A 136,727-nucleotide genomic window follows, 5' to 3' on the forward strand; every position below is an offset into this window, starting at 1 on the left:
ACTGCCAGGAGTAATTCCTGAGTGCAAAGCCAGGAGTAACCCTTGTGCATTGCCAGGTGAGACCCAAAAAGAAAAAAAAAAAGAAAAAGGAGCCAGTATGCTGAGGAGCAAGATGGATATCCTAAGAAGAGGGAACAGTATCTGAGAAGGACCTGAAGCCAAACTCAAAAGATTGAAATAATTGAAAAGGATTCTGGTGTGACCAAAGAGAAAGGCTCAAGATAGACCTGCAGAGGTGCCAGACCCAGAAACCATTAGAAGGCACTTGGTTTTTAATTTATGACTCTTTATTATTATTTTATGTGTTACTATTTTGTTGCCTTGTTTCGAGGCCATACCCAGGAACACTCAGGGCTTACTTCTGGCTTTGTGCTCAGGGATCACTCCTAGAGGGATTCAGGGGACCATATGGGGTGCTGGGGATCAAACCCAGGTCAACTGCCTGCAAGAAACCTGCCTTACTTGCTATATCCCTCTGGCCCTTCATTTAATTTTACATCAATTATTCTGAGTGAAAAAGGAGGCAAGCTGTTAGAGGTGCTTTTTTTTGGGGGGGGGTGTTGGGTCACACCCGGCGATGCACAGGGGTTACAGGTTATTCCTGACTTTGCACTCAGGAATTACTCCTGGCGGTGCTCAGGAGACCATATGGGATGCTGGGAATTGAACCCGGGTCAGCCGCGTGCAAGGCAAACTCCCTACCCACTGTGCTATCGCTCCAGCCCCAAGCTGTTAAAGGTTTTAAGCAAAGAATTTACTTGGTTCACTTTATATTTTAAAACTCAGAAACAAGGCTGGGGAGATTGTTAGTGGGGCTGAGCATTGCGCACAAGAGGCCCAGATTTATCCCTGGCACCACATAATGCCCCAGCACCCCCAAGGAGCATCCTGGAGCACAGAACTGGGAGTAGTCCTGAGCACCAGCAAGTGTAGCCCAAAATCAAAAAACCAAAAACAACAAAATAGCAGGAGCAGGGGCTGGAGCAATAGTACGGCGGGCAGGGCATATGCCTTGCATGCAGACAACCTGGGCTAGAACCCCAGCAGGCCACAAGAAGTGGTCCCGGAGTGCCACCACAAGTAACCCCTGAGTACTGCTGGGTGTGACCTAAAAACAAACAAACAAAAATAGCTAATGTGGTGTTACTTTTTCCATTAATTTGCTTCTTCATGACTTCTAGAATTGACTATTTTTTTCTTTTTGGGTCACCTAGTGATGCACAGGGGTTACTCCTGGCTTTTACTCAGGAATTATTCCTGGTGGTGCTCAGGGGACCATATAGGATGCTGGGAATTGAACCCCAGTCAGCCATGTGCAAGGCAAATGCCCTACCTGCTGTGCTATTGCTCCAGACCCTAGAATTGACTTATTCTTTAATTCTTTTTTTTTTTTTTTTTGCTTTTTGGGTCACACCCGGCGATACACAGGGGTTATTCCTGGCTCTGCACTCAGGAATTACTCCTGGCAGTGCTCAGGGGGGCCACATGGGATGCTGGGAATCAAACCCGGGTCAGCAGCGTGCAAGGCAAATGCCCTACCCGTTGTGCTATTGCTCCAGCCCCTATTCTTTAATTCTTAACTTTAATTATTTTTCCCGCATTGGATTTCAAGTGTCCATCTGTTGATTCTTTTCTCTCCTGATGATTCCTGTTTCCATAGGCTGCTCTGAGATATACCCTGTGTGGGGACATTAACAACAGCCAGGCACTGTCCTTGGCCTTGAAGACAGTGTGTTCCACACCGCCATGTCCCAGGAACCAGGCAACACTAGGTGAGGGGCTGAATGCTCTGCCAGGGACGAACACAGTCTGCAAAGGCCTTCTGAGAAGCCAGACCTTGAGGATGGCAGAGCCTGAGAGATTGGAGGCCCTGGGAGCAGCGACCAGTCTCCTTCATCTCTCTCTTCCCAGTGGCTGGCAGCTGACAGACCATGATAAATGTTTGTTTGCTTGTTAATTGGAAAAGTGAGCCATGGGCCAATGAGAGAGAGCCTGATGGTGGGGGCCATGGTGCCCCACGAGGGCATGGCCATCCTCCCAGAGTCCCTGCACCTCCATCCCCTCCCATTTTCCTAAGGGGAAAAGTGCATCACACTCTTCTCTGCCAACCCCAAATCACATGGAGATCAATCTGACACAATGACATGGAGACAAATATAAGCAGGCACCCCCAGCCCCCCCCCCCACACACACACAGAGTCATTCACAAGCACAGACATTTGCCCTCCCTGCTTATGGAAATATGCAGAAAAATATACATTTACAAGCTGTCTCAGTTGCTGATTCCAAAATTGCAGTCATTGGGACAGTGGGGAGAGGCTCAGTGGTAGAGCATTTGCTTTGACAGGTGTAACATACACACAGAGACACACACACACATAAGACACACAGACACAGACAGACACAGACACAGACACAGACACAGACACAGACACGCGTGCTTGCGCACACACAACACACAACACACACACACACACACACACACACATGCGCGCCCCCACCTGGTGGTCCTAGGATGAGAGGCTTTTCCTGGGCTTTGGTGAGGTCAGATTGGTGGGGAGAGCCAAACCCAAGGCCTCAGGGGTTCAGAAAGGCAGAGGGCGGGTGATACCCCACCTTTCCTAAAATGCTCACCACCAGGACCTCAGAGTGTGACCCTGCACTCCCCATTTGGACTTGAACGGTCCTGCCTGGATGGCCTACATAGGAGCACCCAAATAAGACAAAAAAATAGATGGTGTGGGAGGCAGCTCCTGACCCTCCGGGGTGGCCAGGTGGTCTGAGAAGCAGTTTCCCAAGGGCAGGGTCTTTGCAGCTCCCCACCATGGGGCCCTGCCCTATTGTCCTGACCCAAAGTGGCAATAGTGCCAAATGATCGTCCCAGTGACCAGGGAAGGTCCTCCTTCCTGCCTTCAGGGCACTGTGGGGACAGAAAGTCACCCCTGTCAGAGGACACTAAGAAAGCCAGCTGGGATGGGGGGGGGGTTCAGGTGCTGGGAGGAGCTGGGGTGCAGGGAGAGGGCGTGGAGAGTGGCACCCCAGGGGAGGGGGGCGGGAGCGGGCAGGCGGGATCTGAGGGCCCCTCCCCGCTGGGGGCAGCTGGCCTGGGGCCAGGGTGTGACTGCAAGCGCGGAGCGGGGAGTTCTAGTCCCCGAGCCGCGCCGCCGCGCTCCTGAGTGCCGGCGGCTCGCTCCACCCTGGGCAGGGGTGGGGGCAGCTGCACCTCAGTTTTCTATACCCCCCAACCACCCCCCAGAATTGGCACTCGCGGCAGCTGGGAGCCCGGATGCCTCACCTGAGGCCAGGTAGGTAGGTGATGAGCAGGTGCACCCGGTCCGCTGGGCAGCGCTGCCCGGCCCGGGGTGGGGCGGGGGCGGGGTGGGGAACCTGGACTTGGGGACGGGAAGCGGGGGTTGAGGTCCGAAAAGCCCCGGCCCGACCACGACCACGCTGCCGCCGGGAGACCTGGAAGATGCTAGAATTTGGGCTAGGCGGAGAAAGTGGGAGAAAGGAACCTGTGGAGCAAGTTTGTTGGGATGGGGCAGGGGCGGGGGCGGGGCCAAAATGGGGAGCATTACTGGGGGGTCTCAGACGGAACCGCGGGGGACCTTGGCCTTCGGGTTAGGGAGAAGAGACTGTGGGTGCGGGGTTCGGGACGCGGTCTGCGGGACCCGTTTCTGGGGGCGCAGAGCGCGGGGCGCAGTGGCGGGATCCAGCCCCCCACTCCTGAGCGGGCAGCTGGGCGCGCAGGCGGGTCCCGCATCCTGGGGAAGTCCCCGCCCTTCTCGGGCCGGCCTCGGGGTCTGCGCGCCCGCGCCCCCAGCCCCCGGGGTCCCGCCCTGCCCGCGCCCCGGCCGGGAATTGCCGCCCGCCCCGACGGAAATCCGGCCTTTGAGCGGCCACCGGGCCTGCGTCCACGGCGACGCGGGCGGCGCGCCCCTTCCCCTCCACCCCGTGGGGGTCTCTGGCACAGTCAGGCCCCGACAGGTGAGGAACGTCGGGAGCTGAGGCCCCAGCCCCTCACTTCCCCTCACCCTTGCAGCCCTCTGAGAGGGGAGGTGAGGAGGGGACCGGTCAGGGATAATCCCAAGGGGTGAATCTGTGAGTGACCGGGGTTGTCAGTAGATTTGGGCTGTGGGTAAATGAGTGTGTGTGTGTGTGTGTGTGTGTGTCTGTGTGTGTGTCTGTGTTTCTGTCTGTCTGTCTGCGTGCCTGTGTGCTGTGTCTGTGCTTGTGTCTGTGTGTTCCTCTGTGTGTCTGTGTGAGTCTGTGCCTGTGTGTGTGTGTGTGCCTGTGTCTCTGTGTGTATCTGTCTTTGTGTCTGTGTGTTTGTCTGTGTGTGCCCATGTCTGTGTGTTTCAGTGTGCACCTGTCTGTGTGTATCTTGTGTGTGTGCCTGTGTGTTTGTGTGTGTTCTCTTAAGCAACTTGGGGTTGATGTGGCAAAAAAGGGCCAGATGTTGGAAGACTGAGACAGGGGACCCCTACTAAGGACACCTGGGGGACCCCAGAATTGAAGAAAGAGGAGCCAGGGTCCTTCCTGCACTGGACCGGCTGGGTTGGCTTAAGGAAAGTCTTCCTGTCTGATCCCTGAGGCCTCCACACTCCAGCCCTGGCAAGCGTCCTTTTCCTTCAGTAAATACAAGAATAAATCAGCTCCTGCTCCCTCTGCTCGCCCTGGGACCTCCCATGGCTCCCAAGGGCCCAGAGCCCCTGTTTTAGAGGCTGGTGAGAGATTTTGTTTCTTCTGTGGTGCAGCTGGAGATCAAACTAAGGGTCTAACATAAGTAAGGCCTGAGACCACCACACAGCTCGTCTCTGGCCATGGTGAGTGGAATTTTGTAACAGACCAGAAAACACCCCACAGGAGGAGAAAACAATCCCATTGACATCTCAGGATCATGTGGAGGCTAAAGTTAATTGGCAAAGATAGGCACCTCCCTGCCCCTCCCCCGTGTTCTGCCCCCCCACACTCATATGCACACCCCTCCCCCACTCATGCACATGCACACCCCTCCCTCCCTCACTCACATGCACACCCCTCCCCCCCCGCTCATTCACATGCACACCTTTACCTCCCACTCACATGCACACCCCTCCCCCCACTAACTCACATGCACACCCCTTACCTCCCACTCACTCACATGAATACCCTGTTCCCCTCACTCACTTGCCCATACACATGCAGGCCCCCATCAGGACAGGAGAATCCCACTACGGTCGACTTTAGCCCTTGGGTGTTCCGGGTGGGGAGTGATAAGGCTTCAGGGAAAGCTGGGGAGGGGCGGGTGGGCAGGGGAGATAGCACAGCCAGTGGGGTACTTGTCTTGTATGTAACCAATCCATATCCCTTATTGTCCCCTGAGCACCACCAGAAGTGATCCCTGAGTGCAGAGCCAGGAGTAACCCCTGAGTGTCGCAGGGTGTGGCTCATAAGCAAAGAACCCCCATTAAAAAAAGAAAAGAAAAACTGGTGGGGGCCGCTGGGAGATGGCCCAAAGGGCTGGAGCACATATGCAAGACCCCAAGTTCAAACCCCAGCATTGCATGGATCCCTGAACACCACTGGTGCAGCCCTGGGTGAGCCAGCCTCCCTGGTCACAGGTGACATGTGCCGCTGCCCTAACTCCTCAGGCCACTTGGTGGCATATTGTGGGGAGTGGCCCTGGGCCCACTAAGCATTTGTTGGGAGTCCCCAGAAATAAAGGATGGACTGGGTAGTGTGAAGTGGTGGGCTCAGAGAGGAGCCCGGAGTGTGGAGCGGCGGTAGAAGTTTTCTGTTGGAGGCAGGGCGTGATGGGCGTGATGAGGGATGGGGTGCTAGGGGGCAGAGACCTGTGCTCTGCCCTGTTGTCCGTGGCCCTGAGGGAAAGTCTTGCAGGATGGTGGTTTCCTGCTGCTGCCCCAGCCCACTTCCCTTTAGTGACATCTCCTTCTCCAGGCCCAGCCCTCACACCTCACCCTGGGAACTCCTTCCTCTTGGCCCTGCCCAGACCTGCCACCCACACCTCCCAAGCCTTCTCAGGGGAAAGGAGAACTGAAAGCTCCTTGCAAGTGCTCTCAAGGCCTTGTTGTATTTGCAGCTCAGAAGCAACTCCTTGGCGTTGTTGTCAGTGTTTCTATTTTCTAGGCAAAAACATCACCGGCGCTCAGGGCTGGGTATGTGGCTCAAGTGGCGGAGCACACGGCTAGCACGGGTGAGACCCTGAGTTCAGTCCCTGGCATATGGTCCCCCTACACTGCTGGCGATGGCTCCTATGGACATAAGCGGCCGCTCAGAGAGATGATTCGACTAGCCTAGGACTAGCTGGCAGGTCAGGTAGAACCTGGAGCTCAGTCTTCAGAACCCACAGATACTTGGCAGGATTAGGGGGACAGGAAATCCTGGGTTTCCATCAAAGCCCTGACCTGGCTTCGGCCAGCGTGGACCTTAAGAAAGAATGGGTGAGCCTGGGGCTCCCCCATTCGAGAGCAGGGAGGGGGGTAGCGAGCTGCCCGAGGTGTGATCATAGCAAGAATAAAGAATGATGTGTTCAGCTGGCCCAGGGCTAGGTAGGAAATATGACGTTCACCACAAGGGATAGTGTGACCTCCTCCTCTGGCTTTGGAGAACACAGCCACAGTTTGGGGACACATTCCTGGACCTGAATGAGAAGGTTCTGGCTTCTAGTCTGCTGTCCGGCTCTCTGGACAGTCATTTCCTCTCTACACTGCCGGGGGCCGGGGGAGGATGAGAAATGGTGTCTGGGGCCCATCTGGTTTTTCTGCCTGTGGTTCTCAGCCGTACTTGGTCACTGCATACTGGGCAGAAGCCACAGCTCATCAAGCCTTCCGCCCAAACAGCTCAGAAGGTACAAGCGTGAAAGCGAGGCTCACAGGGTGTAAGCCAGAATCCCAGGGTTGGCAGTACCACACAGAGGGCTGAGCTGAGGGGATGGAGCAGTGTGGCCCAGGGGCAGACCTCAGTCCTGAGATTTTCCCTTGATTTTGACCTGGAGGATGGCCTGGAGGTCAGCTCCCACCTGCCAGCTGATTGAGAGGTGGTCCTCAGGAGCCCAGGTTCCTACTCGGCCTTCCTCACACTTCTTTTGCCTACCACTCACTTGCTTTTTGGGGGGTCGGGGAAAGAGAACTCATGGCACCAGAGAGAGAGTGCAGGTGTGAGGTGCGTGCCTTGCTCTGTGAAGTCAACCCAGGTTGGTTTGGATCCCCAGCACGTATGGTCTCCTGAGCACTGCCAGGAGTGAGCCTTGAACAGAGCTAGTAGGAGGCCTGAGGGCCGCTGCTGTGGGCAGCGCATCCCCCACCCCTGCAAAAAAAAAAAGGAATTTTGATTGTAAGGGCTATGAAAGTCAGTCATTGCCTGAGAGACTACAGGCAAGTCATTTTCTTCTGAGGACTTAATTCAAGATTTAAGGCATATAGCACAGGTTAGTGTTCAATACAGGACATTAGTTATTGTTTCCATAGAACAGGGTTAAAAATGCAGTGCTGGGGCTGGAGCGATAGTGCAGTGGGTAGGGCTTTTGCCTTGCATGGGGCCGACCCGGGATCAATTCCCAGCATCCCATATGGCCCCCTGAGCACCACCAGGAGTGGTTCCTGAGTGCAGAGCCAGGAGTAACCCCTGTGCATCACCAGGTGTGACCCAAAAAGCAAAAAAAAAAAAAAAAATGCAGTGCTGGGGCGAGAGTGGTAGTACAGTGGACAGGGCACTTGCTTTGCATGTGGCTGACCTAGGGCTTGATCCCCAGCACCCCATATGGTTCCCTGAGCTGTGCCCGGAGTGATCCCTGAGTGCAGAGCCAGGAGTAACCCCTGAGCATAGCCCCATATGCGCCCCCCCCCCCGCCCCTAGCCACCCCAAAATGCAATGCCTTCAAGCCAAGGTAATTATAGCTCCATTTCATTTCCCCCTTACTTGCCTTGCCACTGGGGGGGATGTTATTTAACATCTCGATGACTCTGTTTTCTTATTTGTAAATCGGAGGTAAGGCTAAAACCATCGCGTAGGGTCTCTAAATGAGATTGTGTGTGGAAATTGCTAGGCGCAGTGTCAGGAAAACTGAATAGGGACTTAATAAATGAGCAGAGTTTGTCCTAATAGTTTCTGCTACCCAGACTTCTAGAAAGTCAAACCACTCCCTGAAGGCATTTGGGATCAGAGCTTGGGGGGCTGAGACAGGCGTCCCGAGGGCCTTTCCAGCCCGTTCCAGCCGACACCACCCAGACGCCTCTCCTTTCCTGTCTTCATCTTGTCTCTTTGGCACTGGGTCTGTCTCAGACGCTTTCCCTCTGCCTTTCTCCTTTCCTGTCTCTGTCTCTCCGTTTCGTCTTTTTACTTCCCGTTTCTGCCTCTCTGTTCTTTCTGGCCATGGTGCGCTGGCGCAGCAGGCTCTGGGGAGCTGATTCCGTGAATCTCCTCCCAGCCAGGTGTCAAACAGTCGCTTCCTTCTGTGACTTGAAATGTTCCATGTTGGGAATCTTTACACCGAGGAAATGGCAAGTGCCACCAATCAGGGCTTTTCTTTTGTCCCTTTCCCAGAGTCAGCCCAGGGACCAGCACACCACGTGAGGCTTCTCTCTGCCTGTCTCTGCTCTTGTCTCTGTATCTCTCCATCTCTGTCTCTGCCTCTGACTAAGCCACATGCACGGTGGCCCCCTAATTGCTGATGCCAGACCCCGTATCCCACACTCACATCCCACCCCTCCAGCTTCCCTCCCCCCTCCCAGCATCCTGGTGCCAGAGTCAGGCTTCGCCCAGGGCTGTAGTTCACATTGGGCCTGGGAACCGCCCACTGCTGCCAGCCTGCCAGCTCCTCCTCTGCTGGCACAGCTTTCTGCCTCCTTCCCAGAGGCTGCCCCCCCCACCCCCACCAACCACACAAACACACACACACACACACACACACACACACACACACACATTCTATTCCCTGTAGACGCATCTGGAAACATTGCGGAAACGAGCCCAGGTGTTACTGGCAGTGGCAGCATTATAAAGCCATGGGGTCCAAGGCTTGGAGATGTCTGTGTCCTCCTATACAGGGGAGATTTGGGGTGGGGAGGAGAGAGGCTGCTGTGCATATCTCTGTCCCCGTGGGACTCGGGGCATCTGGGCATGCTTGAAGGGATGGCTGTCCTTACTCGTGTCTGTGACAAGGTATAGAGAGAAATGGCTCAGATTCCGGAACCAAACGCCAGGGTACATCATCTCTGACCTCGGGCAAGTTTCTATACCTCTCCGTGTCTCACATGTATTATTATTATTCATAATAATCTTTACTGCAAGGTTGGAAGATAGCTCAGCAGCCAGAGCACATTGCATCCAGAAGGCCTGGTTGATCCTGGCACCACCCCATCCCCCGAGCACAGAGCTGGGAGTCACCCCCAAGCCCCACTGGGCGTGGTCTCCAAAGCAAACTCACTCACTAACTAGCTAGCTAACTTACCTCGCAGGGTTGAAATGCAAGGAGATAATGCATGTAAAGTGCTTAGTGCACGTCTGTACTATCATTTCAGTGAGTGCTATTCTTGTGGAGAACTTGAGTGCGTGTGTGTGCGCGTGTGCACGGGAGCATGCTTGCCTCTGCACACAGAGGGGTGCTCTTCTTGAGATGTGTACTAAGGAGCTCAGCATCTGTGAGAGATGCTGTGTGGGGCCCAGCGGTATGTTGGGGGGCTGCGGGGGGCGTGTCTTCCTGCGGGGAGCCCTCCAGTCTCACACGTTGTCCTTGTTGTCATCTCCCCCTCCTGCCCCTCAGTACCTGAAGCCCCTTCCTTGTTCCCTGCAGCCTGCCCTCCCCCTCCCCAGCCCTGATCTGCCCTACAGCGTCCAGAAACTTTTCAGACTTGTGGTTTCGGCCCCGGGGGAGAGGTCCTGGGTGCAGCTCTCCGCTTGCCGGGGCTATTTTCAGGCAGGCCTCTCACCACAGCCCGCCTCATGACTTGCCACAGGGGTATCACCTACCCCACCAACACACATGGGAGCATAGTTACAGTGACCCCTGAGAGGAGCTAGTGGGGCTACAGCGGGGTCAGGATCCACACAGCATTGGGAATCCAGGAAGACTTCCTGGAAGAGGTGAGTGGGGTTGCGTAGGAGGGGTGGGAGCAGAAAAAAAGAGAAGAATCTTCTTTCTAAGGGAACTTGGGGGTTGAGAAAGGCAGCACAGGGCTGGTCAGAGATGTAGCTCAGAGGTAGAGCACTTGCCCTGTGCATGTGAGCTGAGGATTTGGTCCCCAGCACCGTAGGTGGAAGGCAGTGCAGGGAGTGGTGCCCCAAGAACACTGGGACCCCGTTGGAGAATTGGGGTTCACTGACCCCACCTGGTAACATTCTGCTCACATCTCAGGAAACCAAGCCCTGTGCCCAGCAGTTCCTCTCTGAATGTTGCAATGACAGAATTTCTGGCTGGGTGTGGGGAAGCCTTGCTCAATGATCCCCTGCCTTGTTGTTCAGAAAAGCTGGGTGCGCAGGGGGTCTCCCCAGGGTTACCTTCTGACTTGAGCTTTTCCCTGAGGTGGAACTCGGAGCCTGTTCTGGAGGTAGGTGTTTGCCGGCTTTGCTGCGAATATACCCCCCGAGCTGCTGCAGGGTGATGGGGGGGAGGGGGTCTCCTCTCAGGCTGGGAGCAGAGGCTGAGTCTGGTGAAGGGCCCATTAGGAGCCTGCGAGTGGGCTGAGCACAGCAGGAGAGAAATTCAATTAGGGAGATGGTGTAAGGAGAACGTGAGTGGTCGCTAATGGGAGCGGCAGCTGGAGTACACTTGTGTGTGTGTGTCTGTGTGTGTGTGCGCATGTGTGCTGCGTGTGTGTGCATGTGTGTGCATTTGTGTGTATGTGTGCATGCATGTCTGTGTGGCATCGTGCTGGGGCTGGTATAGTGTTGGTGTGTACTGGCACTGGCGAGCATGCTCAGTGTTGTGAGTGTGCTGGGGTGTGTTCCTGACTGTTAGGGTGTCGGGTGTGTATGCGTGTGAGAGAGCTGGTGGGGACAGCTGGCGGGGGACATGTATGTGTTCCAGGGGTGCTGGGAGGAAATTGAAGGCAGAGGGTGTGCTGGACAAAGCGTGGGCGTCTGGCTTCCTGGCGAGGGCAGGAGCTGGGCAGCTGGGCAGCAGGCAGAGCCTCATCTCCATCCTCCTGTCGCCTCTCAGGTCTCAGGCGCCTCCCAAGGACCATGCCACAGCCCCACTGACCCAGGAGTAGGGGCCTGAGGGGTGAGTGGTGAATGTTTCTTTCAGGGTCAGGAAACGAGGGGGTGGCCTTCCCACAACTCTTCACAGCCCCCTCCTCCTCCAAGGGCCCTGTTGCTAGGTAACAGATGGGGGAGCCAGAATGAGGCAGCTTGAGAGGCCAGAGGCTGGACCCATGACAGGAAATGGCCTTGATCCCCCTCTGCAGGGAATCTCCAGCACTCACTCCCCAGCGCAAATGTGCACAGACTCACATCCATTCACTGCACACAGATGCACATGGATGTACACTGACACAGATATACACATACACATGTACATCTCACAGATTCACAGGGATCCATCACACAGACACACAGACACAACACACAGATACTAACTGATACAGCACACACAGAAACACAGATCCATCATACATATGCACAGGGATGCAGGCACAGACCCATCACACAGACACATCACATGGATACATAGAGATACATCACACAGATGCACACAGGTACAGACATACACAGAGACACATCACACAGATACAGACACATCATACACAGATACATCACATAGATACTAATACTGCACACACAGATACATAAACACATCACACAGATCCTAACTGATACATCACAGACAGACACAATGGATACAACAGACGGATGCACAGAAATACAAACACACACAGATGCACACAGATACATCACATACAGATAGAGATATACATGGATACACACAGATACAAGATACATGCACACAGATATAGATACAGACACACATGGACAGGCTCATATGCACCCACGCAGGGGTATGGCATGGTCACGACTCACTCACAAGACCTGCATGTTCAGAGAAGTGGGGTAGATGCTGTGCTGTGCCCAGGAGAAGTTGAGGGAAAGAGAGAGAGATTAAAGAAAAAAAAAGAGAGAAACGCCGGTCCCCCGCTCGGGGGACCTGGCGGAAACTCTCAAGTCACATACTGCAGGTTGCTGGTGGGCTGCTGGTGTCCCAAGCAGCTTCCTCCTCTTCGTCAGTCATTCTGGGGGTGCGGGCGCGGAGAAATGGGAAGACCTGCATGTTCAGAGGAGCACAGGGAGACAGGCAAACACACACACACACACACACACACACACACACAGAAACCCACCCTACAGCACACACCCACACAGACATGAGCACATACCCAGTCGTCACTTGGGGGAGCACACATACTCCCATGCACACACGCAGACGTCCACAGAGAGCTGCATGTTCCCACTCACACACAGCAGATATTTTGAAACCTGCATAAGACACACACACGATCACACCAGATCACCACGGGGGCAGCTTAGCGAAGCAACAGACGGAAACCTGCAGAGAACCAGAGCACTGTCCTGAGCAGGAGAGAGCCCCGGAAGATGGGCACTTCTCTCTCCGGAGGCAGCAGGAGCAGGCGTGGGGCCCTGCCCGCCCTTTCTCTAGGGAGCCCCCACCCCGAGAGGCTGAGGGGCTGTGGCGAGTGTAGGTGTGCTCGGGGTGGTGCCTCTGCCGGCCCCAATGAGGCACACCCCATTCTGTAACAGGGCACCCGGAATGGGCTGTGTGTTCTGCAAGAAGTCGGAGCCGGAATCCAAGCAGGATGCCGGCCTGGAAGGGGACTTCAGGGACCATGGGGCTGCTGACCGCTATGGCCCTGACCCGACTCAGGCCCGGCCTGTGTCCTCCTTTACCCACACCCACAACCAGGACAGCTTCTACCCGCAGTCTGCCGGAGCCCCCTTCCTTGACGGGGGCAACCTCAGGGGCATCTCAGGTGAGTCCAGTGGGCTGGGGGCAGGCGCTGCCCAGACCCTGGAGAGTCAGAGGGGAGGAGAGGCTTGGGCTCATCCTTAGGACCCGGGGGACAGCCCTGTGTTTCACACATGGCTTGAGGGAGTCGAGGCGGGCGCCCCTCAGATCTCCAGGCTGAGGGGCAGAAAGTGCCATTTCCAGGGAGGACTCTGATGTCAGAGGCAGGTGGCCAGGAGAACCCCTGGCACCCTCGCTCCTGGCTGGGCAGCCGGCTTGATGGGGGGAGAGTGGGTGATCTGGGGACTCGTGTGGGAAGGAGGACAGAAGGGGCCGAGCGGTGAAGACTGAGTGAGAATCCACCCGACTGCTAAGGCCCCTGGGAACCAAGATTTCAGCCTCCAGGTGGCCCAGCACCTCGCCAGGAGTGGACTCCCGGGGGTGTGACCACCATAGCGCCCTCTATCCCAATCCCTGCTCAGCTGTGCATCTCGACTCTGCAGGGACTGGAGTGACCCTGTTCATCGCCCTCTATGACTACGAGTCCCGAACAGGCGATGACCTCACCTTTGTCAAAGGTGAAAAGTTCCACATCCTCAACAACATGTAAGTGACAAGTTGGCAGTCTGGGCTGGTACAGCCACAGAGGGCAATCCTAACTGGGCTGTTTCCAGACAGTTCCACCTCACTTGGGGACCCAGATACAGGACAATAACTACTCTGGGGAATGCTACTCTGTGGAGGGAGCACACAAAGAACTGTGGGCCCAGAAAGAGCACCAAACAGGGTCCCCAGGGTCGTGGCAATTAGGGCAGGCTTGGCTTCCTGGAGGAGGTGATTGCTAAGCTAAGACTATAAAATGAATCAGCATTGAAGGGAAGGAAAGGTGAGAAGAGGGGAAGAGAGAGTGAAAATAAATAACGACACTTCCGGAAACCACCGAGTGGCTCAGCCCAGGTGTGTACAGCACAGGGACTAGAAGCTGGGAGGGGGGCGGGTAGGAACAGGTTACAGAGCTTTTTAAGGAATCGAGGAGTCTGGATTTTACTCAGAAGGAAATGTGCAGCCATTAGGGAGTTTTGGGGAGGGAAGTGACCCAGTTAGGTGGCCAGCCCTGCTAAGGAGCCCGAGAGGAAGCCGAGGGGCCCAGAGTGCCCAGACACAGGCCTTCTGCAGGGTGTGCCCTGGCAGCCAGACCGGGGACAGAGCAGATGCAGCCTGGGGTGCATCCAGCTGGGCCACCTCTACCTGATCTCCCATGCGATCTGGCTCCGAGGTGCCCCAGGGGCCGAGTTGTCAGGACACTCCCCACCGCCACCCCTTAATTTTAATTTTTTTAAATGAATCACCATGAGACACCCAGTTCCCAAGTTATGCATGCCTGAGTTTCCGTCGTACACTGTTTAACACCCGTCCCTTCACCACTCTACGTTATTTCCCGCCACCAAACCAATATTCCCAGTTTTCCACCCACGCCCGGCATATGTAGATGATTTTCTTCTCTCTCTCTCTCTCTCTCTCTCCCTCCCTCCCCCCACCTCTCCTCCTTTTTCCTTTTCCCCACCCCCTTTTCTGCCTGCAGTGAGGGTGACTGGTGGGAGGCCCGATCCCTCAGCTCCGGAGAGACTGGCTTCATTCCCAGCAACTACGTGGCCCCTGTGGACTCCATCCAGGCTGAAGAGTGAGTGGGGCAGGGGCGGGCAGCTTGATGGACACGCCCTGAAATCCCCAATTCCAGGCCACCTTTTGGGCAAGTCACAGCTCCACTTTGAGCCTGTCGCTTGGTGAAGTGACAATAAGAGTCAGAGCACAGCACACTTCTCTGGCATATCTAGCCAGGGCACTATTCTGTGTGTGAAGGGAGGAACTAAGAGTCCTCTGTCTTATAAATGAGGTGACTGAGGCACAGAGAAATAAACTATCCTGCCCGTGTTCATGGGTAGTAAGTAGGAAGAGCTGGTGTTTGAATCCAGACAGCTGGGCTACATTGGCTAAACATTCTGCCTCTCAGTGATGGGGGTGTATGAACTTTAAAATAGGTTTAAGGGCCAGAGAGAGAGAGAGAGGGTTCAATGGGCGGAGCATAGGCTTTGCATGCAAGGATTCGATTGCTAACACCTCATAGGCCCTAGCACCTCTGGGAGTGACCCTCCAAGTACTGAGCCAGGAATAGCCCCCTGAGCACTGCTGGGTGTAGCCACCACCAAACCAAATAATCAAGTGCTAAGTGAGTACAAAAGGGGCCACTAAAATGGACTCTCTTGGGGCCGGAGCACCAGTGCAGCGGCTAAGGTGTTTGTACATGGCTGACCAGGGTTGGATCCCCAGCATCCCATATGGTCCCCTGAGCACTGCCAGGAGTATTTCCTGAGTGAGAGCCAGGAGTAACCCCTCAGCATCGCAGGGTGTGACTCAAAAAAGCTAAAGTAATAAATAAATACATAAAATGCACTCTCTTAAGGAGAGGGAATCACCACTCAGAGTATCTTTATGTGAGAAATGACCACGAGTCCTCTCTCCCTCGAATCCTGCCATAATGCTGTATGGGGCAGCGTCAGCTTGAGGTGACCATTTCTGCGTATCCTCAAGCCTCTACCTGTGTGAGGAAATGAAGAGCCCAGAGGCCGCGGAGCAGGGGTCACCAGGATGATTGACTGGTCTGTCAGGGAGCTCAGGGAGTGCAAGCACCAGGGAGACCCCACATCTTCTTGAGAGATTGAGTGGGTGACGGTGCCATGTGCTAAAGCGGGGAACACAGAAGCAGGTCCAAAAATACGGGCTCCGGGGAAAGGCCTTGAGTTGACATTCGTGGAGAGGAACCCTGGCCTGGGCCGGGGTGCGGGAGAGACCGCCTGTCCTCCGAGCAGGCTGTGTTTTTGTGCAGCAGGTGACCTGTCCAGGTCACGCTGGGCCTGAGGACGAAGCGGCTTTTTCCTGAAGGGCACTGGGGTTTCAGGCCTGTTGCTGTGGCTCTGCAGTGGGCACACTTGGGGGGAACATGGGACTCTTCGGGGCGGAGAAGAGGGTGAGAGAGAGAGAGGCCGGCTGCGTCACCCAACCTGGGGGCGAGCCGTGCACCCAGGCAGGAGAGGAAGCTGGTGGCAGGGGGAGGCTGAACAGACCAGGCCCAGCGACAGCAGCCAAGAGCGGGGAGAAGCGGCTTCGGGGAAAAAGGGGGGGCGGGCGGCAGAGGCTGTCACTGAGTTTGGCAGTGGGGTGACCTTGGTGAGAGAGCTCTCCTTGAGAAGTGGAGGTGGAGGGCAGACAGCGGAGCCTGGGAGGGAGGAGGAGGTGAGGAAGTGGGGACCAAGTGTGAAGCGCTTTTTCAAGTGAAGAGAAGGTGAGAGATGGAGCAGAATGTTGATGGCAAGCTAAGGCTGCCACGGCTTCCTCCGGGGAGGAGAGAAACGGGGCAGATGTAGAGGTTGGTGGCATTGGAGAGGCTGCAGATGGAGGCTCTCGGTGCGGGGAGCCGGGTCTCGGAGCAGAGGGGAGGGGAGGGGGCCTGGAGTGCAGGTGGGTGGCGTGGAGGTGGGGAGGGGTGGAGAGGATGCAGAGCACGGGAGGGTTGGGAGTCCTTGCTGGTGTCCACATTCTCAGTGCAGAATGTGAAGCCCCGAATCAGCGGAGGGTGGTGGCGGAAAACAGGGCTGTGCAGAGTGAGACGCTTTTGGCGGACAGCGCAGCTTCTATTGCAGCTGCACCGCTCAGACCTGCTCGGGACCTCAATTTCCTCATCCGTCTAATGGTACTCCGCGAGGCATCTGAATTTCCTCATCCGTCTAATAATAGTACTTAACCTCACAATGCTCTAAGAATTAAATGAATACTTATGTGCATTCTAGCAAAGCCTGACACAAAATAGGTGCTGTTATTGTATATTTTGTTTTTGTTTGGAGGCCATATCCAGCTGTGCTCGGGGTCTTTTCCTGGCTCTGCATTCAGGGATCACTCCTGGTGGGGCTCAGGGGACCATAAGGGACGCCAGGAGTCGAACCCAGGCTGGCCGCACGCAAGGCAAACACCTTATCGCTGTACTGTCACTCTCGCTTATATTAATTTTTAAGGAAGTACCTAAAGTCATGGGTGTGGATGAGGACAGGGCTTTGAAAAATTTGAGAATGTGTGCTCTTTATATGGCCCTTCAATAGTGCCTCCCCCAGTCCTGCCAGCTCTACTGGCAACTCTTTCTGCCACTCCCTTCCTCCATTTTGTGCCTGGTACAAAATATTGATTGACCATCCAGGCTTCACTGAGATTTCCACCTCCTTTGATTTGAGGGCGATGCTTCTTTTAATCAGGCCCAAAGTATCACAGGCCAATTTAGTAATAATTCTTCTATGGCATGTGTGATCACATCATCCGTCTCTCCCACTTTTATAGTATACTGTACGTGTACTGTTGGTTTAAGGCTATAATTCAGTCCCAGGAAGAATATTCAAGAGCAGGGATCTGGAGAAGTAGTTAGGAATTGCTTGGCAATACAGCTGAGACTTGTCTAATCCCTGATGCTGTATATGGTTTCTCAAGTACTGCCAGAAGTCATTCCTGAGCACAGAGTAAGGAAGAGAGAACTGCCTGATATTCCCTATTTTTTTTTTTTTTTTTTGCTTTTTGGGTCACACCCGGCGATGCACAGGGGTTACTCCTGGCTTTGCACTCAGGAATTATTCCTGGCGGTGCTCAGGGGACCATATGGGATGCTGGGAATCGAACTCGGGTCGGCCGCATGCAAGGCAAATGCCCTACCCGCTGTGCTATTGCTCCAGCCCCTGATATTCCTTCCAAAGAGAGAGAGAAAGAGAGAGAGAGGTGGGGAGAGGTAATAAGGAAGAGAGGGACAGAGAGAGAGAGAGAGAGAGAGAGAGAGAGAGAAGAGGAATCTTGAGACTAAGATTGATTGACTCTAAAAGAATAAAGCTCTGAGGTTTGAACTAGCACAGTGGGTAGGGCATTTACCTTGCACACAGCCGACACAGGTTCGATCCCCAGCATCCCATGTGGTCACCTGAGCACTGCCAGGAGTAATTCATGAGTGCAGAGCCAGGAGTAACCCCTGAGCATCGCTGGGTGTGGCCCCAAACCAATAAATAAATAGTGAAGTGGGCCTGGGAATCAGCTTTTTGCAAAACTGTAAGGTTTGTCCCACATGTCCAAATGGGATCCCAGCAGCTCAGCTGTTTGGGGTCTCTGGTGCCACAACAGAGCGTATAGTCCCTGTCATGCCACAGTCGGGTGTGTGTGACACTGCAACCAACTGTGTTGCACCGAGTGAGCACATCAGCCCAAATGTGTGACACCACACCTTGACTGTAGGTGAGCACACGAGCAAGTCATTGCAGTCACCTCAGCAAGAATAGTGATAACAGGAGCTGGAGCAATAGTACAGTGGGTAGGGCGTTTGCCTTGCACGCGGCCGACCCGGGTTCGTCCCACCATCCCATATGGTCCCCTGAGCACCGCCAGGAGTAATTCCTGAGTGCAGAGCCAGGAATAACCCCCGTGCATCGCCGAGTATGACCCAAAAAGAAAAAAAAAGAGTAGTGATAACAAAGGACAGGGGATTTTAAAATAATCATGACCTCTAACAATACGAGGAGGCTGGAGAGATAGTACAGTGGGTAAGGAGCATGCCTTGCACTCATCCAACCTGAGTTTAACCCTGGCACTACATATAGCCCCCTGAACCCCATTAGGAGTGATCCCTGGGCTCAGAGCCAGGAGTTAGCCCTGAGCACTGCTGGATGCAGCCCCAACGCCCCCCACCCCCCCCCCCCCACACACACACACAAATAAATTCAAAACAAATAAGAGTGAGGCAGTCAGAGCCAGGCAGGAGCTGTGGGAAGAGGGGGAGAGGGGCAGAACTGGGAGTGAATCTGAAACCAAAGGGATGGGTGTGGGGAGGGATCAAAGGGGTTTCTGGGATGGTGGGGAAGGAATTAGACAGGTGTGAAAGATTTCGGGTGAAGGGGTGGTGTGGAGGCTCACAGGGCTGGAGTGTCTGTCTGGGTTCCATCCCCAGCACTACCGAGTCTCCCGAGCACTGTTGGGTGTGGCCCCGACAAGCCCTTCCCAGAGACTTGAGTCAGAGCTGAGCAGGCCCTGTGGGCAGGCCACTGACCCTCACTGAGGCTCCCCCATGAAATGAGCCCAGGGAAGGTGGAGGTGAGGTGGATCGAGGAACCCCAAGAAGGTGCTGATGACTGTGGGGGTCTAGAAATTTTCACTCAAGAGGCTGGAGGTATAGCACAGCGGGTAGGGCGTTTGCCTTGCGAAGGCCAACCCGGGTTTGATTCCCAGCATCCCACATGGTCCCCTGAGCACCGCCAGGGGTAATTCCTGAGTGCAGAGCCAGGAGTAACCCCTGTGCATCGCCAAGTGTGACCCAAAAAGCAAAAAAAAAAAAAGAAAAAGAAAGAAATTTTCACTCAAGAACCCAGAAAGTGGGAAGAAGCATTGATGTGGGCACCTACTGTGCAGCAGGCATCCAGAGTCCCCAACCCCCTGCCTGAGGAAACATGGCCCAGGCCCTTTTCCGCACGTGAGAACATCGAATCTTGGCTTCTGGGCTGACTTTTCCCAGGAGGCGGAGATGGGGCGTTGTCTGGGGTCTAACGTTTGCTGATCTTTCCCAACAGGTGGTTCTTTGGAAAGATCAGCAGGAAGGATGCTGAGAGGCAGCTGCTCAGCTCAGGCAACCCCCAGGGGGCCTTTCTCATCCGGGAGAGCGAGACCACCAAAGGTGAGACTATCAGGGCCCCAGGGCTGGGAGGGGTGCAAGGAAGATCACCCATTAGAGTGGGACTTGGACAGGGCTGGAGGCCTCAGACTTCTCCTGGGCTCAAAGGAAGTAACTGTGGAGCTGCTTTGTTCTAGCTCTTTGGGCCTCTCCTGGTTCCCCGGTGGGGTCTGTGGGACAGGAGGAAAGCAGGCCTGAGGTGAGTCTTCCCACAGGCGCCTACTCCCTATCTGTCCTGGACTGGGACGAAACCCGGGGCGAGCACGTGAAGCATTACAAGATCCGCAAGCTGGACGTGGGAGGCTACTACATCACCACGCGGGTGCAGTTCGACACCGTGCAGGAGCTGGTGCAGCACTACATGGGTGAGGAGGCGGTCTGCAGGGCCTCCCTCCACCTACTCCCGATACCCAGCCCCCGGCAAGCAGAGAGGGGCTGGAAGGGTGTCCTGGCCTGGACTAGAATCCAAAGCTCCCAGCCCAGGTTCCCGCTCTTTAGGATTCCCAGGAAAACTGGGATGTGAAGCTGTGTGTGGCCAAAGGGGTGGCCCGAACGCGTGAGTTGGTTGCACGTGAGACAGAATAGGCCTGACTTGAAGGAAGGGCTATGGGGGCAGAGGGGGGTGGTAGAGATGCTGAGTTTCGGTTTCGTCGATCAGGCCAAGGATGAGGGCATGCGGGCCGTTATCCATATCTTTATCTGGAATCCGAACCCCCACCTGTCTGAATCTCACCCAGTCCTCAGAGGCCCTCCTGGAGCTCATCTCCTAGGATGGCCTTTGCAGGGTCCGTCTCTTCCTCCAGGGCTCACCACCTACTTCCCTGAGCACCAACTTGCTCATCTGTCTTCTCTCCTGGACTGTAACCTCACCTGTGGCCCCTGGTCCTGGGGGGACCCGGTGGGATGAGGAATGTTGGGGTGTCCTGGCTCATCAGTGACCCCCGCCTCTAACTCGCCCTCTGTCCTCAGAGGTGAATGACGGCCTGTGTCACCTGCTCACGGCCCCCTGCGCCACCATGAAGCCGCAGATGCTGGGCCTGGCCAAGGACGCCTGGGAAATCAGCCGCGATTCCATCACGCTGGAGCGCCGGCTCGGCACCGGCTGCTTCGGGGACGTGTGGCTGGGTATGGAGGCTCCGAGGGCCAGGGCTGGGGGTCGGGGCGGAGCAGAGTGGGGGGTCCTGACCAGCCAGTTGCCCCTCCGACAGGCTTGTGGAATGGTACCACGAAGGTGGCCGTGAAGACGCTGAAGCCGGGCACCATGGCTCCAAAGGCCTTCCTGGAAGAGGCGCAGATCATGAAGCTGCTGCGGCACGACAAGCTGGTGCAGCTGTACGCCGTGGTGTCCGAGGAGCCCATCTACATCGTGACCGAGTTCATGTGCAAAGGTGCGGGGGGGCGGGGGGGGGGGAGGGTGGCGTCGGACCTGAGTCCTGAGGCTCAGGGCCCAGCCAACGGCCAAGGCGGGGTCTGGCTCCAGGGCGGGGCCCACGGGGCCCTCAGAAGCCGGATCTGGGAGGTGAGAAGTGTCCAAAGGCATCTGCATGACTGGGGGCGGGGAGGGCGGGGGGGTGGGGTGGGGGGGAGAGTGGGGAGAAAGAGGGGGAAAAGAGCTAAATCCAATCTAGATGTCGAGGGTTTCCACACACTGTGGGAGGGCTTGCAGCACCTGGTGGGGTCTTGAGTGGGGGCAGGCGGAGGTGAGAGAAGGTTGAAGGCTAGAGCTGGGGGAGGGTCTTGCTGCTGATTCTCTGGCTTCCTCATTGCAGGTAGCTTGCTGGATTTCCTCAAGGATCAGGAAGGCCAGGCTTTGGGCCTGCCCCACTTGGTGGACATGGCAGCCCAGGTAATCGGGAACTGCTGCAGCTATTTCTTTTCTTTTCTTTTCTTTTCTTTTCTTTTCTTTTCTTTTCTTTTCTTTTGCTCTTTGGGTCACACCTGGTGATGCTCAGGGGTTAGTTACTCCTGGCTCATGCACTCAGGAATTACCCCTGGCGGTGCTCAGAGGACCATATGGGATGCTGGGAATCAAACCCGGGTTGGCCGCATGCAAGGCAAACGCCCTACCCTCTGTGCTATTGCTCCAGCCCCGACTGCAGCTATTTCTTGCAGACCTCTGCCTCCTTCCTAACCCCTTCCCTAACCCCTGGGCCCTCAGAGCCTGGTGCCAGCTGCCCATTTGCTGCACCTGTGCGACCTGAACCGCAGTCTCCTCATCTGGGAAGGAGGAGTTGTTCAAAGGCGTTCCCGTCTCTCCGTCTCTGGCTCCAGGTAGCAGAGGGCATGGCCTACATGGAACGCATGAACTACATTCACCGAGATCTGAGGGCTGCCAACATCCTGGTGGACGAGCGGCTGGTGTGCAAGATCGCGGATTTCGGGCTGGCCCGTCTCATTGTGGATGATGAATACAACCCAAGACAAGGTGCCCTGGCTCACCCCATCTTCCAAGAGGCCCCCCCAATGCACCAGAAGGTGGCTCTGGGACCCCACCCACTAGGAAACCTTTCCCAGTCCCAGACCTTTGGGACAGGTCCATCCTGATAGTATATAAGAGGAAACTCTGAGGTTAGCTGTGCATTTATTCACTTATTAGCTACATGGTCTTGGGCAAGTCACCTCATCTCTTGTGAACTGCCCTTTTTCTCATGGGTAAGAGGAAACTACTTTCACAATTACCAAACACCACCTGTGAGTCAGCCATTGTCCCCATTCTCTAATGAAACAATAGAATGTAAAGGTGTGAAATCCACACACCAGTCAGGATAGATATCCCAGCCTCTTACAGCCTCCTGAGCCTCATCTTTATAGCAGGGATATCTACCTCCTGGAAGGTTACCTGAATGAAAGCAAGTACATCTCTCCAAACAGTGCTTTTGCAAGTGTTACTGTTACTATGGTGAGAAATATTAACAATGTTTGCAAAGAACCCATGTGTACTAGACATGTGTAAGGGCTGGAAAGATACAAGGTCCTGCCTTACCCCAGAGACCTCTGTGCTCAGGGTTCCCAATCCAAAAATCCCCAATGTCTTCATCCAGTTATTCTCTGAGAAACTCCCCTCTGCCCCCACCATTAAAGTTTCCTTCTCTCTCACTCTCTGCAGGCGCCAAATTCCCCATTAAATGGACGGCCCCAGAGGCTGCCCTCTTTGGCAGATTTACCATCAAGTCGGATGTGTGGTCCTTTGGGATTCTGCTCACTGAGCTCATCAGCAAGGGCCGAGTCCCTTACCCAGGTTTGCTGGATGATGGAGAGGTGATGGGGGGGCGGGTATGGGGAAGGCCTTTCTCTGGCATCAAGTCTGGTTCCCCCCAACTGACAGAGTCCCATCTTCCAGGCATGAATAACCGCGAAGTGCTGGAACAGGTGGAGCACGGCTACCATATGCCGTGTCCCCCCGGCTGCCCAGAGTCCCTCTACGAGGTCATGGAGCAGACGTGGCGTCTGGAGCCCGAGGAGAGGCCAACCTTTGACTACCTGCAGTCCTTTCTGGAGGACTACTTCACCTCCACAGAACCCCAGTACCAGCCTGGGGACCAGACATAGCCTGTCTGGTACCAGCCACCTCTCTAGGGCCTCTCTGGAGCCCTCCCCATTCACCAGGCTCTGATCCCAGGTCCTCAGGCTTCGAACCCTCTAGCATCTTGTCTAGGATGAATCAAAGGCAACCCACTCATTCGGGGGGCGGGGGGAGGGAGGCATTTCCCACAGTGCTCAGGGACTACTCCTGGCTCTGTACTCAGGGGTTGTTCCTGACAGTTGTCAAAGTACCAAGCAGCCCCAGGATCAAGCCCAGGTCTCCCCCTGCAAAGCCTGCACTCTGGCACATTAGACCGTTTCTCCCTCCCAACCCACTCATTTTAAAGATGAAGCAAACCAAGATCCGGAGACCATCTCTATTCCAACCCACGCACTGTCTCTCTCCCTCCTACTTAAGCACCTATATGCTTCCTGCCTTCCTGCCCCATCCTCTTGCCTGCCTGCCCCATAGCAGTCTCTCTCCTCACACCAAAGCAGAGGGAAAGAGAGAGAGAGAGATGCTTCAATTTTGTTCACTTATTTATAAAACAGTATCTCTTTTGGGGCTGGAATGATAGTATGGTGGGTAGGCTGCTGGCGCCTGCACACAGCCAACCCTGGTTCGATCCCCGGCACCACATATGATCCCCCAAATCCTCCAGGAGAGCTCCCTGAGCAAAGAGCAGGAGTAAACCCTGAGCACTGCTGAGTGTGGCCCTCAAACAAACACATGATGTCTCTTTTCCTTCGCTATCTCCAACACCTTCTTTCTTGTCCCATCGTCCTCCCTGTCCAGACCTTCCCGGACTTCCCCTCCGGCCCCACACTCCCGTGTCCGCCATTCCAGCCCGGGTGCTCTGTGGCTTTCTTCCTGTGCGTGGGCAGGGGATGGTCCAAAACTGGGGGCACCTTGCTCAGGGCCCACCACCTCTCTGAGTCGTGTGTGGTTATTGAGTTTGTAAATAAGAAAAATGACAGTGTGACTCCTTGTGCCATAAACTTCCCTCCCTTGGGGGCGAAGGGTGGGCACTGGAGCTGCTTTTGGCTGTTGGGAGCAGGAGAGGGGTGGGAGTCCCGACGGGCCTCTTCAGCACCAGGCACACGGTGTGCTTCAGGACATCCCAGAGTCCCGATGCTCATCCCCACGTGGCTTTGGGACTTGTCATGAGAGGGCCGCGGAAGCCAGCCCCCTGGATCAGGACGCCCAGGTCTCATTGCTGTGGCTGTCAGTCATGTTTTGAGGCCCGCTGCCCCTTTGCATGTCAGCAGTTCCAGCCCTCAGCACATGTACCAGCATCACCCAGAGCCTCCGCCAGGGGAAGAAGACCCCCACAGACCCTGGGCAGCACCCCCAAAGAGGCAAAGGGAGGGGAAGAAGAGGCCTGAGAATTAGCTTGACCCAGTAGAGGTCACTCAGGGCAGTGGCCACCTGCATGAGTCAGGAATTTGAGGCAGTTCCTTTGGGCCTGCCCTCTCCTGGCAATGGGAGGTGGGGAGGAAGGCAGGGGCGTGGTCAAACCCACACCCTCAGGCGTTCACACATGTCTACCTCAGAGGCCGTTTCCTGTGTGCTCACAGCTGGAGACTCCTATGGGTGTGTTGTGGGCAGGGGATGGGGGGGCTTGACCATAGCTTCTCTTCTGCCCACCCCCACACCCCAGCTCAGCAGTGGACATGCTTCCTTGGGTAAATCAGAGAAACCTGGAATTAGAACCCCTCCCTCCAGGAGGCCCCTCACTGACCATAGGGCCCAGAGCTGGGAATGACTGTGGCTGGCAAACAATCCCAAGTGTGAATTCCATGAGGGACCGTTACCAGGCAGAGCACCAGAATCACACACACAGACAAGGCCTGTGTTTGTTTGTCCCCACCCTGGAGCAGTTCCCGGTCAGGCTGGGGAGAAGGAATATTAATATCAATAACCTGCTTATTAGATCTCTGCTGATGGGCTGTACCAGGAGCTCAACCAGTTGAGAGCATGCTTTGTAGGTAGGAGACCTGGGTTTAGTCCCCAGCACCCCCTGGCTCCCTGAGCAACACCAGGAGTGACCCCCCAGCACAGTGTCATGTGTTGCCCGAGAGCAGCCCTGGGTGTGGGGCAAAAACAAAAGGTCTGCAGAGGGTCAGCTGTGTTCATTCAGTGTGCCAACCCAACTTACAAAAGCCAGAGGCCTGGCGCTTCCACCTGCCGTGGGGTAATGAGATAAGGTACAGTCCGGAAGCTACAGTTCCTGGTACAAATTTTGCACCTCTACTCACTGCCTGTGGTACCTCCAGCTTTTTATCTGTGAAAAGCCAACAAAACGTTCCAAGAAAATGCTAGCTGGGGCTGGAGGGATAGCACAGCGGGTAGGGCATTTGTCTTGCATGCGGCCAACCTGGGTTCAATTCCCAACATCCCATATGGTCCCCCGAGTACTGACAGGAGTAATTCCTGACTGCATGAGCCAGGAGTAACCCCAATGTGACCCATAAACAAAAACAAAAAAAAAAAAAAAGAAAATGCTACCCCTTTTGGTCATTATCACGTATAGGTAACTTAGTTTGCACCAGGCGTCCTGATCAGTGCCTCATCCTGCCATCCTGTCCTCGAAGGCTCCTGAAGCTTTATCTCACAGTTAAGGGTCATAAATAGAGGCAAAGCAATAAAAAAAAAAAATAGGCTATTGGGCAAGTGTCAGAGCAGGGACTTGAACCCAGTGGCTGAATCCAAAATCAGATGTGCTCTAAGTCTCTACGTCTAATTAGAGTCTCTGTGGTACAAAGAGCCTTCTTGTCTGGCTTTGTGGCTCAGCCTGCCACCTGGTCACCCCCTGAGTGTAAGAAAAGGCCTCGGAACAGGGAGCTGCCTGGAAGTCTCCAGGTGCCCACAGCTTCTCAGCAAAGACCAGCACCCTCACAGCCCCTCGGAGCACCTGCATCTCTGCCTCCCTGGGTCCCCCCTGCTGCAGCTGGATGAATTCTCCCTGCACCCCTTTTCTGAGCATCCTTCTGTTCCCTTCAGATAGAGCACAATGCAATTGATTAGGCCTGTGTTTTCTCCGTTTCAATCACATCCTCCTCGCCCTGCCTCCCTGAGATTACAGGCGGGTCACCTTGATTGCGGCTTCCACTGTTCACAAACTCTTCAGTCGTTTACAAAACCATCTCTCGCCTCATTCGCTCCCCCACCTGGCTCGCTCTTCTCTGTGATGCGTGGATTTTACTGGCTTAAGACTCAGAGGGCAATTTTATTTCCAAGTTCATGGGAGGGGAGGACACCTAATTGATTAATGCTGGAGGGGGTTCACAGCCATCATCTCATTTGATCCCCGCCAGGAGGCAGGGCCCAAGTGTGGTGTTCCCAAGTGGAGAGAGAGCAAACACTTGAGCGGCTGCCCAAGGTCAGAGAGTGGCGAACCCGGGCACGGTTCTATATGACCTCACTCTCCTATGTACAGCCTTTGGGCCCTGTAACCTGGGAAAGAAAAAGACTGACCTGGAGTTGGGCCCAGGGAGGGCCCAGTGCAGAAGGGGATGAGAAGATTCTTGCTCTCAAAGAACTAAGCCATTCACTTCACATGTATTTTCTGATGGCTCCTGTAGGTTGGTCTTGCCCAGAGTAAAGATCTATAACACTTAGGGACAAGATTAGTCTAGAGACCTTGAGAAGAACGTGAAGGGAGAAAAAAAGTCCAGGACCAAAGAAATAGTACAGGGGTTAAAGAACTTACCTTGCATATAGCTGACCCTGTTTCGATCCCTGGTACTATATATGGTCCTTTGAGCACAGCTATGGGTGACCCCTGAGTACAACTGAGCATGGCCCAAAATATGCCACCCTCCCACCACCACCACCAATAGTGCTTTCTGATGCAAGCAGAGCTTCTTTCCTACTGAGGGAACAGCATGTGAAAAGGCCCAGAGGTATAGAGCAAGTTCAAGTCAGTCAAGTGCAAATAATTATGTATGAGAGCTCAGAGGGGACAGATGATGAATAGAAGGTTGGAAGGTTGGAGGTAAGAGGTCAGAGGTTGAAGAACCAAGGGCGTCAAAAGCCCCTGAATTGGAGATGTCAGAGAAGAAATACCCACACCCCTTCCCCCCCCCCCCCGCCGTCTGTCTGTTGGTCTCTCCTCGCTCCTCTCCCTCTCTCTTTCCCTCCCCGCCCCCCCCTTCACACACACACTCTCCAAACGTACACTGAATGTTCCTGCAGTGAGGTCCACACTCTCTCTAGTGGTTGCTCTGGGTACTACATCAAAAGCCGCAGGAAATTTGCTCCAGGACTCCAAGACTTTTCAGAACCGTCCTTCCACCGGACAGGAGGCAGCCCTGTTCCTCTTCAGAGAGGATGAGGATGAAGGGGGCAGACGGAAAATGACAATAGAGCATGTGTGGGAGAACAGGGTTCTAAGCTGATCGGGCAAGGGGAGGTTAAAAGGGCTTCTTCCCTAGAGACTTAGAAAAGGGGTAGGAGGAGGAGTTGGCTTGGCAAAGAGACAAGACAAGGGCTTTCAAAGACTCACAGAACCAAGTGAGCTCAGAGAGCAGAAATGGGACTGTGCTGGGCGTTCCAACTAGGTAGGTGTGACTGCGTGTACAGTCTGAGGGGGTTGGTGGCTGAAGACGGACTCTGAGGTGGGCCTTGCTGGCCACGCACTCGGGCTGGGATTCTGCCTTGGGCATCGGGATCCTGGAGGCGTTTAAGCTGAAAGTAACAAAGTCACTTCTCTGTGGGAACGTTCTGATGACCAACTGAAGCCACGGAGAAAAGAAGGGAGGAGAAAGGGTGGGAGGGGGACACCCCTCAGGTCATGTTCATAGGATGCAAAACCTTGAGCAGACCTATGAACCACACAGGTCAATACATGTGATGTCACCTATAGACGTGTCAGTGGCAAGCACCTAGGGATAGGCACGTACTGACACATACTCAGACACATAATATAGGTCCACAAACTGAAAGGAAGCTGAGGAGGACACACACGGACCCCTAAACACAGACTGGCAGAGACCGAGGCTACCCTGATGGACACAGGAATTCACATACACGCAGTGTGGCTGTCAAGGACCCTACCCAGCCCCCTCGGTCTCCCAGGGTCCCTCACCACCTCCGGCAGGAACAAAGCTGACCTTTGCCCTCTGGCCTCTGGCCTCTCCTCCCACACCCCCTACCCAGAGGGAGGAGCTGTTTGAAGTCTGGGCTGCAGCTGGGGTTTCCTGTTGCCTAGAGGAATGTGGGAGGACTTGCAGGGGTGGGGGGGAGGGGAGAGGGGCCGGGCTAGAGGCTGGATAATGGGGGCCTGGGGGCCTTAGTTTCCACTGTACCACAGGGAAGGGGGGGAGGCTTCCTGTCTTCCTGATCTATGGGGCCCCAGCTCTGAGACAGTCTCTTTCAGAGAAGGGGACCACTGGGGCCATAACGGCTCTGTCCATGAACCTCCTTCCTCGGTTACAGTCCCATGACGTAGGATAGGCACCCAAACTCTCTTGGACTGTTTCCCCTTCTGTGGCAATCTGCACTCTCCTGAGGCAGCCCCGTGAGGGGCCCAGGCTAGAACTTTTGTTGGCAGCGGTGTCCATGAGCCCCAGCCCCCGCCCTCTCTCTCTCTCTCTCTCTCTCTCTCTCTCTCTCTCTCTCTCTCGGTCACTGGCGTGACTCAGTAATCCCTCAGCATGTCCTGGTCCGTTTTCAAAGCGTCTCCACTTTGTGTGCTCAAAGCACATCCTCTCACAACCCTCCCTGTGCCAGGGAAGGGATTCCTCCTATTCCCCGGAAGGCCCGGGCTGACATGTCCCAAGCACAAGGAAAAGCAGAAGCAGAAGCAGGTCTGTCGCTTCCGTTCCCAGTCAACCCCCTGAGGCCTGAGACTTTATCTCTACCATGACTCGTATTTCCTAGGGCCTAGTTCTACCGCCTCCTGAGTCCGGGAGGGAATGATGCAGCCCTTTGCAGACCCCTAGGAGTTTATAGCCATCATTCCAGAGGGCCCCAGGAGGTTACCTTCTCTTAGAGCTGCCACGGCAGATGCAGAGACCAGACACTAGGTGGCAGCAGAAGTCCATAAAACGGTTGGCTTGAGTTTGGGGAGTGCCCCCCTCCTCACAATTCTGAAGAGGATTCCAGAAAAAGAGGAGCCCCCAAATAATAGAGAAGTCCTGGAATACCTGGTTTCTAGAAATGCCTAACCCCTTGGGGGCTGATCATAACACCCGCTGCTTCTGGAAAGAAGGGAGCTGAGGCAGTCGCGCCTGGGAGGGGCATGCTCGGAAATTCCTGCCTAAATTTTATTCCTCTTACTCATGGAGCCATGGACTTTCCTAACCGCGCTTTTCATCTCCGTCTACCTGGGGCTCCCTGTCTCCCGGAAGTCACCCTGTATTGCCCTGTCCTTTCTTGATTTGATTCAGGCCTGAGAGGGTCTTCTTGTTCTGAGGCAGAGCCTAACAGGTAAGGATATTGCCTGAGCTGGGAAAAGGGAGCTTCTGCTCTCTCCAGTGCTTGCGTCGTCTCTTCTGTGGGGACCATGAAGATGCCAGTCAAAGCCGCGTGTATTTGTAATAACCTCAGTCTCAGGTTTTGGTACCGCAGAGGGCACCCAGCAACTGGAACGAGAGCTTCCATCAATATCTGACCTTATGATTCTTCCCATCCAATGAGTACATCTTTGCCTGCAAGGAAAAACTGCTCCCACATGGAGGCCTTTCCAGCTAGCTTAGCCAGCCCCCCACCACGCCAGATCAATAGGAGCACTGTTTAAAGCCCTTGACCTCTCCCACTGCCAACACCACCCCACTCTCAGGGAAGGGACAATAGAGAGGCCCCCAGGTGCCCTCTCTTGCCCTCTGGGGGTTTAAGAATGCCATAGAGGAGAGGCCTGGGAGGGGTGGAGTCGTAGGGAAGGTTAGGCAGGACGCCGCATGCAGCGAAAAAGGTCACCTCTTGCCTTTGTTACACACTGGCCATCACTCCACAGGGCCCAAGGAGTCTGAAACAGGTGGACAGAGGGCAAAGGCACTGTCAGAGAGACACAGCCAGCAACACAGCATGGGTGGAAAATTCGCAGACACCCAGAAGAGAGACTGGGACAGAACCCGTCAGGCTGGTGTTGGACACATGGAGGGCAGGATGGTAACTGTGCGTTATTCAACTCCGTCCCCCGAGAGTCCCCCCCTTCTCAGTGAACCTTTGTCAATTAGTGCCAAAGGAGGACATACAGACACGAGGAGAGACGGGCAGAAACCTGAGGAATTGCAGGTCCCTGCCAGAGCCCAGAGATGAAGCGGCGAGCTTCTGAGCCTCCGTATCAGCTCGACTGACTGGGCTCCACCACTTCCTAATGAAGGACTTGGCCTCACTCAGTGCCCTCGTCTCTAAATGGAAATGAGACAGTGCCATTTTATCAGGGCTTCGCAGGACTCAAGAGCCCTGCAGTGTTCAGTAAATGGTGGCAGCAGCGGTTCCTGAGCTGTCCAGCTACCTCCCCTTGGTAACCAGGCCCTGGCCTAGCACATTCCCATCTGTGGGGATAGGCCAGGCAGGGGGCCCGGAGCTAGGGGCTGCATAACAGATGTGACCTGCCAGGGAGGTAGGTGAAAGTGCTGAGCCCAGCCCCCCGGCCGCAGCAGGAGCGCTGAACTGTTGAATCTGAATCTTGCTTCCTGACACAAGGAAAATGCTCCGTTGATTCAGGAAGGTGGGAATGTGCGTGTTGGGGTGGGGGCGGGGGGGGGCGGGGGTGTGAATTATCCAGGACTTTTGTGCCCCGCCGCCCTTGACTTCGCGAAGAACTAGGCGTTGGAGGCGATTAACCCAAAGCTCGGCGTTCGGGGCTCCTCGGGTTCGGAGTCACGCGGTGCTGGGGGCACTCAGGGTTTCAGGAGCTGCCCTCCCACAATTAAAAAAAATAATAATAAAAGCTCCATTTTTCCTTGAAAACCTTTTCAGAAAGGAAAACGTCCCCAAATTCAGAGACCCAGTCTTTCTCTCTCTCTCTCTCTTTCTTTTTCTCTCTCTCCACTTCCTCTCCTATTTAATCGGGGCGCCCCAGAAAGTCGCAGACCCTTTGGCTAACCCCTTGATTCCCTATTCGACTCTCATTCCATTCTCAGACCCCGCCCCTTCGCTCCCACCCGCAACCTCCGTTAGAGCCAGAGGGCCCCCCCCGCTCGCGCCTCCTGCACAGGGGACAAGGAACACGCGGAACAGTCCCAGTCCTCGGGGCAAGCCAGAGCCCCTCGCCGCAGGGGTTCGCGCTCTCGCCCGAGGGGTCCCGGGGCGCAGGGTCCCCGCGGGCTCGCGGCCGCACCGTCGGAGCCGCGGGCTCGGCCCCGCCCGCCCCGCGCGCCGAGCGGCCGCGGCGGGGACTACAAGTCCCGGCGTGCCGCGCGCGCGCTCCCCCCTGGGGTTCCGGATGGTGAGCGGCGAAGGTAAGGCGAGCTCGCAGAGGCAGCGGCGGCGGCGGCGGAGACGGAGAGAGGCAGGCAGGCAGGGCGAGGGCGAGAGACGGAGGGAGGGAGCGAGCGAGGCAGACCAGACAGACAGACAGGCGGGCGGGCAGAGCGAGCCACCCGCCAGGCTGCGCTCAGCCCGGCTCGCAGCGGAGAGAGCAGAAGGCAGGAGGAGGGAGGGGAGGAGGGGGAGGGAGGGAGAGAGGGAATCCAGCTACCACCACCCAAAGCCAGCGTCTGCTTTCTGTCCTCATTTCCTTTTCCCACCCAGCCCGGAGCGCATAGAAAGGCAGAGGGAGCGAGAGATAGAGACGGTCAGGGAGACAGACAGACAGCCAGGGCGAGCGGGAGGGAGGAGGGCGGAGGAGGAGGAGGAGGAGCAGGAGGAGGACTACGCGGGGCGCGTTCCCTCCCAGGTTTGCAATTTGGGGAGGTGGGGGCGGGGGTGTCCAGGGCTGGGAGAGTGTGCGCGCGGCAGGGGGGAGCGAGGAGGGCGCAGAGAGAGCCCCGGGGTGATCGCGGCGGGGGGCGCCGCGGGCGCGGGGGGCCGTGTCCAGCGGAGTTAGCGGCGGAGAATGTGAGCCGAGGCGCGAGCCATGCTGTCAGCCACGGCGGGCGGCTCAGGGCTCCTCCGCGACTCCTCTCCCCAGCAGCCGGGCGCCCGCGTCGCTGCTGCTGCTGCTGCTGCTGCTGCTGCCGCCGCCGGAAGACAGACGCCCCCCGAAGCCCCTCGCCTGGCTCGGACCCACGGAGCCGGCAGCCCAGCACTCCGGTGAGTGGCGCCTCCTTCCCACACCTAGACCCCCCGCTGGGGACCGGCCGACCGGGCTCTTTTGTGCAGCGCGCCAGGGGGGCCCCGGCGCCCCCTCTGCGTGCCCGGGTCCGGTCCGCCGGACCCCTTGGCTGCGGTGCCCGCGGTGCGATCGGTCTTTGTTTCCACCGGGGCCCGCGGCTCGGCTGGGCTCGGCTCGAAGCCTGGCAGGCAGCGCCGGGAAGGGGGAGGGGGAGGTGGACGGGAGGGGGGGCGGGGAGGGGGGGTTCTCGGGTTTCCTGGCCGCCCCGCGGCTCCCCCGGCTCGGGGGCGAGGTGCGCGCCCAGCTCTGCCGCGCGCCCTCTCCTCCTTCCCCCTCCCTCCGTCTTTGGATTTAAAACTGCAATTTGCTCTCCAGCTTGCTGGGAATGTGGGGGGGTGGGGGGATGAAGGGGGGACCGTGGGAGCGGAGAACAAGGCTGGATTTTAGGAACGGCGCTGGGAAAGGGGGAGACTGCGGAGGAGCCCCTCCCCTCCAACCCCCAAATCCCAAGGTTCCGCTGGTGCTCTGGGAGTTGAGGGGCGGGGACCTCCTGACCCGGAGGGGGTGTGGGGCGGAGGAGGGGTTTGGGGGCGGCCAGGGCCGGAGGGGTTGGGCCGCGTGCCCGGTTACCTGGCGAACAAAGTCGGCTCACTTTTGCATAAATAAATAAATAATCTCCTATCAATGCGTTTCCTCTGGGGCTCTGATTGAATCGGCCCCCCTCTTCCCCAGGGGGTGGGGTGCTGAGTGACAGCTGTCAGCCCCCTGGGCCGGGAGCTGGGGGTGAAACGCCAAATCCTCCTGCTCTCTGGTGGAGGGCGCCTTCCCTGCTGGGTCCTGGTCGCCGGGCAGAGCCAGAGGGGCAGGGGGCTGGCTGCGAGTCTAGGAAATAACCTTGTTTCCTGTTTGACAGGAAAAGGGACAGCAACCCAGAGTTTGGGGGCTGGGGGTGAGGACTGATGGGAGCTGGAGGGGTTCCCCGGCAGCCTGACCCCCCAGCCTCCCGCCGGGCGCGGGGGCCAGCTGAGGGAGGAAGGATGTGGGCCTTGCTGGCCGGAGGCGGGAGCTGGGGCTGTCCCTGAGGCGGGCAGCGGGCACCGAGTGGGCTGGGAGGAGGGAGAGAAGCGGGGGCGGGAATTCTCTACCGCAGACCCTGGGGGCCAGGGCCAGATGTGGAGGGGTGAGCAGGCCCCCCTCCTTCTGAGCTTGGGGGCCCTGGGGCTGGGCTGGGAGGGGCTGCGCCGGGTGCCCTCCGTTCTGCACCAGCGCCTGACTGGCAAGGCCAGCTGAATGGGGGCCCTGGCGTCACCCTGGGAGGCAGGGCTGGCGGCACCGTCGGGACCCGGAGCACCAGGAGGGACCCTTGGGGGGCCTGTGCCTGTCTGGCTGGGCAGGCGTTTCCCGCCGGACCAGTTGGTGTCAGGCGGGACTTGGCCCCAGCTCCCAGGGCAGAGCTCAGGGTGTGAGGACAAGCTTTGCCTCCGGGTCAGGGTGGCCACATTTGTCTGCTGCCGCTGCCGGTGGGGCCGGGGCATGTGCCTGCGCCCGGGCAGAGTCCTGCCAGGAGCACGGGGGTGTTTCTATTGTTGGCTGGTTCCTGTTCCTGTGGCCAGGTGTGGGGCTGCGCCGGGGGAACTGCAAGCCCCAGCTCCCGGTAGTCCAGCCCCCCTGGCAGCTGGGGGGGGGTGAGCTGTGGGGGACCCCCCCAGGTGGCATGTGCATGCTGCTTGCCGGCTCCCTCCTTTGAGCAGATGTATATTTATTTTTATAGTAATGGAAAATCAAACTGAATAGTAAGTTGAATTCATTTTTTTTCTCCCGATGTGTCAATAGTTGGAGTAACCCCCAGAGGCTGGCGAACTTCTTGCCCCACAGTGCCCACCCCTTAGAGGTGGCAAAGATCAGAGAGGGCATAGAGCTGGGCACATGGTGGGCACCAGTCCAGACCAGGGGCTTGGTCCCTCTTCACCTGTCACTGAGGCAGGTGGGTGGGTCTTGCCCCCACCCTAGGTGACACCCCCCCCCCCCCCCCCGCGTATTTGGCTTCTCAGCCACCCCCTTGGTCAGCGCCTAAATTGCTCAGGCCCTCAGGGACATTCTCTTGGTGGGCTCTTCTCCCCCCTCCTGGGCTCCTGGCCCACGTGCTGATATTTATTTTCTGTAGTAAAATCCATTTTTAATGCCGTTACTTTTGAAATAATATAGAGAGAAACAAATGTGATGTGTTTAAGTTGCCCTCTGTGAGTTTTTAATGTGATCTATGGCTGAGGCGGTGATGGAAGGAGCTGTTGGGCTTGGAGAAATTTGGTGTCATAAAGAGATGGAGCTGACTGTGGATTCCGGTGGTGGGGCCGGGGGGTCTGGAACGGGGTCACCAGGGCAGGGAACCCCTGAACCCCCAGGTGCTGCAGATGGACAGCAGAGCTTTCTGCTTTGGGAGAAATGATTATTTGGGAGAAAAGACTCTTTGGCATCGCCCCCAGCCCTGGATGAGGCCTTTGGTGAAGGGTCTTGGGGCTGGGGGGCTTTGTCCTACCCCCCCACTCCACCTGCTTAGATCCTGGCAGGCTGCTCCTGCCCCCCTGCTGAGCTGAGTGGAAGTGTGCTATGGGGAGGCCCTGCTTGGGTTCTAAGGAAGATGAGGGGATGGGCTCTCATTCTGGGGGCCGTCCTGGAGGTTTGAGGGGCAGTTTGCCCCTGGCAGATTTATGGGGGGGGGGCTGCTGCTCTAGCCTGGTAGGGCCTCAGAGGGACACAGCTTGTTCTCAGATGCAGCCACTGTCTCCTCTCCCTTCCTTCCCTTTGGGCAGGGGCTTCCCGGGGACAAGCCAGACCTCTCCCCTTTCCCTCCCCCCAACTCCCTCCCCCGCCCCCCCCAGCCCGCAGCAGGTCAGCGGCTTGCTTTCCTTTTGGTCTGTAGTTAGCTGAGCTCGGTGTCTCCTGCCAGCCACCGAGGGGTGTCATGCCTTCCTACCAGACGCCCAGGTCCTGCTGGTCAGCTTGGGTGAGGTCAAACAGACTTGCTATTATGGGATGGGACCCAGCTCTGTCATTGGGTCTCCTGGGTCTCTCGGGACGCAAGGAGGAGGGTAGGAAGCCAGGATGGGGTGGAGCTGGGGACTGCGGGAGGGAGCAAGGGTGACTTTGTTGCTAATGCCAGCAGATGGGCCCCCCCAGGGAGAGAGCTGGGGAGGGGGGAGGCAGGGGGGCGGGGAGAGCCTCAGTCAGCCACATGCTAGGTGGAGGGAGGGAGGATGGTCACCAGCCAGGGATGCAGGGCGGAGAGGAGCTGGGATCCAGCCCTGGGAGGTGGGTCCTGAGCCCAGGAAGGGCTTGGCACCCCACAGCCTAAGCAGAGCCGGCCCTGGCCTCTCACCCCAAATCAGATGCTGGGATTGTTTTTTTGGAGGAGAGACAAACAAATGTCTCTGGGAAGAGGGAGGACAGGTGGGTGAGAGAAGAGCGAGGGAAGGAAAGTTTAGGGGAGCGGGCCCTGGGAGAGGACAATTCCTGCTGCGGTCACTTGACTTATGCTCCCTGGCCCTTGATGGGACCCCAGGGCCCTGCCTCACCTTACAGAGGTGGACCTGGGTGGGGGCTTGAGCCAGGTACCAGGCCCCCCAGGCTCTGGGTGTTTAGGGCCAAGTGGTTCTGGTGGGGGGGTGGGCTTTAGGTTTCAGAGGCATCGGGGAGTCACTCCACTGAGCCCCCTTGCCCCACTTGGAATCCAGTCTAGCCAGGGGAGCCACTTGCCCTGGGACCCAGGCTCTTGGCGCTCTAGTCGCTGTAGTCAAAGAACTGGAACAGCTGCTGGGGGCCTTCTGGGTGCAGAGGGGGCCCAGGGGCTGGGGAAAGGAGCAGGCAGGCACCCTTGTGGCCAGAGCCCCCCCAGGGGAGGGGGAGGTGCCGCTGCCGGGAGAGAGAGGGAGGGAGGAGAGAGAGGAGGGAAACAGTGAGTCAGGCTTCCAAGAGCTGAGGATGAGCGCGCCAGCGCCGGGAGGGAGAGGGCAGGGAGGGCTGCTGTGCCGGGCGGGAGGGGGCCGGCCAGCGGAGAGGCAGCTCCGAGGGAGGGAGCCAGCCCCTGGCCCGGGCCCAGCGCAGGGCTGTGGGGAGGTGCAGTCAATACGACGGACTTTGCCCGCGGCAGGTCGGGAAGGAGCCAGCCTCTGCCCCTGCAGCACCCCTTTCTGTCCCATCCTCCCTGTGCTCCTCGGCTGCACTTCTGGGGAGGGAGAACCGCGTGCACCCATTCCTTCCTCAGTTTCCCCACCCAGGGGATGTGCACAGGGAGCAAAGTAGGCAGCAGCTGGCTTTGTGCTGGGAGCCCTGTCGAGCCGCCCCAGACCTGGCAGAGTGCAGGTCTCTGCAGTGGGCTCCCTCCCGGAGCCCTGAGTGGCCAGGCGGATGGGGGTGCTGGGCGTGCAGGGGTGCTCTGTGTGTGCGTGTGCGCGCACACATGTGGGCCTACCTGGGGTTCTGTGGCCATGGTTGGTGGCTGATGCATAGACACGGGACAAAGGTCCAGTCCTTACCTGTCCAGAACCTCTGCCTGGGGAGGAGAAGACAAGTGGGAGGGCACGGGGGGGGGGGGGTGAATCTCTGTGTCTCTGTAGGTCAGGGGCTGCGGGAAGAGCCTGTGCAGCTCCCTAAGCCTGGAGATGGAGCCCCCAGCCCTCAGACAGGAAGCTATGGCTCCCAGCCCCCTTTTCCCCAAGGCCTTACAGCCTTGCCCCTCCCTCCTGGCTCCCCATGGCTTGCTCCTGGGCTGGGGGAAAGGAAGGTGGGCACTGAGGACCCCTCCAGCCTGCTGGCCTTGAGGAGGGTGGGGGTGGGGTAAAGGGAGGTCCTGCAAAGCCAGCTCAAGCTCTTGCTCCTCTTTCTGCTCTGGGGTCCTTGGGCTGCGAGCCCAGGGCGGGGGCTGCTTCTGCAGCTGGCTGGCCCCTGAACTCCTAGCTCAGCCCAGCTCCTACTGCAGCTTCCAGAAGCTGCGGTTCTGCACCCTGTCCCCACCCCTGAGCCGGGAGAGGCCCTTGCTGACCTGGAGGAGGGTGCCTCGGTGAGCGAGTGGGCACCCTCAGAAGGACTAGCACAGACAGATGGGTGTGGAACAGATGGACAGAGACACCCACGCACAGGCCGACGCAGAGACGGGCAGATGGACCAGGACAGGGAGAGACGGACAGACAGAGGTGCAAGGCAGAGGAGGAATTAAAAAATGGAAGGGTCTGTAGGGGGAGAGAGAGAGAGAGAGAGAGAGAGAGAGAGAGAGAGAGAGAGAGAGAGAGAGAGAGAGATCCTCAGAGATGGGGAGATGGAAGAAGGGCGACGGGGTGCCCGGGGCGGGGGTGCTCTGAGAGACAGGAAGAGAAAGAAAGGGGGAAACCCAGACGGGCCGCAGGAGCAGGCGCAGAGAGACTGCAGGCTGTGAACCATGAACAGGGATTCGCGGAGAATCTGGAAGGTGTTTCCTCCCGCCTCCCTCCCCAAACCCCCAGGCCAGCCAAGTCTCCATTCCTTCCACCCCCGGCTCCTTTTTCCCAGCTGCTAAAGAGGTCAGGGAGAAAGCCGGAGAGAAGCTTCCAGAGACCCCCTCCTCCCTGCTCCTTCCGCAAGGGGAGGGAGGCGTGGGGCGCTCTCCTGGCCCTGACCCCTGGTTGCAGATGTCCCTAGCCTCCGCTCTCCCCTCCCGGAGAGCACTGCACCCCCTCTCCAGGCCTTCTCCAGGCGAGGCTGCTGCCAGGGCGGCCCCGTCCTCACACACCTGCACCTCACGGCCTCTGAGACACAGACCTGCACCCTCCACACCCAGACTAGATGGGAGTGACTGGGGGAGGGGCACACAGCCTTCTCGGGGGTCTCAGGTCATGTCTCTCACACACAGTAGAGGGAGGGTCTATGCTGTGGCGTGAAGGAAGACCGGGGTTCTGGGGAGCACCCGCACTTGGGGACATCCTGTTAGCCTGGCTGAGCCCTCCTGGGAAGCAGAAATGGGGGAGCTGGGCCGGGCCCTGTGAATCGGCAGAGGGTGGGTGGTCGAGCTGAGAGGGTGGTCGAGGCCTGCGTGCACCTCTTCCGGGGGAGGGGGTAGAATGCCTGGCCTGGTGTGGAGGGGGGGCAAATGCCTGGGAGGAGGGGGAGGTTGGGGGCGGGTGTCTGTGTGGCAGCTCCTTGTCAGGACGCATGGGTGTGTGACAGGTGTGTGTGACTGTCCCTGGTTTTGTGGAGCATGTGTGTGTGTTGGGGGTATCCCGGAAGTGCACATATGAAGATCTTGCGCTGGGGGTGAGGGCATCCATGCGTGGGGGTGCAGTGGACTGTGTGCCTGCAGGTGGGGGGCTGGCAGCCCGGGCTGGAGGGCGGCTTTCCAGCCAGAATGAGCCCCTCAACACAGACACTGGGAAGGGGCTCGGCTCCCCGCCGGGCCCTGACCCTCCTGCACACAAGGACAGACATCCCTCCCCACCGCCCCTCGTCCTCCCTCTGCCTCTGCTCCTGGCATCAGTGATTTTCAAAGGCGCCTGGGTGAGGACTGTGGGCCTTGCTGCTCCCCCACCCTCTGCCCGGGCTCTTCAAACACACGATGCCCTCCAGGCAGCTTTGTAGAGGCTCCTGCCTCCTCATCTGAAGGCAGATGGGTGGGCTGGGACTTGCTGCCGCCCCCCAGGGAGCGAGGAGGCGGCACTGCTCCTCAGACCTGGGCACAGGCTGAGCCAGATGGACTGCCTGTCCTGACACCCCCACACAGGGTCTGGGAGTGGGCAGGCACCCCCTGGCAGAGGGGCTTGAAGGGGCTTGGGGGCCCCAGGTGGGCCCCTGGGCAAAGGCCAGGGCAGGGTGGTATGGTACCCTTGCCCTTCCTACAGGGGAGGCCAGTGCCCCCATCTGACGGGCACAGGGACCCAACCACACCCCTATCGCCTCCTAGTGGAGGGTGCGAGTGTCTGGCCTCTGTAACCCCCCCCCCCCCCAGCTCCAGCGCCCCTGAACACCCAGCTGGTGCCCTAAAGCACACTGCTGTCACCCTTTACAACATGGCCCTTCTGCATGCCCACACCACACTGCGTCTCTTTGCCCTGTGGATATACAGACCCCCAGCAGGCTCCAAACACAGCCACCACTTACCTGCCCAGGCCGACACGCATGTGCCCCACCTACCTGACCACACACCCCAAACACCCCAGCACACACACACCTTTTTACATGTCAGTTCCTTCTCTTACCCCAACACCTTCCCAGATACACCCAGGACCCTACTTGCTACAGCCACATCTCCCCAAACACACCGCACAGCTCCTCCACCTCCCCAAACTTACAGCTTCACCTCGACGTGGCATAGACACGCCGCCTCAGCCCCACTCACACAGCGCTGCTTGCACCCCCCCACCCCCTGAACACGTCAGTTCTAGTAGTTCCTGAAATCCGTCCCCCAGCCCCTCCTGCCTTCCCAGGCATGCGTGTGTGAGAGCGCCCGCACAACCCCAGCCCTCCGCCAGGTCCCTCAGGTGTCTCCCACGAGCTCCTGCTCTTCCCTTAGCCACCCAAGGGGCAGCCCCTCCGAACACCCATCCCGGCCCCCCCACCCCCCCAGCCTGAGCTCAGGCGCAGCCCAGCTTCCATTCAGCCCTGAGCGCAACAGCAGCTCCTGCCTGCACCCCCACCTCACCCTGTCACACACTCCGCCTCAGTTCCCTACCGCCCTCACTCCCACCATCACACATTCCTGCACACCCTCCCTCCAGCCTCTGTCCCCCCCCCCCAACCTGGCTCCCCTCCCCCGAAAGCCCCAGCCTTGCGTGCACAGCACACTGGCTCTCTCCCGGGAGCTTCTCTCCTTCTGCCCGGGTCCTCCCCCACGCCCCAGCACCTCCTCTCCCCGGGGCGTATCTCCACCCCCGTGCCCCGGCCTCTCATTCCTGGACAGTGAGACTGTACATCTGGCTCAAAGCTGCCCCGCTGAGACCCTGAGCTCTGGGCACCCTGGCCTGGGCTTTGGGGGTTTGGGGCCTCTTTGGGGGCTTTTGGCACCCTGTCACCCTAGTTTCTTAGCCAAGAACTTGGAGTGCCCAGCTCTGATGAGTTTGTGTGTGTATTATAAGTGTGTTTGTGAGTGTGTATGAGTGTGTGTGTGTGTGTGTGTGTGTGTGTGTGTGTGTGTGTGTGTGTGTGTGTGTGTGTGTGTAGGGGAAGCAGGAGCTCTGGGGGTTTATCCCCAGCCCACACTTCTCAGGTTCTTGCCAACCCCTCCCCACTCAGCCCACCTGAGTGACACTGGGGGGCCCTCAGGGAGAGACTTGGGGAAGGAACTGGCTTGACATGCTTCTGTGCACCCCCCACCCCCCCAAGCTGGGCTTCAGGGCTTGGTCTCCCTGGGAGTCAGCTCCGACAGTGAAGGTTACTTTACTAGATGCATGATTTTAAACGGAATCTCCGCCATCTGTTCCACCCCCTAATTACAGATGCACAGAATCCGCCTCAGAGGGCAGAGTGAGGGGAGTGATTTAGAGGCTGAGCTGCTTCTGCCTGCATTAGGGCCCGGGAGATGGGGGGGCTCTGGGTATTGCCCCCCTTTTTCCCAGGGATCCCTGGGGCCTCTTCTCTTGTTGGAGGAAGGCTCCCTGAAAGGTTCCCTGACCCCCCCCCATAAAGCCTGAAAGAGGATGCCACTGCAGTGCTCAGGGAGGGGCCCCCCAACATTGCCTGTGCCCAGGCCCTCAATCCCGGGATGCAGGCTCCATTAGAGCCTGAAAACATTCAGCACATCGATCTCCTGCCTGCCCCTTGGGCCCTGGGGAGCCCCTGGCCCTGCCCAGCTCTCTGCCCACCCCCAAGGGAGCTGGAGTCAGAGAGATATGGAGTAAGGGCAGAGGTGGGGGCCACCAGCTTCCAGCAGCAGAAGCCCTGGCAGGCAGGCCAAGCCCCCCCTGCCCACCAGGTGTCTCCTGGGTGCCATTGGCATGCCTGGCCTCCCACTTGAGCTAGCTTCCCCCCATCCCCTCTTAGTTGACAGGCTCTGCAGGACCAGCGGGCACAGGGGCCCCGAGGGTGGGCTTCAGAGGGCTCCGAGGAGCCCTGGGCTCCACCCTGGGGACCGCCATCCCTTTGCCCAGGGCACCAGGGTCCGCGGTGGCAGCACGGGCACACTGCAGTAGACGCGGGCGCCTCACTCACTGCGGGAGAAAGGGAGCCAGGTTGGGCTGGAGGAATTTTAAAGATCGCTGCAGGCAGGAGGGTCTCTGGCACCCGCTGAGCGGGCAGTCATGCAGGAGTAATCCTATCGCGCCTGCCCGGAGGAGGGGAGGCAGGGGCTGGGGAGGGCACCGGGGACCCCAGGGACCCCAGAGACCTCCCCTGAGGAGGCACCTTGTCTTCTCCTTCCTGCTGTGGCATGTGTTCCCGGAGGGGCAGTGCCGCAGCTGTTGCTCGGTGCTGGGCTTGGGGCTTTATAAATAATGCAGCTTGGAGGTGGGAGCCAGCTCAGCCCCCGGTCACTTTGGGTCACCCAAGGTGGAGTCTCGAGATGGCAGTTCTGGGGCAGAGCCCCTCTGCCTTCCAGTCTGCCTCTTCCACTTTGCTGTGAGCTGGGGCCCCAGGCCCTGGGCCGAGTAGGACGGAAAGGCCAGAGCCCCTGTGCTTTAGGCCCACCCTCCACTCCTCACAGGTGAACTGGCAGCTGGTCCCGCCAATCCAGGCTGGAGAGGGCGGGCGTGGGGTGAGGGAACCTCATCCATTTGGGTTCCTCCATTTTGCAGATGGGTTAACTGAGTCCAAAGAGGGAGGGAAGACCAGGGGCGGCCAGCTGATGAACCCCACCTTCCTGTCCCAGCCTGCTGTCACTCAGGCTCTTCCCAGCCTTAGCTCAGCTCAGAGCAGGGCCTGGGTGGGGGGGTGGGGTGGGCGGGCGGGGGATGTTTGGGAAAGTGGTTGCGGCTGAGAGGTTGCCATGGCGATGCTGCAGGATGCCGAGCTGAAGTGGGGGTCCTACAGGGTCTCTGGGGCCCCCAGCTCCACACCCTTGTGGTCTTCCCCCTGTCTCTGGTACCCCACCCAAGTGCCTGTCAGGCAGCCCTGGTGACAGGTTGGGTGGGTGACAGGTGGCGCAGGTGACGAGCTGGGTGGGTGACAGGTGGTGCGGGTGCAAGGCAGGCAGGTGACAAGCTGGGTGGTGACGGGCCCCGCCGATGACAGGCAGGGGGTGTGGTTGGCGGGGTTGCTGTCTCCTGGCTGGTGGCCTGTTGCAGCCCCCACCCTCACACATGTGCACATCGACTCAGGGCGCGGGGTGGGGGACGAGGATACTCGGGAGTGGGAGGGCAAGCCCTCTTCCCCTGCCCCAGCCCTCAGACGCCTGCCACCCCAGCCACAGTCCTGAAGGCCACCACCGGTGAAGCACTTCACCCACAAATCCCCACCCCCTGGAGGGTCCGTGCGGAAGATCCGACCCCATTCCACGGACGAGGGCCCTGAGACTCAGCCCGGCCAGAGCCTTCACGTGGAGAGTTGCTGGCGGCTCGTCATTCCTCTCCCCTCGCCCAGGGCCCTTGAAGTGCACCCCTCCAGTAAGGTGCACATCCCGGTGCCCCCCCCATCCCCTCCCATGGACAGTCGCACCTCGGGGAGTGGGTCCGAGTCGGGGAGCAATCGCCTGCCCTTTGCCTCTGGTTCTCATGCTCCCAGGACTCCTCCAGGTAGCTGCCTCAGTCCCGCCCTCTCTGATTCTGATGTGGGGGATACTCCCAGGCTAGAGGGGCCCCCCAGATGTCTGAGCCACTTTCTGCACTGTGTGGTGGGAGGCAGGGCCCCGAAACCAGCAGTTGCCCACTCAGTGGGGCTGAGGGTTGGTCACCCCCTCCTGGGCACACTGACCAGCTTGGCTTCTTCCCCATGGTAGTGAGCTCCCAACTTCTGGAAGGTTCAGGGGGAGCTGCTGGCTGCTTCTGTAGGGCTCAGCCCTCTCCCCATCCGGCTGGGCTTATCGAGCCCCTTCCTTTGGAGCCCATTGGGGTGGGTTCCTGGTACCCGCTGATGGGTGGGTTGGGTCCGTGACACTGGCAGGGACCACACAGCCTGACCCTGAAGGTCCCAACTGGGGTTGGGAGCCTTGGAGGGGAATTTAAGGATCCTCCTTACTAGTGAGCACTCCTCCTTGGCCTTGATCGCTGCCCAGACCTGCTCCTCATCCCCCACCTGTGGTGGGGTGTAGGGGTGAGTCCACCCGCCTGTCCCTGCATCTTCCCTTAGAGACTCCCCTCCTGAACATGCTCTCCTGTGGGCGGGATGGAGGCTGTGTGTGTCTAGAGTCTGAGATACGGTCCGGTTCACAGTGGTCAGGCAAGGCAGAGGGCTCCGGTGCCTCAGTTTCCCCAGCTTGGACTTGATACCCTCTCCTGGTGCCAGTCTGTTCATTCTGTCAGAAAAGAGTGCCAAGACCCAGAGAGAACTCGCAGCTGCAGGGCCCGGGGCTCTGTCCTCAGAAGCCCTACCAGAGGTGGGGAGCCCAGCCCTACCCACCCCCCCACCCCAACCTGGGAACCTCCAGTCCAAAGGTGGAGATCCCAGGACCCAGCCGCAGGCTGCATGCTTGTGAGGGTCAGGCAGGGAGTGGGTGGGGCTGGCTAACTGGAGGGCTTTGGGGAGCCAAGACTGGGGCTGGGGCGGGGGGCGGTGCGGAGAAGGGGGATTGGTGTGGCTGAGGGGGAGAGCAGACGCTAGGACTGGGAGCCATCTTGGCTGGGTGGGGGGCTTGGAGCCCGGAAGGGTCTGGCTTTCCCACAGACCCAGGCAGCAGTCGGCTGGAGTTCTGGGGCCCTCCCAGCTCCCCAGGGAACCCGCTGCTGCCTGGCCCTGGGGACCCAGGCATCCTGGCGGGTGAGGGCGGGTCTCCAGCAGGCGCCCTGCCAAACCCCGCAGCCTGTTCACCAGGAATCTTGTTGCTGAGAGATGGAAAATCCCGGCCAGGCCTGCAGCTCATCCCTCCCCTCCGGGAGGAGGAGGGGCCCAAAGATTCCTTCCTGCAACCCCCCCAGCCCCCCCATCTGGGGCAGGGCCCTCCTTGCCAGTGGGTGGGGCTGGGGGCCCAAGACAGGCCTCTGAGGCTCAGTCACATGTCCTGGAGCCCAGCCCAGCCCACACTGGGCACCAGGGCACTGGAGGCAGAATGGGCCTGATGCAGCAGGGGAAGGGTGGGGGTGGGGTACCGAGGCCAGAAGGGGCCTGGATGGGGGCCCGTGCCTGGCCCTGGCCCCACTGGCTCCCCCAGGGCGGAGGGTGAAGAGTTGGTTCTCTCCTTGGACAGGAAGACGAATGATCCCATTATGGGAGCGTGATTTTATTCCACGTGTCACGGAGTCTGAGATTAACTTGCTCACCAGTCTGTGACAAACCCCTCACACCCAACACACACGCGCACACACACACATACACATACACACAGACACACACGCGTGCGCGCGTGCGCACACACACAGACACAAACACACACGTATCCTTGGCCTCACGAATGCTCAGGCCACAGACCGGCCTTTCCAGGCCACAACACATGGCAGTGTCTTGACGCAGAGAGTGCCAGCACACACCCCTGCTTCCACCCCCTGAGGTGGAGACCCACGGCCTCTAGAGTCTGTTCCCTCGCCACAAGGCCACGGTGACCCACCCAACAGTCTGCCCTGCGGCGCCCACAGCCCTGCTGAGACAGGTACATGGCAGGGACACGCAGTGCCCCCCGAGACACACACAGGCCCACAGCCATGTGGCTGGGCACAGACCAGCATCACCCCGAGACAAAGGCCAGATACAGAGACAAAGGCAGGCGCAGACAGAGCCAGCAGAGCACACGAGCACAGGCGTGCACACCCGGACACAGACAAAGACAAATAAATGCCCAGAGGTTTTGCTGCGGACAGATGTAAGGCATGCACACATCTGGGCCTCCTCCTCCGCCTCCCTGCCTGGGGACTTGGTAATCTGGTGCCGCGGCTCCAGGGAGAACGCTGAGGAATCTTCCGCTTAGTCAGAGCCCCTGGTCCCGGGCCCCGGCGGCCACCCCCACCTCTGGTACCCGACCTGTGGCAAGGCCAGGGTGGCCACACCCGCCGCACAGTGCTGACACTTCTTTTCCCCGCCCGTCAGACGCACCCGCACACCCCATTTTTGCACAGCACCCCCTCTCACGTGGCCCCTGGCTGAGCCCTTGTTGTCCTCACTGTTGGGACCCCCCACAAACGGCCTTCCCTTGGACCCCCGCCCTGATCTCTCCCAGGGGCTCTCTCTCCTCCACGCCTTCCTCTCAGGCGCCCACACAAACACATGCACACCCACCTTTACATGCCTCCTCACCTCTCCCAGGCTAACTCACAGACGCAACGCACACACGCACTCCCCACGCCGAGCCTCCCCACTTACACACGCGTGCGCGCTTGCACACAGCGCTCTCCCTCTCTCTCTGTCTCTGAGAACCTCCCTCATACCATCACTTCCCTTCCTCTGTCTCTCATAAACACTCCCTCTGCCAAGACTGGAGCTGTGATGCAGAGCGGCCCTGATAGGATTTGTCACTGTTCTCCACCTCGTCCTTGGCCTTCCCAGCCTCGGTCTCTTCCCCTGCACCTCGGTCGGCCCCGCGCACTCTGGCTTGGTTGTTCCTCAGCTCGGTCAACAGTGACATATGGAACATTCGCGGATTCTGCAAATGGCGATGGCACACGGACGGGGGGCCAGGCTCAGGGACATCGTGACACTGGTCCTTGCTAGAGCGCGCTCCATTTTGTGACTGGCTTATTTGTTGCTTGTCTTGTCTGTGTAGATTGGAAGATAACCCTTGAACTTGGTCATTGAGGAAGGAGATGTAGGACTTTGTGAGAGGGGAAAGTGTAAGAAAGGTGTGGCCGGCAGAGGAACAGCGTCTGCAAAGGCTGGAAGTGAATCACAACCATGCATGCAGGGAAGGGGAGTGAGCCTCCCAGACAGGGCGGCCTGGAGCAGAGAAGTGGGCGCTGCCCTCGGTGCCATGCCCAGAGGCTGGGTGGGGCTCTGCCCCGTGGCCCATAAGGAGTCATGGGGAAGAGCCCGGGGAAAGGAGGCCAGTCGGGTGCAGGGTGTGGGCATGACGGTGGTTTGACATGGCAGAGGAGCAGATGTCGAGATGCCCTCAGAGTGCGGGCTGGTGGGGCTCCAGTTCCTGAGCTGTGACCTCAGGAAAGTCACACACCCTCCGAGCGGGGCCTTCATTGGAAGAGGGACAGACAAGGAGCAGAGCAGGCTCACAGGAGAGGCTCAGGAAGTGATTGTCATCATGGTCAGACGCCAGCTGGACTTGAGGGACAGCAAAGTGCAGGACAACTTACTGAGCGCCAGTGTGTGTTGGATGCTGTGCCCAGAGTGGGTGTAGACGGTCCCAGCTCATACTGACCACCCAGGGGTGGGCTTGGGGGTGAATGGGGGTGAATCAGAGCTCTGGGTGACCCAGGCAGTGGGGACTGGCCCTAAAAAGGCACATAAGACCCCAGGCGGGGGGTGGGGGGAGGAGCTTGAGGTAGAGGGGATCATTCTCAACCCCCACCCCGCAGAGAGAAGGTCAAGGGTCTGGCCATTGTGTGGGTCACTGGGGCCCTAGTGGCCAGGCTGAGGGGTCAGTGCAGAGCTGAGAGCACTGAGAAAACTGAATGTCTGTGGCCTGTGGGGTGTGTTCGTTCTAGGTGCAGCTCCAACTCCTGCCCGTAAATCGTGGCGTGACCACAGACATACCTTGCTGTCCTTGGCCTCAGTTTCCCTCTTTCTATGCTTAATTGACAAGCCTTGTGTTGAAGGAAATCCTGGTACCACAGGCCAGGAGGTGGGGCAGTACTGACCATCTTCTGGCCTGGGATTCTGGCCCTGATGTTTTTCTGGGAGCATTTGAGGGGTTCCTTAGAGATGCACATGGGGCTCTCCAAAGGAGAGGCCAGGACTTTTGCCTGGCAGAGAGGGGGTCTCTGCTCACATCTGCTTCCAAGCCTCTCTGGGGACCTGGGGTGACAAGCCAAGTCCCCCCCATACCCCATTGCTGCATCAGGGACCCAGGAGGCTATGGACCCCAGCCCCTTACTTAGGGGGTATCTGGGCTCTTCCTGTCCACTGACAGGGGTGCAGGACTTGGGCTCAGGCATGTGACCGCTGTTTCAAGGGGCTGAGGCGATTCCGAGGGTGGCAGATCCAGGTAAATGCCCATGGGAGCAGGTTCTGCGCTGATGTTTGGGGATGTCAGGAGCTGCAGAGTCAGATAGGTTCTGGTGACCTCCCAGCTGCCCTGGATCCTGGCTGCAAAGGGACCTTTAAGCATCTCACCTGTGAGGTGGGGCTGCGAGAGAATTAATTTCCTGTGCTATTTTAATTTTGCTGTATTTAATTTGCTGTTTATTTTAATTAATTAACGGCGGGTAATCATCTAGCCTAACTTGCGGCTGCTGGCTCTCCTCTCCCCTCTTAGAGGGGCAGAAGACCAGGCGATTGCTGAGTTAGCTGTAGGGCGACAGAGGGCCTGGGCCGTCTTCTGCTCTGTCTCTCTTAACCCCAAAGTCTTCTCCACTCTTGCTAGTTGCCCCCAAAGGAGAGCTCTCTTCCCCCATCTCCTGAGGGTCCACCTCCTCCCCTCATCTCTCCCCAGGCCTCTTCCGTGCTCAGAGATAAGGATTTAGTGAAGAGAGGCTTGAGCTGAGGACTCTACCTGCCCCCCAGTATTTCAGGGTCATAAAGGTCTGGTGTCGAGGACCCCCAGACCTTGGCTGCACCTGTTGGGGAAACTCAGAGGAGGGCGGTGGGTTGTGAAGAACAGCTGCCCTTCCCCACACAGCTCATCCTTCCCTGCAGACAGGCCCGGGCCTTGGCACATCCTGTTGTTGCAGCCACGTCCATGGGCAGGACGTCAGCGAGTTATGCCCAGCCATAGAGAGGAGACAGTGAGGCACCCACGCCCCGACAGCAGCCCGAAGCTTGGACTTGGAGAGTAGGCCAGCTCTGTGGACGTATGGACAGGGGCAGGGAGGGCCAAGGAGGAGGTTTGGTTGTACTGTGAGAACCCCCATCACTGGGTGGAGTGAGGAGGGCCGTTACCACTAGGGGCTGCTGAGGCGTGAGGTCTGCATCACCTGCGTTTCTGCACTGTTTCTCTGGCCTGGGGCTGGACTCAGGACTCGCACTGTACCCTACTGGGGGCCCTTCTGCTCTGTAGCAGTATAGAACCCTAGTTTTTATTGTGATAAACATGCAGCATGGCAGTTCTCTAACTTTGTAAATGGGTATTTATTTCATCATCATAGCAGCCCTAGTATCACCCCCATTTAACATGTCAGAAGACTGAGCTTGGGGCCAGAGTGATAGTACAGTGGGTAGGGTGCTTGCCTTGCATGTAGCTGACCTGGGTTTGATCCCTGGCACCCCTCGTGATCCTCTGATCCCCACCAGGAGTGATCCCTGAGCCCAGGAGCAAGCTCTGAGCTAGATGTAGCACAAAATCTACAAAAAAGAAGAGAAAAGAAAAGAAAAGAAAAGAAAACTGAGGCACAGGTTAAGCGTTCTACCCAAGGTCATGTAGCCAGTACCTGGAAGAGCCAACACTTGAACCCTATGGTCCTGAGGCTAGCCCACAGGCTTTGCCCCCTAGAAGATCGAAGGAAGAGGTATGGTGTCTTCAGGGAGTCTTAGTTGGGATGAAGGGATGCTCCTGCCCCAGCCTGCACCAGCCTCAAGCCTGACATAGCAGGCACAGCCAGCATCAGGACCACTTTGTGGGGCACAGGAAGTGCATCAGGGGGTGGCCAGCTTGGAGCGCAGACCAGCAGTGGGAAGCCTCTGTGGTGTAAGGCCACATGCTACAGAACTGGCGGCTGGGCCGAGTGCGGGAGGGTTGGCCTCAACCTGTGCCTTCAGAGAGCTTGCCCTCTAGCTGGCTGGAAAAAAGGGCAGATATGAAGAAACAGTTATTGACAGTTCTCTCAATAGGAGAGAGCCAGAGAGAAGGCTTAAAGGGCTGGAGCGCATGCTTTGCATGCAGGAGGCCTGGGTTCAATTCCCGACATTGATCACATGGTCCCCTGAGCACAGCCCAGAGAAAGACCCCAGAGTACTGAGCTGAGAATAGGCCTTGAGCATCACTGGATGTCACTCCCAGCCCCTAGATGCTCTAATGGCCCCAGGTCCCAAATAAAACAAAATTGAAAGTTTTGGGGCTTACTGGACTTTCCACTAAGCCTCAGTTTTCCTTACCTGTCGAGGGGAAGTCTTGCTACTAACTCTGTAGGGTTTTGTGAGGCTCAAATGAGAAATAGGGGTCAGAGCAATAGTACAGTGGATAGGATCTTTGCCTTGCACATGGCCATGTGGGTTCAATCCCTGGCATCCCGTATGGTCCCCCAAGCAACACCAGGAGTAATTCCTGAGCGCAGAGCCAGGAGTAACCCATAAGCATCGCCGGATGTGACCAAAAAAAAAAGTAAGAGAGAGGGAAAGAGAGAATAGGAAGAATGGACTCCAGAGCAGGGCTTAGTCTACACATCTAGATAATAGTGACTGGAAGTGAGCAATGACATTGATCTCTGGGGGAGGGTGTGTGCTGGACAGATCCAGGGGCCTCGAGTATAATCAGTGCTTTCCGTCAGTTCACTTAAAGAAGGTAAACTTCCAGTGAGGGGACAGTGGTGTGGGTTTGTTTTTTCCCCTAGTAGGGAGCAGGAGACCAAATAAGCTTGGGCACCTTCTGGTCTAGTGGTGGGGTTCAGCATCTGCAGAAAGGAAGTGTCTTGCCCCTAGGATTGGCCTTGGAAAGATGGAGATGGTCCAGAGTAGTGAAAATGAGGAAGTCTCAGCATCCTAGTGTCATTTATTTATTTGACTTATTTTGGGGGCCTTGGAGGCGGTATCCAAGGGCCACTCCCTCCGATTCTCTCACGGACAACAAAGGTGGCAGTTCAATGTGAGGATCCGCTACCGCATTGATGCTCTGACCTGTGGTGCCAGGTATCACTGGGACCAAATCCTGTGGTACTGAGGGTGGGGGTGTGGGGGTGGGAGGCGCATGTGGTGCCAGGCGTTGAACTAAGGTTCTTGCAGGCACTTGCATGTACCCTAACTCCTAGTCTTATCTCCCCAGGGCCTAAATTCTCACGTCTAGAGTTAGATTGCTTGGGTTTGAATTCCAGGCATGATGAGTCACTTGTTCTCTTAGGACCTTCATTTTTTTATCTATAAAATGGGTACTAAAAGTGCACCCCTGGAGGGTTTATGAGGATTCAGTGAGTCAATTCTAGGTGGCAGATATATTTGTAGACCACTGCAAGTAGTCAATACCTGATGATCCTGCTATTTTATCAATTATATTCTGGAGCGAAGGAGGGAGAAAATGGTTGAGGCTTTTAGAAAGAGGATAAGTGACTCCAAAGTACTATTAAAGCAATAACAGTCTGTTGTTTGTCGAGTGCATACTATGGGCCGCACACATTAGCTCAGGGGCTTACTTCTCATATGATTCCCATTTTGTAGAGAGAAAATGGGCTTAGAGAGGTGGGTGACATGCCAGACAAAACCAAAAAAATATAGGACTAGCTATGGGTGGAGCTGGAGTTTGAGCTACTCAAAAGTCAGACTCTTTTCTCTCTCTCTCTCTCTCTCTCTCTCTCTCTCTCTCTCACACACACACACACACACACACACACACACACATATCTTTCTTTGGTTTGGGGGCCACATATGGCTCTGCTCAGGGCTTACTCCTGGCTCTGCACTCATGGATCACTCCTGATGGCTCAGGGAACCATATGGGGTGTCAGGGATCAAACGCGGGTCAGCTGCGTACAAGGCAAGTGCCCTGACCATTATTACTCTGGCCCCTCAAAAGTCAGGCTCTTAACCACAATCCTTTAAACTTGATCATGGTGGGCCAGAGGAATAGCTCAACAGACTGAGGGCATGCATTGCATGTGGGGGACCTGGATTGGATCCCAAGGATCATATAGACCCTCCCTAACTCCTTAAGGTACAACCACAAATGAACCGGGAGTAACTCCTGAGTACTTGGGGTAGGGTCACCAGACCAAAAAATATAATAAGTTTGGGGCCAGAGAGATAAAGAGCATTTGCTTTGCGTAGGGCCGACTTAGGTATAATCACCAGCACCCCATATGGTTCCGTGAGTCCACCAGGAGTGATCCCTGAGTATAGCGAGGCATGGCCCAAAAAAACAATAGAATAATAACAATAACATACTTAATTAAGGAAAGGATGGGGTGGAGGGCAGTGATCCAGCAGAGACTGGAGGGAGAGAGCTGGTCGGGAAAGGGACTGAGAGGGCAAAGTAAGGGGGAAGTCAGAAAATGTATCCCTCTCCCCCAGTGGCAAACAGGGCTTGGGCTCAGGGAAAGGTAGTGAGTAAAGACTCCTTCAGTGATGGGAAGCTCCTTGAAGAAGACAAGCAGCTAGCACATTGCAGGCGTAATGCACATGGCATCTGCAGAGGCCCAGAGTGAGGGCCTGGCTGAAGGCTGAGAAGTGGGAGGAAATGGCGGCGAGGTCAGAGTGAGGGTTGGAAGGACTGGTGGCCTCAGGGGCAGAGGGGGAGTGACAGCCCCCGGGAGATAGGGAGGGTGACAGATTCAAGAGGCTTAGCTAATGTAGAAATAGAAATAACCTCCCATCTGGACAGGAAATAGAGCATGGTGATCAAGAGGGAAGGCACCGGAGTCCAATCCTAGCCAGGCTGCTTCCTAGCATGTGACCAGGGCCGGTGACTTGAAGTCTCCTTTGGAAAACGAGGGGCCACGGAAAGCACCTATCTCCAGAGACGAGAGTGACTGCCAGCCGCAGGCTCAGCGCAGTGCCCAAGCCCAGAAGGCGCTTGGCTCGTGTCTCAGCTGCTGGCTGCACACGGGGCAGATATGGCTCAGTGGCACAGAGCAGAGGGTAGAGCAGATCAAAACCCGCTGCCCTCAAGGAGCTTACACTGAAGGCAAAATGGGCAGTCAGGACAAAAATAAGTCGCTCGTATCATTTGTTACATGCTAATAAATGCCAGGAGAAATTAAACCAGGAAAGGGCTGAGGGTATGCCAAGATTTTTGAGTTGTTGGCATTGTGAATAAGGGAGGCAGTTGTCACTAGTGTTATGTTAGGTTTTATTTATTTATTGTTTTGTTTGTGGGGGAGGGGGCATGCCCACCAGTATTCTGCAGTCACTCCCGGCAGTGCTTGGGGGGACCATATGGGATGCCGGGAATTGAACCCAGGTTGGCCCCGTGCAAGGCAAACAAGGCAAACGCCCTACCTGCTGTACTATTGCTCTGGCCCCATGTGTGCTAGGTTTAATAGAAAAAGAACCTGCTAGTGTAGAAGGCTCTTACCCTTCAAGTTATGGAGGTTACCTTTCCTTGGTGAGGACACTGATGGTCCTAGAGAAAATGCTGGCTCCAGGGTCAGGACGCTGAGGACTATGCTGCGTCAGAAGCATCCTTGGGTCCCCGCTGCCACGCTGTGACCAGAGAAGCGCTGCTCCTTTGAGTTTGGAGGACAGAAGGAGGAAGTGGGCTGAGCCGGAGAGCAGGGACAGAAGCTGCTTCCTGGGGCCAGCACCCGGCATCCCCAAGCCTGGCCCCATCAGATTGAGCACTGAGTTCCGAGAGTGGCTGGACCCTGGGGCAACCCCAAGGGCAGAGCAGGGACAGCGGGCTCAGCCTGAGACACTGTGATTGAGCCACGGGGTAGGAGCTGTCCAGAACTCAGTGCCTGTGTGGGTGGGGACCGTGGCCAGCCAGCGGGGAGAGAAGAGGAAGAAGCTCCGCTGACCAGGGGAGCGGCAAGAGTGAGGAGGTGGCGAGCCTCGCACACACGGGGAACGCTCTGCAGTGCCAGGCCCAAGACCTCGGGCCTCGGTGTTGTCATCAGCAGCCGGCAGCTAGAAAAGGACGTGGAGCAGTTATATGGCATCCTGAGAGCGACCAGAGAGAGGTGAATCTGGCACCCGGTGGAGGTGATTCAGGGGAAGATTTGGAGGCAAGAAGGCAGTGGTGAGGCTGCCGGAGCTGAGCAGGAGAGAGAAATTGTGAGGTCAGATCAGAGAGAGCTCAGGCTTGTGAAAAGAGGGCCTGGAGGCGGGGAGCTGGAGCAGTAGCACAGCTGGTAGGGTGTTTGCCTTGCACACGGCTGACCCAGGTTCGAATTCCAGCATCCCATATGGTCCACCAAGCACTGCAGGGAGTAATTCCTGAGTGCATGAGCCAGGAGTAACCCCTGTGCATCGCCAGGTATGACCCAAAAGCAAAAAAAAATAATAAATTTAAAAAATTTAAAAAGAGGGCCTGGGGGATGATCCCCCAGGGTGCTAGCCTTGGGTCCTCCCCATATTTTCTGAGGAACCCCAGTCGAGGTCCTTTCTGTGTTTCCTAAATTGGGTTAAACTTGGATTAAAGCCTCTGCCCCACCCCACTCTTTTTTTATTTTATTTTATTTTATTTTATTTCATTTTTTTACCATTTGGGATAAAGATGTGTTTTGAGAAGCTGATGCAAGTTTTATTTGGGGGGCGGGGGCGAGCGGAGAGATGGTACAGTAGGTAGGGCGCTTGTCTTGCATCGTTCAATCCCTGGCATCATATATGGCCCTCCAAGCACAGCCAGTAGTAATTCTGAGCACAGAGCCAGGAGTGAGCCTTGAGCACAACTAAGTGTGGCCCCAAAACAAGAGTGAACAAAATTTTGTAAGGGGGACTGGAGTGATAGTGAAGGATTAAGGCACTGGCCCTACACATGACTGACCCCAGTATAATTCCTAGCACCACATATGGTTTCCCCAGAATACCTTTAAGCACAGAGCCAGGAGTAAATTCTGAGCACAGCTGGGTGTGTCCCATGGGACAATATATATATATATATATATATACACATATATATGTGTATATATATACACACATATATATGTGTATATATATATACACACATATATATATGTGTGTATATATATATATATATATAGAGAGAGAGAGAGAGAGAGAGAGAGAGTTGTGTTTGCGAGGGCCCTTGTACTGCAGGTAGGGTGCTTGCCTTGTATCCTGTCAACCCCCGTTTGATCCTATCATTGACTGTGCTCTACCAAATACCACTAGGAATGATCCTGAGCATGGAGCCAGGAGTAACTCTTGAGCACAGCTGGGTGTGCCCCCACCTTCCCCCCAAAAGATCCCAAATAAATAAAATTTTGTGGGCCTGGGGAGATAGTACTGCAGTGGGTAAAGCACTGCACTACATGAACCAGATCTGATCCCTGGCAGTTCCTCTCATCCCCTGAGCACCACTAGGAGTGACTCCTGAGTACAGAGCCAGGAGTAAGCCCTAAGCACAGCTGGGTGTGGCCCTGAAAGCCACTGTAGCATTGTCATCCCGTTGCTCATCGATTTGCTCGAGCGGGCACCAGTAACGCCTCCATTGTGAGACTTGTTGTTACTGTTTTGGGCATATTGAATATGTCACAGATAGCTTGCCAGGCTCTGCCGTGCGGGCGGGATACTCTCGGTAGCTTACTGGGCTCTCCGAGAGGGACGGAGGAATTGAACCCGGGTCGGCCGCGTGCAAGGCAAATGCCCTACCCGCTGTGCTGTCACTCCAATCCCACACTACTGACCCTCAACAAAGTGATCTGCTCCAGAGTCTGCTGAGAAGGGGCGGACCGTGAAGCAACTCGGCCTTCTTGGTCTGATTCTGTTCTTCCCCTTGGCAGGGCTGGGTTGACCCTTGTCTCTGACTCGGCCTCCAGTGCTGTATCCTGGATCTGCCCAAGGCCTGTGAGAACAGTCACCGGGCCTTGTCTCTAGTGAAGTCTGAAGTAGAAAGACCCTTTGCATTCCAGAGAACAGACCTAGAGGTCTGCCTGCTGAGATTAAAATCTGGAACCCAGGCAACAGGGGGTCTGTGCTAAGTTCTGGTGTAGATTCTGATTGGTAGTACCATCTGGTGGAGTAAAGATGGTCTAGATTTGGTCACACCATAATCTTGGGCTACAGTCTAGATTGGCGATGGATTGGATGTGTTGGTTACCTAGAATAAGAGTCGGCAACTTTCTGTATAGAGCCAAATAGTAAAAATAAACACGGGGGGGAAAAACAAATGTTGTCTTTCTAGACCATTTGGTGTCTTTGTCATGAGCACACAATTCTACCTTGAGTGCAGTCACAGATAACACATAAGTGAAAGAGTGGCTCTGCTCCAGTTACACTTGAATTACAAAATAAGGCAGCGGGCTAGATTTGTCCCTTGGGCCATAGTTTCCCATCCCTCATCTAGAACCTCATTCCACCTAAGAGATCTCAAAATCAGATCTTAATAGAAGTGGTCTAGGTAAACAAGGTTAGGTGTCAGGCTCCTTAACATGGAAGGTGATCTGCTGATCTCGAGCCATTTGCTCCAGGATCTAGATGTTATGAATTGGTGAACATAAATACCCTAGATAACGGCTAAAGCTGACTGAGCCATCAGCACTGGTCACAGAAAGCTGGCTGGGGTAGAGTGAGAGGGTGAGATTCAGGTCCACATGAAAGGCCTGCCTGGATGTGGGGAAGTGGGTGAGCAGAAGCTGCCCGTGGAGTGATCTAGATAGGCAAAGTTTTGGTTCTAAGCCAAGCACCGTAGGTTCTAGAACAGCACTGCCCAATAGAAACGTCATGGAACCTACCTAAGTCATCTTGGTAGTCACATTATACAAAATAAAAAGAAGTAAATAAATGTTAATAGTCTTGTTTCTTATAACCCGGTACAGCCCACATATTGTTTCAATATATAATCACTATAAAATTACTAATATTTTTAGTATTTAAATTCAAAATCTGATACTTTTTTTTTTTCATTCTTATGGTTCATCCTAATTCCACTCAGCCACATTCTCGGTATTGAGTTTCTACCATATCAGGCAGCACAGATGTAGAAGTGGGCTTTTCTCTAGGATGCATGAGCGAGAATGATTTGGAAGAAACAGAATTGGCTGCACAGAGGTATATTCTTCAAAGCTGTGTAGTGGGCTTGCCCTGGGAGGACACCTGTCTAGTTCATGGGCTGGGAAATGGGGTTTTTCTCCCTTGGGGTCCTGACCAACTGGCCTCCAGTACCATCCTGCCTCATCCCAGTGTCTCCTCTGGTTCTGGAGCTGGTCTGGCCTGGCAGGTGGGGATGGGCCAGGGCAGCAGCTGGACCCTTGAGTAGGCGCTCCACCCCTCCAAGCCAGCTGCTGCCAGCCTTTCTGGACTGAGTCTTTGGAAACAGGGGGCCCAGAGACAGAAATAAACTGCCAGGTTTCCGGGGCGGAATGGGGGGGGCTGCCAGCCTTTGTGCTTCCTTGCTGGGGGGTGTGGAGGGGGGGCAGGAAGCAACTCTGGCCCTGTCCCAGGCTGTTACTCTACATGCTGTCTCTCACCTCCAGATGCCCCTTGACCCCGTGGCTTTGAGGCCTGGCTCCATCTAGAATTAGAGAGATTTTGAACTTTGGGGACCCAGGAGTCTAGACCTGAAGCGCAGGGTTTCCTGGTCACTGGATTCAGGTTTGTGCCCACAGGGATAGTGTCTCTATGCCCTGGAACCCAGACATTCAGAGGGCTGCCACAGGGCATTGGATAGAAGTAGTAGATCCAGACTGGATGGTCATCTGTGCCTAACTGGTGAGAGGAGTGTTGGGAAATCTTGTTTTTAACCAGAGTGTCCTCCTCTCTTAAAAAAAGTAAGTGTTTGTCCTGCTTATCTTAGCTACTGTTTTGTTTTATTCTTTTTCTTTTTAACTTTTTGTGCCACACCCACCAATGCTTAGGGTCTACTCCTTACTCCTGGCTCTGTGCTCAGGGGCACCTTAGGTGGTGCTGGGTTGGAACCCGAGTCAACTGCAAGTGCCTTACCTGCTGTACTATCTCTCCCCCTGAGCCCAGCTAGCTCAGGCTCCAGACCCAGAGTTTCTGCCTCTGTGTGACTGTATCCTACCTGAGCCTCAGTTTCCTCATCGACACAAGTAAAAAATAATCTTACCTACTTCATGCTTGGGAATCACGCAAGACAAGTACTCAGGTGGGCTCTTAGCATTGGGAAAGTCGCTTAAGTGGGTGGTAAGCAATAACGCCTTACTCAGATGGAAAGGGCCCTTCTGGAGTCACCCAGATCCCATCATTCTATAGATGAGAAAATGAAGTGTAGGTCTCCCCCCACCCCCCACCCCCGGTTTTGTGCCCAGGCAGAAGTAACACAGCAAGCAGTGCCCTTGTTTGGTACCCACCACCTAAAGCCCGGTAGCTCAGCCCCAATTCTCAGGTGAGGAAATCGAGGCCCGTGATTGGCCGCCGGTGCACCGCGGCTCTATCCAGTGAGGCCCGCGTCCGCCGCTGGGGAGGGAGTGCCCTGGGCGCGGGTGCGCACCGGGGAGGGGCGCGCAGGTGGCGGCGGCCCGAGCGCGCGGCCCGGGCCGGGGCGGGCCCGAGCCGGAGCCGGAGCCGGATCGCGGCGGCCCTGCCCCCCCCGCCCCCACCACCCCGCCGCCCGCCACGTGACCCCCCCCTTCCACTCCGCGGGCTGCCCAGGGCCCGGGCTGGCGGGCCGGGGGCCAGGAAAAAGCCGAAAACACCGAGTTGGGCCGCTCCCCTCCCGCTCAAAATAACCCCGGGCCGGGGCTGCCACGCATTCCGCCGGGCCCGGGGCGCGGGAAGGGGCGGCCCGACGCGGCTGCCCGGCCGGCCGGGCGGGGAGGGGGCCAGGGCGGGCCGCGCGGCCGGCCGGCATGTGGCTCTCCTTCGGGGAGCCTTGGCAGCCCGGGCCGCGCAGCGCCGGGATGATGGAGAGCTTCTGGAATTTCCTGCAGCTGCAGCGCGCGGCCGGCCGGGGGAGCCGGGCCAGGGGCGCCCCGCAGCCCTGCCCTCGGGGACGGGGACGCCGCGCGGCCGTGGCTGCGGGGGGCAGAGCCGCCTTCCTGCACCCCCTGACGGGCCCGGGCCCGGGTGCAGACGGTGCCCCCCCACCCCCGCCTCCCCGGGTTTCCCCCTGGGCCCATCACCTCCTCCTGGAGTCGGACTCTGTGGCCTCGAGACTTGGGGGGGGGGGGGATGGGGCAGGGGGGCGCTGCAGCGTCCACCTTCCAGGTAGTTTGAGAGGTGGTAGCGGGAAAACTCGGCGGCCGACTGGTTGGGGAAAGAGCCGGACCCGCGACTCTGAACCTCTTAAAAAAACCAGAGCCAGAGTCTTAGGGGGGTCCAGGAAGCAGGGGAGGCAGCACGGGTATGGGGGGGATGCAGAGGTGCCAAGCAAACCTGGACACCTGGACAGTTTCATCTGCAGTGGCTTGCTTCAGGGCCAGCTCTGAGCTTACTGTGTCCCAGGTCTGGGAAAGGACTCCCGGAGGGTAGGGAGCCCTTTTAGAAGAGCCCGAGGTCTAGGGAGGTAGGTGATTCCCAGGGCGCATTCTCTGCAGATTGCGGGAAGAGAGGACTACCTTGTTCTTTGTGGGGGAAGGGAAAGGATGCTTTGCCACCACTTGGCTAGTTCAGTACCATTTGGTGCTCAGCAGACTGAGCAGCCGTTTGGCCACTCAGCAGGCACCTCCCCACCTGGGGTGGGCCCCTCTCCCTTTGCCAGTGGTCCCTGCTCATTTTCATCTCCTGCCCTAACCGCCGCTGTTAGTCACGGTGGGGATAGGCACCCTGGGCTCCTTCTGATGCTGCGTACCGAATGTGCAACTGTGAGCCAGTCCCTCCTCAGTCCCTCTCCTTGCCCGCAAAAGTAGGTAACAGTAGGAAGGCCATGGCCTTGTGGCAGGACTTCAAGTTGCACTCTTCCGTAAGGCGGTCAGCAGAGCGGACAGCAGCCTGCGGGACGCGGTAAGGCTGGGCAGTGAAGGGCTCTCTGGACCATGCAGCCCTTCACGTAGCCCTCGAGTGAGTGCAGCCCTTGCCACGCCTGCCACAACCCTGTGGGACTGGCTTCCCAAGGTAAGTGTTGTCCTGCCATCGCTCCGGGAAGGATGGAGCACAATGGGCTTTAGGGAGTGCCACCTTGCATTGAGCTTCAGTCCAAAACATCCACAGCAAGTTTCAGATTAGGGAGAGACTTCTGAGTTTGGGCGGGGGACTGAGAACCGGCGCTGCTCTTCACAAGGTATTAGGAAGTCCCTCCTGCTAGGCTAGCATAGTACAGGTGGGAAACTGAGGCCCAAAGAGGGGACTGGCCCTCTTTGTCATGTTCGTTCTGCAGTTCCCATGAGCATGGTGTGGCTGGCAGAGAGCTGGTGTGTGCAGGCATGGGGCGGGGGGGGGGGGGGGAGGGGGGCGGGGCTGAGGGGTTTAGCTCTTGGCCAGCCCCCTGGGGTCTTGTGACCCAGGTGAGCTTCGAAATGGTGGAATTTTGCTTCCTCTCCCAGCTCCGTGCTGACCTTTGACTCCACCACTGCCAGTGTGGGGGTGAGGGGACGCCCAGAGACTCAGATTCAAATTTAGATGCTGGTGACTGCCCTCAGCTGGGCCTGGTCCCTGTCACCTCCCATCCTTCCCTCCCCTCACTCCGCCCTGTTTCCTGTTGGACTGGCCTACCTCGTGTGCTGGAAGCAACTCAGGGCTCCGTTTGTTCTCTCTGTGAACCTGAGCTAACTATTGCACCTCCGTGAGCCTCAGCTTGCTTTTGTGCACAGTGGAGTTGGAATCACAAGCCACTTAGCAGAACGCCCCCTTTCTCCCCCTAGCATAGTACAGACTTGCTGGCAGAGCCCTGGCCGAGGAGCCCTAGTTCAGTACTGGAGGCCAGAGATGCCCTGAAAGCGTTTTCAAGGCCAGCGGCAGGCAGCAGAGCCACCCTCCTTACCTTGGGCTGGGAGACTCCACTCCAGAGCACAGGGAGTGGGGAGGAGCGTCCACCAGGTCATTTGGGCAAAGCTCAGATTTGAGCCCCGCTGCAGGGCTACCAGCTGCCCGTGTCTCACACAGTTCTCACACAAGCCTCCACAAAACTGCAAAATTCTCTGCCTCCCTCTGCCACTGGAAAGTGTGCCTGGGCTGATTTCCCGCCCCCTGTTTCTCTGCAGCCCATGGAAGGATGTGAGTGAGGACCGTGGGTGAGAAAGGGCTGGGCTGTGTGACTTGGGGCAGGCCTCTTTCCCTCTCTGAGTCTCATCCCCTGCAAGGCGGAGGAAGCTGGATTAGTGATTCCCTCGGGCACCTTCCCCGCTCCGACAGAACCAGAGCCCATGTTGACTGATGTATCCTAGGAGATAGGGGCACACAGAGCCAAGTCAGCAGGGAGATTCCTGTCAAGGTATCCCCTCTCCTGGCGCCCCCTCCCCAAGATTGAGATTGCTTCCCCTCCCACTGAGGGATAGTGGGATTGGGGGGGGGCGTCACCCAAGTCATTGGTTCTTCTGGTTCCCAAGCTCCCTTTTGTCAGCCGAGAGACCTGTGCTAAGAACAAGAACTCTGGGGCGCCGGGCCGAGGCTGGACTGGCTTCTAGAGAAGGGGCACGTGTGTGGGTGACCAGCCACCCCCAGAGTCTGGGGGGCACCGTGCGCGCTGCTCTTAGAAACATTGGGGACACTTGGCAGGTAACAAGGAAACTAGGCACACTTGGCAGGTAGCTCTCGGGATAGTGTGTCCAGAAAAGCAATTGCAGTCGCTGTAGATTGGGGTGTGTGCAAGACGAGGAGAAGGCTGGCAGTGTGGGGTGGGATGGGAGCACTCAAACGCAGGATCAAAGAGCCAGGGCTTGGTTAGAGCCAGCTCTGTTAGCCAAGTGTTAGCAGATTCGACAGTGAAGCAGTGCAGGTTTACCAGCCCACTTCTAAGTGTTGAACTGACCATTCTTAACTGCAGTTGTCTTGTTTTCTGCTGGAGTCTTCAGAACATTGTCTGAAGCGGGGAGAGGGGCGGGAGTGCGGGTCCTGTCCTCCTGTCCGGGATGATGGCCTTTGGAAGGCAGCAGTTCTGGGCCCGGTGGACCGTTAGGGTGCGTGAGGAGCATGCACACCGGCGTAGGGACTGTTGGGCTGAGTGAATCCTGGCCATGTTTTGGGAGCCTTCTCCGGAGCCCTCGGACCCAGGAGCGACTCCCTGGTCACGGGCTGTCTGGCCACAGGTAGGCAGGCCGGCAGTCTCCAGCCTGCTGGACTCCACTCCACTCGCAGGAATTTTACCACGGTGCCTAAATCAGGAACAGGCTGGAATTGACCTTTTAACCCCTTCCCTGCCACGGGATTAGACTCTGCTTCCTGTTCCAGCTCCTCCAGAGCCAGTTCCATCCCGCCTGGGGTGGGCCCCCAAGAAGCGGATAAGCAGCTCTCCTCTCTCTTCTCCCCCGTCCCCTGTTGAGCCTGGAGGGGGCCCGAGGGCCAGGCTGGTGCTGGGTCTGGCAGGAGCCGAGGGCCCAGGCGGGAGTGATAAATATTGAAGAGGAGGGATTTGGGTGTGGGCTGGAGCAGCTGCAGTGGTTCGAGTGTCACACTATCTCTCCCCAGGTTTACTGACCCATTTCCATTCACGCGGCTGCCGGTTTCCTAGCAACGGCAACAGTCCCCCCAGAACAGGCGGAGTGTGTGTCTGCCATTAGCGACTGCCGCAACTGTGTCAAGGTTACCCCGCTCCCTGCAAACCCACCCCCGGCGGGTTTGTTTTCTGCCAGCGCCTGGCACACACCGTGCCAGCCAGGGAGGGGGAGGGGAGGGGGCCAGGGGCCAGCCCAGGGGCTGGGTGGGGGCGGGGGCGAGGAGGCTGCAGTTCCCGGTCCAGTGGGAGCCGACTTGGACTCAGGCCGAAGCAGCCACCCGCGCCCCCCCCTGCTGGTGGAATTCCTGAGCCTGAGGGGAGCAGGGGGTGGGGCTGTCCCTCATCCCTGACCCCCGAGATTCCAGAGCCTTGGGGGAGGGGTGGGGCCGAGGGGCCTCCGGGAAGCCTGCCCGATCTGACCCCACCTGGCTTCCTCCCTCTTCAGCACGGCTCCCGGCCCTTTGTCCCAGCCTCTGTGCCCGGTCTCCCCCATCAGACTCCCCAGGGCAGGGTTGTATTTCTCCCATCTGACTAGGGGCTCCTGAGGTTGGGGTTCAGGATGCCTCCTTTTCTTTACTCCCCTCAGCACCACCTCATGCCTGTTTTCCCAAATGTCAGGGGAGGTGAGATTAAGCAGTCGAGTGGCAAAGGATAATTTTTCTTAATGGGGGTGAGTAGGGCAAATCCCCCCCACGGCGAGAGTCTCTGCCCACAGTTCCCTGGCAGTTTGGGAGTGGTCGTTGGAGGGAGAGGTCCATCTCTTCTTTTCTTCCTGAGAGCCTGCAAAGGGTTAAAGCAGTTTCCCCTCTCAAGCCCACCCCCCCACCTTGCCTTGGTATGTGAGCTTCCCCAGGCTGTGGGGGGGATGGGAGAGAATGGGGGGTCTGTTGCCTTATAGCCACTCATGTGGTCAGCTCAGACCTGACCAGTCACATTCCTGCCCAGGAGGGCTGCAGCTTGAGGGGCAGGGGTAGGGAGGCCTGGTTGGGGCCAGATTTGTAGGCATGGAAGAGGGGAGACTGAGAAGCTGGGGTTGGGACAGCTGGGAACAGGAAAGCAGTATGCCGTCGAAGCCTCGGGCAGTCTGAAGCCCCCTCTTGTTGGCCTGGGCCTCAGTCACCATGGCCTGACTTCGTGCTCCCTCACCCCAGTTCCCATCCATGCTCCCCAGGCACAGTCCAGGCACAGGGCTAGTCCCCATGGTCATCCAAGAGAGTGTGGCTGGAGCAGTTTCTTTCCTGGGGACCCCTCGGGGGTGGGGACGGGTGAGCTGCCTCCTGTGTGACTCGACCCCACTGGCTTTGAGGCTGGGTCAGCGGCCATGAGGTCTCGGGTACAGAGCAGACCGTGCTGCCCCACAGGAGAGATGCCTGGGCCGGGACCCAGGGAGCCCGATTCTGCGCCCAGTCCTGAGCCGCACTCCTCCTAGCCTCAGTCTCCCTGTCCTGGGGCCCGGGCCAGTGGTCTCTAAGAACCTCCTGTCCTGTGGGTCAGTGGCTCTGGCGGAGGGACGGGGAGTGGGGGAGCTGTGGTGTGGAGGGATGTGGGAAGTGGCCAGCCCAAAGGGGAGTTTGCAACGCGATCCCAGGGTGAAAATAGCCCAGGTCATTTTCAGCTGCTTGGGCAGAGGTATCTGATCCTAGCAGGGCAGGGCAGCTTGGGCAGGGGGCAGGGAGGAGCGTTCTGTAAAGCTCTAGGAGAAACCGGACCCCAGGATGGGAGCGCAGGGCAGAGAAAGGCTGGCCACCCCTACCCCTACTACCCTGTACCTAAGGCTCCCCAGACCAGCCAGGCCCTGGGGGAGGGGGTCCGGAATGGAAAGGGAGGAATTCGCAGGGTTAACAGGAGGTGAGGGCTGGACTCCCGGCCCCCTTTGGGTCCTGGCCTGGATGAGGTGAAAGGTCAGCCCCAAGGAGTCCAGGCACAGCTGGGGAAAGAGTAACCTGATCCACCGGCCAAGCCTGGCTCAGGGGATCACAGAGCCGCCTCCCCCAGGAAAGGTGCTTTGACATCCCCGGGAAGGAGTTTGTTTCTACTTGTTCTCAGCAGGGGGTGGGGGCTAGGGAAGGGTCCTAGCCCAAGGGGTCAGTGGCCAGTATGGCAGTGCTTTGTCATCCTGGCGTCCAGGGAGGCGGAGGTGAGGTGCTGGGAAGGCTCCAGGTAGCCTGTCTGGGTTGCGTCTGCCCCATGATAATAGGTGGGCCAGGCAGCCTAGGGGCAGGGGGCCGGCTAAAGTCAGAGATGTCTCTCCCCTCAGCACAGGGCCAAGTGACAGTGACACTGGGCAGTGACAGTGAAGCCTTGTTGGGGGCAGAGATGGCTCAGTGGTCTTTTGTGTGATATGTGGGGTGTTCGGGTGTGAGATGGTGTGTTGGGAGGTGGGGATCACACACATAGCGGAGTATGAACCTGGGTTCAAGCCTTGGCTTTTACGCAGACCATTTAACAGAAGCCTCAGTTTCCCCAGCCCCCAAAGGAGGTATATTGGGATCGTGGGGGAGGATAGGCGCAGAGTAAGTGCTCAGAGCCTAGTCACCTCAAGGTCACACCCTGCAGAAGCGGATGGTTGTGTGATCAGAGAGCCCTACTCGGTGCGTGGTTTGAGGGAGAGGGTGGTTGAGGGAATGAGACTAGTGTCCCCATGGCTGTGCATGAGGCTGGGGTGGGGTGTCTACATCACTTGGGGTGAGGTGGGGTGATGTAGATGGGATGTGGCGAGGCATGGTTGAGACAAGGTTGTTCTTAAGGGCTGACCTCCTGGGGCTGGCGACAGCCCCCCCACTCTCCACCCTTGTGGGCTCTGTGCAGCCGTGTGTGGGTGTAGCTGTCCCCGAGTGCGGCTGTAGGTATGTTTGAGAAGGCGCAGGCATCCCGAGGAAGAACAAATCGCCTTTTGTGCACATCCAGCCCGGGGCTGGGCTGGGCCCTCTCTGGGGGATCCCCTGTTTCCGCGTCCAGCTTCCAGCCCACCAGCAGCACCCCAGCCCTGCCCGCCACCCGAGGGGGCGGCAAGGCAGCGCCTTCACCCCTAATCTAGTGAGGCCCACTCCATGGCAGGTCCCGGGTGGGTCCGGGGGTATGGACTTGGGGGCGTGCCAGGAGCCCTGATCCCGCCCCATGACGTCACTCCAGGTACTGCCAATCTCCGGGAGCGCTGCCCACAAGTGCCCGCCCCCTCCCGGGTGTCTGGCCAGCGGGGAGGGGCTAGGGAGAACTTTGAAGCCTCGCCCTTCCTGCCCAGGGAGGGGCCGGACCCGGACCCTAGAACCTCAGAAGACCTCCTCTCCCCTGCCTGGAGAGTTCTACCTTCTTGCCTGCCTGCCCAGTCTTGCCTAGTGCCGCTTTATGCAGGAAGCCTTCCAGAACCGACCTACATTTCCCCCAGTCTTTTCCCTGATTACCTGCACCCTTTCAATGGCCCCGCGTGCTAATGGTAAAGCCAGTGCTGCTATTAACGCCAGCCACTAGCTACCCGACAATGCGCTCTGTATCAGACTGCTGCTTCCGTGGTTTTTGTGGAATATCTTACCTGATGGATCTCTGATTGCTTTCCACCTTGTATTATGAGCCTTTCTCCCCGACCCGAGTGGAGTTCCTCTGGGTAGGGGTTCCAGATAATGCCTAGGTCAGAATGGGCACTAATCGGGCAGGTGATAGATGAAGAAACAGACTGGAGAGAAAATTTCTTGTCCAAAGCGAAATAGCAGGTAGTTAGAACAATCAAACCCGGACCCCAGGCATCCCATCACTGTTCAGCGCTTCTTTTCTGGGGTGCAACTGAGGAGTGAATTTCACAGAAAGATGTGCTAGGTCTTCCCTGCCCCCTCCCCCAAATCAGAGGAACCCTGAAGTCTGTCTTGTGTCCACACATCTGTACCTGAACCCCTGACTTCTGGGAGGAGGAAGGGGAGAAGATTGATGGTGCCGTTCTGGGCTGCAGGAGGATTGTGAGCCCCGAGTTTGGGATGAGGGAGTGGGTACTGGTTCTGGGCGCCTAAGGAGTGAGCTTGCAGTGGGAGGTTCCAAGTTGGGCAAAGGAGTGTTGGGATCCAAAGTATGTGGGGGTTCTCTGCAAGGAAGGCAGATATTATGTTGGCCCGGCACTCCCCCCACCCACAAACTGGCCCGGTGGAATGCTGGGAGGCCCGGGGGATGGGGCCAGGCAGCCAAGGTGTCTCCGGTGGCACAGAAGCAGTTAAGAGCTGCCTCAGCCCGTTCCTTCAGACAATTAGTGACATCTCGCTTGACAACACCACACTGAGCCGATGCAGACCTCAGCCCCCCTCCCAGCCCCCCCACGGCCGCTTCAGCTGTTTATTCTTGGGCTTTAACAATTGGGATTCTGACTTGGAGGAGCGGGCGCCCTGCGCTGCCCTCTGACCCGCCGTCGCCTTGGCAACTGGAGCCGGTAGGCCTGGGCTCTGCGTTAGGATTACAGATCCTGAATTCACAATCTGCGGCGCTCGGCAAGCAGCAGCAGCAGCAGCAGCATGTGGGAGCTGCAGCTAGACTGGCGGGGACAGACAAGGCGGGTCTGGCCCCAGGCACGGGCAGGCACCTGGGAGGTCCGCAGGCAGCCCAGAGAGCTGTGCCCCCTGGCAGCGGCCTCAGCAACCGGCTTCTCCCCTCCGCTGCACCCTGGAAACTTTCTTCCTGGGAGAGCCCCAGGGGCAGGGGCCAGGTTTCTCCATCGCCCCCCTCTTTCCCCTCCGTCAGCCCCCTACCATGCCCAGAACTCCAAGTGCCAGCAGACTGTGGCCCTGCCGTGCCCGCCGCCATGGCAACAGGCTCCCCTCCTTCGCCAGCTCTGCTCTTTCCTCTCCCCCCACCCCCAGCAGCCAACTGCCCCAGCTGAAACCGGAGCCGATGCATCTGTGAGCCTCATGCCCAGACCCACATTCCATTTCTGTCCTCTTGTCCCCCCAGCTCTGGCGACGACATTCCCCCCCCTTCCTCCTCACACCCTCCCTCTCTCTCCTTGCCTCTGTCTACTCCTGCTGCCCCCCAATCTCTGTGTGTCTCCCTCTTTCCGCCCTCTCTGGTGGTCTCTGCTGGTCCCTGGGGGTGGGGTCCCCCTGTCCGCCTTCGGTCTCCAGCCACGGTGGCCTCAGTCCTCTGCTGGCCCTGCCCAGCTGGGCCCCTCCTCGACACTTCCCTCCATGTGTCGCTGACTCTCTCCCTCGCTCTCTCTTTGTCTCTGCCTCATCCTGCCTGTCTCTCTGTCTCTTTGTCTTCTTCCTTCTCTCTTCCTGAGTCTCTTTTTCGCGGTTGTCCTCCCTCCGACATCCTCTCTCCCCGTCTCCCGCTTCTCTCTCTCCCGCCTCCCTTCGCCCTTCTCCCTCTCTCTCCCCCTCTCTCTTATCTCTCTGTCCTAAACCCAGCCTTCCTGAATCTGAGCCCCTGCTTTGGTCGCCCCCCCTCTTGCTCTCTGACTTTCTCCCTCCAAACACGTGGGAAAGTCTCAAGGTTCCCTCCGTTTCCTACTTAATCATTTCCCTTCTGACCCCCTACCCCCACCCCGGTTGGAGCTGGGTGAGAGGGGCACTCCGGAATCATCCCCAAGAGTTCCCTTTCAACTCGGGCCCTGATGGTCGGGCATCCCATGAACCCGAGACAAGGGAGGGGGCTCGAGGGTTAAAGAGCCCCCAGTCGTGGGAACAGACCTGCCTGCCAGGCACTGACCTGAGTCAGTGGCCTCCAGCCTTTCCTGCTAGCAGCCCAAGTGGGCAGCCCAAATGGTGGGCGTGTCCAGTGCTATGGTGGCCCAAGAACTCAGAGGAGCGCATGCTAGGTCTCACTGCTTCCTGAGACGTGGCTGTCTCACTCTGTGCCTCGGTTTCCCTGGTGGCTCTTACTCTTGATCTCACTTCTCTTTTCTGTTTCTGTTTTTGTTTTTTTCCGTGGGTGGGTGTGTGTGCACACCCAGCTATACTCAAGGGTTACTCCTGGCTCTGTACTTGGGAGTTACCCCGGGCAGTGCTCTGGGGAGCCGTATGGGATGCCAGGGATCGAACTCAGGCTGGCCTCATGCAAGGCCAACGCCCTCCCCACTGTACTATCGCTCCAGCCCCTTGCTCTGACTTCTTTAAGTGCTTTGTGTTGGGGCCAGATAGTATAGTACAGCGGATAGAGCACTTGCCTTGCGTATGGCCATCCCGGATTCAATCCCTGGCATCCCAAATGGTCCCCCTAGCACCGCCAAGACTAATTCCTGAGTGCAGAGTGGGGAGGAACCCCTGAGCATTGCCAGGTGTGGCCCAAAAAGGGAGTGAAAAAAAAAGAAGTGCTTTGCATTCCTGGGGCCAAGTCTAATCTTGGAGCACAGGGAGTGGGGAGAGTGGCTTGAACCCCCTTGTTCCCACCAACACCCACCCCCCAGAATAGGGTCCTGCCTCCTTAAGTATCCATGGAGGAGGTGCCCCCTACCCCTGCGGCCCCAGGCTGGCAGCCCCTGCTGTCAGGCCCTTCCCTACATCTGGGCCACGGCCTCTAGTGCTCCCCCCAGCACTGCTCTTCACTCTTCCCAGAGCGAGCACGGAGCCCATGAAACAGGCACTGGGGCGCGGGGGCCAGGCCTCCAGGGCCCAGCTCTTGCCTCTGGCCATGATGGGGCCTGGTCAGGCCGACAGTTCTAGGACCCAGGGGTCTGGGCACTCCTTACCAAGGGGCCAGCCAGGCAGGGGGGAGTAGGGGTGCCTGGGGGAGGCGGGTTGCACGCAAGGCATGCTGGGCCCCCTCGGCGGGTGGGTGGGGGGAACAAAGCTGGCATCGAGGCCTCAGCTAAAATTAGCCGCTTCCCTGCGCGGGAGCGAGCATGCCTGCCAGCCGCCCAGATCGCCGCTGCCTCGGCAGGCCATCTGTCGCCACGTTTTGCTCAGTCCCCCAAGGCCCCCCGGCTCCAGCCACCTCCAGGGGCTAGAGGGACTCTGCTCTGAGACTCTCCCTGGCCAGGACTCTGAGCTCTGCCTTTGCCATGCTGTGTGACCCCAGGCTACGCCTGTCCCTCTCTGAGCTCCAGCACAGTGACAGGGTCTCTTCGTCCCAGAGTCCCCCCAGTCCTCTTGAGCACCAGAGGCTGATTTGGGAAATGGGGGCTGAGGTGTGCGCCACCTTCCTCCCTGAGAGTCGCCCTCCTGGCTCAGGGTCTAAAGGTGGGCCTGGCCAAGTTGAGGGTCAAAGGCAGGTCTCTAGGACAGTCCCCACGGTTGAACGCCAGACACTGGGCAGCTGCGTCGCCAACAGCACCCTTCCATGTACAACATGTCTCTGTCCCGGCTCCGAGTGGGGTGTGGGGAGGTGGCGGCCGGTGGACTCGGCAGAGTTGTACTAGGGCTTTGCGAGCTTCCTCCTCAGTCTCTGCTTTTCTAACTTTTGAGCAAGAACCTTTTTTTTTTTTTTTTGTTTGGGGGTCCCACCCAGCGGTGCTCAGGGCCCACTCCTGGCGGGGCTCAGGGAACCATATGAGGTGCTGGGAATGGAACCCAGAGCTGCTGCGTGCAAGGTAAGCGCCCCACCTCTGTACTCTCCGGCCCCAAGAAGCTTGCTTGCTTTCCTTCTCTTTTTCAGCCACAGTTTGAACCCAGGGCCGTGTGTGTGTGTGTGTGTGTGTGTGTGTGCGTGCGCGTGCGCGCGTGGAGGCTTCATGTATGCCAGGCGTGCGCTCTGCCGCTGAACCATGTGCCCAGCCCAGAGACTCCCTTGCCTGAGCGCCTGAACCCCTCATGCCGTGTTGTTGCCCACGACCGAGGTTCTGGTCCCTGCTTTCCAGATGAGGAAACTGAGGTACCGAAAGCGGATGTTTCCTGTGAGGAAGCGGTGGAGCTGGCTTCTCCCTGAACACCCTCCCGGCCGTCATGGCGGTTTCCAGCCTTTCTGCTTTCTGGCCCCAGCCCTTCCCCAGCGGCTGCCCTTTCCCCCCCAAAGTCAGAGCCCACGCTGCTCCCCCAGGTCACTCCCTTCCCTTGGCTGGGAGGAGCTCACACTGGAACCCAGGCCCTTGGCTGCCGGCCTCCCTCACTCCGGCCAGCAGGCGAGGGCTGTTCCCCGGGTGAGTCATGGCCCTGGACTTTGGCCTCCTTGTCAGGCTCTGTGGCCTGGAGTTTGGAGAGGGGGCCTTTGTCAGGAAGAGGGGCCCCGTCTGCTGGCAGCGCGGGGAGTCTGGGGGTCCTGTTGGGAGGGCCCCTCAGAGACCCCTGGACCTCAGCGCCAGCCCTACTCCACGCTTACTCTGCCCCCGCCCTACGTGACCCCCCAGGTTTTTCTAGAAACAGGGCGGCCTTTCCAAGTCAGCATTGGGCCACCCGATTCCCCGGGAGGGAGGCCACGGTGCCTCCTCTGCTGAGTCCAGGGACCAAGGTCACGCCCAGAGCCCCGGTGCCTCCACCTCCTCCTGGGGCCAGTGGTGTTTGTCACTGGGGCAACGTGTGGCTGTGCCCAGTGCTGGCAGTACTGGGGTGACATTCATGCCCTGTGAGCTGTGACGCCTCTGCAGGCAGAGGACAGCACCACCCTGGCTCGCGACAGGGACCGGGAGGGGTGGGCTGGGCTGTCACCTGTCTGAGGCAGTCAGGGGGTGACAGGTTGCTTGTCCTACCTGCAGTCTAGAGGGAGACTGCATGGGGAACGGGGCGTGACCGCGTCTCTGACCTGGACAGTGGCGGCGGAATGGGGGTGTCTGTGCCTTCCTCACGAACCCGGAAGGTGAAGTGCGCGTGTGTGAGAGAGTGTGTGTGTGTGTGTGTGTGTGTGTGTGTGTGTGTGACAGAGAGAGAGAGAGAGAGAGAGAGAGGTTCCCTGTGTTTATTGTATCCTGTCAGTGGGCACGGGGGTGGGGGGGGGACCTGGCTGTGTGTTTTGCCGTCGTGAGGGTTCCTAACTCATATTGTCAAGCCGTCCGAGGTGCCTGACTGTTGTTCGTGTGACACGTCACTGTGTCTGTCTCTGCTGTTGTGGGGAGTGATGTATGTGATTCTCTCCTGCTGTTGGGAGCCTGTCTCTCACCCTCAGGCGACAACATGGGACCCATGGTCTGGTCGCCTTCCCTGCACGCCTGGGGGGGGGCCCAGGGGGGCGGGCCAGAGGAAGCAGTCAAGGCCCCGGGGGCACAGGGACAAGTGTGGGCTGGGGGGGTTGGTGGCTCGGTCCCGGGTGACCCACCTTCTGCCCAGGTGCCAACTCTCGGGACTGGTCCCCAGGAGGAAGGACCCAGTGTTTGTCAGGCGGTGTGGAAGGGCCTCTGGGGCCGGGGCAGGTGTGACTGGGGGGCGGCACCTGGCAGCGTTCGCATGGGGGACTGGGTTCTCGCACGCCTGGGGGACCCTATTCCCTGCCTCCTCTGCCCCTGAAACTGTTAAACTAATTAAGGCTGTGGAGCCGCAGGATTAATCGGGGCAGCTCTGCGCGGGCCGGGAGCTCAGGTAGTCGATTAGTGCGCCGCGGAGGATATTGGATTTCTGAACCGCAAGTCAGCACTATTCGGGCCTGTTATCTCTCCGAGGCTCGGGGGTCAGGAGGCGGGAGGCTCCGGGCACGCGGGCCGCCCCCGCCTGGCCAGCGCCAGAGCGTCCACTCCCCTCCCGCACCCCCCAGCTCCCTGCACCCCCGCCCTCCCGCCGCCCCCAGCACCCCTTCCCCCCCCCCACCAGCCCTTCCCCTGGCCCGGCTCCTCTCTCTGTGCCTCTGTCCCTCGCCCTGCCACCACGCCTCAGCACCCCCCACTCCGCTCTCGTCTCTGTCGTGTCTGCATGTGCCTGTCTCTCACAGCATGTCTGTCACTTCTCTGCCCCTCCTGTCTCTGCCTCTGTTTCTCTCCCTCCGCGTGTCTCTGGGTCTCTCTCGCTGTCTCTTCCCCTTCCCTCTGGCGGTCGCTCGCTCGCTCTCGCGTTCTCTGTCTCTGCCTCTCTCTCCCTCACTCCCTCTCTCTCCATCTTTCCTCTCTCTCTTGTGTGGTCTCGGCTGGTGCCTGCAACCAGAACAAATCTCCCCCAGCCAACACCCCCTGAACAAGGAGGCCAGAGCAGCTAATGGGAAACATGTGATGCTGCCTTGCGCCTGGAGCATCGTGAAGGGAGCCTTAGTCCCAGCTCAGCCCTCGTCCCCCCCCACCGCATTCCCCCCACCACACTGTCCCCCACCTCCCAGCATCGCCCCCAGCCTGTGTGGGCACAATTGCAAGTTCCCCAGTCATTTACATTTCAGGGGGTGAGGGAAGCTGCCGCTTATCAGTTGGGGAGTATCAGGTTGTGGGGGGGGGAGTCGGGAGAGGCTTTGCTCCTCAGGCCCCCCCAGCCCCCAGGGCCAGGCAGACCCCATGCAGTGCAGTATTGAGATGCGCAGAGCTGTGGGAGCTCGGTGGGTAGCCAGTCCACCCCCACCGAAGGCTGAGGGCTGGGGCCACCCAGATTTCCATCTTTTCCACCTTCCTGGGCCTCTGGGGAACCGCAGAGGTGGGGGCTCCCTGAGGGCTCAGGAGCTGCCGGGCTGCATTTCTGTGCCCACCCAACCACGGGGAAAGGGGGGACGGAGCAGAGGAGGGAGGCTCTGGCAGGTTGGAATTCTCCTCTGCCTGTGGATAAATTGTCCCTAATCCAGGCTTGGGGAGTTGTCTGGCTCCTACAGAGAGAGAGAGAGAGAGAGAGAGAGAGAGAGAGAGAGAGAGAGAGAGAGAGAGAGCATGCGGGCGCAGACAGGGAGGAGGGAGGCACGCGCACACAGTGACACAGACCCACACTGTCTCACAAAGGGCCCCCCTGCACACTCACACGCACTGAGGAACTACACAAAGCTACCACACAAACGTGGAGAAAGGCGCAGCAGACCACATGGGCCCACTCACACATGTTGGCACTGCCCAGCTCTCCAGACACGGATAGACCAGGAGCTGCCATGAGGCCCACGGACACACACACAGGCACATACTGAGCTGCAGGGAGACTGACCCATGGGAACACCGTGAACCTGAACACCTAGAAAAGACAGAAGGAGAGGGGAGTGACACAAGAGCCCACAGACTCAGGCCCTTGGGTGGGAAACCTGCAGGGACAGCAGAGGGCCAGCCCCACCCCCACCCCCCGAGGACCCCACCACCACCACAGCGCGCACACACACACACACACACACACCTGGAGACTGGCAGGGGCTGCAGATACTAACAGCTCTGTGTCCTCAGACATGTGTTGACATGGGCACGGGCGCATGTGCACGCACACACACACATACACACACACAAAGAATGGATTCAGGCGCGCACACCACCACGCCAAACCAGAATCTGCAACCCAGGATTCACATTAGCCTCACACACAACCCTGGGACCACAACTGAGCAAACACATAATACCACACAGACTCACGGAGATGCACAGAGAAGGACCCGGAAGGCCAGACAGGCCCCCGAACTCGCAGACAGGTGTGTTCATACCTTTCTCTGGACACGGGGCTCTCACAGAGACCAGGGGCTGTGGGCAATCCCCGGGCCTGGTTCCGAGAACCTCTCTGAGCTCCAGCATAGACCTGTTTTTTTTTTGTTGTTGTTGTTTTGTATTTATGGTTTGGGCTACACCTAACATACCCCTGGCTCTGCACTCAGGAATCACTCCTGGCAGTACGCAGGGACCATACGGGGTGCCAGGGAACGAACCCGGGTTGGCCATGTGTAAGACAAGCGCCCTACCCTCTGGACTACCACTCCAGCCCCAGTCAGGACAGACTTGGCGGCAGACAAACGGGCAGGAAGCTGTGGGGGACAGAGAAGGACCAATGTGGCTGAAGGGCCTAGAACGTCCCCCCCCCTCCCCGGTCTCTGTCCACAGATCTCCCTGTTTAGTAAGTGAGAGTGGAGAGCCTGAGAGGTTAGTGACTTGCCCAAGGGCCTGCAGTTCTGAAGGTTGCACAAAGGAACTGCACCCCCAGGGCCGGGTTCTTTCCGTAGCTTGTGCACTTCCCTGGGGTTCGGGAAAGGCTCTCACTCCCTGCTGAGGTCAGCATGGGCCCTTTCCCTGTGTACTCGTGTGACGCCTCCCAGTCCTGTGTCCCTCTATACCCAGTCCCTGTGGCTGACTCATCCTGGGTCCGTGCTGACGCCTGGGGCGCTGTGTTTGCCTCCACAGATGGGAGCTTGCCTGCCTGTCTACCTTTCAGCCCGGACCCCAGAGCCCGCCCAGCTGAGCACGTGCAGAGGGCCTCGGGTGTGGGGCGACTCTCAGGCCACCAAGGAGACCACCCGGCAATCACTGGCGAGGACACAGTGATCCTGCTAAGCCAGGCCTGTCCACGCAGCCTGTGCAGGTAAGGGGGGGCCAGGGGCCTGGGGTCTGGGCTTGGGTTTCCTCTGGCGGTGGCACTCCGAGGGATTTAGCCCCCGCCTCAGCGGGAATCCCTTCTCACCAAGAAGAGGCCCTTGATAAAGTCAGAATACATCAGCCCTTGGGGCCAGAGAGACAGTACAGTGGGGAGGGCATTTGCCTTGTATGCAGCCAACCCAGGTTTGATCCCCGGCACCCAATATAGTCCCCCAATCCCTGCCAGGAGTGATTCTTAAGCATGGAGCCAGGAATAAGCCCTGCACAGCACTGGGTGTCGCCCAAAACCAAAAATTATATATATTCAGCTTCCCTCAGCTCCACAGATCCAGAGGCAGCAGGGCCCTGGACACCGGAGCCGGCAGGTCCCCGGCAGGTCCCCGGCAGGTCCCCGGCACGGTGCCTCTTCATCTGGGTGGGACCTTCAGGGCTTTTGATGACCTAAGCAAGCTGGAGGAGAAAGGGGCGTGTGGCCTCGACCAGAACTCAGGGCAGAACTCAGGGCACAGGCGGCAACCAGAGTGCCTGAGTGTGCCCCCAGATTTGTCTTGATGGGAGCTGGGGCGACAAAGACAGAGTGGACCTCTAGTCTTGGTCTGCCGGGCTGTCCTGCTGGGCGGGGCCCCTGCTCGCCTGCTCCGGGCTCCTCTGAGCCCACCCAGGCTCAGAGCCGAGACCAGGTGGGGCAGGTTGGGCCGCCCTGCCTTGCGGAGGCAACTCCCTCAACTGACACACAAGCCTCGGGGCTCCAGGAAGCTCCCCAGAGCCCAGCCTGCCTGGGGACCCCACCCACCTTCCAAAAGAGCATTCCTGGAGCCTGAGGTCTGGGGGTGGGGCCTCCTGGGATTGCGGGAGTGGGGAGCAGGGCTGTGTGTACCCGACCCTCAGTGTCCAGGGCATCCTGTGTGCAAGCGCTGCAGGCAGACGCGTGAGGTGTGCGGGTCTGCACACTGGCCGTGTGCAAGTGGACCCGTCTGTCTGTGGTGCTTTCCAGGCCCGTGTGCTGCCTCGCAGTGGTGAGTACACAGATTCAGGGTGTGTGCCGGGCAAGTGTGGGAATCCTGGAGCACTGTGTACCACGCGGGGTGGTGGATGTGTGCAAGGCGCCCGATGCACGGCGAGGTCTGTAGGCAAGTTGGACACACTGGGGCGGACGTGGGTGCACTGGGACGATGTGGTGCTGGTCACTGGCGAGGGTGCCTTCCGGGTTCTGGGTGAGCACTGGGGGTGGGTGTGTGCACGTGGCTTGTTTGTGCTCTGGAGGTGGGCTGGGCAAGCCCACAGCCGCGCTGGGCTCAGCAGTGCCCAGCCTTGTGGCCAAATCGCTGAAGTCACTTCCTCTCCAGCAGCAACTTTCCAGGAGGAGGAGTTCTGCAGACCTGGGCGGGGAGGGAGGGGGCTGAACTAGGAGCTCTCTGGGGAAGGAGGCGGGCGGGGAGGGCCTGGTGGGGCTGGAGGAGGGGAGTCGGGGAGCCCGAAGGAAAGACAAGGACAGGAGTCTGGAAGGGCCAAGGGCAGGAGGGGATGGGGGCGGAGCAGGGCGGGAAGCACAGTCCCTGAGTGACCTCGGAGGGAGGAAGGGAGAGCCACCCAACAGGGTGACCCTCAGGTTCAGCCAGAACTGGCGCTGGTGCCCGCACACCTGGCACCCAGGGCAGGGGGCTGGCAGGGGGAGGTTCTAGGCGGACCTGCTTGCCAGGTGCCCCACTCTGGGCAGGAAGAGGGTGGGCGAGGGCTGCACAAAGGAGCTCTGTGTGACTGGGGGTAGGGTGGGGTGGGTTGTGCTGTGTTGGTGGGATGGGGGGGGCCTGAAGGCTCCAGGGGGCGGGGCGGGGCTTGCTCCCCTTGGGGGCATCAGTGGCTCTAAGGGGACACCTAGTGGCGAGGGAGAGTAGTGCATCCAATGACTGAGGTGGGGGGGGGGTTTGGGGGGGACGCAGCCAGGAGAGGGTAGATTAGAAGCCAAAAATTAGAACTGGGGCCTGGAACTGGGACAGTTGGAGGAGGTTGCAGGGGCGGGAGCCGAGTCTCTGGTCGGAGAAGAAGTTTGGTTTAGAAGAACCCGAGTAACTGAAATCCAGGCATCAGCTGTTTGTCCATAAGGGCATAGCACAGCGTCTCTGCGCCTCCGTTTAGAAGCCAGATTCACAGCTCTGCCAGGACTCCCTTTATCACCAGTGTTTTTGGTCTGGGTATTTTTGTTGCAGTTTGGGGCTGGAAGCCTGTTGGAAGATCTTCAGGTGCAGCTGGGTGGGTGGAGGGGGCTGGAGAGAGAGAGAGAGAGAAGGTGATCTGATCGGGAGGGGTGATGAGTAGTTCCTGAGGGGCAGCTCCGGGACGATGAAGGCCCAGGAGGGGGAGGGGGCTGTGCTGTCGTCGCTGCAGCAGCCCCTTTGATGCAGTGTTTTCCATTTGAGGACATCCCTGGGCCTGGCTGGGAGGGAAATGGTGTGAGGGGGAGGAGTACACAGGCTGGAGAGAGGGTCATGAGGCCGGAAGTGAGAGCTGGGGCTGGCAGGCCGGCTCCCCTGGGGAGGCTGTGGGTGGGGGAGGGGGAGGCTGGCTGGGGAAGGGGTGGGGTGGTCACAGCCACAGCGGGAGGGTGGGGCTGGGGACTCAAGGATGTGGGCTGGCGCTTCCCGGCACAGTACACAGCAGGTTGGGGCCCCCCAGCCCCCTCCCAGCTGCCTGGTGTCCCTGCGGGCTGGCTCAGACACACTGACCCAGAAGCCTGCCACCGAGGGGCGGAAGGACCCTTTCCCGCTGTCACAGACCAGGCTAGGTGGCACTCTTGGGAGGGGGCCAAGAGAATGACTGCGGGGTGTGGTGGGGAGGGAGCCAGCTGCTTCCCTCCAGTCCGGGCTCTGCAGAAGGACGTGCCCACAGGTCTTCACGGGTGGGTGGCACAGACGCAGGCACCAGGGAGGAGGTTTTGCTCTTCTGCCAAGATTGTACCCTGAGGCCCCAAGTGGGAGGTCTCCGGAGCAGGGCGGCTGGGCCAGTCCCACCCTTCGTGATAGGGCCGCGGCGGCTTCTGGTGGGCATCTGCAGGCGCACCCAGGGAGCCTCAGGGCCGCAGCCCTCCCAATGGGACTGCGCTCGGCGGTGCCAGACTCCCAGCCCTGCCCGGCTTTGTGCCGGCACTATCTGTGTGCTCTCCACAGCAGCGAGATGCTGGAGGCAGAGAGAGCCTGGCCTGGAGGGGGCCCGGCCACGGGGTCCTGCCAGATGGGGGAAGGGACAGTGGACAGAGCAGTGCCCTGCCTGGGGCAGCTTCAGAAGGTCTCACCTGCAAGGTGAGAGGCACGGGTGGCCCCAGCACAGTGTGTGGAGCTGAGGGAAAATACAGATTCCCGGGCATCTCTTCAGAACAGCGAAGTGAGCCAGACCCCTCTCTGGACATGGGCCTGGGTCTCAGAATGTTTCACGGCTCCCCCAGCCCAGGGTGCGAGGCCAGTGGCTTCACTGACTCTGGAAGCGCTTTCTGGAGTGCCAAGAGGCCAGAGGCGGAGGGGGCCCGGAGACTTGGGGCAGGACTCCAGTCTCCTGTGGCTTCAGGCCGGTCACACCAGCTCTCTGCGCCTGCGGCCTCTGTGGCATGGGACAGCCAGTCATGCCCCCGGGCTGAGTGGTCACGTCTGTGGGGGTGCTTTGTGGATTACTGGGTAACCCCACCACAGCACAGGGCTTGAGCCCAGTCCTTTCCCGCCAGCCTCCTGTAAGTCGGGGTGACGGCACTGGGCAGTAGGGCACCCAGGGGAGAGTGCGGGGCCAGGGATCAGGCCAGGGCCCACAGAGCACCCCATTCCCCAGGATCCCAGTTCCTGGGGATCAGCCAGAACCCCATGTCCCAGGTTCCCTTGAGAACCCGACACGCCTGAATCCCAGCTGTGCCCTGAGCAGCTCAGGGAGTCAGTGGGTAAATATTTATGTAGCACCCAGAGCCCAGGCCCTGGGGTCAGGGGCTGGTGCGGTAAACAAGGTAGATGCATCTGTCCGCCTGAAGAACCCCACACTTGGGGCAGGGGTCTGGGGAGACAGCCCGAACAGCCAGTCATTCGAGTAATTGATCACAGTTGCGATAAATAACGTGAAGGCAAGTGAGGCAGGGAGGATGCAGCCGGGGCTGGAGCGAGGCCAGAGGGAGGCTGGGTGTCAGGGAGGGCCTTCCTGACAGAAGTGGAAGAGGGGTCAGAGCATGTCCCTCTGCACATTCCTTGCTCCCTCCACAGCCTTGTTGGGTCACAGTTGGGTCTGGAGAGGAATGAGAGGAAGGCTGGTGGGGAGAGGTGTGGTGGATTGCTCTGTGTGCCTGATTTTGTTTCCGTTTGACTAGTGTGTGCGCAGTGCTGGGGAAGGAACCCGGGGCCTCACCCATGCAAGACAAGAGCTCTCCGACCCAGCTGCACCCCTGGCCCTCCTTCATTCTCCTGTTCATTTTCTTTCTTTGTCTCGGAGCCACACCCGGCAATGCGCTGGGGTTACTCCTGTTTCTGCACTCAGGAATCACTCCTGGCAGTGCTCGAGGGACCGGGGATCGAACCCTGGGTCGGCTGTGCACCCTACACTCCCTACTATTGTTCCAGCCCTCTTATTGTTTTTCAGTAAATATTATCTGTAAGCCCAGGCTGTGGGCCACATGTAAGTTTGGGAGTTGGGAGGTACGCAGAGGTAAAGGGTCCAGCATCTTGCTTTCCTGGTGGTTTCCACCTTCCAGTTGGGTCACTTCCTTGTCTGTGAGTTGGGGTGGGTCTCATGGACCTCAGTTTTGCAAAGGAGTTAGGTAATCCATATAAAAGTACTTTCTTGATGGAGTGATGGCAGCAGAGAAAGTGTTGGGGGAGTGAGGGTTTTACTGTTGTTGACACCTAGCGTGATTGTTGACCTCCGACCTCACGCACTCTTCACTTTTTCTTTGCAGCTCTTAGCCCACTCATAATTAAATCATCTGCGATTATCTGATCAATATCATCTATCCAGTCTTAGCGTAAAGGGGGCCTCTGTGAGCAGTGAGCAGGTGAAGGAGTAATGTTCTCTCTTCTGCACCTCGGTTTCTTTATCTGCAAAATGGGGGTACCTACAGCCCCTGGCCGCCGCAGGACTAGGCAGAAGGGTGGAATGGAACGTGGCCTGCACGGCTTCCTGCCCGCTGGCCTGGCGCGCAGAAGGTGCTCGCTGAACCTGAGCTGTGATGGTCCTTTGCAGGCACGGTCCACGCCCTGACGTCTGGGCTCCAGCTGAAGTTGGTCCCCACCACCGCCAGCTGACAGCCAGCGACTGGCAGAGCCCCCAGCACAGGGGCCCTCTCTCTCAGGTCAGCAGGACGCGGGTGCATGCACCGGAGGGAGCCCCAAGCCGGGAAAGAGGACATGGGCCAGGGGGTAGGTGGGTCGAGGTTGGGGAGCGGCACAGACCATTCTGGTCACCTGTCTCACTGCCCACAGCCATCTCCATTCTGACAGCTCTGGTGGCACAGCTGAGGGTGAGTGGCCAGGGGCCAGGCTTCCCCTGGGGACAGCCAAGAGAGCAGAGGCCAAACCCCTGATGGAACTTGATTTCATGGCCTTGGGGCTGGGACCGGACCCTCTCAAGTTCCATCTGAAGGCCCCCCACCCCAAGCTTGCAGCTGGGCTTCCCTCTCAGAGGCAGGTGTTCTGCTTCCTGAGCCCAGAGCCAAGCTCTGCAGGGGTGGGGGGGTAGGGGAGGCGGGGGATGGAGGACCTAGCCTGAATCCCCCACGAGGGGGTCATTGGGTGTATGATGACTTGGGAAAGGGGGGTGGGCTTGAGGAGGGGCCCCAGGAGAGGGGGCAGGACGGGGGAGGGTGCCCGAGGGCTCAGTGAGGGACTCTCTGCTTGTCCTGCCCGGCAGGTCTTGGTCCCGGCTTCTCGCACCCTCATGTCAGCCCCGGCCCAGCCCGGTGGCCCGCGGAGGACAAGGTCAGGATGCGTGTGAAGCCCCAGGGCCTGGTGGTGACGTCCAGTGCCGTGCACAGCTCTCCTGACTACCTCCGGGAGCCCAAGTACTACCCCGGCGGCCCCCCCACCCCCCGGCCCCTGCTTCCCGCCCGGCCCCCTGCCAGCCCGCCCGACAAGGCCTTCGCCCACACCTTCTCCGAGAGCCCGCGCCCTCCCCCACGCCGGGACCCCAGCACCCGGCGCCCGCCAGTCCTTGCCAAGGGAGACGACCCGCTGCCCCCGAGGGCGGCCCGTCCGGTCTCACAGGCCCGCTGTCCCACGCCCGCCGGAGACGGCAGTAGCGCCCGACGCCGCTGGGACAACGGGCGGGTGAACCTACGCCCGGTGGTGCAGCTCATCGACATCATGAAGGACCTGACGCGGCTGTCCCAGGACCTGCAGCACAGCGGCGTGCACCTAGACTGCGGAGGCCTCCGGCTCAGCCGCCCCCCGGCCCCGCCCCCCGGCGACCTCCAGTACAGCTTCTTCTCCTCCCCCAGCCTGGCCAACAGCATCCGCAGCCCTGAGGAGCGGGCCACCCCCCATGCCAAGTCAGAGCGGCCCAGCCACCCGCTCTACGAGCCAGAGCCGGAGCCCCGGGGCAGCCCCCAGCCCGGCCAAGGCCACAGTCCCGGAGCCACAGCTGCAGCTGCCGGGCTGCCCCCGGAGCCAGAGCCTGATGGCCCCGATTACTCAGAACTGGCCGAAGCGGACATTCTCAGCGAGCTGGCTTCCCTCACCTGCCCCGAAGCCCAGCTGCTGGAGGCCCAGTCACTAGAGCCACCGTCTCCCGAACCGGAGCCTCAGCTCCTGGACCCCCAGCCCCGCTTTCTGGACCCACAGGCTCTAGAGCCGCTTGGGGAAGCTTTGGAGCTGCCACCCCTGCAACCCCTCGCCGACCCCCTGGGGCTGCCGGGCCTGGCTCTGCAGGCGCTGGACACCCTGCCCGACTCCCTGGAGTCGCAGCTGCTGGACCCCCAGGCCCTCGACCCCCTGCCCAAGCTGCTCGACGTCTCCGGCCGCTGCCTGGAGCCCCAGCAGTCCCTGGGGCCCTGCCCACTGTCCGAACCCTTGCGTCTGGACTTGTGTTCACCCCATGGCCCCCCAGGGCCAGAGGGTCACCCCAAGTACGCCTTGCGGCGCACTGATAGGCCAAAGATCCTGTGTCGCCGGCGCAAAGCTGGACGGGGGCGCAAGGCAGATGCCGGACCCGAGGGCCGCCTGCTGCCCCTGCCTATGCCCACGGGCCTGGCGGCCACCCTGGCTGAGCCCCCACCACCGCCGCCTCCACCGCCTCCTGCCCTGCCAGGCCCCGGCCCAGTCCCGGAGCTGGAGCCAGAGTCTTCCCAGACCCCGGTGGTTCCCACCCGCAAGAGCAAGTGCCGGGGCGTGCGGCGCATGGTGGTGAAGATGGCCAAGATCCCAGTCTCGCTGGGGCGGCGGAACAAGACCACGTACAAGGTGTCGTCCTTGAGCAGCAGCCTGAGTGTGGAGGGCAAGGAGCTGGGCCTGCGGGTGTCGGCCGAGCCCACCCCGCTGCTGAAGATGAAGAACAACGGGCGGAACGTGGTGGTGGTCTTCCCGCCCGGCGAGATGCCCATCATCCTCAAGCGGAAGCGTGGCCGCCCTCCCAAGAACCTGCTGCTGGGGCCTGGCAAGCCCAAGGAGCCGGCCGTCGTGGCCGCCGAGGCCGCCACCGTGGCGGCCGCCACCCTGGCCGTGCCCGAGGTGAAGAAACGGCGACGGAGGAAGCAGAAGCTGGCGTCTCCCCAGCCGTCTTATGCCGCCGACGCCAACGACAGCAAGGCCGAGTACTCCGATGTCCTCGCCAAGCTGGCCTTCCTGAACCGCCAGAGCCAGTGTGCCGGGCGCTGCTCCCCGCCCCGCTGCTGGACGCCCAGCGAGCCCGAGTCTGTGCACCAGGCGCCCGACACCCAGAGCATTTCCCACTTCCTCCACCGCGTGCAAGGCTTCCGGCGGCGTGGTGGCAAGGCAGGCGGGTTTGGTGGCCGGGGTGGGGGCCATGCCGCCAAGGCGGCCCGCTGCTCCTTCAGTGACTTCTTTGAGGGCATTGGCAAGAAGAAGAAGGTGGTGGCCGTGGCGGCCGCTGGCGTCGGGGGCCCCGGCCTCACCGAGTTGGGGCACCCCCGTAAACGGGGCCGCGGGGAGGTGGATGCCTTGACTGGGAAGCCCAAGCGCAAGAGGCGGTCCCGGAAAAACGGAGCTCTGTTCCCAGAGCAGGTGGCCAGTGGCCCGGGCTTTGGGGAGGCAGGGGCGGACTGGGCCGGGGACAAGGGTGGCGGCTGGGCCTCTCACCACGGGCACCCAGGCGGGCAAGCTGGCCGAAACTGCGGGTTCCAGGGGACCGAGGCCCGGGCCTTTGCCTCCACTGGGCTGGAGAGTGGGGTTCCTGGCCGCGGCAGCTACTACAGCACGGGTGCCCCCGCGGGCCAGACGGAGCTCAGCCAGGAGCGCCAGAGCCTCTTCACCGGCTACTTCCGCTCGCTGCTTGATTCGGATGACTCCTCCGACCTCCTGGACTTCGCCCTCTCGGCCTCTCGCCCCGAGTCGCGGAAGGCGTCGGGCACCTACGCGGGGCCCCCTGCCAACGCCCTGCCAGCACAGCGAGGCCTGCCCACCTTCCCGAGCCGGGGAGCCAAGGCCAGCCCTGTGGCTGTGGGCAGCAGTGGGGCAGGGACAGAGCCCTCCTTCCAGCCCGTGCTGCCCACTCGCCAGACCTTCCCACCGGGCCGCGCGGCGAGCTATGGGATCACCCCCGCCACGTCAGACTGCCGGGCAGCCGAGACCTTCCCGAAGTTGGCTCCCCCGCCGTCAGCTGTGGCCCGCTCACCAACCACCCACCCGCCCGCCAGCACCTACCCGCCTCAGTACAGTGGCTATGGGGCTGGACAGAGCGTGTTTGCCCCGGCTAAGCCCTTTTCGGGCCAGGACTGTGCTAACAGCAAAGACTGCAGCTTTGCCTACGGCAGCGGCAGCAGCCTGCCTGCCTCCCCCAGCAGCGCCCACAGCGCTGGCTATGCCCCGCCTCCCACCGGTGGCCCCTGCCTGCCACCAAGCAAGGCCTCCTTCTTCAACAGCTCGGAGGGCACCCCCTTCTCCGGCTCAGCCCCCACACCCCTGCGCTGTGACAGCCGGGCCAGCACCGTCTCCCCTGGCGGCTACATGGTACCCAAGGGCACCACCGCCTCTGCCACCTCCGCCGCCTCCTCCTCCTCCTCCTCCTTCCAGCCCTCGCCTGAGAACTGTCGGCAGTTTGTGGGGGCTTCTCAGTGGCCTTTCCGGCAGGGCTATGGAGGCCTAGACTGGGCCTCAGAGGCCTTCAGTCAGCTCTACAATCCCGGGTTCGACTGCCACGTCAGCGAGCCCAACGTGATCTTGGATATCTCCAACTACACACCGCAGAAGGTGAAGCAGCAGACCGCCGTGTCCGAGACCTTCTCCGAGTCCTCCTCCGACAGCACCCAGTTCAATCAGCCTGTCGGCGGTGGCTTCCGGCGTGCCAACAGCGAGGCCTCAAGCAGTGAGGGCCAGTCGAGCCTGTCCAGCCTGGAGAAACTGATGATGGACTGGAACGAGGCGTCGTCCGCCCCAGGCTACAACTGGAACCAGAGTGTCCTCTTCCAGAGCAGCTCCAAGCCCGGCCGGGGACGGCGGAAGAAGGTGGACCTGTTCGAGGCCTCCCACCTGGGCTTCCCATCAGCCACTTCGGCCACCAGCTCGGGTTACCCCTCCAAACGGAGCACTGGGCCCCGGCAGCCGAGGGGGGGCCGGGGTGGGGGGGCCTGCTCAGCCAAGAAGGAGCGGGGTGGCGCGGCCGCCAAAGCCAAGTTTATCCCCAAACCCCAGCCAGTGAACCCGCTGTTCCAGGATAGCCCAGACCTTGGCCTGGACTATTACAGCGGGGACAGCAGCATGTCACCGCTGCCTTCACAGTCGAGGGCCTTTGGCGTGGGGGAGCGAGACCCCTGTGACTTTATGGGACCCTACTCCATGAACCCGTCCACTCCGTCGGACGGCACCTTTGGACAAGGTTTCCACTGCGACTCGCCCAGTCTGGGTGCCCCTGAGCTGGATGGCAAGCATTTCCCGCCACTGGCCCACCCGCCCACCGTGTTTGATGCCGGCCTGCAGAAGGCCTATTCGCCCACCTGCTCACCCACGCTGGGCTTCAAGGAAGAACTGCGGCCACCGCCCACCAAGCTCGCAGCCTGTGAGCCCCTCAAGCATGGGCTCCCAGGGGCCAGTCTAGGCCACGCGGCTGCAGCCCAGGCCCACCTGAGCTGCCGGGACCTGCCCCTGGGCCAGCCCCACTACGACTCCCCCAGCTGCAAGGGCACAGCCTACTGGTACCCACCGGGCTCAGCTGCCCGCAGCCCGCCCTACGAAGGCAAGGTGGGCACGGGGCTGTTGGCTGACTTCCTGGGCAGGACGGAGGCCACGTGCCTCAGTGCCCCACACCTGGCCAGCCCACCGGCCACGCCCAAGGCCGACAAGGAGCCGCTGGAGATGGCCCGGCTGCCTGGCCCGCCTCGAGGCCCTGCCGTCGCCACCGCTGGCTATGGCTGCCCGCTCCTTAGTGACTTGACGCTGTCCCCAGTGCCCAGGGACTCGCTGCTGCCCCTGCAGGATACCGCCTACAGGTATCCGGGTTTCATGCCGCAGGCGCATCCTGGCCTCGGTGGGGGCCCCAAGAGCGGCTTCCTGGGGCCCATGGCGGAACCTCATCCCGAGGACACATTCACTGTCACCTCCCTGTAGTGCCAACTGAAGTGCCGACTGGACCTCGAGGTTTTGTTCCTGGGTGAGTCTGGGCATGGGTGTGCTGGGCGCAGGGAGCTGGGGGGCAGGGGCCACTCAGGCTTGGGGTAGGGGGACCCGAGAGGAGCAGGAGGATTTCAGGATCTGACAACGGGGCGTTGGGAGTCAGGAAGGAGTCTGGAGTGAGACTGGGAAGGAAGGGGCACTTGGGCGGGGTCCCTGACCAGGTGTGGGGCCATCAAGGTTGGTTCATCAAGTGTGTACCCCCAGGGTGGAGCAGGTAGGGCGCTTGCCTTGCACATGGCCGACCTGGGCTCCATTCCCCGGCATCCCATATGGGTCTCTATCCAGGAGTGATCCCTGAGCACAGAACGAGGAGTAAGCCCTGAGCACTGTCAGATGTGACCCCCAAGCAACAAGAAAACAAACCCAGAAAGAAGCAGGTGTTTCCTCATATTTGCTAGCTCCTGGGCTGCAGGTACCACAGAGCACCTGAGACACTTGCATTTGACCTCTTAGGAAGGAAGCCGTGGACCTGACCCTGTGCAGATCACCTACTGAGGGCCACCCAGCTGGGCTGCTTAGTTGGGCTCAAAGCCTCCGTCAGTGCAGAATGCAGTCTGGCAGGGGCCAGGCAGAGGATGTGGCCTTGGATTCCGGTGGCACTCTCCGAGGATACAAAAATGGCCTGGAGGAGCCTTTTTGGTCTCTTTCAGGGCCACCCTACCCCACCCCCAAAAATGGTTTTGAAAAACATCTTTTTCTGAGGAGTAGGGCTGGAGCAGTAGTACAACGGGCAGGCGCTTGCCTTGCACGCAGGTGACCCGGGTTGAATCCTCAGCATCCCATATGATCCTCCAGGTACTGCCAGGAGTCATTCCTGAGTGCAGTGCCAGGAGTAACTACCCCCTGAGCATTGTCAGGTGGGTGACCCAAAAATCAAACAAAACATGGCTCTGAGGAGAAGGGGATCCCGGGAATCTGCAGGCAGTGGCCAGTCACCAGCTGACCCCTCCTTCCAAGGAAAACGTTTCTTTGCTGAAGCCAAGCGCTTTTACCGGGTGTAGTTAGATCTGGTTAGGAATTTGGATACTGCACCTCGTTAGTTGCAGTCACTGTTGTAGTTTTCTCCAGGTTTTGTACCTGGGGGCCAGGGAGACAGCTCACAGGGCAGGTGCACACACATGCATGCAGAAAGCCCCGTTTCATCCCCAGCGCCAGGTCGTCCTCCAAGCACTGGCGGAGAGACCCCCGAGCACCAGGCCAGGGCTAGCCCCCAAGCCTCACTGGGTGTGTCCCAAAACACAACAAGAGAAAGAGAAATAGATAAACTGGACTTTCTTGAAATGAGAAGTTTCAGTGCATGAAAGGATACTATTAACAGAGTGAGAAGGCAACCCATGAAATGGGAGAAAATATTTGCAAAGCATGGATTGATAGTCAGAATGTATAAGGAATACCCAACAACTCACCAACAAAAAATAGAAAGGAAGCAAGGCCAGTTGTATCTCACAATGATTCATTAAAATAAAAAAATTTTTTAAAAGAAAGCAAGGCCAGAGGGAGAGCTTAATGGGCTAGAGTGCATGCTCTGCATGTAGGAACCCCCGGTTCAATCCCCAGCACTATATTCTCCCCAAAACTCTGCTGGGAGTAGCCCCTGAGCACCACCTGGGGTATCCCCAAAACTTAAAGGGGAGGGGGAAATGGGCAAAGAATCTGGATATAGACCTCCCCCCTTCTCTTTTCTTTTCTTTTCTTTCTTTCTTTCTTTCTTTCTTTCTTTCTTTCTTTCTTTCTTTCTTTCTTTCTTTCTTTCTTTCTTTCTTTCTTTCTTTCTTTCTTTCTTTCTTTTTTTTTGGGCCACACCCGGCAATTACTTCTGTCTTTGCACTCAGAATCACTCCTGGTGTTGCTTGGGGGGGGAACATAGGGGATGCTGGGAATCGAACCCAGGTTGGCCATGTGCAAGGCAAGCGCCCTCCCCACTGTACTATCTCTCCAGCCCCCGAATTGACATTTCTCAAAAAAATAAATAAACACATAAAAAGATGGCCAGTGTTACTAGTTATCGAGAAAATACAGAAATTGAAACCACAGTGAGGGTCCAGAGACCTATAATTCAAAGGGCTGAGCTTATGCTTTGCATGTGAGAAGCACCCAGGTTTGATCCCAGTGCCACATGGTCTCCTGAGCACTGCCGCGTTCAGCCCCCTAGCACAGAACCAGGAGTAGCCTCTGACACCACACTGCGTTTGACACCCCACCCCCAGGATTCTGTCCTGAAGGCAGAATGGAACACTTGGGACCAATGAGATGGCTCAAAGGGGCGGAGTACAAACTTGGCATGCAGGAGCTCTAAGTGCCACTTGGAGCAGCCCCCAAGTGCCTCCATGTATAGATTGCCCCTCCCCCCTAAAAAAAAAAGAAGAAATGACCCCAAAATGATAAAAGGGAATGGGGCAGCAAAATCATTTCCTTGGAGACCAACCTACTCCACCACTAACCCACCCAGTCCCCTTTTGGAGCTTTTGACCTGTCCCAAAATTCACTCGGACGTGGTGGGTGGCGGTGGGGGGTGGGGGGCCGCACCCTGCATTCAGCTGCCACCGCAGCCTCCGGGAGTGTCTCTTCCTGGAGAAGGAATAGCAGGGCTCCTGGAAAACCCCGTCCTGCTTAGGGAGGCCATTCCAGGCCAGGGTGACTCAGGGTCCTAAAGTCATGACAGCGGAAACCTCTGCCTGACGCCAGGTCCTCTGGTGTCCACAGGAGGCCCTGGGGAGAACTGTTTTCGAGCTAGCCACCAACTTGCCACATGCCCTAGAGCAGGCTTTTGCACCCCACCCCAAGTCTCTTTCCCCATCGGTAAGGGGAAGCTGACTTTTGTCAGCCCCTAACTCTGCATGGCATAGACAATGGACCAAACTTTTTTTTTTTTTTTGGCAGTGACTTTTTCTCCTAATGAAGCCAAGCCAAGATTAAAATGGCCTTCCATTCCCCGTGCGTCTCATTGCAGGCAGCAGAGCCGCATATCTGAAGGCGGCCAGGGAGAAGCTGCTTAGGGTTTAAAATGTCAAACTCTTGATCCTTCTCACTGGAGGGGAGATGGCTCACGGATAATCCAGAAATGTGAAATAATCCCAAAACTGTTCCTCCCGGGCTCTGGGTGGGAAAATCAACGGTATGGGGGCAGGTCACAGCTCAGTGAGCCCCATAATGGAACCGCCCGGGGAGGCCTGCCCAGAGGAGGGACAGGCTCGGCGGCCAGCCCAGCCCACGCTCTGGATCTCCGCTCTGCACTTGGAGCCGGGAACTGACAGCTTCTCCTCCAACTGGTACATTCGGTTGTTCCAGAAACATCTGTCCACTCCCCATTCCATTGCCAGGCCGGAGGGGAGGGGGGGAAAGGGAGGGGGCACAGTGAACACCACAGATGTGGGCCTGGTCCTCAGGGGGCTTCCAGCTTAAAGGGAGAGACAGTGCTCAGAGTGACACGAAGCGTTGGCTAAGCCTGGCCCGAGGCAGGAGCGAAGGAGGCCGCGAGTGAGGACGGGTCCTGAAGTTAGTGCTCTGAGTGGGGGGGCTTTCAGGCGGTAGGGAGAGCATCTGGGCAGGGGGAGCTGCAAGGGGTTGCAAGCCCTCATAGCTGAGTTGCTCAGCTTTGAGGAACAGCTGGGGAAAGAGATTGAGGTGGGGTGCAAGAGGGGCCAGAGCAGTAGCACAGCAAGTGGGGCGCTTGCCTTAAATGCAGCCGACCGGGGTTCCATCCCCAGCACCCCATATGGTCCCCTGATCTCCACCAGAACTGATCCCTGAGTTCCGCCAGAAATAAGCCCTGAGAACCGTCCAGTGTGGTTCCCCCACCCACCCACCAAAAAAAAAAAAGGAAAAAATGTACCACATGAGGGGGCTAAGGAGATTTACTCAAGGGGCTTGAGTGTGTACCCTGCACACCCAAGACCCCAACTTTGATCCCTACCACCAAATAGACCCTTGGGCCCAGTGCTGCAGAGTGTGACCTCAGTGGCCCCCAACACCACAGGGCTGAGTAGAACCGTGTTGTTGCCAGGCCTGGACATTGAACCTTCCAGCCCAGTATTTGCCAGGAGTGACTCTGGGTCTCCTGAGCACTGCTTGGGAGGTGTGCTTGCCCTACCCCGTCACACGTGCACACACACACACACACACACACACGAACACAGGGGCGGGACAGGTCATGAAGAGCACTAGAAGGAGTTTGGGTCCTCAGGAGCCACCAAGAGTTCTCAGCCACAGACCTAGTGGAACAGGGCTAGGTGGAAGTCGGGGGTGCAGCTGCTTGGTCCCAGGAAAGTTGGACTCTACCCCCAAGGACTCTGGGTAAGGACCCAGGGAAGGTGACCGGAAGAAGAGTAGCTGGGGTGTCACTGTACGCAGAGACACTCAGAGAGGACAGTGGCCAGATCGTTCACTAGGGGGTGGGAGGAGCCCTGGGTGCTGCATTCCCAGCAGTCATCCAACCTCATCAACTCTATCTCCCATCTTGCTTCCCTGCCTTATACCCCCACTGCCAGGCCGGCCGGGGCTAGAGGGGGGAACCGTAGAAATGAGAAGACAGTCCTGGGGGCTGGTGTGATAACACAGCAGGTAGGGCGTTTGCCTTGCACGTGGCTGACCCAGGTTCGATTCCCAGCATCCCATATGGTCCCCTGAGCACCGCCAGGGGTAATTCCTGAGTGCAGAGCCAGGAGTAACCCCTGTGCATTGCCGGGTGTGACCCAAAAAGAAAAAAAAAAATGTTAAAAAAAAAAGAAGACAGCCCTGCCTGGAGGGGTGAGGCATGTCCATAGTTAGTCCTTGGCGGGACTGGGTTCAAAGATGCCTCCTCTCTCTGTCCACTCCCCGGCCCCAGCCCGGGTTCTCTTTCCACCTCTCCCCCAGTTCCCCATCCCCCTAATGATGGGTTAGTTGGACACAGTCTCCACCAACTGCTCTCAGTGGCTGACATTCTAAATGGGTTTTGAGGTTCTGTGGGAGAAGCTGCTTCTGAGCTTGACCTTGAATAGGCACGATTTGGACACACTGACAGGGGCAGGAGTGGGGGGGCAAGGGTTGCTCATTCCAGGCGAGGCGGCTGTGGGCTGTGGGCAAGGGCAGGTCACGTCCCAGCGAGAGGAAGACAAGGGCCACTCAGAGGAGCCAGAGCAGCAAACACAGAATCTAGCCCGTGTGAGGTCCTTGGCTGACAGTGGGGTGAGGCCCCGGGGCCAGGCAGACTTCTCTGGCCGCATAGAGGCGGAGCAGCACCAGCCAGATCTGGGCCCCAGGACTGAAGATCAGCCCTCCCAGGACCCCCGACGGCCTGGGAGGGGAGGAAGGACCTTCTGAGGGCTCCAGGACTCTCCAGTCCCCCCTCTCTTCCTTCTTCCCCCTCAGGCCTGGACCCGAGGCCAAGAGAAATGTCACAGGTCCTGCAAGGTTACGCCAGCTGGGGCCTGCCGGGAGCAGGAAGCGGTTTCCAAGGCCACCAGCCAGCCAGGGTCAGCAGGCGTGTTCAGACCTGGGCCAGCCCTGGCTGCTCTGGGCTTTGTCTCTCCGTGTCTCGAAACCTCGAGAGGTCACTTGATCTCGCCTCTGGCTCCGAGCGAGGGGCCCTCCTGTCAGGGGTCAGCCAGCCCTGCCCTGCCTCTCCTGGGTGCACCTCCCCCGGCCAGTGTCTTGCCTGTCCTGTGGCCATTTTCAGGCCAGGCTGTGTTCGGAGCCCGCATCTCTCCCCATGTACACGTCCTCATGCTACTCTCCCAACTTCCCCTGTACACACTTGTGGAGCCGGAGGAGGGCAGAGGACCTTAGCCCCGGTTGAGGTGCGGCCCAGAACCGGCCTGTGTGCCGGGAGGCCCACAAGGTGCAGAGCCTTGTGTGCTGGTGAGTCACGTCACCTTGCTGGGTCTCCCCCCGGGAGTTCATTGTGATTTCCGTAGCGCACCTCGCCCAGTCCCCAGCACGTAGCAAGCAGATGAGTAAGTACCTCCACACAGCTGGGATTCGGGGGTCTCGGACCCTCTCCCGATGCTCAGGGCTCCGGAGCAGCCCTGCCCTGCCTGCCTCTGCGAGGATGGGCGGGGTAAGACCCTGGGCAGGAGACAGGGAAGAGCTGCCTCTTCCTTCGCTTCCACGCTGGGCTGATTTCTCCCTGAGGGGCTCCGAGGCCTTCTGAGTCCGTTTGGCCACACCCAGGCGACCCCAAGCCTGGTGGGCAGCAGGACCCAGGTTTAGACTGACATGCTCACAGCAGAAATCTCAGGAAGCATTCTTCACAGGAAAGGCATGAGGCATGTTGAAGGTTTCCAAAGCTTAGCCCTTTCGCAGCCTCCCTCCATCAGCACCCCTGCTGGGACGGCCCCATTTACCCCTCCCCAAGTCCATTCCCCCAGCTGGGGTCACCAGGCAGCGCGCTCTGCTTTCATTATGCCTGGGGCCCCTCAAGAGTCTGCTAGGTGGATTAAAACCCATCGACTCCCATGGCTCCATCCTGAATATCTTCTTGCCCACAAAAGAGAGGCCTACCTCGAAGCCTGGCATTCTGGGTCTTCGGGATTGCCTTGCGCCTCTGCCTCTGCCGCCACCCTCCCTCCCCAGCTCTGACCCAGGGGCTGTGTCGTCCCCATTCCCCCCACCCTACCCCACCCCACCCCGAGCCCTGTGCCTTGAGCCTTTCCCTGCCTCTTCCTCCCTACATCCATCTCCCACCTGTCAGCTTCTATCTTTTCGCTCAGACAGCACCTCCTCCAAGAAGTGTTCCAGGATCCTTCCCAGGCCCAATTAATCTCTCAACCCTTTATGCATCCATGACAGCGCTTGCTGGGAATGTCCTTTCCACAGGCCGTCAGCCCCTTTCGGCTGGTTACTCATGTCTCTGCTGTCCCTATCTCCCTCCCCACTGTCACATCTGCCTGGAACCTGCCAGGACTGAGAGTTTATTTTGTTCCCTGAGTCAAAGAAGAGCATGTGGGGTTCAGGAGGACAGGAAGGAGGGGGAAGGTTCCGCGCTAGGGACTGGGTCGGAGATGGTTCCCCTCCCCGCACTGAGAATGGGGCCGGGCCCCAAGTTGCACCTCAGCCCTACCTAACCTCCCGCCCAGCACCACTGGAGAAGCTCCGAAGCCAACTGACCAAAAAGTAAAATAAAATGGAAGCATCCGGGGCTAACTGGGCTCTCTGAATTCTGTGTGCTGAGAAGTAGGACTCATTAGGGGCCGGGGTGTCACTCAATTCCTTTTGGTTTATTTTAATTTTTTTCTCCCAATAATGTCCCTTCAGTGTAGGCATTAGGGGAGGCGGGGCCAGTTCCCTGAGAAGGGATGACAGAGAGCAAGAATTCAAGCGGCACCTCTGGGTACTGGTGCACACAGGGGCTGCAGAGCTATGGTACTCTAGTAAACGGGTTCAGAGAAATAGTACAGATAAGATACCTGTCTTGTACATAGCTGACCTGAGTTTGATCCCCATCTGGACCCCCGAGCACCAGCAGGGAGTGGTCCCTAGGCAGAGAGCCAGGAGTAAGCCCTAAGCCGCTGGCCTTGCACACCACTGACCAGGTTTGATCCCCAGCATCCCATGTCGTCCCCCAAACACCACTAGAGAGGGATTCCTGTGTGCTGAGGCAGGAGTAACCCCTGAGCATTGCCAGGTGTGCCCCCCCCCCCAAAAAAATAGTACATGTGTTAAGGCCCTTGCCTTGCATATTAGCTGACCCTGATTAAATTCCCGGCACCGCATAGGGTCCCCTATGCACCTCCCAGAATGAGCACAGAGTCAGGAGTAAGCCCTGAGCACTGCTGGGTGTGGCACAGATACAATGGAGTTGAAGAAGAGCCCACACACACCCCTGCAGCTCCCCATCTCCCCTCAGTGACCTCCAGGCCCACCCCAAGAGGCTGTCTCCAGCTGGAAGCCACATCTGCTGCACTGAACTGGCAGCCCTGCCTGGGAGGAGTGTGTGCGGGTGTGATGATCGGCTCTTCAGTGGGCACCCTCCTCCCGCTCCTCTCACAGACTGGAGCACTGTGGTTGATAGGACGCAAACCCCATCACCCCTGCGGAGGGCAGAGACTGCAGTGGGGGTTCAGGCTTAGCTGGGTGCAGGTGCAGGGCAGGCAGACACGCTCGCTGGCTGCTTCAGTGAATGCGGCTCTCTGGATGAGCTTTTCTATGACCTGCAGCCTCCTCAGTGCTTCCAGTGCCAGCGCCCCAGACAGGCAGAGCCCCCTTAATGCCCTGGCTCCTGAGAATGTCAGACTGCTGGAGGCGAGGGCTCAGGGCACGGAAGGATGGTGAGGCTGAGGCTGCAGTTCCTCATTAGAGAGGCACGAAAAGGTTAAGTCTCAGGAACAAGGACCCTGTGTCCTGGGGCCCCGGCGCCTGCTGGCGTTGGGGAGACAGAGGTACCACACATAGGTCTCTGCCCTGGAGGAGCATGGAAGGGAATGACAAGTACCGCAGTAGCTATGGTAACCCGAGGTGGGCTAAGGAGGGATCTGCCAGCCTTGCAGGGCCAGAGCTGGACGCGGTCATCGCTCACTCGCACACATCCTTGACCTGAGCAGGCGTAGGGCACGGTGCTCAGCGGTGAGCCCAAGAGCTGCCTTCCCTCCCCGCCATGCAGCGCCCAGCTCCTGCCCGGCGGTGGGGGGGGTCTGCACTGTGAGCCCCTCGGGGGTGGCACCCGCTCCTGCGCCCTCGGCTTTGTCTGCAGTGCCCAGCACGGGGCTGCAGGCCACGCAGCGCTGCGTCTGTGGGGGGGAGAGTCCAACCTGGTGAGCCTGGAGGTTCTGAGTGGCCGCAGCTTTCTTCCTGCTCCCGGGCTCAAGAACCTCTGGTTTTGATTCTCTTCCCATCCCCCAGCAGCCCCCAGATTCTGGCCAAGTTATGAACGCCGCTGGGAGGGCGGTGGGAGGAGGAAGGTGAGCCGGCCTGGCTTAGCCGAGCTGAGAAAGCCGCCCTGCTGCCTGGCCACTGCCAGGAGCTGCCTGCTGGGCTGCGATCACCATGGAGACCTGGCTTGGAGAGGGTCACTGGCAGTGGCTAAGAGCTGGAGGGGGTGGAGGACAGGGATTTGTGCAGAGGCTCCCAGCCTGCCCCGAGGCCCTTAGAGCAGGGGAGCCTGGGGGTGGCACAGCCGGTCTGTTGGGTGCTTTGGAACCCTCTCCCAGATTGCTCCCTCTCTCGTCCCCCCAGCACGACTTTACCCGTCACCCTAGCAGAGGTTCCTTAGCTGCAGTGAAGCCGCCCTACCTCCAGCTGAAGCCCAGAATAGTCCTTTCCCCAACGAACATCCCTCTTGCCTCAGCCATTGTTCCTGTTTGCTCCCCCACAGATCAGATGTTTTGGCTTTGGGGGTTTTGCAGCGTTTGAGGGGCTGCTCCAAGCTCTGTGTGCTGAGGATCGAGCCACCCAGGCCTCTCCCATGGCAAGCGGGGCACTCCTGCCCTGTCCAAACCGAGAGCACTGAGGCTCATCCCCAACAACACCCGCCGTCCAGAAGCTGTTTTTCCTAGCACACCCCAGCTGCCACCCTCAGGCCATTCCCTGCCCAGTTCTCTCACCTGCAGGGTGCCCAACACTGGGCAGAGATGCATCCCCACCTCCCAGCACACCTGCGCCCACCACCTGGTCTGACACGGAGTGGGGTGCCCACCTGGTGCCCTGGCCCAGGGGGAGTCCTGGCAAGGCCGGCCTCAGGCCAGAATCTTCCCCGGGGCGGAGTGCCCAGCAGACACGGTGGGGCTGAGCAGAATTTCAATGTGGCCCTGTGGGAAGGGGAGCCAAGAACGGACAAGGGAGGAAGGGATGTCTGGGCCGCCGCTGGCTCCGTGGGATGGGGAGCCCGCTCGGGGCCTTGGAAGGCGCCCCGCATCCCGCACTCTCGCTGGGGCGGCCACTTGCCAAGGGTGGGAGGTTGCTGCGTGTCAGCTTCCCAAAGGACCCGGCTAGACGTGGGGTCCAGAGAGCAGCCCAGCCCACCCTGTCCCCTTGAGCACCTTCCTGCTCGCCCCAGCAAAGCAGAGGCTCTGGAGAGGGACGCCTGGCGCCCTGCAGACGGGACTGGGACTGGGAAGGGCTTCTGCAGCTCTCCAGTGCCGGGTGACCATAGGCATGGGAGACTGGGGAGTGTCTGAGCTTCAGGAAGGCAGGGGGTGCAGGCAGACACAGATGGTATTGTGTTCGGCTACTTCTTTCTTCCTTTATGCAGACAGGCTTCCTCCTCATCTCACCTCTCTGAGGAGCAGAATGGCGTGGTGGGGACAGGCAGAGGGTGGATTTAGAAGGAATGAAAGCGGCAATCCGCACCTGTGTTGTGCCGGGGCCATCTCTTCCCCTTTGTGTCATTTCCCAGAACGGCCCGGGCTGGGGGAATTACTGAAACTCATTGTTATAGGAGGAAACCGAGGCTCTGCTCGGAGGGCCCGACTGGCTCAGACCCCGGGAAAAGAACGAATAGTAATTAGTATAATTTATTATGCATTATGTGCCAGGCTTAATCTGCCTTAAACCCCGGAATCCTCCCGACAAACCTATGGGATAGTTCTGTGCTCTCTTTACAGCTGAGTAAACTGAGGCTCGCAGAAATTCCCCTCATTTGCCCACGTTCATGGCGATTAAATGGTTGGTTGTGTTGGCATTTGAACCCAGCTGCGTCTGATGGGAGCCCAGGTTCTTAGCACCCGCCTACTCCTAGAATCCTGGAATCCCAGCTCCTCAACTCAGGGCAGAGCAGGGGCCAGAGGGGCGTGGAGCTGGGACACACACCTACCTTACAGATGGGGGAAGCTGCACGCCGGGTCTGAGGGGCTGCATGGAGCTTGCTGGGGGATGAAATTTCGAGTGAGCTGGGGGTCACGCTCTAGGTCTCCCCATGGTCAGAACCTGCCACTGACCCTGCCTGTCTCTTCTCTTGTGTTTCTTTGCAGCTTTCAGAAAACCAACGCCAAGACCCTCCCAGCGTCCACACCCTCCTCTGGCAGGAGCGCCTGCCTCTGCCTCTCCCCCCCGCCCCACCTGCACCCCCCCAGCCCTCGCTCCCCTCCCCCTCCCCGCCCATCTCCTCCACGCAGAAGCCGAAGGTGAGCCCTTTCTGCACAAAACCAGCAATTGTAAATACTTTTTAAAAATGTACAAAACTTAAAAACAAAACAGTTTTAGAAAAGACAAAAAAAAAAAAAAGAGCGAGCGAGAGAGCGTGTGCAAGAGGTCGCGAGCGGGGCCCACGGCGTCCAGAGCCCCTGCAAGTGTGCACTGAGAAATTTATCTACAGGTTGTTTGACAAAAATGAACAATATCCTATTTATTGTATATACTGTTTTATTATAAATCGTGGATTGTATATTGCATTCTGTAAACCTGCTGTGGTCCCGTGGTGTGCAAATTCGCATGGTGGGGGTGGGGGGGAGAAGAACCTCTTGCGGGAGCTTTTTTTTTTTTTCTTTATTTTTCACTCTTTTGGGTTTTCTCTTCTGTTGTTGTTGTTGTTTTCTGTTGGCAGGACACACCCAAAGATCCAAGTTTGTATTAAAAAGAAATGAAAAAAAGCAAAAAAAAAAAAAAAAAAAAACACCCACCTGTGTCTTGTGAGGGAGGGAGGGTGGAGTGGCGGCAGGGGACTCGGTTGGGTTCGGGTTCGGGTTCGGGATTTTGTCACCAGCCCCTGTGCTCCTGCCCTTGGTCCTGTCCCACATGCCCAAGATCTGAATTGCCTTTGCAGCTGGGTGCCCTATTCTACCCCAGGTCCTGAGATCCCAGTCCAGAGATTTTGTCCTTCACATCTTCATCTTCCTGTCAGTCTAGGCTTTCACCTTTCTCTGAGGCCCAGGTCCTCTCTTGTATGTTCCCAGTCTTGTTGCCCGGGTCCCACCATTGTTTCTGAGGTGTAAGGGTGCAGGCTGGGGAGAGGGCTGGAATATGTGTTTTGCATGCAGGAGCCCAGACGAGGCTCAACCCCCAACCACCACCTGGTTTCCCAAGCACTGAGCTGGGAGTGGCCTCTGAGCATCTCCAGGTGTCATCTCCAAACCAAACAGTGGAGCAGTGGCCAGCTTCCCCATAAGTTTTTCTCTGAAGTCCCCATTAGATTTGGGTCTTCCCTGGACGTTGGGCCCCACAGTTCTCCTCTGGTTCAAGGACAGCTGTCTCAGATACTCCTTTCCCTCCTGAGTTCCCAAGAACCCTGTGGGGCCCTCCCACGCCCTTCCCACAGGGACTGGAGTGTCCCCTTTGTGTGCCACTTCTATTTGCCCTCTGGCTTGGTGAGTCTATACTATGTGTCCCCCACAACTGCCTGTGCAAAGCCCCGGCTGTGGCTGGACCAGTCATCCCATGGATTCTGTCTTCCCTTGCTTCTTACCACATGACCCCTACATGCCAAGCTTGTTTCTTCCCAGCTTTCATAAACTCTGAAAAAAAAACTCACTCCTAGTCCTGTGTTCCCTTCTGGTTGTCCTGGAATGACTTAAGTTGTTTCCCCTTCCCTGACGCTGGGGAGCCCTTCCCTTACTCACATGCACACATTGGGCCCCCTGGTCTTCAGCGAGCACCTTCCCTGGCCGAGCATATGCAGCCATGTTAAAGCCTTGTCGGAGATACGGAGATCCATCTCCCCGTCCATCCCGCAGAACTCAGACCTGCCTACGCCGAGGGAGAATCAAAGGAACCGTTGGCCAGAGGAGAGACAAACTCTGCCTCTGGCCACCCTGTCGGAAAGAGGAGGCCTCCCAGGAGGCAGGTAACAGTCCTGAAAACTGCCATCTGGGGGGTGGGTGGGTGGGTGTGGAGCTTAGCAGTAGCGCAGGCCTTATGTATGAGGCCCTAGGTCTTAGCCCTGGCACTGCAGAAACAACCAAAAGGACTGGAGCCCCGAATCCACAGGCTGAGCGCAGGCTTCATATGCCGGAGCCCTGGGTCTGATTCCCAGCACCGCATGGTCCCCAAGCACTGAGCTGGGAGTAGCCCTGAGCTCTGCTAAGTGTGACCAGAAAGAAAACCATCTGCAATCTCTGTTGTTGGATGAGAAGGCTCCGTCACTCGCCAAGCCTGCTCTGTGTGTCCCCAAGATTCAAATGAAGACACTGCCCTCAACACCCACAGTGAACAAGGAGGTGACATGATGTCACCGAAGCCGGAAACTTGGAGAGCCTCGAAGGGGGCTTTCTAGAGAGCATTTCAGGTGCCTGGGCTGCGGTGCCAGGCAGAAAACTGGGGTGATCCTGGAGAAGATACTTGTGCACAGACCCGCAGTGGGGAAGGTGTGTTAGGAAGAGACACTGTAGAGGAGGAGGCTGGGGTGGGAGAGACCCCAGGAATCCTGGGAGATGCTCAAAGGGTTGGAGTGGGCCCTTTGCATGCCAGGGCCCAGGATCCCGTCCTGCCACCACAAGGTACCCTAAAAGGTGCTGGGAGCAGTGACCCCTACCCCTGCTTCCAAAATACATCGGTATCCTGCAGAGAGAAAATTAGTTGCTTCAAGAGGCTGAGGAAGCAGAAGAGACTTGGGGACATGGCCCCACCAGCAGGTGGAAATGAGAGCAAGGGGAGACAGTTCAGTGTGGAAGTGAGGCCTGGGGGGGGTGCTATGGAGTGGAAGGGATTAGAACTGTGCATGAAAAGGGGCTGAAAGACAGTGAAAGGATGGGGACACAGGAAGGATGTGGGAATTTAGAGGGTGATTAGAGCTGGCTGGCTTGCAAAGGGCTTTGTAGGAGGGATGGGGACTGGCCTGGATGGGGTACCTGCTGAGGGCCTGCGGTTTGGGGGGTGTGGGGAGGAAGAAAGCTCAGTGAGAATAGGGGCTTCTTGGGGAGGAGAGGGAGGAGTCAGCAGCGAGAGAATGAGGTCTTGTCCAGGAAGGAGCCCAGAGTCCTGAGACTTGGGGAGGAGGCCCAGGCTCTGTTTTAGACAGGAGACTCAGAGGGCCCCAGCCTTAGGATTGGAAGGTTCGTGGTGCTCTGTGTCCTAGGGTGTTGAGATGAAAAGCAGCAGAGACGCTGCCTGAGTGGGTGATCTGGCTTTGCAAGAACTGGTGCTGGTGGGTAGGTTGCTCACTTTGCATGTAACAGACCCGGTTTTGATCCCCAGCACCCTATAAGATCCCCTGGGCACTGCCAGGAGTGATCCCTGAGCGCAGAGCCAAGAGTAAGACCTGAGCACCAGTAGGTCTGGCCCAAAAACAAAAGTAAAATTTTTAATAAAGAGAAATCTTTTAAGAAAGTGGTGCTTTTCCACACTCACACTAGATCCCATAATGCATCAAGCATGGCTTCTAGGTGTTTGAATATTGCCACCTTGTAGGAAACACTTCCCTGAGGTGTTTATTCCTCAGAACAGTTCTTGAGTTGGAGAAATATAGCTCGTTTACAGATGAGAAGACAGGTTTAGAGACTCCAAGTAAGTAACAACCCAATGTCACATGAGCACATCAGAAAACTGCTGGCCCAGAGCCTAACAGAGCCCTCTAAGAAGAAAATAGAGGGGCTAGAGAGATAGTATAGTGAGCCAGGTGCTTGCATTGCACATGGTCGACTCAGGTTCAATCCCGAGCATCCCATCCGGTCCCCTGAGCACCACCAGGAGTGATCCCTGAGTGCAGAGCCAGGAGTAAACCCTAAGCATCACCAGGATGTGACCCAAAAGGCCAAAGAAGAAAAAAGAAGGAAACAGGGCCAGAGGGATAGTACAGCAAGTAGGGCATTTTCCTAGCACACAGCTGACCCGGGTTCAATCCCTGGCATTGCATTGGGTCCCCTGAGCCCTGCCAGGAATGATCCCTGAGCACAGAGCCAGGTGGTTCTGAGCACTGCTGGGTGTCGCCCAAGAACAACAGGGGGGAAAAGGGAGAAGAAAACTTAATGAGAGCCCAAGAGAGTTGCAGCACTTGCTTGGCATACAAGAGTCCTGGTTTCAATGCCCAGCACTGCACGAGCACTGAGTCAGGAGTAGCCCCCGTGCATCAATAAGTATGGCTCAGAACAACAAAGCAAAATTTAATGATAAGACCCAAAATAACATTACCAGCTAGCGCTTTAAATGCTGTACGTATACAATAACTGATTCAGTCTCCACAATCCTAGGAGGCTTTGTTGTAACATTGTCTCCATTTTTTGTTTTGTTTATGGGCCACATCCAGGGATGATGCTCAGGGCTTACTCCTGGTTCTGCTCTCAGGAATCACTCCTGGCAGTGCTCAGGAGACGATATGGGATGCCAGAAGTCAAACCTGGGTCAGCCATATGCCAGGCAATGCCCTACCCGCTGTACTATCTCTCTGGCCCCTCAACATTATCCCCGTTTTACAGACAAGAAACTAGTAAAGAAAAGGCCATTGCCAGGGAACATTGAGTAAGTGGAGGCAAGGTCCAAACCAGAACAATCTGGTTCCATTGGACTTCACTGTACAGTTTACACACACAGACAACACAAGGCTGGAGAGAGAGTACAGGGTGGAGAGCGTCTGCCGAAGACTAACTGGTTCTATCCCCAGCATCACACATGGTCCCCATGGCACATAAAACACCCTCGAGCACTCAGGAGTGACCCATAAACAACATTACAGGACTGGGGCTGTAGCTCTATGGTAGAGCACCTGCGTCACACGTGTGAGACCGTTCATTTGATCCCCTACACCAGGAAACAGTGACATTCCATCTGCACTCTCGTAATCACCCCTGGGTTGACATCTTCTATTTTTATGGGTTTTGGGTTTTTTTTTTAAGTTTTTGGGTTACACGGCAGTGCTGAGGATTTACCCCTGGCTCTGCACTTAGGGATCACTTCTGGCAGCCCCTGAAGGTTGACATTTCCAAGTCTAGTCCTCTAGATCAGTAGTTAGCAACCAAGAGACTCTGATTATGTTGGTGGGGCCTGGGAATCAGGATTTAACAAAAAACAAAACTCCTCAGATAGGGAGCTGGAGAGATAGTACAGCAGGGAGGGCTCTAGTCTTGCATGCAGCTGACCTGGGTTCGATCTCCAGGCCTGTCAAGTCCCACCAGGAGTTACCCCTAAGCACAGAGCCAGCAGTAAGCCAAAAAAGCAAGCTCCCTGGATAACAAAGCACGTGCTTTACATGCAGAAGGCCTGACTTTGGTCCCCACCACTGCACTTCCAGGAACAACCCCCTGAGCACAGAGCCAGGAATAGCCTCCTGAAGACCAATAGATGTGGTCCAAATGACAAACGACAAAAACTGGTTGGTTCTGACTGGTTCCAGCATGCAGCCAAAATTGAGAACCACTAGTCTGGTCACTGTATCGACAGCTTACACACAAGCAGCCACGTATGCACATACCTATGTTTAATGTGTCGATCAAGATGTTTTTTGTTTTTTTGCTTTATTTTTTTTCCTTTTTGGGTCACACCTGACGATGCACAGGGGTTACTCCTGGCTCTGCACTCAGGATTACCCTGGTGCTGCTCAGGGGACCATATGGGATGCTGGGAATCGAACCCTGGTCAGCCGCGTGCAAAGCAAATGCCCTACCTGCTGTGCTATTGCTCTAGCCCTTTTGCTTTGTTTTGAATTTGGTTTTTGAGCCTCACCCATCGGTGCTCTAGGCTTACTCCTAACTCTGTGCTCAGGGATTACTCCTGGGGGGACTGGGGGGGCCATATATAGTGCCAGGGATTGGACCCAGGTCAGCTGCATGCAAGGCAAGCATCTGTACTCTCTCTGACCCTTGTCTGAGGTGTTTGCCAGATGCCATCTTGTGTGTACAGAGTGGTATCCATTGGTAATTTTTATGCTGGTGGCTGAAAATGACCATGAGCTTTCTAAGTCTTTAACTGAGACACTGTGTAAACACTGAATTAAATGAACAGGTTTGGTTTTGGTGTTTTGTTGGGGGGGGACACACCCGGGGGGGTGCTCAAAGCTTACCCTGGCTCTGTACTGAGAGATCACTCCTTGACAACTCAGGGGACCCTGAGGTGGACCATGGGGTGTCAGGGATCAGACCTGGGTCAGCTGCATGCAAGTTAAGCCCCATAGTTGCTGTACCATCTGCCCCCTTCCCCACATTCAATAAGTATTTTTTGTTTTGTTTTGCTTTGGGGCCATACCCAACAGTGCTCAGGGGACAATCTTTTGTCCTAAGAATTAAACCAGGGTCACCTGCATGCAAGGTAAGTGCTTAAGTCCCTGTACTATATCTCTCAAATCCCAAGTATTTCTGTTTGGGATTTTTCTTTTTTTTTTTGGGGGGGGGGGAAGAGGGCACTCTTCTGAAAGTGCTCAGAGGCTACTCCCAGTGTGCTTGGTGGACTCAGGGCTCCTACATCAAAGTCTGTACTTAGCCTTCAACAAGATTTTTTTTCCTTTTTTCTTTTATTCCTTTTTTGGGCCACACCCAGTAGTGCTCAGGGCTTATTCCTGTCTCTGCACTCAGTGATCACTCCTGTGACTTTGAGGGACTATATGGAGTGCTGGCAGTTAAACCCCAGTCACAGTTTGCAAGGCTAATGCCCAACCCGCTGTGCTATTGCTCTGGCCCTCAACAAGTTTGTTGTTGTTCTTTGTTTTTTGGTGTTTGCACCACATCCAGCTGTGCTCAGGACTTAGCCCTGGCTCTATGCTCAGGGATCACTCCTGGAGGTGCTAAGGGGCCCAAATGTAGTGCTGGGGTTCGAATCTGGGTCAACCTTAACCCCTGTTCTAGCTCTCTGGCCTCTTTAACCAGTATTTTGAAGCACCTACAGATTCCAGGCACTGTCCTAGGCACTTGGGGATGCAACAATGAACAAGACAGGCGCAGGGTAGGGCTGGAGCAATAGTACAGAGGGTAGGACATTTCCCTTGCACACAGCAACCTGGATTCCACCCTCGGTATTCCATATGGTCCCCTGAGCACTGCCAGGAGTAATTCCTGAGTGCAGAGCCAGGAGTAACCCCTCGCATCACTGGGTGTGACCCAAAAAGAAAAAAAAAAGATGAAGAAGAAGAAAAAGAAGACAGGCAGGGTTCTCCTGCCCTCCTGGGTATAAGTTGACAAAATTGACAAGTTTGGTCCCTATCTTTCCTGATGGCAGGAAGGGCTATCTGAGGGCAAGTGACCCTGAGGAACTGAGAAAGGTGAGACTGGCTGTGGTAAGCCAGAGCTGCTGGTTCTGTGTGCATGTATGTGTGTGTGTGTGTGTGTGTGTGTGTGTGTGTGTGTGTGTGTGTGTGTGACAGGAGCCCCAGAGTCGGTTTGGATGAGAGTGAGGGGCTGAGCAGCATGTTAGTTTAAAGGGGCACTGTGCAAAATCCGGGCCTGTGAAAATGAGGGCAAGTGAGGGTGAGTAGGCAATGTGCCAGGTAGGGGGCCCAAACATTCCACAGATGGCGCCCCCACACACACACACAGGCACCCACTGACACAAACTCGCACACAGGCATACACAGTCACACACATAGACTCACCGAGAAACATAGTCACAAAGAAGACACACAAACACAATCTCACACACACTGTCTCACACTTACACACTGTCTAACGCTTTCACACACAGACACACCCCCACATGCTGACATACGTAACAGAGGCATACACAAACATACTCTGGCAAACATACTCTCACACTCACACAAACATATCCCCTCATGCTGACACACAGAGACACACATACACACATTGTAGTGTGTGTCTCTGCAGGCACACATTGTCACACAGACTCATACACTCACACACAAGGGCACACCCAGACACAGAGTAGTCACATAGACACAGACATACACCTACATGCAGCACGCGCACACACACACACACACACACACACACACACACACACACACAGAGCCCTGGGAGGAGGTGGTGGGCTTCCACTCCCAGGGCAGAGCCTGGCCCAGAACTCTGCTTTGGGGATGTGGGGGAGGTGAGGGGGAGGCACAGCTGGAGCCAGGAACTCTGGAGTGGGAGGGAGGGAGGGAGGGAGGGAGGCTGGGGAGTCACATCCTTGATCTCCGTCTGTTTCAGCAGTTCCGGACTTGTGCTCTGGGTCTCTGTGTGACTCTGGGTCTTCCTCTCTAATGTCCCGATAACCTCGGCATCTCTTCTGGGTCCCCGGCTCTGATGCCGGTCACATGACTCTGGGTCACCACCTCTCCAGCTCACTTGGCTCTCTGTGTCCCCCGCCAAGTCTCTGTCTCTGCCTCCATCATGTCTGCCTCTATCTCCGTGTCCTTCCTTGTCCTTGCCAGGTAGGGGGAGGGGCCCAGTGCTCAGGGAGCAGGTGTCAGCTCACTCAGGCAGCAGGGAGTGAAGCTGAGGAGGGCACGGAGCCAGCAGCCCCTGGACACACAGCCACACTCCAGGACACACAGTTCAGGCGTGCACAAGAACACACAGTGCCATCACTGAGGCTTGGTTCCTAGAGACACACACAGGGATATCCACACAGGTACACAATTCTGCACACAGCTGAACCACAATGGCAACACTGGGATGCTAGACACATGATCACATGCAGATAGCAGGGATCTCTCCTCTCTCTTTCTCTCTCTCTCTCTCTCTCTCTCTCTCTCTCTCTCTCTCTCTCTCTCTCTCTCTCTCTCTCTCTCTCTCTCTCTCTCTCTCTCATACACACACACACATACACACGCAAAGTCACGGACCTACACAAGTTATTCCTCCAGTGGAACCCCAGGGCCATGAGTGTGGTAAAGGGCCCCCAGGCACACAACGGCACTCGACAGCATTCACAATCACGAGGTCCACACATCATCCTGCCGGGTCCCTAGGACACTCTGTTACCCCGCTGCAGGGACCTCGAGTCACACATTCAGGAATGAGGCCGATGAGCACAGACAGGCCGGGCCCATCAAGGACAACCAGAGACAGACAGACGCGGCGAGCCGGGGGCCCAGCGGGGGCCGGGGCGCGGGGCTCCCCCCAGCACCCGGACACGCCCACGGGCGGCAGGAAGGGCGCCCCCGGTGCGTGCCCGAGCGTGCGTGCCCGCCCCGCGCCGCCACCTGTGGGAGGAGAGGCGCGCGGCGCCCCGGGCTGCGGCCGGCGCGGGGGGAGCCGTTGCCATGGAGCGCGGAGGGCGGCCGCATACTAATGGGGCGGCCACGGGCGCGGCCCCCCGCCGGCCGAGCTCTCCTCCCACTCTTTCCTGCCGCTTCTCCAAGTCACCCCGGCCCGCTCAAGGGGGTCTGAGCCCGGGGGCGGCCGGAGGTCGCGGACCCCACGCATTCCCGCTTCCCCCTTCCCCGGGACTTGGCGGTCAGAGGGTTTGGGGCGCCCCATGGGGCTGCCGGGCCTGGGTGCGGGCACCACGGGGGCACTGCAGCTGGGAGTGCGCGCAGGTGCTGCCTTGGAAATGGGGGTGGCGGTCCTGGAGGGGGCCGCTGAAGGGGGAACTTAACCCTTTGGTTGCCGGGAGACCCTCCAGCTTGTCTCCCCAGACTTGGCTGGGGAGAGAACACTGGACCTAGCACCGGTGCAGTCCGCACCCCCGTCCTCTCCAGCCCCTTTCTGCTTCTCCCCAGTCCTCTCTGACCTGCGGGCCCTGGGGGGTAGGGCGTCAGTCTTGACCTCCTCCAGCCCAAAAAGTAGGGACGTGGAAAGTACACCTATGCCTGGGGGCTGGCGAGGGGGGGGGCAGCGGCAGGGGAAGGGTTAAAAACTCCACATACCTTGATCCTTGGCCCCCTTTCACAGCCTTGACCCCCTACCCCTCATCCCCGCTGTTTTAATTGGCATGGAGGGGCGTGGTGGTACCCTGGGGTGGGGGTGGGGGAGCCAGCCCCGGGTTTGCAGGTAGAGGCAGTGGGGGGGAGCCAGGCGGTTGCCTAGCAACCCCACAGCTGTCTGTTGACCTAGAAGAAGCTGCGCCGTCTTGACACAGCTGGTGTTTACATGTAACCGAGGCTCTGGCTTAGCGCTTGCTTGGAGGAAAGCTGAGGCAGGGCCCTCGTGGCAGCCTGGCCCGTGCCCCCCGGCTGTGGCGGGCTCTGTGCCTGCCCTCTTCACTGTAGCTTGCACCTCCAGTCCCAGGGAGAGGAGGAGGACAGATTTCAGAGCTGGAGGCGCTGGCGCTGACAAAAGTTGATGTGGTCGCTCAGGGGATTGGGTGGGGGGGGCACTCACATTCTCCCTGCGACTTCAGTAACAGACAAGGAGACTCCAGAGGTGGGGGCCAGGGAGCTGGCTCCAAGGGCTGGGCAAAGCATAGGAGAGGCCTGGGTTTCATCCCCAGCCCAGTGCATGGCCCCCCAGCACTGAGGTGGGTGTAGCCCCTGAACACCACCTGGTATGACTCAAAAATAAAAAAAAAAAAAAGAAGATAATGGCTGAGTAGGGGGTTCTCAGTTTGTGCTCATTTTAGACGGCACAGAGAACACCAACACTCGCAAGGACACAGCACACACACTCTCCAAAGCAGGCAGGCACCACAGTGCCCACTGACCTCATGACATCTGGGCAGACAGACACACAAACACGCAAGCACAGTGCTGGAGAGAGGAAACCCCAGCCCACAGACATCTCCATACAGAGGACAAGTAGGCGCAGAGCAGCTGACAGAGCCGTGCTCCAGCACATGGGCCCACGGACGGGCACCCCCACACGAGCGCAGACCATGCCAGCCCGCCTGTGCGGGTCTGCACTATGAGAGGGAGAAACCCACACCCACACACGGAGTCGCCCGCGTACTTGCAGAGCGGCACGTGACAAGCCCCACTTGGGGTGCTGGCCCACACTGCTCAAGGCAGGCTGTGACCAACACCACTGACACAGGCAAGAGACACGCCCTGGAGCCCAACGCGTGAAGAGGCTCAGGTCCCAAAGGACCATGGGCCCTGACATGTCCCCCCAGCACCCACACAAATACCAGTAACACAATCACATGTGGCCTTGGGTGTGGGCACCGCCAAGGCACCTCCTACCCCACAAGCCCTGAGCTGCAGCCCTGAAGTCAGAGGGCTCATATCAGTACCAGATAAAGCTTCTCTTGCCAGGCCTCTCCCCACCAACTCTCCTCGGGAGCCCCCAGATGAGAGGAAAGATCCACGGCCAGGAGCCCGCTGTCTGGCTGAGACGGTTCCCTAGAGTCTCCTGGCAGATAGAGCAGGCATGGTCCTGCCCCAAGGAGCCCCAGTCCACAGAGCTTGTCTCCCCAGCAACTCCGACAGGGCTGGAGAGATAGAAATGGGGCTAAGTCACTTGCCTTGCACACAGCTGACCCCAGTTCAATCCCTGACTCCTCATATTGTCTCCCAAGATCTGTCAGAAGTGGGTGATCGCTGAGCACAGAGCCAGGAGTAAGTCCTGAGCACCACCCCAAAATCCAAACAGCAACTGTGGACACCACAGACCAGTACAAACGGACACACACACACACACACACACACACACATACACACACACGGCAGCTCCTAGGTTTCTCTAGGTCTGCCTGGAGGTGAGCCTAGGGCCTGGCTTTGGAGCTCCAGAGAAAGCGGAAGAGGGCGTGTGTGAAGGGACCTTTTCCTACCCCGCACCCCCGCCCCTATCCAGCAGTTCCCCCTCCCCCCAGGGCCCAAGGGGCCTGCTGGGGCCCCACAGCCCCATCAGCCCAAGCAGAGAGCAGGAGGAGGAGAGTGGGTATTTTTAGCTTCTCTGCCACTGACATTTCGCAGCAGGCGACCTGGGGTGAAGCTGAGTGAGTGCTGAAGGCTGGGAGAAGCCGACAGCGCCTTCCCGCCCCCGTGCACATGCACACACAACTGTGCACGCACACAGCCGGCCCCCAACACTCCCAATTCTCACATAGGTGACACAGCTTCAGGTCCACAGTCACACACCTAAACTCAGACACACACCTGGGCACTCATTTGGTTCACATGCATCTCACGACAGAAACCACATACCACACATGGACACACAAAACAGATCCATTCACACACCCAGCATTTATCACGTGCAATTCATACACGTAGCATACTTCCCACAACTGGCCGAGTGTGCTCATGTGTGTACTCATTCACATTCATTCAAGAAATCTGATTCAGTGCCTGCTGCGTTGGGCACTGTTCTAAACACTAGAGTTTGTGGAGGCAGACAGACAAATATACAGGGGCTGGAGAGACAGGGATCTAGACAGTTGCCTTGCACCTTGATGACCCCGGTTCAGTCCCTGGCACCACATATGGTCTCTTGAGCGTCACCAGGAGTGATCCCTGGACACAGGAGTAGGCCCTAAGTACTGCTGGTGTGGATACCCTCCCCCGAAAGAGACAAAAATCCAGTCCTTGTAGAGCATATATTCTAGTGAGGGAAGTTTGACAATAAACAATATAAACAAAGTATGCTTTCAAAAACCACACATGTAATCAATCCCTCAAAATCTATACCATACATATGAACAACTTCCTAACATTCTCTGCCCCACAAATATACACAACTGTCCACAGCCCAAACCAGATTCAGACAGCTCCACCATGTTCCTATAAGCAATCAGACGTGAATATGTATCGAACACCTGCAATTCTACTCTTTACCTGTAAGCACTTGTGCAATTTAAGCACCACACACACACACACACACACACACACACACACACACACACACACTGTGCAGAGCCTCTCATATACATAGATACACACATGTGCAGAGCTATACATTTGGCCTTCCTCCATCCACAGAATCTAGCCTACACAACCTACACAGAGCATATAAGCTTGCTCCCACACACATGCACACAGCCATCCCCTCAACAGAAAATTTCTCTCTCTCTCTCTCTCTCTTTCACACACATACACACACACACACACACACACACACACGTACAGTCTTTTCCCCGCAGCCAACCCAGTGAAGTCCAAACCTGGTTGTCACACATCATGTTTATGTACAGCCCTAACACACTCACAGCTTCACATACACAACCAACTGCCATGCTCTAAGAGGCCGAGCACCCTGAATCAATTTCCACTCCTCCCACGCACACCCCTGCCTCCTTTGTTCATTGGGTGAGTGGGGTACGCCACCCAAGCACCCAGAAAGCTGCCTCCAAGACCCCAGCCCTGCCCTGCTACTCTGGGCTTGGGGGATTGTTCCCACTGCCTGAGAAATGGAGTCCCCATCCTTGGGGTCCCCGTCCCAGCCCCCTGGGGCAGTCCTGCTCACAGTTTACCCCTGATGTCCAGGCTAGAGGGGACACAAAGGAGAGTTTCGCTCCTTTCATTCACTGCCCTCCCCTCCTTTCTTCCTTTTCTCCCATCTCCCCATCCACCCACACCGCCGCAGTAGCCCCTGACCCAGAACTAAACTCTCCTCTTTTCCTCCAGGGTCTACTGCCAGAAATGGCACTGGAGCCCTTGAAACAGACATCCAAGCAGACAGATACATTACCGAGGACAGAAGCAAATAGAAATACAGCAACAATAAAAACCCAGAGGTCATTGTCATATCCTGACACCCTCAGAGTGGGAGAGAGAGAGTGAACCAGGCCAAGGGGAGGCGAGGACTGCAGGACAGACACGGCTGGGATCCAGTCCTGGCTCTGCTGTGTGACTCTGGACGTGTCGCTGCCCCTCTCTGGATCTAACTTCTGTTTTTCGAACAAAGAGGATGTTGCCATGGGTGAACTCTGAGCCTGGGAGACGCTCCAGTACACTGCAGCAGTTGTATAAACAGGGAGATGGTCTGGGAGCCTTGGGGGTCTGATTAGAGAAATAAAAGCCCCCTCCTCAGAGATCTCCCCCAAGCCGCTCCCCTTTCCAGGCCTGGACTCTAGTCTGGGTTAAAATAGCAGCGCCCAAGAGCGGCTGCTTCCCCAACATATATAAACACACATCCTCCCCAAGCTTCAGGCATGTTTTTTGCCCTCTGGGGACCTTTGGCATCCGGGCTTGTGTATTTAGGGGCTCACATTCGGGCTCTGTGCCGGTGAGCCAGTCTATGTGTGCTCTGTCTGTCTGTCTGTCTGGCTGCCAGCAGCCTTCAGGCGCCAGGAGGGAAGCCAGCAGTTGGGGGGTGGGGGGTGGGGAAGGAGGTAGCGTTGACAAGTTCCAATGTCTGGCTTTCCCTCCTGGAAACCCCAAGCTGGGGCTGCCCCCCCTTCCCTTCCTGTCTCTCTCGCTCAAGCACATCCCTTCTAAGAGCCCCTCTCTGCAGACACCCCCAGTGGAACCAAGCCCAGATTTGCTGCCAAGAAGGCCGACATTTCTTAGACTTGCCACGTTAAAGAGGCCTGCACAGGCACGCACTCAAATCCCCCCTTCACATCTTCCTCCCGTGCACATTCAGACGACCCGAAACACACAAAGGCGCGGTTGGACACAGCGGCCACCTGTGCACACAGGCGGTAGCACATGGAGCGCATCTGACCCCGGGCTCGCAGACAAGTACAAACAGGGCCATGTACTCCCCCTCCTGCGAGCCGCTCACCACAGACTCAGAAGCACGGTTTCCAGTGCGTGGTGCTCACAGACACGCACAAACATGGTCACACACAGGGCCTAGCCGTGCAGAGAAACAAGTGCAAACCCGTACCATATTGTCTCCGTGCGCCACTCCCCCCCACCCCGTGCCGTGGCAGCCACGGGCACACACTGCCTATGCCGCCTGTTCCCCTGTACGCACAGCCAAGCAGATGCAGCCACACGCGGTGAGGTTGCGCTTTGCCACAGATAACCACAGCTAGGCCCCCCACCCCGGGCGCACAGACGCCCACTCTCTGGCCGTTTGGACCAGCCCGAGTGGCTGCTCAGTGTCTTCCTGCACACCGAGTGCCACACACGCTCACACGGGCACGCCCGGTGATGGTCTCTGGGGCACACGCAGATGAGCTCAAACACACAGTGCTGGGGTTATTCTCTTGTGCACAGTGATTGATTCCCAGGGGCCTCCAGGCGCCCAGACCTAACATACACAAAGAGCCTGACCCTGTTGTGCCTGCATAGCTGCCTTGTCCCATGTGTACAGTCAGCTTCCATGTGTACCTGTGGCCAGACACAGTACATAGGCACATGTCAAGCCCAGAATACACCCAGCCTGCTCTTGCACTTCCACAAGCACACAGTGGTCCTGTGTACACACAAACCAGCACACACTTAACTATGTAGCACCCCCCAAGCACATGGAGGCAAACACAGTCTCACAAATGGCTCCCAAGGCACCCCCTCCAGCCATCTGAACCTGACCCCCTTGCCTCCCTGGACCAGCCCCCGCCTCCCTGCCTTGGCTGGTGAGGGTGGGGAAGAGCTAGGAAGGCTGGAGGCTAGATCAACCCTTGTTCCCTCCCTCATCGGCTGGCTTGCTCCCTCCACCCCAGTAGAGCCAGCTGGCCCAGCCGGGGCCCCGGCTCCGGCAGCCCTGGCTGTTCTGGGCAAGCTCTCCGCGGGTTGGTCTCGGCTGATGCCGCATCAGCAGCAGCAGCAGCAGCAGCAGGGGCGAGAAGGCTGCAGGCGGCTGCCAACGTGGCAGACGGCGGGCAGGGAGGCAGGAAGGAAGCTGGGCCCATTCTGCGCCCACTCACTGGGGGAGACAAAACCAAGAGGGCTGGATGAGCAAGCGAGGCAGCTGGGCAGGGGGACCTTGTGCCCAGCCTGGGCGCTGGGCCCAGATTCACTGGGTGACCTTGGGCTACTTGCTCCCCATCTCTGGTCCTGTATCATCCTTCAGTCAGTGAGTTGTCCGGACGGGTTTCTCTTTCCAGATCTAAAACCTGTATCTAGTTCTGGGCAGGGAGCTGGTGGACAGGAGCAGCGGTTCACCCTGTGGCCTTGGGCTCAGCCCTTCCCCTTCCAGTCCACTGGTGAGACGCCTCCTCTGTCCAGCAGCAACCAGCACACAAACCACAGTCATCCAAGGGAGCACCGTTAGCCCCATTTTAGAGATGAGAAAACAAAGGTTCAGAGAGGTCAAATGATGCCCTGGAGGTTACCCAGCAAGTAAGCGGCCAAGTGAAGGCAGGAGCTGTGCCAGGAGCTCAGGACTTCTAATTGTGACTCGCCAATCAATGCCACCTCGCTCCTCTCCTGGTTCTCCCAGGACCATACTTGGAGCCTGGCTGCCCCCTGAGGTTCCCTGCCATCCCCACCCCACCCAGTTCCCCCCAGAGCCACCTGGTTCTGCCCTGGGGAGTCAGGGTGCAAAGGCCAGACAGGCTTCCCACTAGCATTCCAGCTGCCACCGGGAGCACAGCTGTCATCGGGGCCAGGAGAACTCAAGCGGCCTCCCAAGCAGGACCACATAATTGGTGCATTGTCAGCTCCAAGCAGGGCTGCTGGGGGATCGGGGCCAGCCACAGTCCTCTCTGGGCCTGGGTTGTTTTCATCTGGCTGCAGCAGATTGAACTAGACAATTTCCAAGGGCCTTTCGGCTTGGACAGTTGCCTAGGGAGTGACCAGGGAGAAATGTGGGGCGGGAGGCAGCTGTCCCACAAGCCCGGTGGGCTGGACAGCCGTGCCACAGCAGCTGGCCAGCCCCCACTGGCACGCCGGCCCCTGCCTCACCTGTTAGGGGTCCTCCTGGACCCCCTCTGAGTTCCCACTTGCGAATGTTCGTGGGAAGGATAGACAGACACATGGACCGACAGTAATGTGAAGGAGAGCAGGAAAGAGACTCCTTGGTCAGTGCTCTCGCTCACAGCCGCCCCGAGGAGGAAGGACACAGAAGGCAAAAGGAGGAGAATCTCCGCTTGCCCACCTCTGGGTGATGCCACGGACCTCTCTGAGCGGCCTGTGCAGGGCAGTGTGTGGGGAGGGCAGTGAAGGCAGGAGCAGGGAGGGGGCATCCTGGGGACACTGTAGGAGGCCCCCAGCTCATCTGTGGGGGTGAAGAAAGGCCTCGGGGAGGAGGAGGCTTCGGTACTGAGCTCAGGCTCCAGGTGAGTCAGAGGAAGCAGCCTAGGGAGGCGTGCTCAGAATGTGTCTGCGGGGGCGCAATTAGTTCCCCATTTTACAGATGGGGAAATCAATGCCCAGAGGAAGAGCGAGGGAGCCAGCCTCCCACCCGGGCCGCCAGCACACCCGTGTTTCTGTGCTCTGTCCCGTTGCCTCCCCAAGGAGCGAATTACTAATGGTGGCATTTCAGCTTCCCAATGCAGTGACAGCAAACAGAGAAGAGGTTCTGGACAGATGGTTCCCAACCGGGCCCTGCCTCAGGCTAGCAGAGCAGAGGGTTGTCAGGACAGGCGGAGCGCCCCACACCCCGCCTCTGCTCTCCTGTGTGGGATGCAGACGGCCCCCTCCACTCCCTCCCACCATCCCCCTGCAGCCCTTTGGCCCTGCCTGGGCGACCCGCATGAGCTCAGCTTCCCAGCAGCCCCGCGGAGGAGTCAGCCCGGGCAGAGCCGCCCCTGCCCTCTCAGGGCTTGGCAGTGCCAAGGGGGGGTGGGGCCGTGGGGTGGCGATGGGGAAGAGCCTCCCAGCCAGCAGACCTCCAAGCCTGTTCCCCCAACTCCGGCACCCCTGGGGTTTGCCGCAGAGGCTGGAGCTGGGACAGGTGGTGGAGGGCCGGGCCCACTGGTCAGGCCGTCCCCGTCGCTGCAGCCTTGTTGAGCTGCCATTAACAAGTGGCCGGAGGTTGCCGTGTCTCCATGGAGACCAGACAGTCAGTGCGGCTCCGGGGTGAGGGCCGTGATTAGTGAGTGTCAGCTTTGCCAGCCCTGCTCTTCCCACCGCGCCCGCTGCTGGGCTCAGAGACAACAGGCCTGGCTGGGGGTGGGGAAGGGCAGGGAGGGGGTTCCGGGCCCCCACTGGCAGGGGGGCTCCCAGGCCGGGTCCCAGGTGCTGTGTCTTTGTCTCCCGGAATAGTTCCTCAGTTCCCCTGCTTTCCTTCCCAATCCATCTTCCGCACAGCCCGGGGGGGGGGGGGGGGGGAGCGTGCAGAGAAGCCGGCAGCCCTTCCACTGCATGCCTGTGCCACTCTCCACGGCCCCCCATCCCTTTGAGGCTGAGTGGAATTCCTGAGGGTGGGTTCCAGGCCTTGTAGCAAACAACGAACCTTTTCTTGAGCCTCTTCTGTGTTCAGGGAGGCTGCCAGGTATATATGGTCAATGAAACCAGCCTGATGGCTGCCTTGGTAGAACTTTCCCTCCAGCAGGAAGAGATGCTATAAACAAACCCCGGAGCAATGGGTACAAGATTTCAGTCCTGACAAGCTGGGAAGGAACTAGAGAGGGAAGCTGGTGCAGAGTCATTTGTGGATGGGGGCAGCTGACCTAGGGCAGTTGGTGTGGAAAAAAGGAAGCAATTTTTTATAGAGTTACACACTTGGCTTTGAGAATTTGGGACGAGGTGGGGCGGGGTGGGGGCACTGTGGGGGAGAGGGGGGAGCCTCACAAGCAGTGTTCAGATGGCTGGCCCAGAGGCCACACCTGTCAACACCAACCAGGCCACATGCTTCAGCCCAGCAATGTGATGTTGCTTGGATCTGGAAGTGTTAGGGCTATCAGGACCACACCCAAAGGTTCTGGGGTGCTATGTGGCACCAGGGATTAAACTCAGGTCTTTGCACTTGTAAAACATACACCTCCAACCACTGAACAATCTCCCTGACCCTGAGACTTAGAGACATTTTTTGCCTTTGGATCACAACTGGCAGTTCTTGTTTGTTTGTTTGGGTTTTTGGGGCCACACCTGGTGGTAGTCAGGGGTTACTCCTGGCTCTGCAGTCAGGAATCACTCCTAGCGGGTTCAGGGAACCATATGGGATGCCAAGGATCATAACCCAGTAGGCCTTGTGCAAGGCAAGAGCCCTATAGACACACAAACGAATCTTGGAACCGAGCAAAAAACCATTAAAATTTTAGAATTCCAGGAGTGCATGGCCGCAAGAGTGACCATGCAACATTATATGCTATTTATAACAAGCGATGCAAAACAAAATGTCTAGCATTGCCTTTTCAGCAGGTTTGAGTGGTGGGAAAATTCCAAATAATAATGGTAGGACTGGTGTCGGAATATTGAATGTAATCAAAGTAGAGAGAGTATTGTGGAAATTATCTGCCACACAGGCAGGGGAAGGGTTGGGAAGGTGTGTGTGGGGGGGGGAATACTGGGGATTTTGGTGGTAGAAAATGTGCACTGGTGAAGGGATGGGTATTTGATCTTGTATGACCAAAACTCAAACATGAAAGTTTTGTAACTGTATCTCACGGTGATTTGATAAAAATAAATTAATCGGGGCTGGAGCGATAGCACAGCGGGAAGGGCGTTTGACTTGCACGCGGCCAACCTGAGTTCAATTCCCAGCATCCCATACAGTCTCCTGAGCACCACCAGGAGTAATTCCTGAGTGCAGAGCCAGGAGTAACCTGTGTGCATCGCCGGGTGTGACTCAAAAAGCAAAATAAATAAATAAATAAATAAATAAATATTAAAAATAAATTAATTAAATTAAAAGGCAAGAGCCCTACCTACTATACTCTCTCTCCAGCCCCAACACCTGGCAGTTCTTGGAACTCGGGTCTCTTCCAGCCAAACATGAGGGATTGTGTGGTGCTGGGAATCTAACCCAGGCCTCCTGCATGCAGACCATGCACTTAGACCGTTGAGCTGTTCCTCTGCCCCTAGAGTAATAGGCTCATCCCAGGGAGAAAGCTCTGAGCTACCACCAGCCCCGCGTCGCTGGTGTGATGGACCAGTGTGTGCAATGCTGTGTGCAATTCTCCCATTGCCTTCTCTCCCCTCATCACCATTATTTTCACTTCGACTGTCACACCTGTCCCCTAATGGGCTCCTCCCTCCCAGGCCGGTTCATTCATTTATCTGATCACGATTGAGCCCCTTTGTCTAGACACCCCACTGGGCCTTCTGCTCACAGCCCTGAGGAAAACACAGCCCCTGCAACCTTGGCAGGGGTCCTGTAGAGGAGACACAAGTAAGTCCACGAGAACCAAGGATGCAGGACGGCGGTGCCTGGAGGGAGAGCGCGTGGCTAAGTGAAGGAAGCAGCTGCGCAGAGGGGAAGGGAAGGAGCCCTGCACCCACCCAGGAAAGAGCTTGTGGGCAGTGGGCAGAAGTAATGGAGATCAGAGCCCTGCTCCGCAAGCTGGTGAGGAGCCCCGGGGGGACTTCAGCCCGCCAAAGAGCATGCTCAGATCTGCCCCCCAAACAAGCCCGTCTCTCCCCTTCCGGTCCACGCTCCACATGGCAGCAGAGTCGTCTCTGTGAAACTGGCACGGTCTTCTCTCCTCCCAGCTCTTCAAATCCTGCTCCATCCTGAGTCTCTGAATGCCCCGACTCGGTCTGGCAGCAAGGTCTCTGTCGAGGCCCTGAGAGCTCCAGCCTCGTTTCCTATCAGCCCTCCCAGCCGACTCTGCAGCCACACCCAGACAGGTCATATCCTTCCACAGCCTGGGCCTTTGTCCAGGAATGTAGAAAATTCCCCCTAAATGCCCTCCTCCATTTCTCCAGGTAAAGAATTTTCCATTCTTTGTCCTCTAATGCATTTATCCCCTCCACTAAGAAGACTTTCCTGGCACTGGAGGGATAATACAGGGGTTTAGGGGCTTGTCTTGCATGCAGCTGACCCCTTCCGTCCTTGGCACTTGTACATGATCCCCTGAACCCTGCCAGGGGTCACTCCCAAGTACAGAGCCAGGAACCTAAATCACTCCTGCAACAAACAAACATACAAAGACACAGACATCCTTCTTTAGACTTATTCCCCAACAAGAATATGTTTCTCAAGGGAGAGGTTGCGTGCAGGGATAGCTCAGAGGGAGGGTACCTGCCCTGCAAGAGTGAGGCCCTGCTTTCAACCCCCAGCACCAGGCCACGTGCAATCCCAGTGACATTGCCTTTGGGAACTCATCTCCAGCACACCATAACTGAATGATGGGACCCCTGGTGAGCATCACCTCTAAGTGTGCAAACTCTGCAACCAAGTGTGCGACCCCTAACGACACTGAATCAAGTGCGCTCGAGAACCACACCTCAAGCGTGTGACTTTCAGCAAGCATCACAACTAAAATGTGTATGATGGAGGACTGAAGAGACAGTAGGGGGCTTAAGGCACTTGTCCTGAATGTGCCCCAACATTAGCTTGATCCCTGGTATCACATCTGGGCCCCCAAGCACTGTCACTAGTGACCCCTGAGCACAGAACCAGGAGTAGTCTCTGAGCACTGCCAGGTGTGACCCAAAACTCCCCCTAAAGAATGTATGCAATGGGTCAGGGAGACAGTCAGAGAGCTGGAAAGCATGCTCTGCATGTATGAGGCCTGGGTTCAATTCCCAGCACCAACAGAAGTGACCCCCAAGCACTTCACCATGAGGAACACCTGAGGCACACCGAGTGTGTTCCAAAATACCACCAAAAAAAAAAAAAAAGAGTGATAGTGCAGGTAGGGCACTTGCCTTGCACATAGCAGTCCTAGGTTCAATATCTGGCATCTCATATAGTCCCCTGAGCACCACCAGGAGTGATTCTTGAGTTCAAGATCCGGGAGTTACTCCTGAGCATTGCTGGGTGTGGCTCAAAAAAACAAAACCAAAAAAAAAAGTGTATGATGTCAGAGAGATGACACAGTGGGTAGGGTGTTTGCTTTGAAAGCTGCAAATCCAGGTTTGATCCCTGGCATCACATATGATCCCCAAGCACCACCAGGAGTGATCCCTGAGCACAGAGCCATGAATAAGCTCAAAGCACCACTGAGTGTGACAAAAAAAATTCATGATTCCTGAGCACAGGGCCAGGAGTAAGCCCTGAGCACTGCAGGGTGTGTCCAATGAAGGAGAGGGGAGAGAATCACTTCAAATTTGGGGACAGAGAGGGGTCAAGCGACAGTACAGCAGGTAGGGCATTTGCCTTGCATGTGGCTGACCCGGATTCAATCCCCAGTATCCCATATGGTCCCCCAAGCACCGCCAGGAGTAATTCCTGAATGCAGAGCCAGGAGTAACCCCTGAGCAACTCTGGGTGTGACCCAAAAAGAAAAAAAAATGGGAGCCAGCGAGATAGCATGGTGGGTTAGGTGTTTCCCTTGCATGCAGCTGACCCAGGTTCGATTCGTAGAATTCCATATGGTTTCCCAACCACCAATAGGAATAAATCCTGAGCGCAGAGTCAGGAGTAAGCCCTGAGCATCACCAGTGTTACCAAAAAGAAGAAGGAGGAGGAGGAGGAGGAAGAGGAGAAGGTGGTGGTGGTAAGGTGGAGGAGGAATAAGAGGAGGAGAAGGAGGAGGAGAAAAGAAAAAAGAATTGCAGGCTCAGAAAGGTGAGTTGACTGACCCAGTGTTCATGAGTAATAAGTGATTACTTATTACTGCTTCATTTCAGGCAGGGGGTTGCCACAATTCATGTGTTTAATCCCTAGTCTGCCTCACTCCATATGATACATAGTAAGATTTTCTGGCTTGGATTCTGCCTCTTTTACCAGGACTAGCAGAATTGGAGGGGAGTGTCTAGATCTGATTCATCCAGGGTCCCCAGGGCGCTACACCCAGAAGGGGCGGACCCAGGAAAGGAAAAGCTCTAACCAGACAGAGTTGGAGCATGGTGAAATGGCTCAAAAACAGGTTTCTTTTTTTTTCCCCCACTTGGGCCACACCCGGCTGTGCTCAGGGCTTACTCCTCACTCTGCACTCAGGTATCACTCCTGGTAAGCTTGTGAGACCACATGCAATGCCAGAGATCAAATCTGGGTTGACCGTGTATAAAGGAGGTGCCCTCCTATACTATCTGTCCAGCCCAGGTTTCTTTTCCTTCCTTCCTTCCTTCCTTCCTTCCTTCCTTCCTTCCTTCCTTCCTTCCTTCCTTCCTTCCTTCCTTCCTTCCTCCCTCCTTCCCTCCCTCCCTCCCTCCCTCCCTCCTCTCTCTCTCTCTCTCTCTCTCTCTCTCTCTCTCTCTCTCTCTCTTTTCCTTTTTTTCTTCTTCTGTGCCAGGGATTGAACCCAGTGCCTCACCCATGCAAGGCAAGTGTTGTGTGCCACTAAATTATAGTCCCCGGGCCCCCAAACAAGTTTTTGTTTGTTTGTTTTGTTTTTGAGCCACACCCAGAAATGCTCAGGAGTTACTTCTGGCTCTGTGCTCAGGAATTACTTCTGGCAGTCCTCAGAGGACCATATGGGATGCTCGAGATTGAATCTAGGTCAGCCAAATGCAAGGCAAGCACCCAACCCATTGTACTATGACTTCAGCCCCCAAACAAGTTTCTGAGAGTCAATTTAACCCTCTTTCCTGAACAGGTCTGGGCATCGTTTGGGGGCATACAATGTCCTTTCCTGCACCTGGCTCCTGGACCACCAGAAATCTGTTTGTGACCTTGGAAACCCCATCTCTGGAGAGCACACACTGGAGTAAACCAGATCTTCCCTTAGCTATAGATGGGACATGCAACTTTATCTCTGAGTCTCAGTGTCTTCAGCTTCAGAATGGACTTGGTAGTGCCTGATTTGGGGGATTATTGTGAGGATAATGAATGGCAGCTGTTCTTAATATTTCCCTTGTCCTTTCTTGTGTAGTGGACTTGATCATTTATTCTTTTTGTTGTATTTTGTTTTGTTTTAGTTTGATGTTTAGGCTACATTCAGCAGTGTCAGGGATCTAGCTCTGCACTTAGGGATCACTTCTGCACATTCTGGGAGGACTATATGTAATGCCAGAGATGAAACCCTGGTCTGCCTTTTGGAAGATAAGCACCTGGCTGTTATACTTTCTCTCGGGCCCCTGGGTTTGTTTGTTTGTTAGTTTTCTGCATCCCTGTCCCACTACCTCCCTCTGTGTGTGTGTGTGTGTGTGTGTGTGTGTGTGTGTGTGAGATGGTGGTTTAGGATCCACCCAGCTGTGTTCAGGGACTATTCCTGGCTCTCTGCTGAGGAGTGACCAGTGATAGATAGTGTTTGGGGTACAAGGGATTCAAACCACAGTTGCTGCTACTGTGGCTGCATGCAAAGCTACAAGCCTTACCTTCTATCTATACTGTCTCACCAACACTTGCCATCAATTCTTAATTCATCTGGCCCTTAGGTCCAGGGACACAGGAGCCCCTGCATGTCAGAGGACCTGTTCCTGTCCTCCTCTCCTCAGCCTTCCCCGCAGTGAGGCGTAGGAGCAGCTAAAAGGCCACTTGGAGTTCACTTTTGTCTACCTCTAGACTACCTCTGGGAGCTCACACTATAAAGTCCCTTGAGCTATCTTCTAGGCCAGGATGCACCCTCTGCCGGGGAGATTCCAGGATCTGTCTCCTAGGGCAGAGGTTTGTTTGCTGAGGGCAGGTCAGTGGAGCTTGGAGTGCAGATGTGGGGCAGGGTGGAAGGGGAGAGACTGGACCCTACTGGAACCCTCCTATTAGTAAGACCGGCAAGCCCTTGCACTCTTTGCAAATGCCATGGGAGGCAAGCAAGCATTGCTAGCTCTGTTTTTTATTTGTTTTTAATTTAAAACTTTGAGAGGGAGGGGCTGGAGTGATAGTACAGCAAGTAGGGCATTTGCCTTGCATGCAGCCAACCCAGGTTCGATTCCCAGCATCCCATATGGTCCTCCAAGCACCGCCAGGAGTAATTCCTGAGTGCAGAGCCAGGAGTAACCCTTGTGCATCGCCGGGTGTGACTCAAAAAGAAAATAAAAACTGAGAAAGAGAGAGACAGACAGAGAGACAGAGAAGTGCATGCCATAGAGGCAGGCTGGGGGGTGGGGTGATGGGAGGGAAATTGGGGACACTGGTGCTGGAAAATATACACCGGTGGATGGATGGGTGCCGGAATACTTTATGACTGAAACCTAATCATGAACAGCTTTGTAACGGTCTATCTCACAGTGATTCAATAAACAAAAAAATTAAAATTTTAAAAAAAGGAAAAGAGGGGCTGGAGTGATAGCACAGAGGGTAGGGCGTTTGCCTTGCACGCGGCCGAACCGGGTTCGATTCCCAGCATCCCATATGGTCCCTGAGCACTGCTAGGGGTAATTCCTGAGTGCAGAGCCAGGAGTGACCCCTGTGCATTGCCGGGTGTGACCCAAAAAGCAAAAAAAAGAAAAAAAGGAGAAGAATTTGGGGGGGTTAAGATGGGAACAATAGTACAGGGGGTAAGGCACATAACTAACTTGGGAGTAGCTCTCTTGCAATTCCCAATTTCCCATATGGTCCCCTATACACTACTAGGAGTAATTCCTGAATGCAGAGCCAGGGGAGACCCCCAAAAGCAATAATAAAAATAATAATAATATTAAATTTTTAAAAATTGAAGGGGCTATTATTGGTGATGCTTAGAGTCTACTCCTGGCTCAGTGCTCAGTGACTACTTTCACAATGTTCAGGGAACAATGTGATACTGGGGATCAAAACCAAAGCCAGGGCTTCTGCATTCAAAGCATGAGCTCCCATCCTCAAGTCTTCCCCCCTAATCCACTTGGCATCATAACCGATTTTTACTTGTTTACCAATTTATTTATTTATTGTTTGGAGGCTGTATGGAGCAGTTCGCAGAGGCTACTCACTGCTCAGGTGTTTTTACTCCTGGCAGAACTCAGGACCATACCGTGCTGGGGAACAAACCTGGGCCTTCATGGGGCCAGAGAGATGGCAAAGTGGGTAGAGCACTTGCCTTGCATACAGCCTCCCTGAGTTCAATACTGGGCATCCCATAGGGTCCCTCGAGCTCACCACGAGTGATTTCTGAGTGCAGAGCCAGGAATAACCACTGAGCACTGAGGGTTGTGGCCCCAAAATAAAAAACAGAACTAAACAAAACAAAAACTTGGCCCTCCTACAAGCAAAGCATGTACTGAGCCTGTTTAACTATCTATCTAGGCTAGTTAGCACCATTTTGTTGTTGTTTTGGGGCCACAGTTGGTGGTGCTCAGGGCTTGCTCCTGGCTCTGGACTCAGGAATTACTCCTGACAGTGCTTGGATGACTACATTAAATGCCAGGGATCAAACCTGGGTCTGCCCTGTAAATGCCTTCCCCACTGTGCTATCATTTTGTCCCCTACTAGTACCATTTTGGACATAACAAAACCATAGGTCAGGGTTGGAGAGGTGTCTCAAAAGGCTGGAGCACATACTACACATGTGAGAACCCTAGGTTTGATTCCTGACACTGCATGGTCCCACTGAGCACTATGCTGGGAGTAGCTCTCTTGCAACCCTCCTGATGCCCCCTGAAAAATAAAAATAAAAAACACTGAGGCTCTAACTAGAGAAACAAGGAGGGGGCGGAGCAATAGTACAGCAGGTAGGGTGTTTGCCTTCCACGCAGCCAACCTGGGTTCGAGTCCCAGCATACCATATGGTCCCTCGAGCACCGCCAGGAGTAATTCCTGAGTGCTAGAGCCAAGAGTAACTCCTGTGCATTGCCGGGTGTGACCCAAAAAGCAAAAAATAATAATAAAAAATGATAGCTAGAGAACAATTCCAAAATCTGTTCCTTTTACTGCCTTCGAGGTAGTGTTGCTTCATATCTAAATACTCTACAATGCTGTAACCACCTATACATCATTGACATGTTAATCCCACCTCGCAGATGGGGAACTGAGGCGTACACGGGAAAGGGAGTTACTTAAGGTCACTGTGTTCATAAGTGACAGGACTGGGAAGTTGGATCTTGGCAGTTAAATTCTTTTTTTTTTTTTTCTTAAATAGAGGCTACACCTAGTGGTGTTGGGTGGAATGGGGGTTTCCTGGTGCTCCCACGTGCACTGCATGTGTGCTACCACGTGACCCACATCCCAGGCTCTTCGCCCTGGCGCGGCTGTTACCCAGTCACAGTTAGAACTCAGCCCAGAACCAGGCTGCCAGTACTCGGCCTCACTCTCTGCCTGAGGAATGGGCACAGTCAAGGTGCCCCGAGCGCCCCCCAGCGTAAAGCCAGGAAGGGGCAGAAATACAGGTCAAGCTGCTGCCCAGGCTCTGGGGCTCCAGATTTCTTCCCTCCGCAGCCTGCAGTCCTCAGGAACTCAGGCAGGGCCCCGCGGCGCCCCCGGCTTGAGCTCGCCCTGCCCTTCTCCCCGGCCCCGTGGCCTGAGAAGATGGCGCTTTCCCAGGGCCTGGCCAAGGCAGCACGCACCCCCCTTCCCCTCCAAGGCCCAGCTGTGGGGCGGCTGCCCAAGCTCTTGCCAGCTCCGCCTCTCCCACTCCCTGGCCAAGAGGCTGCTCTGTGGTCACCTGGACCCAATTTCCTCCTTCCTGCCTCCTCCCATCTCTGGGAAGCGCCCCTGGGCTGCCCTGCCAATTTCCAAAGGCTTCTTCCCCAGGAAGCCATGGCTATCCCCCTCCCCCCACCCACCCCCAGGTCTCCTACCCTTACTTGGAACATTCCAGCTCCTTACTCTGCAGCCCCACACAGAGAAAATCGTTTGGACCACCAGCCCGTTTTCCATTTGGTTCCTGGCTGAACATTGGGTCCCCCTGGCCAGATCGTTCCCGTCGGTCCCCAGGGCGCTGAGCACGTGGTGCACTCCCCTCTCTCCCCCAGCGCCTGGCAGGGAGGGGCCAGAGCAGCCTGGCCAGGGCTCCAGGAAGGAACCTCGGGGCTCAGATGCCTGGAACCAGCCTCGGAGGTCAAACTCCTGCTCCTAGATAGGGGAAGCGAGTTGGAGGCCTGCGGAGGGGGAGGGCTTTGCTCGAGGTCACTGAGCCCAGTGACCAAAGTTCTCCTCCCTTGGTTCACAGAGGCCATTTCAGATTGCGTTTCCTTCCTGTGTCCCTCCTGTCTTCCCGGTTGTCCCCCCTCCTCTGTGCCCCCGCAGTCTCCTCGTTGATGCGATTTTCACCTGTTGCCCCCTTGAAACATCCCGGGGGCCCCGGGAGGCCATATGGCATCGGCTGAGAAACTCTGACCTAGAGGCCACTGAGTCAGACCCAGGCTTCTGATGTGCCGAGGCTGGCCGGTTTCTGATCTTCCCATTTGCAGGCAGGAGCCCAGCAGAGATCCTGACAGTCATGTCAGAACCTTGGGGGTTAATTCTGCCCTAAAAGCCATGTCTGGGGCTGTTTTGTTTTGGAGGGGCTGTGTCACAACCAGCAGTGCTCAAGGCTTTGTTCTGGGGGGTCACTCCTGGCAATGCCTAGTGGATGATATGCAGTGCAGGGGATCAGCCTGGGGTTTGCTGATACAATACCAACACCTTCCCCACTGTCCTAGCTTCTCCAGCCCTGAAACCGTGCCTGGGAGAGTCCCCCAAAGGTTGTTAGCTAACCCCATGTCACAAAGAACCTCCTGAGACCCAGAAAGCAATTTTTCTAGAGCTAAGATCGGATTCCATGTTGATTTCTTTTATTATTTACTACATAGCACAGTGGGTAGGGCGTTTGCCTTGCACGCGGCCGACCTGGGTTCGATTCCTCTGCCCCTCTCAGAGAGCCCAGCAAGCTACCGAGAGTATCTCACCCGCATGGCAGAGCCTGGCAAGCTACCCATGGAGTATTCGATATGCCAAAAACAGTAACAACAAGTCTCACATAGAGATGTTACTGGTGCCCACTCGAGCAAATAGATGAGCAAAGGGTTAACAGTGACAGTGTCAGTGACATATATACATATATATGTCACTGACATATATATATCTGTCATATATATATATATAGTGGTCTAGGCATCCAAGTCAGAGCTAAAGGTATATGCTCTCCAGTGAGCTATATGCTTGACCCTCACATTGTTTGTTGTTGTTGTTGTTGTTGTTGTTGTTGTTTTGGAGGGAAACACCTGGCAATGTTCCTTTTTGTTTTGTATTTGGGCCACACCTGGCAGTGCACAGGGCTTACTTCTAGCTCTGCACTCAAGGATCATTCCTGATGAGCTTGGGGGACCATATGTGGTGCAGAGGATTGAACCTGGGTTGGTTGCATGCAAGGCCTTCCCGCTGTACTCTCCGGCCATTGAGGCCTCTCTTGGCTCATTGCTGGGTGTTGTTCCTGGCAGTAGTTGGAGGTGGCCATCAGGTGCCGGGAATTGAACCAAGGCCTCGCACATGTGAAGCACTGCCAAGGGTAACTCCTGAGAAGAGAGTGAGGACTGGCACCTGAGCACTGCTGGCTGTGGCCCCCTACACCAAAACCAACCTGAAACAGAACAAAATGTTCTGCTTCTGGATCTGGGTGCTGGTTAGATTGATGTGTTCGGTTTGTGAAATGGCTTCAATTTCCATTTTGATTTGTGCAATTTTCTCAATGTGTTCTTCAGTGAAAACTTTTCAAAAAACAGTCACGAGCATTAAGTTCACAGAGCTGCAGAATTATAGAGATGAGACATTAAACAACTAATTACACAAATAATTGTCTAATTATAATTGTGACAAGTACTACGATAAGTAGAGGGTGCTAGGGGCTGTGGAGTAAGAGGACCTGATCTAGCTGGGGCAGAGTCAAGGAAGGCTTCTTGAAGGAGGTGAGGTGTAAATTGAACTGTAAAGCACAAGTAGGAATTAACAGTGAGAGTGATTCTCAACCCCTACCTCACACTGAACAAAAATTAATTCAAGATGAATCATGGTCCGAATGTGAAAACTAATACTTTAAAGTGTCCAGAAGAAAACATATGAGAACAACTCCATGATCTTGTGCTAGGCAAGAATTTCTTCTTCCTTGGCTTGGGCTGGGGGTTGGGGGTGGGCCACATCCAGCAGTGTTCAGGGCTACTCTTGTCTCTGTAGTGACCCCTGGTGGCACTCAAGGGACCATATTTGGTGCCAGGAATTCAAAACTGGGTATTGAACTGAGGAATGCAAGGCAAACCCCTTAACCTCTGTACTGCCTCTCTGGTCCTAAGTAAGGATTTCTTAGGCATCAAAAGCGCTAAACAGGGCTGGAGCAATAGCACAGCGGGTAGGATGTTTTTGCCTTGCATGGAGCAGACCCGGGTTCGATTCCCAGCATCCCATATGGTCCCCTGAGCACTGCCAGGAGTAACTCCTGAGTGCAAAGCCAGGAGGTAACCCCTGTGCATTGCTGGGTGTGACCCAAAAGAAAAAAAAAGCGCTAAACCGGGGCCAGAGAGATAGTAAAGCAGGTAAGCCTTACATCCCCAGCACCACATGTGGGCCCCTAAGCCCCACCAAAAGCGATCCCTGAGCACAGAGCCAGAGTAAACCCTGAGCACTGCTGGTCATGGCACCCAAACAAACAAACAACAAACAAATAAAAAAAAAATGCTAAACATAGATGAAATCATCTCAGCATGGAGAAAAAAAGAAGCAGAAGAACTAGTGTATGTGTATACTTGGGGCAAAAAAGAAAAGTGGCAAGGTGTATTGGCAAAGCTAAAAAAGTGCCAGGGTGAAGGCAGGGTGAGAGTGAGGTGAGAGTCCAAAAGGGATGTAGGGTACTGGCCACGGCTTCCTGGGTGAGTCATCCTTGTTAACCTCTTCCTTTTGGTGCTGCTGTTGTGATGCACACCTGATTGTAGCACTTGTATGCTTGGTCATGGTACTTACACATTGTTGTGGTGCTTGCTAGGGGTCACGCTCATTTAGTCGTGCTCACACACACCTGGCGGTCGTGAGCCAGAGATCACAAACTCTATGTGGCCGCTGGGGTCTCGGCAGGCAGAGCCAATTCACCTCGCTCTCCGTGCCTGTGGACAGCACGAAGCACCTTACTCATGGCCTCATGTTTACCGGACAAGCACTCCCAGGAACCCTTCAGGCCGGGTCTTTATCCTGAAGGTATTAGGCAATTAGAGAAGAACTTTAAGGAGGGGGTGTGGCGGGAGCAGCCACAGAAGCAAAGACCAGGGAAAGTGTGACCTCAACCTGGGTTTGCAAAACAGAGTATTCATCTTTGATGTGTCCTGGGTTGCAAGGTGTCATCCACACAGAACAAAGACCAGACAGAAGCCCTCCCTTTCCTCCCTGTTCCCTGAGCAGACAAAGTCAGGGTTTCCTCCCTGTTCCCTGAGCAGACAAAGTCTGGATTCAGTTTCCCTGCAAATCAAGATGTAGTTTTACAACTTGAAGTCACTTAATCCAGGTGCCAGGATGAGGTGGAGCACAGCAGGTGGGGACTTGGTCTGTGAGGCCCTGTCCCGCCAGGCCCAGCCCTGGTCTTAGAGGAGCCAGAGCTTGCCAGGTCCTGCCCACATGCAGTCGCCCTGCCTCAGCCCTGCTCACCCGAGGGACTCTCCCTTCCTTTGGGGAACTGAAGAGCCCTGCAGGAAAGAAAGAGCTCAGAGGCCGGGCGATTCCTCTACCCACTCGCACTCTCATGCATGCCAACAGAGCTCCCCGGAGCAGGAGTAGGGTTGGGCCATCTCCAGGTAACCTGTCTTCAAGATAACCAGGAAGGGTCCTAGAATGGGAACTCCAGTCAGTTCAACCATCATCATCATTATCATCATCATCATCATCATTATCATCATCATCATCATCGGCTTTGGGGACACACCTGACTGTGCTCATTCTTACTCCTGGCTCTGTGCTCAGGATTATTTCTGCTGGTGCTCAGGGGACCGTATGGGGTGCTGGGGATCAAACCTGGGTTGTCCACATGCAAGGTAAGCATCCTGCCCCCTGTGTTATCACTCTGGCCCAGCCAACATTATTGAGTGCCTGCTGCATGCCCGGCAGGGGACAAAGAAGGTAAGGCCAGGGAGAGGTCATCCTGCTGAGTGTCTGTTTTGCCTGTAGAAGTCCGGGCACCGCATAATCCCTCGCAGGTCACCCAAAGTCACCTCTGAGCACGGAGCTGGAAGTAGAGAGACCCTGAGCACTAACTATCAGGTGTGGCCCCAAAACAGGAAGAGAGAAAAAGGTACTGTCTTTGCTCTCCAGATACATATTCATATATATATGTATATATATATATAAAGTTTTTCACAATATTTGCTTACATTCAATGTTCAAACACCAATCCCACCACTATCACACCTTCCCACCACCATATTTCGGATGTTTCCATCCCAAACCCCAACCCCTGTCCTAAAGCAGAACCGAAATACTTTATTTTATATTGCTTGTTATGAATAATCTGCTAAAAATGATCCCAAAAAAAGGTTTCTTAGTATGTGAAGATTGTTGTATTTCACTCAGGAGCCATTAAGCCCTTCTGTAAGAGATTAGTAACATGTTGCTAAAAGTTGAGCCTTGTGCACACACACACACACACACACACACACACATCTGTATAAATGTATTTCCCCCTAAGATTGGTTGCCTTCTACTTTACGCCCCATCAAATGTGGTACGCTACCCTTGGAATATGGTGTAAAGGATGAGATGTCAAGAATAGGTTCACTCCTGGGTGAGGCCGTCCAAGCATGTGGAGAGTGGCCAGGAGCACGGTGGCAGTTGAGTTCTGGATGTTTTCTACTGCCGGGGCTGGCTCTGTTGGGGAGGGGAGGGGACCTCACCCACCCCCCTCCGGGTTGCCCCAAATGGAACAGCCTGGCTGGGTCTGGAGGCATGGCTATGGCATGTTATTCTATGCTCTCTTCCGAGAGATTTATTGTTGAGGCTCTGGATCATGGCCGTTGATGCAATTATATGTGCAGAGGCAGCTTGTGGGAGTGACTGCCAAGCTTCGGGGAAAGGGGGAGACGGCGTCTCCAGATACTCCTGGGGAAATGGGAGGAAGAGCCCGATATTGCACATGCTTTACAGAGGAGCAAAGGACAAGTGAGTATAGGAAGTGATGTACAGGAGGGTGGAAATAAAGGAAATTTTCCTCAGAGATGACATTTAAACTGGGCCATAAAGAAAGCCTAAGATTTACCATAGCTGGGTAGGGCCCTTGCCTAGGCCTAGGACCCGGCTGACCCAGGTTTGATCCCTGGCACAACTTATGGATTCTCAGAGCTCTGACTGGCGTGATTTTTGAGCACAGAGTTAAGAGAAAGCCCTGAGTACTACTGGGCGTGCCCCAAACACACACACACACACACACACACACACACACACACACACAACACAGATGATCTTTGACAGTAGGAAGTGCTCTTTGTGGCAGAGAGAATTCTAGTGACTAGTGGGAGAACTGGGCACTATACTCAGCATCTTGTATTTTCATTTAATCCTCACAATGGCTGAAGTTTTAAAGTTAGGCCCATTTTCCAGATACGGCAATCAAGACTTAGAGAAAGACATTTATGTGTTCTCAAACTCCCACAGTTAATAAGTGGCCAAGTCAGGGGCTGGAGCAGTAGCACAGTGGGTAGGGCGTTTGCCTTGCATGTGGCCAACCTGGGTTCGATTCTCAGCATCCCATATGGTCCCCTGAGCACCGCCAGGAGTAATTCCTGAGCACAGAGCCAGGAGTAACCCCTGTGCATCGCCAGGTGTGATGCAAACAAAGAAAAAAGTGGCCAAGTGAGGGCTTAAAAAAATATGTATTCTTTTTTTTTAAGAAGATATGTATTGGGGCTGGAGTGATAGTACAGCTGGTAGGGTGCTTGCCTTGCACGCGGCCGACCTGGGTTCGATTCCTAGCATCCCATATGGTCCCCTGAGCATTGCCATGGGTAATTCCTGAGTGCAGAGCCAGGAGTGACCCCTGTGCATCACTGGGTGTGACCCAAAAAGCAAAAAAAAAAAAAAAAGAAGATATGTATTCTTTTATTCTTCCGCTATCTTGCTTTGGGGCTCACAGCCAGTGATGCTCAGAGGCTACTCCTGGTTGTGTGCTCAGGAACTACTCCTGGCAATGCTAGGGAAACAATGCAGTGCCAGGGATTGAACCCAGGCCGCCTGCATGCAAAACATGCACTCAGCCCATTGAATTTGAATTATCTCCCCAGCCCCATGATTCTTTGGCTTTAGCCTGAGTTCTAGTTTAGTCTCCAACTTGCTGTGACATTAATGTGACTTTAGATAAGTTGGTTTTTGGTTTTTGCGGTGCCAGAATTTGAACACATTGGGGCTGGAGCAATAGCACAGTGGGTAGGGCATTTGCCTTGCACGCGGCCAACCCGGGTTCGAATCCCAGCATCCCATATGGTCCCCTGAGCACGGCCAGGGGTAATTCCTGAGTGCAAAGCCAGGGGTAACCCCTGTGCATCGCCAGGTATGACCCAAAAAGAAAAAAAAAAGAATTTGGACACAGGTCTTATGCACGCAATGCATGTTTTGCCATTGAGCCACAATCCCTATTTATTTATTTATTAAGAGGTGCTCAGGAGGTCTGCACACCAGCTATTCTTGGCTAACCGGGTCAGTGAATCAGCACAAAGGTCCATGGATGTGATGCTGTTCAGGGCCTACAGGGTCAAGTGAAGCCAGGGGCTCCCGGGTCAACGCAGTGGTGCTGGGGACCTCCAGGGCCACGCCCTGTGGCTGCTTGGGGCATCTAGGACTGCACCTGACCATTCTTGGGGGACCCCTATGATAATCAAACCTGGATCTGGCTTTGTTCACTAACCAATCTTCTATCTCTCTGGCCCCCGGCCCACTTTAAAAATCATTTTTGGAACTCCCTCCACCATCCCCTTCATGATTATTGTTCATATTGTTGGGTCGCACGCATACCTGCCTGTGGTGCTTCACACATTTCTTTTTTAGTTCTGGTTTTGGATTTGGGGGCCATGCTTGGCAGTTCTGGGGAGCTACTCTGTGTTCAGTGCTTGGGAGTTACTCCCAGCAGTGCTCAGGGAACCATGATCCAGCATACACAGCATATACTCAGTCTGTCATGCTTCCTCTCTGCTCCCTAGCTCACATTTCCAGCTGTGGTACTCACTGGGGGCTGCACATCAGGTTGCGGGGCTCACACCCTTGACAGAGGTGCTCGAAGAGGTTTGCACTTTTTTGGGGGTGGGAGGATCACACTTTGTGGTGCTCAGGACTTACTCCTGGTTCAGTTCTCAGGAACCACTCCTGGTAGCGCACAGGGGATCATAGGTAGTGCCAGGGGTCTGCGTGCAAGGGAAATGCTCTGCCACTGTACTGTCTTTGTCCCTGTACTCTTTACACACTGTGGTGCTCACACGTGTACTCACTAGGCGTCAGTTCTGAACTGTCACAGCTGTGGCACTACCCAGGGTCACTCGGATGCTCAAGTAGTGCTCACCAGGGTCACATTTCCTGGTAATGACACCCGTCCATCTCTAGTTACAGTGCTCTCAGGGGTTTTTCAGCCCTTTTGGGGGGTGCCGCACCCAGTAGTGTTCAGGTGTCACTCTAGCTCTGTGCTCAGGGGTTGCTCCACACAGTGCTTGGAAGGTCCTTGCAGTGCTGGGGACAAGGCCAGGGTTGGCTGCATGCGAGGCCAACTCCTTAACCCACATGTTATCTCTCTGGTCCTTCACACCCCTTTTTTATGGTACTCACACACATGGCTCTGGAAGCTGCTCACAGCATTGGGGACCGCAGACTTTGGTGCTGCCAGGACAGTGCTCAGCATGGGGCACACTGGGGATTCGAACCTGTGACCATATGCTTGCAAGGCAGGTGCTCTTGGGCCACACCTGGTGGTACTTAGGGAATGCTCCTGAATTCAGGAGTCACTTCTGGTGGTGCTTGGGTGAGGAGGGGGCATAAAGGGTACCAGGGATCAAACTAGTCCCACGCAAGGCAAATGCCTCAGCCCCTGTACTGTCTTTCCACTGCTCGTGTTCCCCTCCAGGTAAGTTCTTGAACCTCTAATCACCTCAGTTTCCTCATCTAGAAGCTGGGGAAATAAACAGGAATGAAATGGGTTAACGCAGGTACAGTCTCTGGCACCAGGGAAGCATTCAGTGTCAGCTGTTATTATCACAGAGTTCACATTTTAGTGGGGAGACGGATCCAATTACACAATTCATTATTTAATTACAACAGCGATAAATACCCTGAAGGAGCAACACAGTCTGGAGGTGAGGGAAGGCCTCCCGGAGCTGGGGACCATCCAGCTGAGCTGAGCGAGGCTGGGGGGGCCAGGTGTGCCTGATGGGGGAGGGGTGGCGGGGCACTGGAGACAGACTGGAGGTGCTGAGAGGTCGATACTCCTGAAGCAGAACCTCTTTGGAGTCTCCAGACGTGATGCTGAGAAATAGGTCGGGCAGATGTCTGCCCCCATTTTACAGAAAGCGCGTGAGGCCCAGAGAAGAGCGTGACTTAGCGGGGCGGTGACCACGCCTCCTGGTGGAAGCTCTGCTCCCCTGACGCAGGGGCTGGAGGGCACAGGCCTGAGAAGAGGCCTTTGTCCCTTTTCCTGCTGGGGCGGAGCGGCAGGGGCTGTGGCCGCAGCTGGCCACCAGCAGCTGTGGCGGCCAGAGCTGCATTCCTGCCCCTGCCGGCGGAGCAAGCCCAGGCTCATGGCAGGGGCCAGGAAGGTTCTTTTTTTTCTTTTCTTTTCTTTTTTTTTTTCACAAGCCCTGTAGTCAACATGAAATCCTGATTTCAAACAGACCCAGCTCCCAACTGTCCTCCCTGGCCCCGGGTCGCTCCAAGTCCCCAGGGTAAGTCCCGGGGCAGCCACATTTCTGGGAAAAGCAATGAGGTCTGGACTTGGAGCCCAGAGACTTCGTTCTAGCTCCGCCTCCAACTTGCTGTGTGACCTCGAGTAGGTCACTGGTCCTCTCTGGGCCTGAGAAACCTCTGCAAAACAGACAAGAAAGGGTTGGATGACATCAGGTGGGGTGGGGAGCCCAGCAACCGGTTCCAACCAGCTGCAGCAGCTTTGCTGCCCTTCGAGTTTGAGGCAGTGGGGCCTCGGGGGTCCGGAAGCTGGGGACAGGCAGCCTTTCATCTCTGCTGGCCCAGGGTCGCTGCAGGTTGGCAGGCCCCACATCCCGAGATCGCGTTTCAGGCTGGAAGGGGCCTTCCTGTGACCTCAGCTGGCCAGCTCTGTCCCTGTCCCCCTCCTCCCCATCCTCGCCAGAGGGAAGCAGGCAGCAGGCAGCATCCCGCCCAAGGTCACCGGCCAGCAAGTGGCTGTCCTTCGGCCTGCCCTTCCCTCCCACCCGAGCCAGCCCCACGGCCTCCCACTGCAAAGCCTCAGGTCTCCTGGGCCATTAGGAATCTGCCAGGCGAGGCGTGGTCTTTTCCTCTCGTTTCTTGGCTTGTTTTCCTGCTTCTCCAACAGCCGCCTCCTGCAAAAGCCTCTGGGTGCGAGCACAGGAACATTTTTCTTTAAAAAAAAAAAAAGAAAGAGAAGGAAGAGGAGAGAAAGAAATGCAGCCACAGTTTGGGTGAAAAAGCAACCAACTCCTTAATCCTTCCCTGTAACCTCTGGCTCCTCTGCCGGGTTGTCAGCCTCCGGGAAGGCCCTGCTGGGGGGGAGAGGCCTGGGCTTGTCTCCTGCCCACCCCCTCCGCACCCCCTCTCTTCTCCTCCAGGGCTCCATCTGATTTCTGGAGCTGTGAGGAGACAAAGCCGCAGGGCTCAGCAGGGCTGAGAGAGCCTGGGTGGGAAGGGGGGTGGTGCGGAGGGGGCGGTCAGGGCCTCTGCCCCTCTGCCCTCTTGACCACCTTCCAAGGAGGTCACAAGATGAGGATTTTTCAGCCGGAACCCATTTCCTCTACTCCGGTTCTCATCCCTTCCTCCTTCTGTTTTCGAAACCACGGCAAGTTCCCAGCGCCTTCTCCCATCTTGCTACCTCATGGTCCAGCACTGGGCCGGGCACGCCCTCTGGAAAGTCACGCGCTTCACGCTTCGAGCCTTTATCCACTCAGAGCCTCCCGTGGGAGCGGCACTGTGTGTCCCTGCCACGACTCGCCGGCTGCAGAACCCTTCATTACCCGCCCCAGCCCCAGCGCCTGGGTCAGTGCCCGAAATGCAGGTCTGAGGTGTTTCCTGAATGAATGAATTCAGACCAGAAATCGGTCTCTAGAAATATTCCATGACCTCACAAAAAGGATTACGTGACGATGGCGCCTCCCTGCTTGAAGCCTCCCGGGCCTCGCTGGGAGTCCAGCTGCTCCTCTTTCCCTCACCAACATTCATGACAGGATTTCCTTCCCCCCAGTGTGCCATCTTTCCGCTTGCCTCTGGGCCTTTGCACGTGCAGCTCCCTCTCTGCGCCACCGCCATCTCTGTCTCGCACCTGGCTGACTCCCTCTCCCCTGTCACCATCACCCCAGGGGCAGAGCGAGTATGGGGTTAGGGTGCCAACAAAGCAGGAACACACACAAATAAAACATCATTTGAGGGGAAGAATTGACATTTGATCATTTTTAAATGGCAACATTGATGGTGCTATAGAGATAGTACAGTGGGTAAAGTGTTTACCTTGTATGCAACTGACCTCGGTTTGATCCCTGGCACCACATATGCTCCCAGGAGTACTGTCAGGAGTGATCCCTGGGTGCAGAGATAGGAGTGAATAAGCCCTGAGCACAGCTGGGTGTGTCCCCAAAACAAATATTACTGGGCCAGAGTGATAGTACAGCGGGTAGGGCGTTTGCTTTGTATTCGGCTGACCCAGGTTCAATTCCCAGAGTCCCATACGGTCCCCTGAGTACCGCCAGGCATGATTCCTGAGTCCAGAGCCAGGAGTAACCCCCGAGCATCACCAGGCATATGGCCCAAAAATAAAAAAGAGAAGGAAGAGAGAGAGAGAGAAAGAAAGAGACAGAGAGAGAGAAAGGAAAGAATGGAAGAAGGAAGGAAGGAAGGAAGGAAGGAAGGAAGGAAGGAAGGAAGGAAGGAAGGAAGGAAAGGAAGGAAGGAAGGAAGGAAGGAAGGAAGGAAGGAAGGAAGGAAGGAAGGAAGGAAGGAAGAAAGAAAGGATACTGAAATAGTATTCAGGGGAAACATCAAAATTTTACTGGAGTTGCTTACTCCAATTTTAGAGTCAGTTATTGGTGTCATTTATTTTTTGGTGCTTGGACCTCCCTCTTGCAGCCTGGACCTCCCTCTGGCAGCCCATGCATTCAAGCCCATTGAGTTACTTTCTCTGACCTGGTCCAGGCTTATCCAGATTTTTTTTTCTTTTTGGGTCACACTCAGCAATGAATAGGGGTCATCCCTGGCTCTGCACTAAGGAATTACCACTGACAGTGCTCAGGGGACCATATGGGATGCTGGGAATCAAACCCAGGTCGGCTGCATGCAAGGCAAACGCCCTCCCCACTGTGCTATTGCTCCAGCCCCAAGGCTTATCCAGATTTTAAATTAGTCTTTTTTTTTGGGGGGGGCAGGGGAGCAGAGGGGTTGTGATCAAATTCATACATTGGAAGCGGACAGTTGTGTCAGCATTGCTGTTCTGTTGAGTTTACATGTGTGCTGGTGGCAGTGGTAGATAGCATCTGGCTCAGTCGGGTCATCCATCACTCTCCCAGAAGCTTTTGGGAGATTTAGGTTCTCTTTCATAGTCACAAAGCACCCTGGATTTAGTATTATCTTAATATTTTTGCCTTTCTTGTTGCTTTTATTTTTTTCTTTTTGGATCACACTCGGCAATGCCCAAGGGTTACTCCTGGCTTTGCACTCAGGAATTACTCCTGGTGGTGCTCAGGGGACCATATGGGATGCTGGGAATCGAACCCGGGTTGGCCGCATGCAAGGCAAATGTCCTACCCACTGTGCTATCACGCCAGCCCCTTTTGTTGTTTTTCAACTCTCCCCATGCAAACCATATCTGAAGTTCCCCAAGGCCTAGCTCATACCTATATTTATACCTACAGTATAGAGCACAGGCCCGTATATACTGACCTACATTGTACTCTAGTCCAGCATTTGTTTTTTGCGAGTGGGATGGGTTGAGAGTGTATTTAGGCCCCACTGGGTATGCGCAGGGCTTAGTCCTGACTCTGCTCAGGGCTCACTCCTGGCTGGCTCAGGGAACCATATGTATTCCTAGGGATTGAACCCAAGTTGGCCGCATGCAAGGCAAGTGCCCTCCCTGCTATACTATCTCTCTGGCCCCAAATACAATATTTCTTAACCAGGGACCCCTAGGATATACCAAAGGGATCACAAATGAAAATTGCATAAACGAAGGAGGAGGCTGGCGTGACTCTAGGGGACCAACTGATAGGACAAAAGAGTAAAAGGAAGAAAGCAAAGTTGAAATGGGGGGTGGGACAGGGTGAGGTCAAGATGGGGAAACACAGCTCTGTTCCTTATTTAGTTCTCTTTCCGGCATCTGCACAGAGCATCATACTCTATGTCCCCACTTCATAACATTCTCTAAAGAACTCCTACACATTCCTCAAGAGCCCAGTCAAATGGCCCTCCTCTATAAATCTGCCCCAGTGGCCAAGTTAAACTCATTTCTGTGTGCTTACAACTCTTGCTGCAATTGGTTTCTCCCTTTTGTGTTGATTCTTATGATTGTGTCTTCTCACTCACTACATTGGGAGCCACTGGAGGCAAAGCCTTCTGATCTACTGCTCCTGCTTAGGCCTGACCAGAGAAGAGAGCATATATACTTGTTAAATTAATAGATTAACAGGGGCGGGGCTGGAGCAATAGCACAGCGGGTAGGGCGTTTGCCTTACATGCGGCCGACCCGGGTTCGACTCCCAGCATCCCATATGGTCCCCTGAGTACCACCAGGGGTAGTTCCTGAGTGTAGAGCCACGAGTAACCCCTGTGCATTGCCAGGTATGACCCAAAAAGCCAAAAAAAAAAAATCCAAAAAATAAATTATCAGGGGCTCCGGGACCCAAATGAGAGTAAAGAAGTTAGGGTGCTTGCCTTACAGGTGACTCGCCCCGGTTAAGTCCCTTGCATCCCATATGGTTTCCCAAGCCCATCAGGACTGGTCACTGAGCTCAGAGTCTATTGTAAGCCCTGAGCACCACCAGGTATGGCCTCAAAATAACAACAAAAAAGATGCTACAAAGGGGATGGAGTGACAGCACAGCGGGTAGGGCATTTGCCTTGCACGCAACCAACCCGGGTTCGATTCCCAGCATCCCATTTGGTCCCCTGAGCACTGCCAGGAGTAATTCCTGAGTGCTGAGTCAGGAGTGACTTCTTATGCATTGCTGGGTGTGACCTAAAAAGAAAAAAAAGG

The 136,727-nt window shown here is 56.9% G+C and overlaps 2 protein-coding genes across 6 annotated transcripts; both read left to right on the forward strand.

The window, feature by feature from the left end:
* The first annotated feature begins 3,163 nt into the window (after positions 1 to 3,163).
* Positions 3,164 to 24,175, forward strand: FGR (FGR proto-oncogene, Src family tyrosine kinase). Of its 3 annotated transcripts, none has more exons than XM_055139024.1 (13): positions 3,164 to 3,309; positions 11,159 to 11,221; positions 12,754 to 12,983; positions 13,462 to 13,564; positions 14,541 to 14,639; positions 19,600 to 19,703; positions 19,916 to 20,065; positions 20,670 to 20,825; positions 20,909 to 21,088; positions 21,470 to 21,546; positions 21,972 to 22,125; positions 22,807 to 22,938; positions 23,041 to 24,175. In XM_055139024.1, the coding sequence occupies exons 3-13, from the start codon at positions 12,764 to 12,766 to the stop codon at positions 23,247 to 23,249; spliced, it is 1,584 nt and encodes a 527-aa protein (XP_054994999.1). In that variant the 5' UTR covers positions 3,164 to 3,309; positions 11,159 to 11,221; positions 12,754 to 12,763; the 3' UTR covers positions 23,250 to 24,175. The 3 variants fall into 3 exon arrangements, with proteins under 3 accessions (XP_054994999.1, XP_054994998.1, XP_054995000.1); XM_055139023.1 differs by having other exon boundaries at positions 3,164 to 3,305; XM_055139025.1 differs by lacking the exon at positions 3,164 to 3,309 and adding an exon at positions 10,519 to 10,547.
* Positions 24,176 to 31,618: 7,443 nt separating this feature from the next.
* On the forward strand, positions 31,619 to 96,346 carry AHDC1 (AT-hook DNA binding motif containing 1). Of its 3 annotated transcripts, none has more exons than XM_055140840.1 (6): positions 31,619 to 31,634; positions 32,306 to 32,427; positions 74,050 to 74,227; positions 79,447 to 79,555; positions 80,113 to 85,020; positions 95,927 to 96,346. In XM_055140840.1, the coding sequence occupies exon 5, from the start codon at positions 80,187 to 80,189 to the stop codon at positions 84,975 to 84,977; it is 4,791 nt and encodes a 1,596-aa protein (XP_054996815.1). In that variant the 5' UTR covers positions 31,619 to 31,634; positions 32,306 to 32,427; positions 74,050 to 74,227; positions 79,447 to 79,555; positions 80,113 to 80,186; the 3' UTR covers positions 84,978 to 85,020; positions 95,927 to 96,346. The 3 variants fall into 3 exon arrangements, with proteins under 3 accessions (XP_054996815.1, XP_054996813.1, XP_054996814.1); XM_055140838.1 differs by lacking the exon at positions 31,619 to 31,634 and adding an exon at positions 31,655 to 32,071; XM_055140839.1 differs by lacking the exon at positions 31,619 to 31,634 and adding an exon at positions 31,655 to 32,071 and having other exon boundaries at positions 32,309 to 32,427.
* Positions 96,347 to 136,727: the final 40,381 nt, after the last annotated feature.

Source organism: Sorex araneus, chromosome 5 (genome assembly GCF_027595985.1).
Source record: "Sorex araneus isolate mSorAra2 chromosome 5, mSorAra2.pri, whole genome shotgun sequence".
NCBI lineage: Eukaryota > Metazoa > Chordata > Mammalia > Eulipotyphla > Soricidae > Sorex > Sorex araneus.

Excerpts from the sequence above, each read along its gene's own strand:
- FGR (XM_055139024.1), top strand. The coding sequence starts at position 12,764 with ATGGGCTGTGTGTTCTGCAAGAAGTCGGAGCCGGAATCCAAGCAGGAT. Across the intron at positions 13,565-14,540 it reads TTCCACATCCTCAACAACAT|TGAGGGTGACTGGTGGGAGG; the intron begins GTAAGTGACAAG and ends TTCTGCCTGCAG. Across the intron at positions 22,939-23,040 it reads GGGCCGAGTCCCTTACCCAG|GCATGAATAACCGCGAAGTG; the intron begins GTTTGCTGGATG and ends CCCATCTTCCAG.
- AHDC1 (XM_055140840.1), top strand. The coding sequence starts at position 80,187 with ATGCGTGTGAAGCCCCAGGGCCTGGTGGTGACGTCCAGTGCCGTGCAC.